Here is a 140,881-nt window from a genome sequence, read left to right on the forward strand (position 1 = left end):
ATAGGAAAACAGATGAAGAGAGACAGCACATATGGGATCAATGTGGAAGAAGATCAGGCAGGCGACTGAAGACAAAATGCTGTGGCTCAGTGGCACTCACACCAAATGTCTGCCGGATGGAGGTGTCAACAACTTCTCAGAGGTCAGCCAAGGTTTATTTCAACCATTCATGTTCTTAAATAAATCATTATTGTCCTTATAGATCCCCAGGATCAATATAAGTTCAAGTTTAGTTTTGTTCATCATATCCTGAACTTAATTTATAACATGACTGCCACTTGTAATTTACGGTAATATGACGCTTTGTTTGTAGCATCTATCAGTACCTGGTCCACTGGCACATTTAGATATATATTGTAATTTGAACTGTACAGTAGGCAAACATGACAAAAGCTTACAATTACAACATAATCAAAAATCAAGATTGATAGAGATACAGTAAGTATTGGCCAGTAAAATTGATTTACTGGCCATCATCAAAATACCGTAGTTGCTGAGAAAGTTAAGTTGGTCGATGCCACAAATTTGCCTAGATTCTTAGGCTTAACATTTCTTCTTCATTGTACAGGTCATAACATAAACTGTGTTTTGTAATGTTTCTTAATCCTCAAAGTTTCAGATTTTTCAATTGCGGTCTCAGACTTTAAGACCCCAAAGAATGACAGATTTTTTATGTTGTTTTTGATTGACTCTTGATTATTTTTGGAGCATTTGATGTGTTCATGTGCACGAACCAAGTTGTCTTATCTTATCCAACTGAAAATAAAAAAGCTATAATATATAGGCCTATAATAGGCCTAATGAATAGCATACAATTACTCTTAAAATGAACAAGTAGCCCATGGCCCACGTAATTTAAAATTAGAATAAAGAAAAACGATTAAAAATGAAGACTGAAAAGAACATATTGAAAATGTTTTGTCTGACCTACATCTACAAAAAAAAAAAAAAAAAGACCACACTTGCTGCCTCTTGCATCCTGATTTACGAGTCAGCACATTCCATTGTTAAAGACCTGCAGGCAGGGCCGCCTTTATGCACGGGCTTACCTGGGCTGAAGCCCCAGGGCCTACGAAGATCAGGGGCCTCTCAAAAGGTCTCATCTTAATATAGGCCCCTGATCTAAGAAGGCCCCGAACATTGTCATTTAAAACAATAAATTATTGACTGGCTCATGATAGGCCCCTAATCTTCGTAGGGGGCGTATTGAGATCAGGGGCCCATCATGAACCAGTAAAGAAAAAGGAAAAAAAAAATCTCATTATTTTTGGCCTATGAAGATCAAGGGGGCTATCATTCACCAGTACATTTTTGTTATTTTTGTTTAAATAACATTGTTCGGGGCAACGCAGATCAAGGCAGGGCCTATATTGAGTAGAGCCATTAAAAACAAAATGAAAAAATTAAAGAGAGAAGTAGCTTTGGGATAAGGGATTGTTTAAAAAAAATGGAATGCTGACTGACTGGATTTTTTAAACCTGTATATTTTTGTTTCTGCTTTTTGGTATTTCTGTGTCTCCAAATGATTCCAGAAAATAGCTCACATAGGACACACTTGATTTAGCCTTAGTTTTCTTCTCGAAGTGCACCAGATTGATGCATTTTACTACTTTAAAGGTTCAAATTTTTCTTCCGGGGGGGCATGCCCCCGGACCCCCCCTAGAAGGTCCTGGGTCCCCACCGCAGTCTCCTCAATAACTTGGAAAAACACTGTGACCAACCATGTGTGTTTATTTATTAAAGGTCATTAGACCAGGAAGGGGTTTAAGTACATGTTACCTTAACTGATTATTTATTTCATCAATAGGGATATTGTGGTGTAGACAAACATGGCTTTAACTCATCTGTATTGTAAGACCGCCGCCCGGGGGGGCCTACGAAACCTCTCAGCCCCAGGGCCTAGTAGCAGGTAAAGGCAGCCCTGCCTGCAGGAATCAACTACCTGGTCAGACAGAGACAGCGAGAGGCAGGTGTGTGTCTCTTCACTCTACGCGGTGTCTGGTGAAGTGTGTGTAACATTTGTTAGCGAGGAGAGATGTGAGTGAGGTTAGATACACTGAGAGTTGAAACTTTCGAACGCTATACTTTCTTGTTCATTTTTTATGTTCCGAACTTTCCACGGAGATGATGAGCGGTGGCGTCACGCGAACCTTTGGAAATGGAGAAGAGGACACCGGGGCTAACGTGAGTGATGAATAACACTAGCTTAAAGGTTATCCTCCAAAGGGACCTAGGGACGCGTTTTTATAAATAAGGCAGGTTAAAAAAGGCAGGTTAAAAAATGTAGCCTATTTGCTGTAGGCTACTTAATAATAGGCCTACGCTAATAATGACTTAAACCCACTTTAGTTGGACTAACTTTGCTCCGAAAAGAGAGATGTTATTGAGCCATGATTGATTACTTCACCTTTTTGACTATTTGGACTGTAGGCCTACCATTTTGTAAAATTGTGTTGTGCCCATATGAAAATAATTCCACAGATAGCATTTTTACCTGTAAAAATAAACAAATAATAATAATAATGTTTAGGCTATACTTTTTTGAGACTTTAAAGACATTTTGAGTTAAACAGAAATACATTTGTTTTATTTTATTTTTTACGAAACATTTGATGTCACTAAACAATGTAAAATGAAAAAAACAAACCACGTGGAAAAGAGTCTAAACATACTGTACATGTTTTTATTTAGAATTTGAGTGTGGGTCGCCATACAGCCTATATTAAACACATCTGTGTTTTTTCTTGGTCTTTTCAATTAATCTTTGTAATAGCTACATATGTAAATGCAGACAGGACACAACACACTGCATCATGTGACATATAGGTTGAAGCAAATTTGATGATGATGGCAAGATGATCATGGCAAACAACCAACAATATCTTGAACATTATGAGACATAAATCCTGTCTGAATTTGCCCAATATTCTTTGAATTCAATAGTTGTTTTTTGTACGTTTTGAATACATCTTTTATATGAAATAGCAGCCGTGACTGCTACTTTTTGCATGAGTTGAGAGACACTTGCTGTTAGTTTTCATTGACTTCTCCCACAGTGGCTGACTATCTGCATCACTGTGTACATAGCACTTTCACTCCAACTTGCACACACTTTCTACTGCCTTAGAGAAATCATTGTGGTATGTGTCTACACAGTAGAGCAAAGCCAACACACAGCAGTGGTTTCTCTTGCACGGCATAACGTAACTTGTTAAAGAATGGACTGATATGATGGAACAAGTGAAGCATCGACGCCCTACTACGTCAAAAGCTATTAGAAGTAAATTAAATAATTATACCTTCCAGGCAGGGCTGTATGCTTATTTTTTTAGGTGGTAGCACTGGTGCTAGCAAGCAAAAAAATTCAGTAGCACAAAAATAAATTTGGTAGCACACAAAGTATGAAAACTTGCATAACCTTAACCCTTGCATTTCACTGTAATTACCTTTGAGCCTGTCATCTTGGTCTCATTTGAGATTCTCAATTAATATTATATCCTAGTGTGTGCAGTAATAATTGTAGAATAATTAATAGGGGCGCACTGATTGTAATTTAGACAAAATAATCTAACATGCCAATTGCAATTTTTTGCTGATTCAGAATTATTTTTCCCCATAAAAATATAAAAATAATATCTATATCCTACATATAATTATTATATTAATAATAATAATGATAATAATTTTTTTTTTTAGAAAATGTCCTTGTTAATTAAAACCAAACATTAAACATAGCCTATTAAATAAATAAGTATACATATTGGTACAATTTAGGATAAATTAAATAGGTTGTTGTGAATGTGTTGGAAGTTGTTCTTCAGTGGCTTATTTCAAACGTTGTTTTTAGACTACTGTTGACTGCTCTCTGCAGCTGAATGAGTTGCCTTTTTAGCTAGACCACTGCAGGGCTGTGAAGCGCTAACTTCCTGTTCTTACCAGCTTCAAAATAAAAGTCAACTCACGTTTGGCTAGTAACAGGCTTTTAACGTGAAGGCGCACAGGAAATGTTCTGTTTGCACACGTATTCATCATCGCACGTGATCAATTTCAGTAGCAAATGCGATCAAAACTGTCGCACTGTACAGCCCTGCTTCCAGGCATGTTTTAATTGCTTAAAAATATGTGTTACATTTTAAGCCTTTCTGGAACTTCCTTTAGTGAATCCTTTGTTAGGGCTCCAATGACAAAACAATTGACCTGACACCCTGGAAGCTAGATTTAAAAATAATACAATTCCAGGAGAGTTCCAAATAACTCAGAAAGTGCTGTGACTAGTTGGTCGAGTATTTAAATGGCAGTATCTTCCTTTTTTCTGCACCAAACTTATTTCAGTAAGATGTATCTGTCTGCAAAACCTGTTATTTCAGTTTGTTAAACAGTGTTGTCAATGCACACTTCCTTGGAGATACCAAAGGCCAGTACCTTCTTACCAAAGTGGCATGAATACGAATGTGTCATATGGAAGGTCAAATATTGCACAACTTTTTTATCATGGTTTCATTAAGTCATTGGCCTAAACAGCTGAGGGTTTGGGCCAATGTAAGTGTCACAGTAATGTCCTGCCATAACGGCACATGAATGAACAGATCACTTGATCAAACAGACATCTGGCAGGTAGAGAAGGAAAACATAGTCATGCCTGGAAAAAAACATACACTGCGAATGAATTTCTGGCAGCTGCTAGCTTTGATGTGCTCTAACTGTCATTAGAATTATAATAAAGTAATTATGGGAGGGGTTTCAGACCTTTACAGTTCGGAGGGCAAATGTTCTTATCTGTCAAACAGTAAATAAGGGCTCCATACAAAGGAACCTTAAGAGACTTGGGTTTGATAATTCACTAGTTCTTTTACGCAGTGTCAGGGTTGTACCAAAATGGCAGGCCAGAACCCAATAGCGCGACAACAAACAGTTCAGGTATTGCAACAAAGTTTAATAAGGAATCAAACCAGGTGGTAGCGAGGCAACAAGTCCAAGAGGGGCAGGCAAAGGGATAATCCGAAATCCAAAAAGGCTGGGTCAAAACACGAATAGGCGGGCAGGTAAACAGGCAGGAATTCAGAATGGCTGGAGAGCAATGTAACACAAAGACAATCTGGCAGGGAACTGAGGGAATGAACCGGTATATATACTGTGGGGCTAATAGCTGATGGGGAGCAGGTGAGTGTGGTTAGGCCAGGTGGAAGTAATCAGCAGGGAGTGCAGAGCAGGGGGGAGTGGCCGGGTCTGAAATGACAAGAGAGTTAATATGGGAACAGACAAGTGACAAAAAACTAAATTGTGGCTGAAGTAGTGACACGCAGAAATTACACTTTTGAAGCATTTTTTAGTCGCTGTGATCACACTGTAAACTTGAGCCATTTTCTACAGGGAAAATTATTGTATCATTTTCACATTTAGAAGTCAAATCGTTTTTTTATTGAGAGTTGACTGAAATTTAGGTTAAATGTGGGCTCTGTTATTGCTTGAGAACGTTCTGAAAAAAGCAAGAACTGTTTTGGCGGCAACTCAACAATATAATTAAAATAGCTTAGCTGTTGTGGATTTGTTTTTGTCTGTACAGTATACTTACTTGTCTACGTAACAGAGATCCACTCCAAGCCTTTGTTTGTGGGACAGAAATTGTTAAATGGCATGTTTGCACTGCTCAGACATCAATAGAAGGATACGCAACTCTATTTATACAAATAATTTGATAAACAACAGGGTGTTTAGTACACACCTGCACACGTCTGAAGTTTGATCTTCACATAAAAAATAAGGAAACACGCATAAAAAACCAAGCTGTATGTGTGACACAATGTCAAACATTTAGAATATTATAGACAAGGGATGAAACAATAAATAACTTGTCACGTCAAATATGATAGCACTAAGAAGTTAGAACCATACCATTTTGATATTATTTCTCAATAAAAGAATCAAATTGAAATTCATTAACCAACTATCAAAATAGTTGTTAAAGAATATTCTGGCTGTTGACTGACATTTTTGCAGCTCTAGATCACAACAATGAATATCCATTACCAAAAGGTTCATTTGTGATTTAAATAGCCGTCACAAAATATACACTTAAAACGGTAATGGAAAAACACAAAAGTTATGGTAATGATTTAAAACCATTTCAGCCCAACTTAACCTATGAAATGTCAGATGTCAGTTTGAGACACATGGAAACACACATGTTGAGGATGAACATAGTTGGACTGTGGCATTTGGCTTTTGTTTGCACAGTTTTGTTTACACTGCACACACTCACTGTGACTGCTATATAAATACGCTTCATTAATCTTCCTTACATAACTGTTACCACACATTCCTCAGAGTCCTGCTACCTACCACTGTCACTATGTGGCAGAGGAATAAAGCCTTCTTTATTCCACTATTTTATCTCTTGGTCACTTATTGTCCTAAGTAGCTAAGGCAGCACAGGTAAAAGTGATTTACAGAGTAATAAGAATATAGTAAAGGTAAAACATTGACAATTAAAAATATTACAAAATGCAGAAGTACAGGCAAGAGAAACAAAAGTTAGACAAACGTTTTCATGATTAAATTAGATAAACAAAAATATAAAATAAAAGAGCACAAGAAATATTCAAATTTAGATGCACAGATACTGAGGCAAAGGTGAAATGAAGGTGTTTGTTTTTTCATAAAGCTCAGCTGAAAAGATCCTTATTTGTTTGTTTAGCCATTTTTAGTGTGCATTTTAGCGTGCAAATGCTAATTAGAAAAGTGTTTTTAGCTTTGTCCTGAAGTAGTAAAAGTTTGGGCTTGTCTTATAATTTTTGGTAGTTTATTCTAGGTCAGTGTTGCGTGATAATATATGTAACACTGACCTGCAAAGACCTGGACAAGTAAATCAGATTTTAGTGTTTATATGTTATGTATCCATCCATTTGTGTTAAGGTTTAACCTAGTCACATATTTAATCCAAAAGATAATTTGATGAAGACAATAGCCTGGTTCCTGATCTTTGAATTGTCGCCCTGTTAAATGATTTGACAAATTCAAATAAAATGTGTCCATACTGTTTTTTCACTCTGATAATCAAACTATATAGATAATACATGGCAAAATGTTGTATACTTTAGAGTCAACATTTATAATCCTCTCTTTTCCGGACTGTGTATAATCTAATCGGGGAAATGTTCCTTCCAGTCCTTTTCCATTGTGTATGTGGCATAGCTGTCCTGTAGGGGAGGCTAACAACTATGTACCTCCTTGGGTAGGCACTGTAGCTCTTTGACTGGAGAACAATCTGGAGGGAAAAAGGGGTTGGGCAGCTGGTGCAGCCTCACCCAGCCATGTAAGGAAAGACAGGCAACCGTGTCTTCCCACGCACTTGGTCACACAGACACAGACAGTCTGGATCACAACTGAACTGAACATCATCTGGAAGAGTCCCGGACACCTTTCGTCTACCCAGGTAGATATCAGATTGATCCTGTGAGAGATAAAGTAAAGGGTTTGCATTCGGGTTTGTTCTCTGGGAAGTGAATGATGGTACCTGAGGTTGTAGTTTCGTCTGCTTCATGAATGAGTGTTTAGTTTTATGATTAATTTGGGTATGTTGTCATAGTGACCTTTCCATACAAATATAACAGGGCTAGTCTCCAACACAGATATAACTCTTCCTCAAAGAGATACTTCAGAAAAGAGCTCTTCAATAGTGGATTTTTAAAGTGTTTGAAGCAGGAGAAAGTCGATAGTTTAATTTGCCTAATAATCTTTATTAAACAAGATATAACTCACACTAGCTAAACTGACGTAGGCCCTAATAATGCATACAAGGTTTTTAATAAAAAATTGTTTTATTAAAGTTAATCATTAGAAACCGAATATGCTGGAGTATGATTTCATGGATTATGTTTTTGGAATATGTTCTTTTTAAAATGTGCAATGCACTGTGTTATGACTTACAACAAAGAGCTGATAGTGTTGTCTTATATAATCAAGAGACTTTTGTGTGGAGAAATAAACTGTGAACAGGTTAGATTTGACATTAATGTCACCTGTAAAATCCCCTGTTCCAATGTTAACCCGGGGATGTTAACTTGACCTCTTCTATGAAGCCTCATTGCAGAATGGTAATATTTGTGACTGGTGGGGGCTGTGCGGCCATTGGCCACTTTCGTAGCAAACGTCCGCCGATAACAATAGGTTGTAAAACGTATTGGTGCAAAATAAATTGGCCAAACCAATTAATTGATGGACCTCTATTTCAGAAAGTTAAATACAAAAAGAGACATTACCATTGGCCATTCTTGGAAAAGGATGTTTTTTACAGTAGGCAAGGCACTGAAGACAAACATGATTTTGTTCAGTCTGTATTTTTCTAACTTAGTCTACATTAGATGTTATCTGCCGCAGACCACGCAAATGCAGAAATTGCCCTTGAGTTTGTAGGCTACTTTAAAGTAGTGTGCCAACTTTAAAGTAGCAACACTACCTATTATTTGTCAGAGTCACCTCCCATTAGTAAGTTTCTTCTCGAGGAGTGACACAGTAATTGTTGTATTTGTGACGCATACAGTTGGCATCCATCATAAGGTAAGTGTTTATAATTAACATGTGGCGTGTGATGGTTTGGAACAGTTCTTGCTGAGATCCCCGAGTTACTATGTTGTTTTAAGTCTGTATTGGCTTTTCTTAACATTCATAGCCGCATTGCCTGGCCATTGAATAACTTTGTTTTGACTGCACTCAGAGATGGATGGATTTCACACTTTGCTGTGATCTCTATTGGCACTTGGGAAAGGAATTTAGATTCTGGTGTTGGTGCAACATGCGTAGCTACCATCTCTGAATAAACACAGAAATTCTCATTTTGATAGAGAAATGTTACAAATAGATTTAAGTTATGTCTGGTTGGTTGATACTTTATACATTTTCATCATCATATCAGTAAATTATATCACCTCAAAATCGCTGAACATGAGTCATGTTGGACAGATGAGTAGCTGGTTGTTTATATATTATCTGCAGGTCTAATCCATTAAGGGTGATCTGATCTGTAGTGTTATTATGGATTTCTTTTTCTCAGAACTGACTGTCAGCGATATTATAAAATGATATATCTTCTCTTTCGTTACACTATTCCAGACACACATTGTTTTTCTTTACTCTGAGCTATACATATTTTGTATTGCATGTCTGCTCAGTTTTAAATTCCTTAGTTTTGATACATTTAGTTTATTTTTTATTCATAAACTAACCACATATTAATAAGTCATCAAAACAGAATGCCAAACATTTACCTTTTTCCAGTATGTCAATCATGAGGATTTGCTGTTTGTCTTGGTTTGATATGGTGGTAACTGAACACATTTGGATTTTAGGAGGAAAAAAAACATTTAAAGATATTTTTTTCCATTATGGCCTTACATTATAGATGAAACCATACGCTTGTGTAAAAAAAAACATTAAAAAGAATTGTTGTTGTAGCCTAACTGTACTTCACTCAGTATATTATTGATTTGCACTCTACTGCACTTTACATTGAAAGCCTTAATGGTACTCTGGACATTACTGGAACCAGTACTTAGGTGTTACGCAGGAGTAGAAATGTGTTGGAACCTTTGGTACTGGTCCATCCTCTTGCTCTGTTATCTGTACGACACAAACAGGACATTAGAAACAGAAAACTCTCTTGCTCATTTAAATATATTAAGTGTAAAAAAGATATATTGAATAGGTGCGTCCAGTGGCAGACTATTCATGAAAAAATGTCATTTTGAGTTTGGATTTTTTGCGGTGCCTCCATGTAAACAAATTTAAGGGGTTTCATTGCAATACAGTACATTCATTTAATGTTACATGGTTTTTGCAGTAGAACGCTTTTTACGGTGCCATGCCATAACTGTCTTTTGATCTTGTCGAACTCAAGACAATTTAAGCGAAACATGGATTCTTATCTAGGACGGTGAATCAATCAACTGTAATGGAACACCGGTAAACACCCCAATTATGGTATTGATATGATCTCTAAAGTAATTCTCATCTGATCCATTTAACATGGAGACAGACTTTTCAGACATTAGTTGTATAAACATGAATCGTGCCATATAGGTCAGGATATGTAACACAAAAAAAACAGGTTACACCTACTATAGGATATGACCTAGAAATTAAATTCAAGTGTTCCCTGAGCTGCATGGACATGCCTGGAGGAGCAGCATCCACAAGACCCTCCCAGGTTGTCCTTATACTGGAGGGTAAACACACCACAGATAAAAGAGCTAACACGTCAATAGGTTAATTATAAGTATGAGTTTGCACACGTCTGAGGGATAATGGATTAGAACAAAGCAGAAGAAGGTATCAAGTTGAGGGGATGGCTATACCCTGTTTACTTCACATCACCTTCATATACACATATTCATAATCGGAAACATTTTCTTACTTAAGTCTGTTTTTCTTGTAAAACTTCTTACACAGAGTTAGACGTTTTACGTCTGGACTGACAACAGTTACAAGTTGCTGATGTGTTAATTGGACAGGCCAGGACTGTGAAAGAATTTGATGAGTCAATGTTAAATTTCACCTTGGAACATGATCAGATGAACTGACTATTTGGCCTGTAATGAATAAATAACCGTTAAACAGATTAGCATCTTTTGAAGGAGTGGTTCATAGTCAGTCTCGCTTCGATCGATAATTTGTTCTCATAGTGATGTCCAGTTGACCTTTGCAATAAGTGATGGTCCGAGTAAATAATGCAGAAAACTCTAGTTGTTCAGCATTCAGTGTATACACCATCACTATACTATCTGATAGTGCAAAATTGTCTGCAGTCTGCAGTTTACCATTTCTTTTTGGTTTGTCCCAAATGTGCTGCTGTTGCTGTTTTTTTACACACATCAAATGCAACACAGATTTTTCCCAGGGAGGGAGGAAACTCCTTTAAGGCATTCAGTATAGTACATGAACAAGCTTGAACCTTTTAATGTGCTGAACTCAAGCAAACAAACTTCATTCGACCCGATTTGACTTTTTAAGGCACTTTTAAGAATCGATTTCAGTCCCAAAACGTACCTTTTAGATTAGTTACAAATAACTTTAGTGAGAAGCTGTGAGCGATTTTACAGTTGTCTTTGTTTTGAGACTCTGTGTGAATGTCAGCCACATGCCTGATATATAAACAAGTCTATGGAGTGGTTACCAAAGTAGCACAGAAGAATAGCGTGCGGTGATGTGCAGAACATTGTGTACACTACTAAACGCCTCCCAGGGCGTGTCTGTCCCACGATCCTCCGTGTGTCTCTCCTCGAGAGGAGCCCTCAAGCGATCGCTCCCTCAGATCACAGCGAGAAGGTTGGCCTGCTTGTGTCTGCCTCGGCTCTGATTGTTATCAGGAGTCACATTCACACACAGAAGAACTGCCACTCAGACTAAACCATTTACCCTTTGAATGGCGATTCCTTACGTAAGAAACCAAATATTTTACACACATGAGACCAACTGGGTTGCCCCTTGTTGGCTGAATGTGTGGCAGCATGACTAATGATTGGTATTCACAAAAACTGTTTCCACCCATTCACATACATGTTTCTCCTATGTGTCACAGTTGCACGCATACACACACCCAAACAGAACATAACATTTTAAAGCATACTTTGTATTGTCTTAAGTATGTGTCTATTTCAGTCATTTTCATGAAGTATAATAGGAATCTTACACCAAACAATGCTGTGCACACAGTTAGTTATACACACATACTCTCATTAAAGCCCAATGGGATTCCTTTTTCATAGTACCATTTAGATTTGTAAGCATTTTTGAATACAAATGATCTCCTAATGGGTGAAACAAAGCATTTGGCTTCAGTGTTGTCTATTCTGCTCCACTGGAAGTGATGCATTTACCGATTATACTAAACAGAGATGAACAAATGTACTTTGTTACTATTCTGCAGAAGTTTCATGATTCATCATGATCTGCAGGCATCACATGATTGTTGATTGCTTATAATATCATAACATGTGCAACAGACGGAATTGTTTAATTATGGGCCTCTGTGAATGGTGTTACTCTGTTGTCTAATTGTCAGATAGAGTTGTAACATTCAGCAAATTTGCTGATGAGTTCCTTTTTCAATTTGATGTGGCACTTAATGTGTGTCTGGATGACTGCACTGCCATGGTTCCTGGAAGCCAGATACAGTAAAGGACTTTTCCCAGGAAAGGAGTGGTTGAATAAATTAAGTCTGTTTGTTTTTTTAAAGTTTTCTTAAATGATAAACACTTCCAAGGTATAAGCTACGGGTTACAGGCTCACGTGTGGTGTTTCTGATTCATGTGCCTGTCAAAATTATTGTTTCTACTTTGCAGTCACATGTGAAGCTTTCAACAGACTGTGGTATGCGGAGAACGTAATGGTGCCTTTTTGTCATTCCTGCACTGTCTGTAAACACAGGTGTCATTCTGGCAGGGGAGCATTTTAAGGCGTGTAAAGTCGCTCCATTAAGAGTACAATTGGAACATCAAAGTGTTGTATGATAAAATGTTCCTGCCGTTTACTGGGTGGCATCTATGGAACAACAAGGCGGCATTAAAACGAGATGTTAGAGGGCACAGGGCAAGTACTGGTAGGGTGTGCATGTGAAATAGCATGCAAGGTTAAATTAATGAGACAAAGAAGATTCGTGGCCTCCTTTAACATGATTTAAGACCGTGGAGCGACAACATCTGTTTCTCTCGAATTTTATGTACTATGCAAGGGTATTACCTGCCTGAGAAACTAGTAAAAATACCTCTCTTACTGTAAATAAAAAAGCAGGTTCTGAAAAATGCACTTTATGAGTCAAGTTTTATAATTTGAACCAGTCTTGCGCTGTTGAGCGTTCGCTGTAAACACCTTGATACACCACAGTTATATTACGTAGAAGAAAAAAACTATTAAACTTGCAACACTTTAGTCACGTAGAGGATTTTTTGCTACTTTTTTTCTTTCTCGCTTTTAGTTTTAGCTCAGCCTTTATGATGATAAGTTATCAAAATAATGCTTTGGGTGTTTTCAGGACTCTCTTTTATTCCCACCAAATACTATAGACTTGCATTAAAAACACAAACAATAACTGAACTCCATAACCTTAATACTGAAAAACCAAATCAACCGTAACTCCCTAACCCTAAGACTCAACAATCACACAACCTAACAACCTAAAACAATCAACAAGGGAGTTAAGGTAATTACCGTCAAACATCCACAGGACATGTTGTACGTGTGTATTTCAGGTGTTAAACGTCTGATAGTTTGCAATCTAATTTACGTTGCAGCTGACGCCCACGTAAAGTTTTATTTAGGTCACTGACGATAGCACGCACACCAGCACCACATCTGCCTTTATCCTCATGCGTTGTAGGGTGGAGCCACATGTGTATCCTCCAACTGAAATGTAAATCATTTGTCAAAGGGCTAAATGTTTGGATTTATAGGCACATCAATGAATGGAGGTATTATGGGGCCATACATCGACCTACTCAAATGGGTGTTTCGAAAGAGAATCATGTAAAGTCAAAACAAGTATTTTATCTTGCATCTTTTGAGGTATAAATTTTGTCTGTTTAGCAACAAATTCTTAAATTTCATATACTGTCATGTAATTATTCACTTTTTCTTAAATTCTTTGTTTGTCTCGTAACTTTTGAAATGTTTTCACGATTTGAAAAGTTATGTTATTGCCTTATTATAGCCTACATTTGGCTATTTACAGTAGATCTCAAATCAAATCAAACAAATCAATAGCACTGGCTTATAACGTGAATTTTGACTACATAGTTTCGATACCCATAGAAAAACATCACCACAGTCACTATCAAGGAATGTTATCAGAAAGATATGATTAGTCACTAAATGAGCTATAAAAAAATATAAAAGAAAAGCTTGCACTTCTTCAAAACAGCTTATGATCAACATATAAGGGAGCTATAAAGAACAAAAGTACATATAGAATACAATGGAGTACACATGCCTTCTGTAAAGAGTACAATAGTATAGAATAAACAGCCAATCCTAATTCAACAATGACCAAACTATTTTCTGCAAATACTTTGCTTTTTAAAGTGAAGTTGTCACAGCATAGCTACATGACTTAATGATTCTCACATGATCTGCCTTTGTTGTTAAGGAGACAAAGTTTAGTAGAGTGTGACTCAGTGTTCCCGGATTTTTTGACTGTTTTTATTTTTGGATGCCACATGGTTAGACTTATTATATTTTCTCCAGTGAGTGGAGTGGACTGTTTGGTCATAATCACAAGACCTTGCCCCTGTGGATTCAATGGAAATGTTTCCTCAGTGTTGGTTGCTAGGCTTTACTTTCGTACTGTGTGTGGCATCCACTGAGGAACGTTACTATGGGGAAGTTGTATGGCTAAAGGGGGTACTTTTAGCCATAAAACTTCCCCATAGTGACGTTTTTCCCTTTGCTACACCCACTTTCCCACTGTTTACTTTCATTTTGAGCCCCTCTCCTTTCACGTCATTGGTTGTCTTTCTCGTAATCCCCACATCTCCATTTAGTCATTCAGTTCTCTCTTGTGCTCTCATCTTTCATTTCAGGACCGATACAGACGGCATAGACTCACTCGACAAGAACAGGATCAGTCGGGCTGCACTTCCAAGCAGCACAGCAACAAGGTACAAAATGAAAGAGGAAAAGAATTTGTGTCATGTTGTTTACTAAATGATTTGAAACAAAGCGTGGGATGGTACATTAACTAAATGTCTTTCTTTGTGTATCTGAATGTAGGAGAGCAGCATAGCAGTAGTTCTGCCACAGAAACCAGAGGAGCAGAAAGAAACATTTGAACGCATCACTCGTACAGAAGAGAAAGTGGAAATAATTAAGGTATGTGAGCCTGTTTTTATGTAATTGTTTGTTTATATAGTTCAGTGTGTGTGTGTGTATGAGCCAGTAAAACCTTCATGCTAATCTGACACAATCCCACCATTGTGTTATCCAGGTTTACCTTGACCCACATTTTGAGCCCGTAGAGAGTGTCAGGATGCTGACCGACGAGGTGTCGCAGATTCAGGAGGTCAGTGTGTGACACAGCAACACAGCCGCATTTAGACAATGAGTCATCATTCAACTGCTAGTGTGCGTGTGTGTCTCTTTTAGGATTATGATAAAGTGGCTGGGTTGCAAGGGGAAAAGGGCATAGTAGTGATTCTTCATAACAGACGTTTTTTTAATGCATAATGTGTTTTTTCTCCTAGGTGAGGTACTCTCTGAAGACTCTCAGAGAGCAGATGGCCGCAAGGCAGAACAAAAACAACAACAAGGTACACAGCATCTTTTAATGAAAGTTGAAAGTTGATAATTTGGTTATAAAATGAATGAATTGGCAGCATTTGTGATACTGGATTTCGCATTTAATGCTAAACATTTGCTGGTAGTAGCTTCTCCACTGTGAGGATTTGCTGATTTTCATTTATTTAACATATTCATTCATTCCTTTATTTTTCTTTTATTATTATTTTAAATTGTGTAAACGAAACAGTACAAACAAGAGGAAACCTTGTTGAGATGACCTGCGAGGCCTCCTCTACTTGTCATTAGCACTTCACTGATATAAGATAGAACCAAATTGTGTTTTGATAAAAATCCTTTTCCTTTTATTCGCTTGTGTCATATTTAGTTTCTCCCGGATCTTCTCAGTCACTAATATTTGTTCATTTAACAAATTAAAGTAGAAATAAAGCACTAACTCCACTAATCAGCCGTTGCTCTCTTCTTCAGTATCCAGCCAATGGCTTCAGCTTGCCCGGCAGCCCAACGACAGTCACCAATGGCAACACTGTTTTCTTTGAGTCAAGCACTCATGTAAGCTAATCACATTTCAGCTTTCTCTAATTTCTTCAGTGGGGTGTTTGCCGTGGCTTTTAGGACCAGTTTAATAGTATTGATCAATGGGAAATGGGAGAAGCCACTTTCAGTTGAAACTAGTTTAAATGCATTCAAATTTGTATATTCATGACAGGCATACAATTCATAATAGCCCTCCAGCTGTTTCACACTCACACCAGCCAACGGCCTGCTGTTCCAAAAACAATGGTGCAAGCCTCTGATGTCGAAGCTAACCACACACACATAGCGCAAGGGCTCACTTACATCCTGCCTAACATTGTACACACACACACACACACACACACACACACACACACACACACACACACACACACACACACACACACACACACACACACACACACACACACACACACACACACACACACACACACACACACACACACACACACACACACACACACACATAATATTGAATTTCTCATGCATTATTCTGCACATCTTTACCATCATCTCCTGTAACATAGCACCCTTATCTACCAAGGAGTAGTGTTGGAGCTGGGAGGGAGTATGTGTGTTTTGTAGTCATCCATACCAAGTGACCTGTATGTGTGCCATTTAGCTATAAGCTATGGTCAATTTACACTGCCCTCCATTCTAAATGGTCTCAGATTATACAGTACAGCAATGCAAAGTGCATTGTTTTCCTGGGAAACAAGATTATCCCCAATATTATCTCTGAACAATTAACATCCAGCTTCTTGTCTAAAGGCTTGTTAGTTTGTTTTTAACGTCCCGCTAGACCAAACAACCTTTTTAACAAGTACCAAATGACCTATCAGCAGCATCTCTTTATTTGTGTGTTAGCTCCTGCCTGGCCCTCAGGTTAATGTAGCATGCCAGATTAACCCTAATTGAGAATGTCACTCTCTGTCTGCCTGCGCTCTCAGGTTGAGGATAATCAGGAGGAGTGTGTGCGGCTCAGGGAGGCGACCAAGCGTCTGTACGCTCAGCTGAAGGACATGGAGAAGAGGCACCAGGAGGAGAGGGAGAGACTGCAGGTCTGTCTCAGAGAATGAGTAACATGACACCATTTCCTGTTTGCTGCTATGACTCACTCCCCTGCTGCTCTCTCGTTCCCTTAATCATCCTCATCATCTGTCCGTCTTATTTTTGGATGTCATCCCTCATACTGTGAATGTGGAGTGTGTTTGGTTTCTCTTTGCTCTACTGTGCATTCATTCGTCAGGTTGTATAGGGACACAAGATTAAAGATTAAGTAATTGTTGACAATATAAAGGAGAAACAGAGCAAATGTATGAGACCACCGCAGCGATTTGTAACACATACTCTATACTGAACAGTTAACAGATACAGACGCAAAGACTTGAACCATAGAAGGGGCATGTCAGTAAAGCACATTTTTTAGAAGAAGTCTTATCAAACAACATCAGTAAAAACTACTCCTTGACTATCGGTGTAAAGAAATGTTCAAACTTAAAGGATCATTTCAGTAAAATGGAAAAAGTATTAGTCAAACTATCTGTTGTTATCATTCCTTATAGTTTACACTACTTGCTGTTGTGCAAATAGGGAGTATGATGACATCTCAGGGGCACTCACAGTTTAGATAATCTGTTACCATCAGCTAGTTTTAAAACATTGTCTCTTATCTATTTTATCTAACAAATGGCCAACACTTTTTAAATAAGAGACAAGTTGTAATATACTAGACTTGTCCTGCACACCAATAGCCCTCCTACTCTAGTGTTTTCACCTATTTTGTCTTTGTCTATCTAGACCTCTTATTAGGTCAGTGTAGAAGTTTTCAGATTTCACTTGACTGACATCTCTTTCACCCTTCTGTTGGTTTTGTTGTACCTATATGGGCGGGACAACTTCACATTGCATAATTCCATAACTACTTGTTTATATAGTATTTATAGTTATTTCTCTCTTGCTCCTCTCACAGGCAGAGACTGATGAGTATCGTACCTACCTGTCGGAGCAGTCTTCACGGCTGCACAGCGCTGAGGAGAAGGCGGAGGAGAAGGGTCAGAAGGTGGAGGAGCTGCAGAGGCTGCTGGGAAGCATGGAGATCGAGAGCGGTGTCCTCAGAGACAAAATGGCGGCAGGGGAGGCAGAGATGCTGAAGCTTAAAACAGACAAGGAGGAAGGGGACAAGAAGGAGAAGAGGTGAGATGAGAAACAAAGCGACGAACAAGAAGTGCAATCACTGGGGCGCCCTTAGCTCAGTTGGTAGGGCGTCCCCCCCATGGGCCTCGGCCAGCAGCGGACCCGGGTTCGATTCCAGCCCGCGGTCGTTCTCTGCATGTCACCCCCCTCTCTGCCCCATTTCAACTCTGTCTCTACACTATCAATAAAGCATAAAAATGCCAAAAAAATATCTTAAAAAAAAGAAGTGCAATCACTGGCCCCAATTACTTAGGTTTCAAAATATTAAAAAAATTCCTTTGATTATCTCCTAACAACTGGCAACCAGGGTGTAAAATCCAAATCTTACAAATAGTTCCCCTAGTCAAAATGACAAAAAAACATTACTTACTTTATTATTGTATAATGAGCTTTTAGTTTGACAGAGTTGTTGTGTGTTTGCAGGAGTAAAGAGCTGGAGAAGGAGTTGGCAATCCTGAAGGAGAAGATTCATCACCTTGATGACATGTTGAAGTGTCAGCAGAGGAAAGTCCGCCACATGATCGAACAGGTATTTATGCACACACACACACACACACACACACACACACACACACACACACACACACACACACACACACACACACACACACACACACACACACACACACACACACACACACAATGCAAATGAGCTCTCCGGTGCCGACAAATGCAAAGGAAGTCATTATTAGGGAAATTAGATTTTGAGCAGGCTGACAAATAAAGCGTTATTGATTTGAGGGAGTGGAGCCAGGCGGGAATTGAGTGGTGAAACAGAAACTCACTTTTCATAAATATGTGATGCTGCTTCCACTCCTGTTAGAAAAGGTGTTTCACCTAAGTGTCTCACATTGTTCATTTTTGTTGTGTTTTGTTTATAAAACAGCTGCAGAACTCTCGAACAGTCATCCAAGAGAGAGATCGAGTCATCGGAGATCTGGAGGAGAAGGTGTCTTTCCTGGAAGCTGAGGTCAGGAGCTTCATCTAACTGCAGTTAGAATCTGAATTAATCCACTAAAGGCTTGGGCCTGCTTAAATGTATTATTGCTATGATGACGAAAGTTTACTGTGACATCAATATGTATTTCATTATTTGTGTTTTTTAGTTCAGAATGTGTTAAAGCTAAACGCATCATACATTTCTAAATAGTCTAAACACTTCTATCAACTTAAAGCTGAAAAGTTGTCCTGACAGGTCATACAACTGCTCTGTAATTATTATTTTTTACCCCTTTCCGTCTGCAGAACAGAGAAATGCATCACCACATGGAGTATTTCCTTGCTGGCCGGGACCCTCCGCCCATGACATCCACTGAGAAAAAGCCAGAGATTGTCTACAGGTGAAAAATCACTTCCCAATTTCCATTTCTGATCACTTTGTTATTCACAGTAAGAAGCTGAATTCTCAGAGAGGATGTGTGTCTACCAGTCATACTATAGTATCGTCAAATGTCCAAGTAAACTTCAAAATATGAATTTTTTTATTTTCCCCCTCTGTACAGTAAAGAACTCACGCCGTCATCACATTCCAACAAGGCGCTCCCTTTCATCAAAGTCATTGAGATCAAGTCCTGAATGGATCGTCAACCAAAGGAATGACCTCAAGTAAAATACAGTGTAAATATATATTTAACAACATACCAGTACATAAAACATATGTCACTAGTCTGACTTAACAGACACCATGGTAAGAAAGCACATTGGTTGTTAGTGACTCAAAGTTGCATTTGAGAGGGTTCTGCAATCAGTCTCAATGGCTCTGTCAGTTTTAGACTGAATGTAAAGGAAAGTCAAAATACATTAATGGGAGGATCCAACGCTTTGAGGAATCCTTGAGAGGAGACAAGGTAGAAGCTTCGCAATACGAATTATGATTTCTTAGACACTGACAAAAATCTGCAGTATGTACTTTGTCAGCATGTCTTTAAGAAGAATTGGTTCAGTAAAAGACTGTGTTGTATAGTTTTTCACCAACTCTTTTTTTCTGAAGCCAAAATAAGCTGTTTCAACAGATCTGTGTAAAAAAAAGTAGGTTCAAGAGTAAAAGCTGTTTTGTTATTAATTGTAATGTCTGTTACATGTACACATGTACAAATAATTATTGTGTCGAGTGTTTTCAGCACTTCCTCTTCCTACAGCCTACTGGACCAGGGTTCAGGGTCAGATTCCTCAGTGCTTTGCACCACATAGCCAATGGCAGCCTGCCATTGGCTATTACCAAGATGAAATGTAATTTATGTTAACTTCAATTATATTTCTGACATTAGAGTGAGTCTAATTAATAAGTGTGATCTTCCTATTTTATATATTAGAATCTTGATCTTTTTTTAGTTATGCTGGAAAATATCTGTAGAGGCTACTCATAGAGTTAGAGGCTAATTGATACTGAAATTTTAATTATTTCCATGCTGTCACATGCTTCCTCAACACCCTTATAATATATCCTGTTGTGGGCTAATAAGTTGAATATTTAATATCGATAACACTGACTGATAAACTTACATATTTATCAATTGTTTGCATGGATTTTTTTTCTGTAAAAATCTTTCCGTCCAGAATGGACCTTTTTGTAAAGTGAGTAACGATTTACTGTGAACTTTTAGATAGATACTTTGAAGTTTGTCCTTATATTGTAGAGTTTGTTAGATTTTATTTCAATATAATAAAATGCCCTTAGATCGACTCATTTGTCGTTCTTGTGAGGTTTTACAAACCTAACTTTTGTCATTTCTGTTGTTGCATCTTAACTCCCTTACCTCATACTGCCACCTAGTGGACATACAAGACACTGAATATGCAGAAGTGGGTTGTAAGGCTTTTTATCTCAAACAACAAAAGAACAACCTCACATAAATACAAATGAAGCAATATCAAATAAGTTATTATCGTCGATATAAATATCTTACATATGTACAAACACAGAAAATTACACACTTATATTTACATTTGGACTTTTTCTAACAAACTCCAGTTGACTCCATTAACTTGTTTTTACAAAAATGACAATTAAACCTTGCCAGTTTGGCTACAATCATATTTGTCCTCTGAACTCGCTTTTTAAGTTCAAAATGAGAACCAAAGTCTTAGTGTAATGTGCACAAAAGTGCTTCACTTATTGAGAGAAAAGATCTTGTCACTGCAAGACAAATGCAAATGTTATAAAATGAGAGATTTCTTTTTCTACATAGTTATTTGAAAATAAGAGTTTATGGACATAAAACTTTGAAACTTACTGTAAGGACAAATGTGTTTGTTTCTTTGTTTTCCCAGTAGGTGTAACTTTTCTGAACACACGCTCACACATCTGACAAACATTCAGTCAAGTCAGTCGGTCCGTAGCAACACATTTTTCACAGGGTGCTCTCCAATGTGTTATACTTGTCTTTAAAACTTTTGAGCTCCAGAAAGTGTTTGGGCCTCTTGTTTCGCTGGCCCGTGGAGGGCAGGTAGGTGACCTGGATTGTGGACGGTGTGCTGCGGACAGGAGAGCCTATCAGGTCCTTGGCTGCAGACTGGTGATGCTGGTCCAGGCTGGTGCTGCTGGAATAGGCCTTCACCCTGAAGGAGGTACGAGGAGAGAAATGATTACAAAAGGGATTACTACGCAAGATGGAGGGCATTGCACAAATGCATTTTTCAATACTAGTGTTGCATGTAATAGTTACACATGATAGTAATGTAAAGCAGCAGTAACAGTGAACAGAGTTCTTTAAAAACAAGATTGGAATACAAACGCAGATGTATATCCCATAAAATTTATGATTGTGCTTATAATGGAAGACCATGCTTTTTTAATTTGTTTCTTTTACAATAGAGAGATCATTCTACATATACAATTCTAAGTTCCGCTGATAATTTACTTGTACTAAACTCTGAAAATCAATCATCCACAATGTTGAAAGATCAGCATCTGTTAAAGCAAGACTGGCTGGGTGAAATGAAGTGCTCTACATCTGAACACAGTTAACAACGTATCACTTAGTTTTTAGTACTTAAAACTATCATGCACTATGCTTTGGCCCTGTTGGTGTGAGCAGTGCAGATTGCAATGCAGAGCACTACTTCAAACAATGTTAACAAGACGTAACAATTTTCAAGTCTGGACCAGTAGAATTGCACTTACACATCAGCTAGTTCCCAGAGAGCCTGCTGGTATTCAAGGAACTCAGCTTCCCCAAACACCTGAAACAAAGAGTTTGAGTAAGATTAATAGCTTACAACATAACCCTCAAACCCATTATATGTTCTCTTTTCATTACCGACCAGTCTCATACAAAACCATTTGTACGCACCCCAGTCCCATGGCGAGCGCTGTCGTAGCCCTCGAGCAAACGGTCAATGAGCGCGCTGCGACTGCTCTTGATCAGGGAGTGGGAGTTACGCAACTCCAGCAGCCAGTTCCTGAAGTTGCGTCCGGTAAACGCACTGGGACCACGGCTTATCTCCTGCAGGGGAATACCTGAGGGCCAAACAAGAAGGAACAAGTAGGAAAGGGAAGATGAAACTTCTATACTTTCAATGAGGAAATTAGGTCACTTCAATAAACATGAGAAATAGATATAATTAGAGAACAAAATATAAAAAGAGAAGACTCAAGAAATACATTAAAAAACATTATGTAAAAAAAGAATACGGTAGATGAACAGATGAAAGGCTGTTTGAATAATGGGTTGGAAGATGAAACATTTTATTGCAATAAAAAACACCCAAAATGTTGATAATTGTGGATATTTCCACAAGTGCCTTGAAAAATCTGTCTCACTCTCTCACTTTTGAATTGCCTCAAAGGGGGAGAAGCATTTTTCCAGTCAGTTCTAAATCCTTTAAAGCGGCAACGAGTAACTTTTAAATATCTTTTAAACAGCCTCATGTTTCCTCTCATAATCATAAATTACCTTTAACAGCAAACGAGACCATCAGTGCAAAGAAAGACGTTTTTATATAGTTTTTATTACTGCATTTGATCTGGTCGTACACCCAGTCCGATTTTCGGTTCACGCGTGCATGCTCTATGGTCACATATCCGTATTGGTCACAGATTTCAGTGAGGCGCAGGAACGCGATTTGAGAAGCCTATCCCTCCAGGTGAGGGAAGGGGAGCGGGAGCCTTGTTTGAGACAGTTGTTTGTCGTCATAATGACCGATAACGGGGCTGAACCATAAAAGAAAAAAAAGAAAATGCAATGAAGAAAAGCTAAAAGGGAGAGTGATAGTCGGGCGGGAGGGCGTTGCCAAGCAACGTATACACAATTTCACGCAGCGAAACTAGACTGCAGTGTTTACTCCTAAATGAATGAGCGGTAGCCTACTAAAAGAAAGTTTACTTTGCCTCACCAGCATCATCAGACCATTATTCATCTGAAATAGTCATTATTTACAACAACATAAACACATTACCTCATCGTGATCCATAACTAACTGCCGTCTCTCGTTCATTCGCTTTGTGTGGGGACACATACTCGTTAAGCTCCGTGAGAGGTGACAATGCATCAACTCATTGCAATCAGGTGTGTTTAGCACTTACTGGCATTAGTTGATGCTGTGTCACCCATAGACTCACGGAGCCGAAAAGAGTCCGGTGCCCTCACACTTTCAACACACGGACACGCACCATATTGCTTCCTGATTATTTGAATCTTGCACGCCTGCACAAGCTACAAAACAGCTTCACGACAGCTGGCGTCGTAATAATACTACCGCTTTTGTTCAAATGTGTCGCCAACGTGCCGACTTACTCGTAGTAGCTTTAAAGGCCTACTTACTTTGTAAATATTACTGTGATGTCTTGACATCACAGTAATATTTACAAAGTACGTTTTTTTTTAACCCTATATTTCTCTTTCTGTGATGTCACGAGAAAGAGAAATATAGGGTTAAAAAAACACTCTTTCTACCTTTTCTCGGGCTAGGATGAACCGATTTTAATTTTTTTTGCACATTTATACTACATAGGATCTCAGAATTCAATACACCTTCATATTCAAACCGGTGAAGTAGGCCTTTAAGTACGATTAAGTCATGAACCTGCAAAATCAAAGAGTTTGACCCTCAATTGTTAACCCCTCACCTGAGTCACGGATGGCATCCAGAGCTTTCATTCTGTACAGGTAATTGTAGCAACCTTTGGAATACAAACAGATTATTGTTACATTATGAAAGACGGGACATTATCAGGTTGGCAAGAAGACGATGTGACAAAATGACTGACTGATCTGTGATCCGTGCTTCAGCCGATCGTCTTCTTCTGATAGCAAACGTGGTTCAAAACGGATCTCCTGGACCTTGGAGAGTCTGGAGTCAATCCGTTCCCTTAAACCCTGTGAATCCATTCATAAAACACACACACACACACAATGTATTAACTATTTCCCCAACAGCAGCCACATTCACCTTTTCTTTGACAACATCAGAGGAAATCCACTTTACCTTTGGTGCATTGTGGCCAATCGGGGCGTGGGGTCCTCGGCGCGATCTCATCGCGAAACGCATGATCTGCCTTTTCACGAATATAAACAGCAGCACAAACACCTGCACACGAAACCAAACATGACAGGACATGGTTTAAATTCAGCAGCAGCCGGGAGTAACAGCGAGTAGCAGGCACGGTGACTTACTTACCAAGCTCCCATAGGCCATAACCAGGACCACATTAACCCCTGATAAAGTCTCTGCCATTATTGTTTGGCAGTTTGTCCACAGGTCGATACGTGGGCTAACAATGAATGTCCACAGTATGATGCTACATTAGCTTGGAAGCTAATAGGAGGTTGTCCATCTTGAAACTAGGTCCCACTTCAGCCCAGACACGATTTTGTTCTATCACGCTGCTGCTTTGAACGTATATATCTGGAAGAAAGAAAAAACTATGCGACGACCACAGTTATACACATCATGTTCAGCGACATCATGGATAACGTACGCAGTTTAGCCTGTGGTGCAAACTAGAAACAATGAGCGCGACAGCTACAGATCATTTACGATGCTTCAGATTACCGTAATAACTGTGTAAAAACAGTAGACCAGTAAGGTAAAAACAAACAGATATGAAGTGAAATAAAATACATATTTTTGAATTGTACCATATACACAAAGTATAAGGTGTTTTTTGTACAAGTTCAAATTAAACGTTATGAATCATTTTGATAATTATTTTTCATATACATTGTTGGCCTAACTGTTGTGGATTAAAAGCAAAAGAAGCAGTAGCCTATAACATGACTGCACCTTGAACTGGGGTTTGAGCCATTTCATTTACTATCTATGGTTTTGAGATATGTATAAATACCATTTTTATTATGTACACACAAGTGGTAGTAGAAGAAGAAACAAGAAAAAACAATATTTTATGGAAATTCAATGTACTTTACTTGTTGAACGTACTTTTTCCATTATATAAAAGATACATCACATTATATTTTTACATTTTATTGTATGATAATAGTAAAGTGAGTGCAACATTTTGGGTATCAACATGTTGCATATAAACATCCCTGCATACGTATTTTTAGGTATGGTATTTATGATTCATCAATGTATTCATATTATATAGGTTATGATCTACCTCTACCTCAGTAAAAATTTCACATTTGCACAATCAGATACAATTATTTGTACAATTCATTCAAACAATGTATTGTAATATACCGTATTATGTACTGTATTAATATTTAGATGCTAATTTATTTGTTTTCTTTCGTTTTCAAATAATAAAATACAATTAATAAAATAATTTTAAGTATACTGCCGAGTTAATGGCATCCACATAGCCTACTTGTTTACTGTATTGTGTTTCTTGATAGATAAATGAAATATCTCAGATGGATCATCATGACTGGCTTTTTGCCAAAGTGTGCTATCTATGTTGTGCATCCCCGCATACCCCGCCACTGACATGTCAACCCCACGTCTTTGATATCAAACTATTTCAGTGTGTGATCACATGTCGTGGGTCCAGTTTCCTCGAGGCGCTCTGTGGACCACGTGACGCAGCTCTCCGTGGTGTCAGAGTGGAAAAGAAACAGGTAAATTCAGTCTCTCGCTTATTGTGTGAGCGAGTCGGCTCGTTATATTTTCCCAATTTAGTAGTATCAAGTTGGGGTTCAGTAATTATATCCTGTCCTAAATCCGACTACCCGGTCGACACCGAGACCACTTGTCGGTCGGTTGTGTAGCAGTGTCTAAAATTGAGCCGGGTTTCTGGTCAGTATCGCCTGTTATTTATTTTCATTGTAGGGGCCTGTAGGCCTACATTTAGCCTCGGTGATTTCCATGTCGAGAGCTGGGTCATTAGATAACATTGGGGCCATGGTTGTGGATGATATAGAGTGGTGGTGCAATTTATAAAGCCGCTACTTTGCTAGGTGGCTAACGTCGCCTAGCTATACGAAACGACGTTAGCCAGTTGAGTTAGCATGGCTGGCTAACTAGTGGCATCCTAGTAGCATTGGGCGTTTTTGGTCTGGTCGAACCCGAACGGGAAAGCTGTAGCTTATTAGCCAATTTACTTGTTTGCCATGAATGCTAACCACCCAGTGTTGTGTTGCCGGATGTCAGCACTCCGTTAGCCCGTTAGCTCGCGGCTATTAACATGAGCCTCGTTGTCGCCATGAGGTGAAGCCGTGAAAAGCGGAAGCCCACCGCGGTCCCCACCGCAGGATGCTTTCCCCTCAATCATTAGCTAGTTGGCTAGCATTTTTGGCCATGTGGCTGGCTAGTGGATACTGAATTATTCGACGGGGCCCTGGCTTTAGGCTTGTTTGTATGCTAGTCCAAACAGGGGTTTACGTAACGTTTGCTAGATTAAGGAATCGCTGTCGGTAACAAGGTTATCACTTTGCTTCCGAGCAGGCGATGTAGGTGTCCATCTTAAGCATTGCATCCTGTCTCTCACATTTCAGAATAGGTTTATTGCCAGGTATGTTCACATATACAAGGAATGTACCGTGTTGTGATGATGCATTCAATAAACATAGGGCAAATAACATGAGTAGATGAGCAGCTATCAAAGAATATAAAGATACATTGTAAGATAAACAACAATAGGATGTATCTATCTATTTGGGGAGAAGAGCTGTGCAATTTATGCAGGAGTGAGAATTAAAGGAAGTATCAAAGTGTGCAGACTGATACGGATGCGTTATTGATGCCACTACAGTGTGGACATATCTATCATTGGTTCTGCGATCCCATACTGTCGTGACACCACCGAGGCTATTTTAATATAGAAAGTGTTGCATAATGCTCTGAAGAGGTAAATAAGTTGGCAAACGTCATGCATTTGTAAGCCTTGAGTGCGGCATAACTGAACACCGTGGCACTCTTGTTTCCTGGGTCAAGCAAGCACAGTTCTAGCGTTGGTTTAAGCCATTGCCCAAGAAAGGGGCTGAAAACACCCTTTGTCGACGTTTCTGTTAACAAAGCTGATGGTGTCTTCTTGATACTGCTGCTATCTCCCCCTCACTAGGCAGTAAATTACCAGGCAGTTGGAGGAAGAAGTAGTAGTACACTGTACACAGACATGTTCATGACATAAGTAGGTCATATTCATGGGGTCTCTCTAATACCTTTCGTTTCTGTTTTTAGGTGTTATTCCTTTGTAAATACTGTTATTTGTATATACTGTAAATGATGACGTCCATGGGCGGGAACAAAGCCCGGGGCAGCTGGGAGCAGACACAGGGCCAGACACAGAGCCAGACACAGCACAAGCAAAGGCCTCAGGTACCCGCACACTCAACCACCTGTCGGATACTTGCACAGTGATTTTTATATAGGCAAATCAAGTATTTTACAAGGTTACTTGGTTTGTTAGATGCCAAGTTTCTTGCTACAAATATGCATAATACACACAAATTGGTACTGTATTAGATTGATTATTTTTGTCAGCAAAAATTACTTTAAAACTATACCGTGAGGTTTTCTAAATAGCCAAATATGAGTTTGTCCTTTCTGTTTTTGCAAACCTACAAGTCTTGTCTTTCTGTTTGACGCAATTATGGATGTTTCGCTCCTCTTGGAACAGGCTACCGCAGAGCAGATCCGGCTCGCTCAGATGATTTCAGACCACAATGATGCAGACTTTGAAGAGAAGGTCAAACAGGTAAGCAGATGCACTTTTTTTTTTATTTGTTCAGTCACAATCCTGCATTTTTTCCTCAGTTATGACAAGCAAATAGTGTTTTTGATTTATTTGGTTGCTGTTATTAATGAATCTGTGCAATTTCATACTTTTGACAGACTAGTGTGAAATGCTCTCGCTTAACTCTTTCACACACTTTATTACTTATCTGCACTCTCGCCAGCTGCCTTTTTATTCTCATGTGGCTTTTATACTTCTTGTTATACAGAATATAGCATTTAATCATTGATTAAGTAAACAAACTAATGTCATCTGGACCTTGTTGATAAAAATGATCTTTAACATACTTGACTGTAGTGTGTATCCACACATTAAAAGAGGACATGGTGTCAGTCTTAATGAAAATTAACCTTGTGTTGAAGCTACTGAAGGGACCAAGTTGCTGAAACCCAACCAGCAACAGACATGTTGTTTTGTAGCTAAACTTAGGTTGTGATGCTTATGTACTTCTTTTTAAATCTGTATATTTCTACATTAGAGTGTTTCTATGAAAGAGAGAACGAGTGTCAACCAGGGGTCACCTCTTTGTCTCATCATACCACTGCTCTTTTTGCAGCTGATTGACATCACAGGCAAGGACCAGGATGAATCTATGATCGCGCTGCACGATTGCAACGGGGATGTCAACAGAGCCATTAATGTTTTGCTGGAGGGCAGCCCAGACACTGTGAGTATTGGCTTTGTGTGAGGGCTTAGTGATGTGGGGCCAGTCTGGAGAAATCACTGCTACACTGGGTTAGATAACTATGACATTGGACTGACATTTTATGTTGTATGGGTAGGGCTCCTGTGAAGGTATAGGATGGTATCAACATGGAAATTAACAGGGTTTTGTTAGTTTAGAAATAGCTGAATGTAAAGGTGAAAAGGGGTGCATAACCTCACTGTAAATGCATTTTCTGTTCATGCCCTGTTGGTCGGTATGTCACTTAATGTTTACACAAGATAAGAAAAATCTACCTTTTCACATAGGTATTACTATACCACCTTGTCAGTGAAATTATTCGATACAAGGTGAATTCACTATTCGACCGATAATGTCATATATGATCTACTCTTAACAATTGGTCTGTATGAAAAGTGTTGCGACAAAAGTGCTGCATGTACAAACTAAAACACCCTCATAGTTTCATGCCAGCTTTGATATAAATGTTACTAGTGGAAGATATAGGGAAATTCAAATCAGAAAGAGTGGAAATTTGACTGCACATTAATCAGACCTGATAACGGTCTCTCAGCTACTTGGATTGTCAAGATACAGGCTCAGTGGTGAGACTTTAAAATGAGCTATTTCAGTATGGCCTGCTGGGAAAATACCGTCAGGGGGAACGGAATTTATTTTTGTTTTCACTTTTTAGTTTTAAGTATCCCTCACGACTTTAAGTTGCTGCATCTGTTACAAACTCATTTGGATTTCCACTCAGAACTATTCAGACGTAGCCTGGCTCCGCCCGCCCGCGTACTTCCGGCCAAATTTCATTTTCCCTTCAGTAGTCAGTCTGGGTGTACAGCGCATTTCCCAGATTCTCCGGAGAATCTACGATCGTGCCAATCAGCGAACAGAGCGAGTGGCTGAGAACGCTCCAGTTTCAGTTGAATGCTGCGTTCCTTTATACTCGGAAGAAGGAGATTTCCGACTTGGTAGTTCCGAGTTCCGACCTGTCTGTGTTCCAGTGCATCTGCTCGCGAAAGTATGGACGCCTAAAACCTTTCTCGTCCAAATAACTAAACGTTAGGCTCTAACAAGTTACTGTTGCCAGGTACCGGTAGATTCATAGACTACAATATTGTAGTGAAGTCGGAAATTTCCGAGTTCCCTGTCCAACTGGAAGGCACCATCAAAAGCCGGCTCATGACACACGTGATGACCAAACGTGATGCGATTGGTTGGCTAATCCAGAGTGGCACTGGGCAGATCCAATAGTTTTAAACTTCGACAGACACCCGCCTCCAAATGAGTGAACGTTTGCCAATTACAGCACTTCCAGACCTTCTGTACAAATGAAATGAAGTACGATGGTCTGGTAGCACCAGGCTAATTCAGACGTAGACACCTGCAAATAAATTTTAGTACCAACATTTTTTTTTTTTTTTTTTTTTATAAGCAACTGGCTCACATAACCATCAGTTTTCTCAAGCAATGCCATATTTACCACCAGGCAACACTCAAAATCAAACCCATTTGTATATAAAAAAAATCTCTTTCAGATTTGAATTTAAGATTTTGACTGGGGCACATTATCCCATTATGTCAGTGGTTTACAAATACACTTTCAGCAGTGTAACACTTTATTTATTTGTTCCTAAGGAATCTTGGGAAATGGTGGGAAAGAAGAAAGGTGTGTCAGGCCAGAAGGAGACCAGCCAGGCAGACACAGGAGAGGAAGGAAAAGAGAACCGGGAGAAAGGAGGAGGGGAGAGAGATGCAGCACGTCGCCGGGGTGCGGCTCCACGTAGGGGCCGTGGAGCCAGCAGGGGACGAGAGTGTAAGTGTTAACCAATCCTTTACTGTGACTTCCTGTTTTATTTTTCTGGTAACTTTTTATAAAATATAAGTATTGGATTTTCCGAACATGTTGCTGTGTATTTTCTTACTATTGCTTTTCTGGTAACGTGTAAGGAAAATGTATCCAAATGTCCATTAAAAAGGATACTGTTTCTTGACATGGAGGTCAACATGTCTTAGTCAGCTCCATTATCACTTGCCTTGATGAAGTGTGCTTTGCAAGGGCTATTTAAAAGGGTACGCGGTTGCAGTTGTGTCTCCTGTGTCTGCCAACTGGGGCACTAATCACCTATGTTGTTGCTTTTATCTGATGTCGTTCTCTCTCCTCTTAACTCCAGTTCGTGGTCAGGAGAATGGTTTGGATGGCAGCAAGGTGGGAGTAGCTGGAAGAGGTGTGGAGAGGGTTGCAGAGCGGGGGGCAGACCGAGGTGCAGAGCGAGGCAGAAGGGGAAGAGGCAGAGGAAGAGGGACCGTCGGTAAGTGTCTGTAATCCTCTTTAGTGGAACTTGTTGGAGAAGCCATGCATTGTTATTTTTTTACTTGTATGACTTCCACTCTTTCTTGTGACAATCGTTGTTGAACTTAAAAACAAAATTATTAAGCCCTTGTCGTTTCCCCCAGGAGTATCTGGACGGCGAGGAGGGGGCAGATTTTCAGCGCAGGGCATGGGGTAAGGGAACACCTGCGTTGCTTATAACCATAGGGCTTTTTGTTACACTTTCACCTGTTGCCATGGTCACCAGAGAGCAGGACCCCAGTCTATTGTTTAGCCGTAATCCTAAGGAAGGACACACGTGAGCCAATGGGATGGAGCACTGTGGGCCGGTTAACTCTCTTCAGAGTGCACAGTGTCTACACATCTTATGGAGCTAAATTTGAATATATCTCTCAGGAAAGTACCAATTTGGTTAAATTCAACTGTCTCTGTTCTCTGGCCTGGGCTGTCGCAACAGGTGTATTTAGCTTGTTCTGTGTATTAGTTTGTGTGTTTGCGTGTGTGTTTGTTTGTTTGTTTGTGTGCATTTAATATTAAGTCAGTTGATGAGTGAGCATCTTGACTGGTAGGTGTCATAACAGGAAGATCTTGATAACTGTGGTGAAACTGTTGTTGATTGATATTCATTGACATAGGACTTCTCTTGTCATGACAAAATATCTGCCTTTGATGATAAGCACTCTGGTGTGATGTGCTGTTACTCTTAAGTTCTAGATCTTCAAATCTCCTCGGGGTCTGCTGAAGTAGCATGAGAAGCCTGAAAGTAATTTTTCGCTCTCGCTATAAGTATTGGATGTGTACATCAAAGCTGCTGCAACAGTGCCATACATGTATGTTTGAGCACAGAGGCTCAGAAGGTGCAGACAGGACCTGAATGAAACTAAAAGTGTTATGACGTGATTTATAGATGTTTTTTTTTCAAGTGGACGCGCTCACAATAACTGTAAAGTCCTTACGGTCTATGTTTCTGTGATGCTGTGAAAATGTCTTACAACTTTAAGTGTATTTGTGAGTGGGCCCAGTTATTTACTTGCATATTCTTATTGCATATAAGGAGCACTACAATATGATTTGTTTACTATCTGCTATAATATAAGCTTGTTTTGGGTGTGCTGAGTGCCAGGGCTTACCACCTTCAATTACATGCAGTAGCAGATGTTTTCACATTACCTAACCCCCTCCACTTCAAGCCACTCAACAGTTCTGCATTTGCTTTTGCTTCTTGTTGCTAGCAGACAGTTAACCAGCTTGGCTTCAGTATCAGTTAAACTCCGATTTAAATGAAACACACGTGGCTTTAACGGAAGCTGTCTTAGAGCTAAAATGGTCTTCGATCAGTTTATTACTGTGCGATCTTTGATCAGACATTTGTTCTAAAGTTAGTGTAAACCTTAAATTATTTGGATTTTATAAGGAATATTGATACATTAATATTGTTTTTATTGTACAAATATAGATATCTATATTTTTATTTCCAGAGACTTATATTGAAAAATAGCTTGTAGATGCATAAAAACTCCTGTGCCAAGAATCTCAGACACAAATTCACTCACTCACTCGTTCGTTCAATGTCATGTCAGCTGAGATGAGCTCCAGCCCCCCTGGTTCTCTTAAGGGTAAGCAGTATAGCTGATTTAAGGGATAAGGCTACAATGACACAAGAAACCCATATCTGGTTTTTGGTTTATACAGACATTAGATGTTTAAAGCTGCTCCCCAGCTTGACACTCTTAAAGGAAGTCTTCAGTGATTGCTATTGAAGTAACGGAAACATTATTTTCTGCCTCTTATTTGAGAATAGTGCTTTTAATTCTGTAAAATTTTCACTTTCTAGGAAAATGGGGACAGCTTTGCTTGTGTTTTCAATTAGTAATAGGCTTGGCTCATTGGTGATTAATCAAAATTGTGGATTTAAAATTTGATGCTTAGAGTAGTGTAGAATAATATTATTATTATTATTATTATTATCAACTACAGTATTGGTGACCATAACTGCAGAATGTAACATGGCTGCATATAAAGTCCTCCTCCTTCACTGGTGTTGCTTGGTGTAAAAGGAGATGCTTTCATAATGTAGCCCGTTGTTTTGCACTTGTACCACAGCATTGTTTGCGTCAACAGTGCTGCCTCTTTGGGGTGAATGTTAGCTGCCTTTGTGTTTGTAATCTCGAGTGGATTTTGCAGAAAAGCGAATGGATGAGTGAGAATAGATGTAAGTCCCAGTTTGTGGAATCCCTATAAACTAGAGTAAAAGTGTGTCTCTGCTCTGGTGGAGACAGAGGTGTTTATTTGAACAAAGACCATTACATTTGAATCTGGTCCAGTATGCGTTTATTTTCAATTTGTTTTAAAGAAATAGCAGTAAGAAAAAAGGCTAGTTGACTTCAGATGGAGATTTATTTTTAGTGGACAAGTTTGAGTGGTGACTGATGCATTCACAACAACATCCTGTATAGCTGTTCCGTAATGGATTGAGATGATGCTGCTGTGTGTTTTTAAGGTTCCATTCAAAATACTGAGGTTGTTAAGGCATTAGCTGTATACTCTTGCATAACTGCTCTCATCTAGCAATGGTTTTTGTGTTTGTGGCTGCATTGTGTATACTTGTGTGATGAGTTGGGTTTCTTGGACTGTAAATTTACCCACAATGACTAAAAGCACACTGGCTTGCCTTGCATTGTAGAGTGACTGACCGGTTTAGAGTGTTTTGTTCCAGTGCTGGTATAGGCAGATCAAAGGCGTTTTGCTTATGCTGTTGCTCTGGATTGTGGTTTGAAAAACAAAAGTTTGATCTTCTACTTTTAACCTTGTTGTGCTTCTTGTAATTGTTGCCATTATTTTTCCTCTAAAGCCAGATTGATAAGGGGCCCAGATATGATATTGCAGGAGGTGAGAGGTGAGTGCATCGCCTCTGGTGTGTCTGTTATTCTTGCTTTCTGTCGGGAGACTTTTTGAGTGCCATAAAACAGGATTATTTAATAAATTTATCAAAATGTAAAGTAATACTCCTCATTCTATAAATAGGACAGAAAAAAAAGAGCTTCCTGAAATTCAATGTCAAATCTGTTCACATAAGCCATAAATTCCCCTAGATCTGCGCAGGAAGGACCTCCAGACAAATAATACAAGCTTCATGCCTTGCCTTGACTCAAAAGAAACGTGTTGTACCTCATCATGTTGCTAGGTTGCATCGGCTTCATTTTCTTTTCATACACAGATGTGTCAGATTAATAAAAAAATATTTAAACATGCCCTTCCAGGAAAGAGTTGTTACGGGGAAAACCAAAGCAGTATTAAGAGCTTAGATCCTCTCATTTGCATTTCATTAATGTACAAACTCTGAAAGACACTAATTCACTTCAGTCTCTTATCATTTCCTCTTCCTGCTACAACCTCAGACACTCATAGAAGTGTTTTCTGTTGGGTAAAAAGCCTAATGATAACAGCAGTGCTGGGGATTTATATAAACAGTGATAGTGCAATATGCAGGCACAAAACCAGCTAGATCAATCGTGGTGTTATGCTCTTAAGAATTAACTGGGGTATGCTTCTGCTTAACATTTCAAAAACTTTGACCTGTAGTAGGTAAGTTTAAAAAAAATAAAAAATGGCCACACAAGCTTGGGTTTATGTTTTTGGTGCTGCTGACAGTCTTCCAGCTGTTGGTCAGAATATACACTCGGTTTTCAAATCAACCATCTTATCCTTATCAATTTCTTTCCCAGAACATTCAACCCTGCTGACTATGCGGAGCCAGCCCAGACAGATGAAAACTATGGTGGGGGCAGCACCTGGAACAACACAGGAAGCGCGGAGCTGGAGGAGGGAGCTAGTAAGTTAATTTATTAAGAAAGCCCTTAACTCAGTTGGTAGGGCGTCCCCCCCATGGGCCTCGGCCAGCAGAGGACCCGGGTTCGATTCCAGCCCGCGGTCGTTCTCTGCATGTCACTCCCCTTTCTGCCCCATTTCAACTCTGTCTCTACACCAGGGGTGTCCACACTTTTTTCACTGAGGGCCACATACAGAAAAATCTACGAAGGGCCGGGCCACTTTGCAAAAATAACACATTTATCAGGACATGTAGCTGCTCTGATGTTTAGTTTCATAGTGTCTTCGTAAATTGTAATCCTTCTTCACGGCAACACTTTCCTTGCACATTAAACAGACACACTTTGTAAGATCCCGACCCTCCTAGGGGGGTCCGGGGGTATGCCCCCCCGGGAGATTTTTTAAAGTTTTTAAGGTGAAATGCATGAATCTGGTGCACTTTGAGAGGAAAATTAAGAGGCTAAAGCTGAAGAATTGTGTATGAAAAAAAATGGAGACACTGTCAGATGAATTAGAAGCTATTGGAGAAGGACACATGGATTTTCCATAATAATATTAATTTAAAATTAAATATTATGCAGGGTCCTCTGGGATGGGCTTGGTAATATAATGAGTGCATTTAAATGATTTAAAAATTAAAAGGGCCATATTACATTATATTTTTAAAATGTGCCAATCAATCAGTGTTTGACACCCCTGCACTAGTGGGTTACTAAGAAATGCAAAAAAAAAAAAAAAAAAAAAAAAATTTTCAAAGTATTACATTATATTTTCAAAATCGGCCGCGGGCCAATAAAAAGCGGGCGGGCCGTAGTTTGGACACCCCTGCTCTACACTATCAATAAAGCATAAAAATGCCAAAAAAAAAAAAAAGCCCGCCCTCCTGTAAGGGAGCTTAATCTTATCAATAAAGCATCTGTTAACCCATTGATGACGGCTGCTGCGCGACGCCACATTGTATCTCCTGCCTGATGCTGCGTAGTGCAGCATTGTTACTTTATCTAATTTTCATGGCGTGCGCAGCATAGAATGCACTGTCATTGGTTCAAATACACATGAGGTGGGTTTTGTTGATTTTTTTAAGACCACGTGACCACGCGCTAGAAAACAGCTTCACGACAGCTGGCGTCGTAAAAATACTACCGCTTTTGTCCGAAGGGGCCGCCAACGTGCCATGTTACTCGTAGTGGCTTTAAGAACATGCATCCTAGATTACCATAGTCATCAATGGGTTAACCATCCAAACAATTTTAGGAAATCATGTTCAGTATCGCCATTGAAGCTCCTGTGGTAAAAATGGAAAGGAAAGATCAAAAAGCAACTTTGTAATGCTTGACACAGATGCCTTCGCCTTTTTTAAATTATTATAATTTTATTTTTTTACAAATTCCCAGGCATATTGTATATCTCCAAGATGTCTTGGTGTCCAGGGGCCTCATTTATAACAGATTTATAAATCTGTGCGGCGCACACTTGCACGCAATCCTCCCTTTATAAATACCCACCTGCGGTGAATTGTGCGCAGACGATCTCCACCCCGTGTCCTCCCACTTCACCTCCCAGTTTCATCCCACAATCTACCATACATGGCGAATGCTGAATAGCTCCTGAATATGATGACGCTCTTAATAAGCAAGGCATTTTGACTGACATGAGGAGAAAAGGGAGGCAACCGGCCGCAAAGAAAGCGGCTGGGAAGGAAGAAAGCCTGTGACGTCGTGCATGTGCTGCAGTAACTGTCACACAAACACACGCGCGCGCTTATCACATCATGATTGGCACAGTCGTTATAGTCTTTGTAAAGCAGTTTCGCCCACCTTTGTGCTGTATGCAATATCACGTATTAGCGTACCTGTATTACTATATGTAGGCCCATATAAAATGGTGTGACAAGTGAAATAATACCTATAGTCTATTCGAGACCATTGTTTATCTCCCGTGAGATCCACACATTTCCAACGACGTCAGATTATAGTTATATCTTCCAGGGTGAATTGTTATGGGAAAGAGATGCGTGTAATGATTTGCTAAATTCATAACATGATTTTATCTAACGAAATATACAGTTTTACTTAATATCTGTTGGGCTTAACTTTGTACAAAACTACTTTTTACACACCTCTTAACATTTGCTCTCCCGCTGGCCACTCACGGAAACACCTCCAGACGTATAGGACATTATTATAAAGTAGCGCTATAAGATTCAACGTATACGATATAACCAAAACATGTAGACCTAGGCTACTTGATAAGTAATTCAAACTACATCACAACTGCATGCCATAGACTACAGTAGCCATATATTTGCAACTATAGGTAAGCTTATACATTTTATTGACTAAATATATTGGGTGCCAAGCATCATTTGTCTGGGTTTTTCTGATGACTGAGCTTTATTTTGTGGTGTTGCCATTGAGTGTCGCTGATTCCCCAAGTCAGGAAAACCTTGCGGTAGCTCTACGCATGGTCGAAAGTTGGCGTGGGAATACGCACACTTCTCCGCAAAGAATGTTTTTATAAATACCAACGTTTGTCACCGCACATTTTCCGGCACATTTCTGTCCGTCTACGCAAAGTTTTTGTGCGCCGCAAGCTTTATAAATGAGGCCCCAGGTGACTCAAGGATTATCATCTGTTTTCATTACATTCAACTTTGATCTCCTCCCCTCTGTTTTTTGTCTCTAGGGTTGGAATACTCAGCAGGAGAGGGAACAAATTACCCACCCAAGTTTGACTCTGCTCCTGGTAATCTTTTTTATTAACTTCTGTTTTCCTGCCTCATTCTGTTTGAAGGCCCTCTTTGCCCATCGTCATAGTACTGAACTGTGTCTCTTTGACTTATAGGTGCTTGGAGAAGTCCCACAGAGGAGTGGGGCACTGAGGACTGGAATGAGGATGTGAGTGTTTCTGGGCTTAACCTCAAGAAAATGTTCTAGCTCTTAAGTATAACATTACGTGAGGACTTCTAAAGAATAATCAGTATATGAAACAATTTTTTAGCGCAGTTTAATTTATTCCCCAGACCATAACTTCTTTAATCTCTTACACTGTGTTCCTCTGCAGCTTTCAGAGACTAAGATATTCACAGCTTCCAGTGTTGCGTCCGTGCCTGTGCCTCAAGAGAATGTTACCATCACCAAAGGACAGAGGCAAGTCACTTATGCACTTAACTGGCCCGGACTAATGCTTTCCCCGGCCAAGTTGCTTTTCCAGGAATTGGTTGAGAGAAATTAAATTTGCCTGGTTTCACTGTCGCCCTGACATTTAACATGAAAGATTTGGATTTCCATGTTAGACAAATCATTGATTTGGTCCACATAAAATTGAACAGTGGCAATCAAAACTCTTAAATAGGATTGACTAAATACATTTTTGACATTTTTAGACTAAAGGCTAAATGGACCATAGATAGAAACTTTTCAAATTTCTCGAATAAAAAGATGAGCTCTTCTTTCATAACGGTTAACTAAATATCAGGGTTTATGGACTTGTTGGGGGGTAAAAGCAAAATAAATGTCACCTGGACATTTGCTTTGTAAAATTACTAATCCGATTCTTAATGTTTCCTTGTCATAATTCATATTTCTACCATTCTCTATAGGATTGACCTTGCGGTTCTCCTGGGGAAGACTCCCCCATCCTCATCCTCAGAGACAGAAAACCCCCCCATGGAGGCCACCCAGCCGCCCTCCCTGCCCCAGTCACTGGTCTTCAGCAACTCCAAGCAAGGCGTGCCACTCTCCCAAACATCCTCCAACACCCCTTACACCCAGCATAGCGTGGTGAGACTATCCTAAGAGCACAAAAGCATTTTATAATTATGTAGACTATGTAAATGCACCCAGGCTTCTATGATACTTCCTGATACAAGTTATCTTCAATCTTTTTAGAACAAACCACCTAGGAACAGGATAAGGCCATTGACATCATGTGACAATAACACCACTAATATTTGCATTATTGTGACGTTATGTGTCATTATCTACCAACATTTCAGGTCAGCATGCTGAGCAAGGGTTTTGGGGAAGTGGGTGACCCTAAAGGTGCGAGCACAGGTGGGACCACTGGCTCTCAGTTCCTGGAGCAGTATAAAACGGCCCAGGCGCTGGCCCAGCTGGCAGCCCAGCACTCCCAGACTGGACCCCCCAACACAAGCCCTTCATCCTGGGACACCAGTGCCACTTCACTGGGACAATACGGTGAGATGACGTCCTTTTGTACTAACTTTAAAATATATTACTAGTTACCTATCAAACTAAATTAACTTTCCTTCAATTCTGCTTTTAAGACTGTGTCAAATAATATAAGTTATGTTCTATTTTTATATAGGACAATCTAAACTGCTCTAAGGGTTATTTCCCCTAACAGACATTTTTCCTTCTCTTCGTTTCCCAGAAATAAAGACTCAGCAGGATTCTTCAGCCCATTCGCCCTTTACGAAGCGGCAGCCCTACCAAGTGGCCACCACAACCTCATCCATGTTGGATAATTTTCTGCAGGACAAAGGCTTGCCTCCTTCCTCTTCGTCTTCTTCCCTACCCCAACAAACCTCCCATGTGGTGCCTCCGCCTGCTTCCTCCCTACCCAAAATGGCACCAGGACCTTCTCTAGGTCAACAAGTTTCCCCAAGTTCCTCAGATGCCCAGAGTCCACTGCCTTTGCAGCAACACAAACTCAAACAGCAGAAGAAGAGGACCTCCATTACAACAAAGGTATCATTGAAATTACAACATTCAAAAATAAACTCAAACATTTATTCTAAATCCTGGCATGACTTGTAATTGCTTTTTGTATGGTGATAGCACCAAAGTTAAAGCCCCTGTAAACCCAAATTCACAACATCCTTTTAACTATTTAATGTCGATAGTTAGTTTCACGAAAGTAAGCATCTGACAAGATAGAGGCATATTTATCAATCTGAATAAAATATATTATCATTTAAGTTTAAACTTTACAGAAATTTGTTTTTAGTTGAGACGGGCTATGCTTTGGTTCTTTTTAGGCAATAAGTATTTCGAACCGATCACGGCAGTTCTCTGCCCGAGCGTTCGATTAAAAACATAACTGTTGCCATGTAGACTGTTTAATAGGACCATGCCCACACAGTCCTGTCAAACGGTTTAGACAGTAAAACAAAAAAATGTAATGTTTAGTTTTATGATATTTATCAACATTTATTTTCAATCAGATTTTTGTAGAAGCTTATTGAAACACCCACCTTTGATATCATATACTAATTTTTACTATTTTAGACCAGGTTTCCAGAGGCTTTAACTTCTTTTTGAAATAATGCATGAATGTCATTTATTGTATTTGGAAACTTCCATGGTAACAAACTCAAACTATTTGGGCCAAGTCCACATATGCCCTTAATTTCCCTCAGATTCCTGCGATGGCTGTGGAGATGCCTGGCTCAACAGACATCACAGGCCTCAATCTTCAATTTGGAGCACTGCAGTTTGGGTCAGAACCAGTTCTACAAGAGTACGAGTCGGCCCCCTCCACCACCACACAAGCCAACCAGGTTCAAAACAGTCTCTACACGAGCCCAAGCAGGTTGGTACATGTCATAGTGTTTCAGCATTTGCACCACTGTATTGTGATTATTTGGAAGAAAAGAAACATCCTGGAAATACTCAAGGTCAAAGGAAACCGTTTTGTAGCTTTTATTTAATCATTCGGCCGCTGTGCTACATGGTGGCATCTGGTGTTGACGAGACACATTCCTGTGAACAACTCAATACAAATACATGTTAGAAAGTTCCTATCTAGACTACAAGAGATGTCTGAGAAGAAGATATTACTATAGCCATAAACCTCTTAAAGTTGCAGTATTTGTTGCAGTATATATTAAAAGCGCTGTAACACAATCATTGATTTACACTCTTATAATTTTAAGCACTTTCAAAGTTCTCTAAGAACACAGTCAAACGTCAATACCATTACAACCTGCAGTGAATCAACTCCAGCTCTCTCCAACCCCAGCCAGATGGACCTGTATGATCAGAGAGCGTCGCAGACACGGGGCTACCCTCCCTCAGTCTCCTCCTCCCCGCAGAAGGATATGCAGCCCAAGGTAAAGTCAAAACCCCTCTTTATCCTGTGAAACACTCTTAAATCAGAAGTCTGCTGTCATAAACTACTACTATAAAGATTGTCTGATTTATAAACCTACATATACGGAGGGTTGCACAAAAGTCTTTAAACAATCATGGTATGGCAAATTATAATGACCTATAAAAAGTGATGGAGGGGGCGCCCTTAGCTCAGTTGGTAGGGCGTCCCCCCCATGGGCCTCAGCCAGCAGCGGACCCGGGTTCGATTCCAGCCCGCGGTCGTTCTCTGCATGTCAATCCCCTCTCTGCCCCATTTCAACTCTGTCTCTACACTATCAATAAAGCATAAAAATCTAAAAAAAAAAATAAAAAAAAATCTAAGAAAAAAAGGAAGTTGTCCTACTATGTGCACTGAAGGATGTAGGATGTAGAATTCAATATATTTTTTACAGAGTACATGGTTCTTCAGAGTTCCTATGTATAATCTGGTCCAACCCTGTTGATTCCTCCATGGCTCAACTCATTTAAAAAGTCATTATGAACACAAGCTTTATTAATGAACTATAAAACACGTCAGATGTTTCCTTAACTGTACACTCAGTGCAGAATAGGGCTGGCCCGAATACCATTTTACAGGCTTCGAAAATTCGTTTGATTTTCCGAGCGAGTATCCGAACACTCGTTCTAAAAAAAACACACCATCAAAACCAACATTAATAATGCCAATGTACTCACTGAAACCGAGTGTGTGTGAGCCGAGACAGCAATTTAACAAACGAATACTCAGATATTCGAATAATTCGGGCTAGTGCAGAAGCTGTTCTATCCCTTCATTCTACAGCTTTTTTGTTTTATGTTGTAATGATGTCATGCCTACTGATTTCAAACCTGACCTGTAGTTGAAATATGAATATTATCTGCATAATGGTGTTTTCAAAGAGCGTAACACCCTTCAACTTATCAATGGCCTGTTTCCAAAGAAACCTGTTAGCTCACCCTCCATTGTTGTTTTTAACAGAATGGCTACAGTTCAATGCAAGCAACGCAATCTGTGGAGGGTAAGTGCCTAATTACAAAGCCCCTCTTTAAAGCATTGTTGAAATTGTGAGACATTCGCCCAAAAACAAGCATTTTTCCTCATCACTCTGAACTTGGAATTTATTCCAGAAATGTCTCTCTTTTCAGCTGCAGCGGGCTCTGCAGTCAATCCTGCCTCTGATTTGGTCACGCCAGCATCTGTCTCCAGCATGGGCCCTTTGACTGACAGCGGCTCAGGCCCTGCCTCCATGATGTCATCCTCCAATCAGATATCCCATAGCGCTATCGGGTACAGTGAAGACCTGCCTCCAAGTACCATGCCCCCTCCTCAGCACCATAAGTGAGAAGATGCTAGATTAACACAAATAAATGGCAGAAAATATTGTGTCTTAAATTATGATGTTGGGTGAACTTGCTTACCTATAAATGTGATTTGGCGACAATTGACATGCAATGAACCTTCCTCAAATTTGTACAGCTCCCACCAATTGCAACAGAACAGCCATGTGCCATCTTCAGTCCGGACAACCAACTCAAGCTTAATGGTGAGCTATTTTTATATTTATGTATTTATACTAGGGGTGTGCATGTGTACACGTGTACACGTGTAACCGTTTAGTAAATCATAACCGTTTAGGAAAAATCAATAAACGAAAACCGTTTTTTTTTTTTTTTTCAAATTTCAAAGCTTTTAAATTTGTTCTGGAGACACGCGTTTATTGATTTTACATCACTAATAAACTAATTGGGGAGGATAAAAGCTAGTCTGCCGAGAATCTGTCTGTCCCTCGGCGAGTGTGTGTGAGTGAGTGTGTGTATCAGCGCACACACACACACACACACACACACGGGGAGTCGCCGTGCCGGTGCTCGACTCACAGCCACGGAAGAGTGATGAAAGATAACCTAAAGATTAAAGTTACCCGGTTGACGTGAACTACGCTCGTAAGTAGCCCGAACTTTATAACACCTGTTCAACATGCATTTAACGTGGACATGTAGAAAGCGATAGGCTATATTAATCAGGAAATGAATGAAGCGCGATTATGACGGCGAACGTGTGTGTGTGTGTGTGTACCATGGACCTATATTATAAGAGGTGTGTAAACGAGCGTAGTTCATGTCAATTGTGTGTTTACAGGCGAACGAACGCGTATGTGTGTGTGGGTGTGTGTGTGTGCGCGCGCGCGCGCCTACAAGACGGCGGGGGCACGAGGACAATGACGTCACGGTTAACCGTGTACACGAAAAAAAATTTGTCGTGTACACGGTTAGGCATTTTTATAAACGTTCACACCCCTAATTTATACTTAAGCCTATCATTGGATCTAGTCTTGTCTTTTGCTTTATTTAAAAGATAATAATAATTCAAAGAGCAGCTTAGATTGAAAACACAAGTTGAGTCTACGTGCTTATGCAGGACAGTGTTTCTCTGTAAGCATTTTGAGAGCTGCATTTCCTGTGATTGCACAGTAGATGTCCATTCACTCTAATGGTAATGTAATATTATCAATCCTAACCACATCTTTTTCTTTTCTTCCGTCTCTACAGCATCCTAGTGTAGACGGTGACTCGAGCCTGCACTCCTCCTCCTTTCCTTCCTCAGTTGTGTCTTCATCAGTCCCTTCCTCGTTGGCTGCGCAGGTGTCGCTAGGGGCGCCCCACATCCAAATGGGCTCTCACACAGTTTCAGCGCCCTCCGGCCTCGGCCCCGTCAGCAGTCTTGCCATGGGCCTTAACACTGCAGCCATGGGTGTCCAGGCTATGGCAGCTGCCACCATGTCAACGGCCTCCATTCCTTCCTTAGCTACTTCCTCATCTGCACGCGGCAATGCAGTATCCTCAGGTTAGACACAAACACCAGCACGGACATGTTAGTGAAACATACACTTTGTGATATCGGTTCCTCTTCAGACAGCTTTACTTCCAAATCTTGCAAGGTGAAATTTCTTTAAAGTTTTAATATTTGTGACCCTTTTATTTTGTAAAAAAAAACAATGTTGTTAGAACTGGCAATGTATACATTGGTTTCCATTTCCTCAGTTACTGGCTGAGTGTCCATGATTCTGACTCATCGCTCTGTTTGGTTGTTCAACTGAAGATTCTCCCCTCCCCTTACTCACACACAAATGTTAGATTAGTTTTCCTCTCCGCTCCCTCTGCTGGTGCATAGTTTGTCACATGGTGTTATGCAGTCTTGTAATTTACTGATTCAGCTAAGGGAGAATGATTGATTGATAGCCCTACTTTAGTACCTGTATTTTACTGGCAAATAAGAATGCGTGTATGCAGTATATTCAGTGTACATTTTTGAGTAATTTGAGCATTTTTAGTATTTCTTGTTCGGCAAATGAATGGATTTTTGAATGCTTTCCATGTCTTTTTGTCTTTCTAGGGAAAGCGCCTCCAAACCTGCCACCTGGAGTGCCCCCTCTACTGCCCAACCCATACATCATGGCCCCTGGACTACTGCACGCCTACCCTGTAGGTTCCTACCTGGTTCAAGTCAGTCTTTGTAGTACAGTCTGAGCTTTACCTGTGCTTACAGAAGTTCCTGTTATGTAATTGTTAATGTAAAATTACTTTCTGACCCATTTCTTCATCTCAGCCTCAGGTGTACGGCTATGATGACCTACAGATGCTGCAAACAAGAATACCGCTGGTAAATTTTCTTTTGTGAAAAATCTCAATCTACTGCAAAAAGAACTGCTTCATTGCCTGTATATTTTTTTATTGAATTTAATTTTTTTAAATGTTTTTTGCTCCAGGATTATTACAGCATCCCGTTTGCAACTGCCACAACAGCACTGACTGGGAGAGACGGCGGCCTGACGAACAACCCTTACTCTGGTAAGCCGTCATCTTAAAACTACAGCTATGAAAACTCTGTTTCTGAGTCTGTTGAGCATTTAGCTGCATGACGGTAGGGCTGGGCAATAATTAGATTTCAATTAGTAATCGCGATAAAACTCACGGCGATTACGTCGATAAGCATAAGACATAAATGCTCGATATTGAAAAAAATTATTATAAAAAATAAAATAAAAAAAAGTTATGGATTTACCTAACAGCCAATCACACAGCAGAAATACTTGCAACAGCCAGTCAGATCGCAGTGTTTGCCATTCATGTCGAAGTACACGCCCATTTTCTGGTGCATGTTTGAGCTTTGAGCGCCGCGGAGAGGAGAGCGGAGGGATGGAAATTAACACACGCCATATGCGGATAGATTTGCGTGCTGCTGTGTAAATTCTGTCACTTCACCCGCTACTGTGTCGGGTAATACTTTCCAGTCAGGTCCGATCGAATTTGCATATTTAATACATTTGTCATACGCATGATGACGGTCCGCTGCACAGTTCAACAGTTTGTTTTTGCCTTTCTTGTTGAACTGAGCTACGGCGTAGTGAAAAAATGGTCCCTCACCAGACTCTTATGTGAAGCTGACACTTCATGCAGAAGTGACGCTCCTGCAGGGCGCTCACGACCAGACGTGAACTCGCATACACGGTTATAATAAAACGGCATAACCCCCTGATTTTCGGATTTTAAAGTCGACTTGAGCATGGAAAACCGGTCATTGACACATTCACATCCCTAATGCATATGGAGAAAGTGATAAACACTGCCTACCTCAACACGAAGACTGATCAGACCTTCATCACTTATTTTTTGTAATGTTTGACCATGACTTCTTCTGGTAAACTATTCATTTACCAGCAAATTCATTATATCCCAAATTCAAGAATAAAATCAATCGTCAAACTACTGCACTTTCAATTTCTGGCCCACTCCTTCCACATACTTTCAGTTGTAGGCTTCAAATTCAATATAGAGTTTAATGTGAAAGAAGTTAGAGCTTTTTTTTATTTACATTATTTTAAATAATTCAAGCTATCTTATATTGTTTTGTTAGGGGCAAATAAAACATGTTTGTGAAGTTAAATGTTTATATTTAAAGCTACAACGAGTAAGTCGGCACGTTGGCGACACCTTTGAACAAAAGCGGTAGTATTTTTACGACGCCAGCTGTCGTGAAGCTCGTGCAGGGGGTGCAAGATTCAAATAATCAGGAAGCAATATAGTGCGTGCCGTGTCCGTGTGTTGAAAGTGTGAGGGCACCGGACTCTTTTCGGCTCGGTGAGAGTGGTTAGTGACACAGCATCAACTACACCTGATTGCAATGAGTTGATGCATTGTCACCTCTCACGGAGCTGAACGAGTATGTGTCCCCACACAAAGCGAATGAACGAGAGACGGCAGTTAGTTAGAATGGATCACGATGAGGTAATGTGTTTATGTTGTTGTAAATAATGACTATTTCAGATGAATAATGGTCATCTGATGATGCTGGTGAGGCAAAGTAAACTTTGTTTTAGTAGGCTACCGCTCATTCATTTAGGAGTAAACACTGCAGTCTAGGTTCACTCCGTGAAATTGTGTATAGGTTGCTTGGCAACGCCCTCCCGCCCGCCTATCACTCTCCCTTTTAGCTTTTCTACATTGCATTTTCTTTTTTTTCTTTGATGGTTCAGCCCCGTTAGTCATTATGACGACAAATAACTGTCTCAAACAAGGCTCCCGCGGGACAACGTCTCAATTTGCGGGACGTGTGAAAAGTAATGGAAATGCGATCTGGTCACCCTAGAAGTTAGAAGCATTGTTATTGAAAGTGAGCCCCCCTTTTTAAATGCGTGTTTTATAATCTGGCATTTATCCGATAGCTGTGAGGAGACAGCAGTCTCCGTTTGTCTGTGTGTGTATTGGTCTGTGTGTGTGTGTGTATCGGGCTGCTGGGCTCAGTGGCTCTGTGAAGGTGCTGCCTGCAGTGCTTCAACGTTTGTCTTCCTGTTACTTCAAAATAAAAGCCAACTCACGTTTGTCAAGTGAAATGCTAATGTGAAGCCAGTGAAATGTTTTTAATGTGAAGCCGAAGCCTTAATGCTCTATTTGTTTAACAGTAGCTAACTTAACTGCTGCGCGCTGATCTAAAGATAGTGTTTTTTTAATATAGAAAGCCGTGTCTCTGGCATTACCAGTGGTGACACGAGTTTTTTTGCTAAAAAAACGGCACTTTGTCCCGCATTGTCCCGCACAAACGTAGTCTTTGTCCCACAGCTGGTGAATTGGGATCTGGTCTCCCTATCCCCTTCCCTCACCTGGAGTGATAGGCTTCTCAAATCACGTTCCTGCGCCACACTGAAATCTGCGACCAATACGGATATGTGACCATAGAGCATGCACGCGTGAACCGAAAATCGGACTGGGTGTACGACCAGATCAAATGCAGTAATAAAAACTATATAAAAACGTCTTTCTTTGCACTGATGGTCTCGTTTGCTGTTAAAGGTAATTTATGATTATGAGAGGAAACATGAGGTTGTTTAAAAGATATTTAAATGTTACTCGTTGCCGCTTTAAATGTGATTCAATGTTCCCTCATCACAAATATGCTAATAAACAACATTGTATGTTTAAACTTATGAACAATCTGATTTCTTCAGGCTTCAGCAGTATATCGTGATTAATATCGATATCGATCAATATCGAAAAAATAATCGTGATAATAATTTTTGCCATATCGCCCATGAAGGTTCACCGGTTTGCATGATGAAGGGACCGTTTATATGGGCCAAATTTTATATGATAATCCTCTCACAAAATGTAGTAAGGGTTTGAGCCTACTGTTTTCTTTTGTGTGTTGATTGAAACTGAGCCTTGCAGGATAACAGTGCTACATATTTGTTAGCAGGATAATATTATTATATATTGTAAAAAATGCATGATATATTATAAACAATCCAAATTAATAATCTAAAGATTATGTAGGTATTTATGGCTGTCAGAGACTATGAATGCATCAGGGATAAATCTTTTTTGGAAATGTCCTTTATGTATTTCTGATGTGTTTTATTTTTATCATGTGTCACATTTGTACTTTAAACACTTGGTAATAACACTGCACTCTGTCATGTCATCTTCCCTCTCCCATATTTGCAGGCGACTTATCGAAGTTTGGTCGAGGCGACGCGTCATCTCCTGCCCCAGCCACCACTTTAGCTCAGTCACAACAGCAGAACCAAACCCAGGCACATCACACCCAGCAGCAACCCTTCCTCAACCCCGCACTGCCGCCTGGCTACAGCTACACAAGTCTCCCATACTACACTGGCATGCCAGGCCTGCCTAACACCTTCCAGTACGGACCTGCTGTGTTTCCGGTGAGAAACTTAAGTTTCAGGCTAGCTAATTTGTTGGCTGGTTTTTTCCCCTATGGTTTTTAGTATCTTCTAATAAGGAACAATATAGATTGAAAATAGAAATGTTTTTGCTGTCCTTTTTGACCTATCCTCAAGTAGTGCTATAAGATTGGGTTTTGAGATTGAAATGTTAGTAATTAATCACCCTAAACGAGAAGAGAACTGGGTTTTGTTGAACCGTCAACACAAAGTTTGTAAAAAATGTCTGTCCGTTTTAGCTTCCGTTTCTCCCTCCTTGACATGACATGCTGTTTTTGTCCAGGTTGCTCCTACCTCGTCAAAGCAGCACGGTGTGAATGTCGGTGTCAACGCATCAGCCACAGCCTTCCAGCAGGCTAGTGGCTATGGTTCCCATGCATACAACACTGGTGAGGCACTAAACTATCGAACTGGCATTCTTTAAAGGAGGTCATGCAGGTCCTGCTGTGTTTGCCAGCAAACCAATAACTCTGTGCGGATTCTCACAATGAGCTCATTGGTGTGGAGTACATATTTAATTTGAGCTCTGCAGCAACTACAAGCATAAATGTGATGCTTGTGTGAAGACTTTTGATACGCTTGTGTTAGGGCAGTTGTTAATGGTCCATACAACATTCTCGTCTGCTGATTCTCACTTGGAACTGTTGACATCAAACACTGTTTTTTAAATTTCTCACAAGCACGATTTTAATGTTCGGGTTTAATTGTCAGACTACTGGAAACGTGTCTTTATCTTTTACCCGGTTTTCATTGCCTTTACACACAAAGAACATGCATCAATAATTCAGCTCCTTTTAAATTGGCTAGAAAATATCCGTCACTTTGATTAAATGGCTTCTAATAATATATAAGACTGCGAAGATGGGCTTGAAAAGAAGGCAATCGACAATACCAGTTTGAATAAAGGATTAGATTATCAGTCTCCTGTTGTCTTCCATAGCTTGCTTTGCTTATCTGGGAAAGTGGAGTTTTCCCCAAGGCTTCACCTGCCACCACATCTCCTGCACATACATTCATCTTGTACGCATGAACAAATGGAACGCCGGCCATCCTCCCAAATGGGACTCTCATTTAAGCTTGTTTTCTCTCAGCAGTTTCCTGTTTTCCCAGTGGCCTTTTCGTAACTGCTTCATCACATTTTTTTTCAGTGAAACTACATTTTATTCTCAAACTTTAATTCATCACTCCACATCCACCTACATGTGCAACATCTATTTGTTCTAAGCTGCACCATCTGCTGCTCCCCCCTCCCACACACACACCCTGCTTGCCCCGTTACTCCCCCTACCCCACCTCCTCCCCTCAGACTTGGGTCAAATGGTATTTGCAAATTATGTGAGCGTTGATTCATACCAGGTTGTTGTGCCGGCTGGGCAGGTTTTGCCACCCAGGACAATGCACTTGCTGTCAAAGTTCTGGTAATTGTAGTTTAAGTATTAAAATTAGCAGCATAGTTGTTTACTAGACGACATCATTTGTATTGTCACAATTTTCTTAAACCTGCCCTTGCGGTACACCATTTCTAACAAACGCTACAAATTATTTGCAAAAGCTATCTTGAGGCTGGTCTGCTTCCCCTGCCTGGTGTGTCTAACGCTGTGGGCTGCGGCTGTGTGTCTGACTGTTGCAGGCTATGAGGATGTGGGCCAGGCTTCAGGGAGTGGGGATTTCTGTAAGGGCGGATACGGCACTGCCGTGGCCGCTGCTGCTTCTGCACAAAACAAGCCGGCCAACTCTGTCAGCGGGCCTGGAGTCGGTGAGTGCCGCCACTTGCCGAATTAAGACAAAAAGGAGAAAAGGAAAAAAAAAACCCGTCCCTCCCGTGTTCCTCCTTATGTCACCAACCATCCTTCTCCCCCCTCTCTGCTCTCATTCCTTTGCCTCATTGCTGATGAGCTGTGCTTGTGGGAAAGACCTGTCACATTACATGCGCCTATTAGACAGCCCAGAGCAGCCTGCCTCTCTTACAAGCCTTGTCTGCCATTCTGTCTGTTACCTGTTCTCTTCCAGGGCATCTCATCATCAATCCAATCTGGTTCTTATGTTCCAGACAGTTATGGTGCCTATTGCCTAGTTATCGGGGTTTTTTTTTTTTTTAAATGTGGCACCTCACTAGGGCTGTGGCTGCCATTAACCGATGAGTTACTCTGGTTGATTCCATCAATGCATTTTCCCTGTGTGGCTTGCTCTTCAGCTCATGTTGTCATTGCTGGTACGTCCGTCTCCATTGAGTTAGCTGTCCTCTGGGTAGGTTACAACCAAATAGAGATGGGGGGGGGGGGCGGCAAAAGGTCAATCAATGCTGTGTTTTGGAAGTGTGATTTTATTTTTTATGTTTACTTTGATAAAATGTGTTGGCAATTTTAAATGTTGGTCTAATGTCTGAATAATTTTCAAGACACACTTTGAGTAAAGTCACAAAGGTAATGATACTAACTTGGAACTTTAGTAACATTTACTTGAGCTTAGTCACATTTTAACACTTAACAGCACAGGACTAGTAAGATTAAGGTAAAAATGAGTGTTACACACGGAGGAGTGTCTTGTGACAATGGATATTATTTAAAACTCCAACATCAAATTAAAGTGGTAAAATCCATCACTGAAGCCTGAAAAAAAACGTAAACTACTAATCTACCTTAATGTCATGACGTTCCTACTGAGTGCTGATTTCAGCATTGTTACAGCTTCTGATGCCTCGGTGTCACTTTTAAACACAAATAAAGGATTCCATGAAGGCCTTTTTATATTTTGATGTGTAAATGCCATTAGAACTGCCTCTTCAAAGTAAGAATATTTCCTGCCCTGTGTTTCTCTTGTTTTGGACACCGCTTGACCCTGTTATGGATCTCGGGAGGGTCAGGTTTTGCCAAAACAACGACAGCAGTAACTACTAGAAACGGTCAGATTTGTACCACTGTGGCTGTCAGGGACTGATTTGCTGCGACACCACCTTTCTTACCTCATCTCTCTCCATCTCCTCGCCCCGTCTTCTCTGTCCTCACTAAACAGAAATTCTACTGAAATTATTTATGAACATCAATGTCTTCTAATGCTTTTTGTTGTTGTGTTGAACACTTCAATTCAAGTGTATATTTTCCGTTGGTAGACTATGCAGCAATTATGCTAGTTAGAATCTTAAGAATACCATGCGTTTCTGGTCATGACTTGTGTAAGTTGTTGCTGAAGTCCACTCTACATGGTCAGTGGTCAGCCTAATTTTGTCTCCTGTCTTCTTTGTCTCTGCAGGAGTCTCTGTCACATCAAGCAACACAGGGGTACCAGATATTTCAGGGTCTGTTTACACAAAGACGCAGGTAAACATTTCAGGCCTTTCCTTTTAAAGGAAGGGACTTTCTTTTCCCCCATGCGTATGGTAAAATTGAAACAGAGACTGACACTGACCAAATGTTTCGGTTTGTGTGACTTCCTCCTACAGTCGTTTGAGAAGCAGAATTTCCATGCCGGCACGCCAGCAGCTTCGTTCAGCCTGCCCTCTGCTCTGGGGAGCGGGGGGCCCATAAACGCCCCGGCCGCCGCTGGCTATGCCCCGGCACCTTTCATGCACATCCTGGCACCGCACCAACAAGCCCACAATCAGATCCTGCACCACCACCTGCAGCAGGATGGACAGGTAGGGGGAAAGCTTTTGAACTAGAAGTGTGTAGTTCGGTTCAGTTTTCCTGACCATGAAACAATGATTCCTGTGAAAAACTGCTTAATATAAAGTTGGACACACCCTTAGCAGGGTTAGGGAAGTCTGTTTTACATCTTCAAGCTTTCTGGTGCATTGTGGAGAATCCCAACCACTCACTGAAGCATGAACTTGTTACCATGGTTACAAAATGATCATTGGGTACACAAACAAGATTGATTATGGTAATTTTGTTTTCACAGTTCATGGTCAGCAGATGAATTTCAAACTAGTAGTAAGCAAATGACATGAATAGACAGCTCACAGATAAACTCTGTCCTCTCTCAACAGAGTGGCACTGGACAGCGCAGCCAGAACGCCTCCATTCAACAGAAGTCTCAGATCAACAAGTCGGCATACAACAGCTACAACTGGGGGGCAAACTAACATCCGCCGTAGTCGGGGGGCCCCCCCGGACAGAAGCTACAAAGAGGGGGCTCATCACTCCTTCTGCAAAACAGTCTCCACATATAAACTCCCTCTTCCTCCTGCAGAGATTTCCTCCCCAGTCTCTTGGCCCAGCACTCCTGCAGCTCTGACTGCGGTCGGAGGTGGTGCTGTGCCGAGAGAACGTGCACTGTACTGATGCATTGATGGAGGGACAGGAGGGGCTTAGACGAGAGGGGGCATCGGAGCTTAATGGTTATAGAAATGCACCGTCAAGAGGTGAATTATTGAGTGTTGGGAATTTGTATCGTGTTAATCCCTGCCCGCCCCACCCCTTTTTTCTTTCACTTGTATGTAACATAGAACTGTTTTCTAAAAGAATGAACGTTTCCTGTATGTTTATTGTTAGTTTTCCCTCTCTTCTCCCCCCCCCCATGTTTTCCTTACTTCTGGGGAGGAATGAAGTAATATCCGAAGGTGGGGGGGACAGGCTGGCTTTGTATTTCTCGCACTCAATTCCTCACTACTTAATTTTAGTGGAAACTCTTCCATACCACACAAAATACACAACCACAATAATTTGCTTAATTGCCGTTAAATGTTTTGGGTTTCGTTTTTCATTTTTATGTAATTTTAGGTTTGAAGAAACAATTCTCTAAATTGGTAGAGTTGTGAAGTTTATTTTTTACCAAATATAGATATATTATATATAAAGATGTATAAGCAAGCTCAATGGCTTGGACTGTGAGGAAAGTGTGTTTGTCATGTGACTGCGTGCATGTTTGTACACACAGGGGCCCATAGGTTGTGTGCTGTGCTTTGTTTTCTGCCTAGCACAGGTTTTTTCATTATTCAAACAACTTGTACAGTAACTGTTCCCCATGGATTATACATGTGTTGCTTAAAGGTCCCCACCTATTCTGCAAGAGAGGTTGAGAATGATTTCCAAGGCCAATACACACCCAGTCTGCCTTCCAGTGTGTTTTATTTTTTATTTTTTTTCTGAGGCCCCCCACCTCTTCCCTGCCCCACCACCTGTCCCCGTTATAAGGAAACCTGCAGCATTGAATACTGATGGACAGAATTGTACTTTGGGTTTCTTTTTTGTCAGTGATTTATTTTTTCTTTTTGTACTGTGCGTTTTAAAAAACAATTTAAATGGATAAACTTGTCTTGTACATATATAAAAAAAACACAAGTACTGTAGTCCCTGTTTGTTTGATGGCTTTTTCCTTTTCAAATCCTTGCGGACTTGTTAGCTTTCTGTTTCATATTTTTTTTTTATTTTGTAAAAATATATAAATATTAAGTAAATAAACAAGAAAAATACATTTTCATCATTATGGATGTGAATGCCTTTTAAGAAACTATTTGGTTCTCATGTGGCTTGTAAATAGAGCAGCATCTCTCCTTCCAACGTTTTGACAGTGATGCCCAGTGTTTGTGTGTTGCTAAAGGCTGGCCTTAAAGGTGCAGTGTGTAATATGACATCAAGAAAGTTCTACAAAGTTCTAGAATGCAACACTCCCTGGGTAACCCCAACCCTTTCGAATAATAACAGAAGCTACAGTGGCCTTCAAGGACAAGAACAATTCTAAATTTTAAACAATGCACCTGATGACATTCCAACTATGACACTTTCAAGATGGCGGCACTAGGCCTTGGTCCAAAATATGCAGAAATATGGACATATATGAGACCCTTCCTAAGAGGGAAAAAAAGTTCAAACTTTTTTTTTCAGCTATTATGCTCTAACTTAAATGTACTTATGGATATTATAATTACTTTCTTCAAAATCTGCTAGGAAATAAAACTCCAAATTCTACACACTGCCGGTTTAATTCAGCTGACTGCTTGAAACCATAATTCACTGATGCTTGATATTGCCGGAGCAATGAATTGACAAACAAGAAGTTTGTGCCACCAAGTGTTGGGCACAACCCTGTATGTAGGCCTATCGAAGTATTCCCGTTTTATGCATTAGCACGCCCTACAACATAGCACATTTTCCCTCTGACATGTTTTGTTGCTCAATGTCTTAAAGAAAATGTGCTTTTGAAAGACAACATTTAAAAGGATTAAAACTTTCTGAATATGGACTTTTACTGATAATGTATCACTTCTAATTAAAGGCTGAGTTATTTATTTCACCCCTACTGAACAGCTTCTCTGCACTTTGCGTGAATTGAAACTCTGGCAGAATGTCAGAGAAACGGATCAGGTCTTTTCGTCGAAAAAGGACTCGTCCGAACGCCTGTTTTATAAACTCAACAATGCCTAATTAACCAGATTTGACAGTGCACCTTCCGTACAATACCACTGGAAAATATGTCTCTACTGAACAGTAGCGTCTGTAAATTCCTGTTACCCAGGTAACTGACTGGCGTCACAACGCGTGTTTGGTTTTTTATTTCTCACAGATGGAACGCCGTTGCTAGGAAGACAGCAGTCCGCTTTAACTTCCAACGACTAATATAAACACTTCCAAGGACAAAGTGGTTCAAAGACAAATGTAACTCTTTAATATCTATGGTTTTGACATCCTTTAATTCAGAATAAGTTGCAAACAGTCTATAATGTCAATTCTACACTATTTAGAAATAGTAAAGCAAGTTATAATTGTTTAGTTCTATCGGCTTAAAGGTGCAGTGTGTAATATGACATCATCAAGAAAGTTCTAGAATGCAACACTCCCTGGGTAACCCAAACCCTTTCGAATAATAACAGAAGCTACAGTGGCCTTCAAGGACAAGAACAATTCTAAATTTTAAACGATGCATCTGATGACATCCCAACTATGACACTTTCAAGATGGCGGCAAGATATGCCTTGGTCCAAGATATGCAGAAATATGGACATATATAATGAGACCCTTTCTAAGGGGAAAAATAATAATTCAAAAAAGAAATTTCAGCTATTATGCACTAAATTAAATGTAGCCTACTTATGGATATTATAATTACTTTCTACAAAATCTGCTAGGAAATAAAACCCAAAATTCTACACACTGCAGGTTTAATTAGTGTTTTGCTACAGCATAATTTAAGTAATATATGGTTCAATGACTTAAAATGTGTATGTGTATAGGCCTATGTTGTATATGTAAAATAGTCTATGTATTTGTAAACCTCATTTATTCCAAAGACTGTTCATTAAAATATATAACGAAGCCTTTTCTATTGTAAAGGGCGTTTCAAACTTTAAATCATAGCTGATATAACATGTGTGTGTCGTGTGGCTGCTGTTTTTTCTGCTGCGCTTTTCCTCCCCTGTTACTTACGGTAACGCAGCATTACGACTGGTTACGTCGTTCTGGAATGTCTGGAACACTTTACGACACTGTTGACAACCCAATACTTTCATTTTCTCCAGTGCGCGAGTGCTGTTGCTCTATTTTGTTTTAAGTTATGATTTAGTTTTCTCCAAAAGCTCTCACTAAATGAGTGTTTTTGACTTATTTCGAGGAATCTTTGGGGTTCCCGGAGGCTATTACCGTGGCGAAAGGTAAGTTTATGTTTAAGTCAGGCACAGCTGTCCCTCAGCTAAGCTAACAGTATTTCCCTAACTTTGTGATCTGCACGTTGTGTAAATTAGGTTATTTAACAGCTTTGAGTTACGAGATTAGTGCTGCTCTGCCGGGATGGCCACAGGGGTTCCCCCAGCTGGCATACTGTTATATATAGACTAAGAGTGACCTCGGAATTAAAAAGATAAAGCACTTCAACGGTCTATCAACGTAGGCGTACTGTTAGTCAACGCTTGCAAACCCAAATAAATATTTGATAGTTTATAATAATAAAATGCCTCACCCAGTTGATTTATTGTAATTTGTCAGGGACCCCTTCTTCGATGCAATGACTCATGATGACGATGACGATGAGGAAGAAGATGGATTCTACTCTGATGGGTTAAGGGGGGACCAGCAGGACCCCTTTGACAGTGACTGGAGGTTTGGCTTCAGCTTTGGGCCCGACGGGATGAGGCTCCAGGAGCCTCCAGTGTTCGGCCAGGTCCTCAGGGAGATGGAGGAGATATTCTCCCAGCTGGGGCGCTGGGATGGACAGTCAGAGTCAGGACACTTCGGTATGAAAACTGAGCTACACACCAGAAATCTGCCACTCCATTTTAGGGCCTTTTTCATCTCGGCCTATTGCAATATATCAGTTGTTTGATTCAGTGTTGTGTCTCCCCTTACGTTGTAGGAGCTCCCGGTACAATGCTGCCACCTCCTCAGGACGGAGAGCCAAGGGGTGGAGGAGGGTCCAGTGGGAACCCGCTAAGAGACTTTATGCTCAAATCCTCTGACATTCTCCCAAGAGGACCGCAGGCAGGGCCGTCTAGAGAGCCCAAAAATGATGGCCACCCTTCTTATGAGTCCCAGGGGCTTCATGGCTGGACCCCTTTTTCAAAGGTGAATAAAAAGCTTGCTCATAATTCAATTTTCTTCGATTAAGACTTTGTTTTAGTTTCAACATTAAGTTTTACTGGTTTCTGTCTGTTACGAATCAACTTTTTTATGGTTTCCAAACAGTTTAATGACATTTGGAGAAGGGGGCCACAGAAAGCTCCAGAGGACGAGCGCAGAGAAGATGGAGGTACGGGGATCATTTTAATGCTTCAGTCAAATAAATTAATTATATGATTTAAAAAAAAATCCTGTTCAACTGATTTCCCCTTTTCCTGTTCCTCTGCAGATCTGGACTCTGCTGTGTCCTCTGGAGGTCTTGAACAGATTCTGACGCCACCTTCTGGCCAGGCACCAAACCAACCCAGGAGCCGATCTTTCTTTCAGTCTGTCACCGTCACCAAGGTGGTGAAACCTGATGGGGTAAGAGAAACAGTTTAAGCATGTATTAATAATACACGTCTATGGCAGATTTTCCTTTTTATTTCATGAACAATTGAAGCTGCCAGTGCACAAACAAACACTTCACATGTTCAACTGTTTGCAATCCTACCTTCTATGTGAAAACATATTGCTCTGATTTGCTGTCTGTCAGACTGTAGAGGAGAGGCGAACAGTTAGAGACAGCCAAGGAAAGGAAGAGACCACAGTGACCCGCTCTGGAGGTCCCTGTAGCCTGGAGAGTCCAGACCATCAAACTGGACCTGCTATACCAGGTCAGCCTACACATAGTGGCTGTTTTATAAACTTTCATCTGACATAAAAAAAAGAGTATTTTGTTAAGAAGCTTGATCTAGTTCTAACACATTCTTTTTTTCCTTTTTTTTCAGGTGGTCATCGCCCATTCTCGGACATGCGTGACGATGACTCGTTATTATCTAAATTATTCGGAGGGTTTAAATAACATGTAAAGTGAGGCATATTGTGTGGACCGGTTGACCGTATAGCTTTTGTTCCCTGGCAACATTTCAGCCTATACATATTTCCCCTAAAGCTGTGATTTTGTATATTTGTAGGATATAATCTATATTTAAACAATCACTTAAAATAAATGTTGTGGGATTAGGATCCCCAGGCTTTTTCCAACCGATTCCAATTCGGTATTTCATTTTTTAAATTGTGTCCTGTAATGGATGGATGAGTGTGTGATATGTCAAATAAAGGTTCTTAATTTATTTAAGTTATTATTTTCCTCTTTTTTTTAACCGCAATCTTAAAATGTAAAGGTTAAATTAATTAGTGATTTAAAAAAAAGAGTTTTTTCCCACTTGTGTCTGTAATGACCTTCAGCTTTAGTTGGCTAATGTTAGCAAACTATGCCTACTTAGTGACTCTTGAGTGTCTGCTCTCGAGCAGAAATAACATCCTGTCACTTTAACATCACTTGCATACGGATGATAAATAACTGATTCTGAACACTGTTTTGTGCATGAATTACAGGTCCTGGTTTTGCATTTCAATTTTATAGGGTTTATTTTGTTCATCAACTCAAATAGTCAAACAAAGGTAAACCACTAAAGGTTTAATTCATATATTATTCATACTATTTTTTGTGTACTCATTTAATTTCTAGCCTAAAACTACTTTTATCACAACCATGTGTGTTACAATTCACATTTATTGAACAGCATAATCTGTTTAGGATGTTAGTGACTTTCCTCCCCCTGTAGCTTGTATAATTCAAAGTAACATCAGTTCATTAATGTTTTTGTTTTGTTTAGTTTAATTTAAGATGTTAAAATCAGGTGAAACAGCTTGGGGTTCAGATAACTGAAACCAAAGAGTATAAAGAATATGAGGTTGAATTACTGCAATCCACATATTCTCACCTCCAATATCTTTTTTTAGCTAATTCTTCTACAGCTACTATTTTTTCTTCTTTGCCTACTCCTACTCCTGCACCTTCTTCTACTCTGCCCTAATTCCTGTTCAACTAGACTTCAATGTGCACATTGTGTTCAAGGTCTCAATGCTCTTCCCTAATGTGGGGAGTGGAGATAACAGTAGCTGAGACTTTTTCTTTTTGACATCAGAGAGAACTGTTCTTGGCCTTTAATCTGGTGTCATCTCCCAGCTTCTACATTTTGTGTTCCTGTGTATTTGGACTTTGAAGGACAAAAAGTCTTCAATTACTTCTTGTGGAGTATCCAATCAATCCAATTTTTCCCCTGTCTTTTTTGTTCGGACTGCCATACCTGAACTGAATTAAATTTGCAGTGATTACCTCCTCTGAAAAGTCCAACAAATGTGATGCATCATATGACACATAAAACCATAATCTACCGTAATAAACTGTTATGTATCTCTCTCACGATTGTTAAAGGAGTAATGACCCTTATCACAGTATGGGAACATGATGCCAGCCAAAAAGTCTTCCATCTCTACTAATTTTTTCATGTAAAAAAATCTTCAGGTGCAATATGGCACAAGAAAACAAGTTGGTGCAAATAGTTTCAAATGGTTTACACAGGGTTGGTAAACAGGTAAAAAAAAAATCTTTTACGAGAAGAAAAAGTGTGACAACCAACCAATGGAGAGGAACAATCAGAGCCAATTCCAAACAGCTGAGACCACAACAACACCAAGTACCCAGGGAAGGAAGCGCTGCAGTGTCAGGCTGCCTCTGTGCAGTCCACTCTTGTGTTTTGCTGTGATTTCATGTGTAAGGATGTCCTACAATGTGAAGTACTCTCCTCTCCTGCGCGCGCACACACCAGCACCACCACCTCAGCCATGTAATAAAGTGTGTGACGTAGCGTACAGCTCCAGTATGAAAGGGCAAACTCTGCTTGGCAAGGCAGACACTGCTTCGTCTGATGACAGCAGCCCAGCTCTGAAATCTCACCTGTGGACGCTGGACAGTGTGGAGGAACCCTTTGGGATGGAGAGGCTGCTGAGGAAATGTCAGATCAGAAGCCAACTGGTCAGGGAGTGCATGGCCGAATGCCTGGGAGTATACATCATGATTGTGAGCATTTTTTGCATGGATCTTAACATATATAAACCTAAGATAGTGAGCATTTGTTAAATGCCATGTAAGCCATTTTTACGTAGAGAGAAGTTATGTTTGTCTGTTTCTAATGCAAATGATTGACCCTGTAAAGGATATTCCAATACCAAATGTGATTGAATATTTAAAATGCCTCAACTAGAACCTGCAGAGGCTAAAGCAAAGTACAGTAGATGCAGCCTTTTGTATTTTATAGAATAAGCTGTGAAATACTTTAATCAGTTCATTCCTTTCTGTACAAGTTCATCTAAATTTCCACTTGAACTTGAAATCACACGAATACGCTCTTGTTTTGAAAACAGCTAGATGATCCACACAATGGATAACTTAGGACTTTGGCCTGACAGACAGAAAGACAGACTGAAAGGGGAATGGAAAAAGAGAGAGTGGGGGGGGGGGAGGATGGGCGAGCTGATGGGGGGGTTGTAGGATAAAGACGGAGGGTGAGGGTTGCGTGTGTTGCTCATCAGTGATTTGGAACGAGCAGCAATGTTTGCTCCCCAGTGCTGTCTGTGTTTGTGTGGTTTTGTGTTTATCTTGTCTGTCAGGGCAATCAACATTTACAACACATATCATAAAGCTGGTTCCTCAGTATTTAAGATCATAAAAAAGGAGATTAAGCCAAAGCAAGGTTGTGCCAGAAATCGCCTAATCTTTGTGTCGATAGGAAGTTTTAGCACATCTGGAATTCTGTATTGTTTTTAATCCATTGCAAAGGAAACTTGTTTCTTAGTCTGGGTTTTTTTCATTCTATTACTCAATACTGATTTGTACAGGTAATCATAGTCCTCTCCTCATTTTATGTCATTGCAGCTGTTTGGATGCGGCTCTGTTGCCCAGGTGACCACAAATGAAGAGAAGAAGGGGCAGTACCTGTCAATCAATCTGGGTTTCGCGCTGGGAGTGACATTTGGCGTCTTTGTGTCTCGTGGAGTCTCAGGTGAGGGACTGTATGAAAATGTTTTGAGTAGAGGGGCCTAAACTTTATGTTTCCAGATGGAGCTGTGTAAAGTCTGATAAATTGCCAAAACTAAATGAGTGGACTAGTCGGTACTCTCGTTTTAAAATAATTTCTAATGTGTCACTACCGATTTATTCATTTGAAGAAAAAACTTGTATGGACACAATTACTTTCTACTTTTTTTGATATAGCTATTTATTGAACTATTAACTAGGTTGCAAAGGAAGACTTTATAATTTATAATTTTGCTGCAGTCCCTAAATTGTGCACAGCTACACAACATCATCGTTTCATCTTTATTAATTGTGCACCTTTTGACGCTAGATTATGTGTATGAAAAGAGTTTAAGAAAAATTATTCTCAAGTGACAAAAAAATATATGTTTGAATCTTGAAATGTTCCATTTAAAACCTGAACTGTCAATTATTCTCACCCATAAAGGTGCTCATCTGAACCCGGCTGTATCGCTGAGCATGTGTGTTTTGGGCAGACATCCCTGGATGAAGCTGCCTTTCTACGTCTTCTTCCAAGTGCTTGGAGCCTTTCTTGCTGCATCCACCGTTGGCCTGCAGTACTACGGTGACTTTATCACAATGATCTGTGCAATCAGAATTCTGCCAAATAGAATACTACGTAGTAATAAAATACAGTTTGTATAGTTAATGTTAAAGGATTTTGTTATTGTCAACAAATCTCATAAAGACCAAAATTAAGAGTGCATGGATTCATCGCTCAAATCGCTTTAAATTAAATTTGATAACAATAAGAAACTAAAAAGTTGTTATACTTTTACTCACAGGACCTGTATGTAATGAAATGTATCATAGGGAGATATGGGCAGTGACCTGAACCTTTAGGGGTTCGGTACCTTGCTCAGGGGCACCAGTGTAGTTTAACTGGCATCTGTTTAGCCACCAGTCTACAGCTTATGAGAAATATCAGCAGTATAATATTTTGAATGTTCATTTTTCATTTACCTCATAATGAAAGTGTGATAATGGTGCATGTATGATGCGATTATTGCAGATGCCATCCGGATGTACAGCGGAGGGAAGCTGACAGTGACAGGTCCGACTGCCACAGCAGGCATCTTCTCCACATATCCAGCCGACTACCTCAGTGTGTGGGGAGGGGTCGTGGACCAGGTCAGATACTTTCACTCCCTTTTTTGATAATTCAAATGCTTGTCACTCACATCAGGGTGCATTATTGTAAAAGGTGCTGTCTACATACAGGTAATGATTCCCCTGTTCTCCAGGTGATAGGCACAGCCGCCCTGCTGCTGTGTTTGCTGGCCCTGGGGGACCAGAGGAACAGCTCCCTCCCTGATGGTCTCCAGCCTGTACTGGTGGGAGCAGTAGTGCTGGTGATCGGCATCTCCATGGGCTGCAACAGTGGCTACGCCCTCAACCCAGCCAGGGATTTCGGACCTCGGTTGTTCACGTACATCGCCGGCTGGGGAGAAGATGTTTTCAAGTTAGTAGTTTTCGCTTTTATCAAGGTGCAGATTTAGTTATTTTGGGGCCTAAGGCAAACACAGGACAGGGGCCCCTCACATCTTTTGTTCTCTCTACATTTTTCGAACGCTATATACTGTATCTAGGAAAGACCTGTGGGGGACTGTAGCTCAGTGGGTAGGGTGGTCGACCCTCAACTGCAGGGTCGGTGGTTCGACCCCCCGTCCCCCCGCCACATGTCCAAGTGTCCCTGGGCAAGACGCTTAACTCTAAATTGCTCCCGATAGTTAGCTTACACCCTCTGTAGGAGCTGCTGCTAGCGGTGTATGGATGTGTGCTCCAGTTGTAAGTTGCTTTGGATAAAAGCTTCTGCTAAATGACATGTAATGTAATGTAACCTGTCTTAAAAATATTTTTTTGCTTTCCAATGGACATATTACAAACACTAAACACAGTAAGTTAAATTGAAATTCATACTCAAACTCAAGATGGAAGACAAGCGACCATAAACAACTTGGGCAGCAGAAAACATATATTATATTTCTCATGTAGTTTTAGCATATGGATTAGAAGAAACACAAATTAGTAAAAAGTAAAATAAATAAAATACGCTATTGAGGCATTTTATAACTTAGGACCCCAGGCAATTGCTTTAAAACCATGTCATTTATGCTTTTGATGCCACACACTAGCGTCTGATTGTAAGTGACTGTACTGTCTCTGCAGGGCTGGAGGTGGTTGGTGGTGGGTGCCCATAGTGGCGCCCTGTGTTGGGGGGCTGCTAGGAACACTGATCTACGAGTTGATGATTGAAGTCCACCATCCATCAAGTCCGTCCGAGCTCAAGACCTTGTGCCTGGAGGCCACCGAGGGCAAGACGGGGCAGGAGCTGGAGGGGATAGAGGCGGGCTCTGAAAAACCCACTGAGTGAATACAAATGAAGGCGTTTTAAAGAGGAAACTGTCGCCACGTTAGACGTAAATACTATTTATGTTGTGATACCCACTGAAGCTGTCTTTTGTAATTGTATAGTTTGTACATTTTGTAAAATAACTGATTTACTGAAGTAAATTGGTTCTGACAATTACACATGAAAGCATGACAGAAACTAGTCTCCGCCACTTTGGTCAACAATTATTAGATGGATTGCTATATATTGATATTCATGGTCTCCAGAGCATGAATCCAACTGACTTTACTGGACTTTACTTGCAGCACCACCAGCAGGTCAAAGATTTCATCTGATCCAGTAAACTATCTCACCATTTATAAGATGCACGCATCGGCATAAACTATTGTACAGACATTTATTTCCCCCAGGGAATTAATCCTACTGGCTTCTGTGGCCCCTCTAGCAACACAATGAGGTTGACATTAGTAGTTTGGAGTGAACAGAACTAATAATATTACCATCAACTTTAGATAAATTGTTTTTTTCTGGTAATTAGCCATTCCTAGCAGGCCAATGGCATGGCTGTGGACATCATCCTGTTAATAAACGATATGTATTCTTGGTGAATGCAATATGAACAGAACCGAAAACAGTTCCGTTTGTATACAAAATAAGCTGCAAAGACTGCTCCGAATGCGACCTGTCAAACTCCGCAGATGAAGCCCACTCCAAGAGTCGATCAAGTCTCTTTTTACACATTTATTTTCGAAACAGCACAAAAGTGTATGGCATTTCAGCAAGCAGACCACAACCATGGAAAAAGAAATTACATGAAATTTCCACTATTGAGCTATATAAATATGATATGACATATAAAAGATACAAACGAACAAAAAAATAAAAATAATCCACTCATATGCCTCCATCATGTGACTGCAAAGGCTGTTTTTGAAACATACAAAAGAAACGTGAGGACAGCAAGCACTGATTCTGTAGATAAAAAAAGTCTCAGATAAACATTTGTATTCGTATACATTAAGACAACACAATCCCCGCACTCTCCTTTGTAATTACAATGTATAGCTACCTCTTGGGGGTGGGAGGGGGATAATTTTTTTCTTTTAAACTTCAAATTGTTTTGGGGAAAAAAGGGGACAGTACAAGTACTATACGTATTCACATTATCATAGCAAGTTACTAAAACCAGAACGCTTTATTTTAGTGTAATTATATGTATTTACATGGCAAAACTCATACACATATACTACTGGCAGGAAGCCTGACCTCTCTTCTTCTAGCTTAACGATTAACAACATCACATACTTTTTCACACTACATAGGTCACAGGCCTCCCAGTAACCTTATCTCCTACAGAATTGCCTTCGGAGATTCTCGTCTCGCGTCTCGGATCAAATCGCACCGTTTATGGCGGGATTTGACGCAGCGACTGGCACATTAACCAACAGCAGTAATAATGATGTGTTTTTCGTATAAATAAATATTATAGCAAGATAAAAATCAAAATTCTCCAAACACTCCCTTTCATGCGTGAAAGATGCTTGAGATTTTGGAGTGAGGCCAGTGTCTCCAGCCTCTGGAGATGTTTAAAAAAACTAATCTGAAGATGGAAAACGGACAAGTGGAACAACATGAACAACGTGAAGTGCAAAAATATGGGCAATAAAGCTGTCAAGAGTAAAGGGGGGACACTTGTGTATTTAAATGTCTTAAATGGTAAAAAAAAAACAAGCAGGTGGCTACAGTCAGTGCAGAGTTAGAGTGACTGACATGGAAGGACAAGATGTATTAGACACAGTATGGCTGATATATAAATGCTTTACTTTGAAGGTGGTCGAGAGCTTTTCCACCCAAGAGTCCATCACGGGTGTGTGTTCAGTTATGTGACCAGCAGTAACATGATCAAACATGCAATTACAATTGCACAGAAGAGGTGCCATAGATAAGAGTAAAACTGTTAATGGTGGCCCAAAGATAATAATAAAAGAAGAAACTGCACAGGAAGCAGCGCTGTTTCATCTCAGGATCAACATTCATATCCTACTACAGCCTTTATCCTCCTATAGAGACCCTTGGCTCCTCGTCTCGGAGAACCCCAGCCCCCTCCCCTCTACTCTACTGGGGCTTGTCTGTCTTGTGTGCGGTGAGGAAGGCCATGCCGTGGGTCCTGAAGTGCGTGTTGAGGTCCGAGGCCTTGTCAAAACGCCGGCCGCAGACCTTGCAGCCCAGGTCTCCGTCCTCTCCTTGCTCCAGCGGGGAGCCGGCGGGTGAAGAGCCGTCGTTGGGGGAGCCGCTGCGGGCGCGTGGGGGGCCTCCTCGGTCGGCGTCGCTCTGGGTGTCCCGCACGCGGTGAGCGATGAAGCGGTGTCTGCTGAGCGAGCCGGCCGACGCAAAGCACACGCCGCACTGCAGGCACTGAAAGGAGGCGGTGTCGGCACGGTGACCAGGGATGTGGCGCTGGAACTCGGCGCCGTCCTCCGTGGAGAAGCCGCACGGCACGCAGCGGAACACATTGTCTTCTTCCTCCGGCTCGTTGGGCGCAGACGATGAGGTGGAGGCGGCCGAGCCCCTGGTCCTCTTGGCCGGGACACTCCCCTCCTCCCCGTCCTCCAGGGGGTTCTCCTCCTCTTCTCCTCCTCCTCCGCCCGCCGCCCGGCCTCCAGCTGCTCCACCTCCCTCCCCGTCTTGTTCCGAGGAGCTGCCCGGACCGTCTCCCCCCGTGGCAGCACGCTTCCTGGTCATGGGGGCACCCTGAGGACACAGGACAAAGGGAGACAGAGACTAAACATGTGTAGTACTAAAAGATGAGGAAATCAAAAAATACATGGGAAATGTAAATCTTGATCAATGCTGTCCTGTCTTCCATTACTACAAGACAATATAGGAAAGCTTTTTAACAGTCTTTACTGTTTCGTATCATAAGTAAATTATGCAATATGAGTGCGGAAAACCTATTTATTTGCATTTCTTTTCATTTCGTTTGTGCATTGCATTGAGACAATAGTGTACTGTATATTAATGGAACATCCTAAATCAAGCTTTTTTATGTAAATCTAATTTTTCAACTTTAAATTACAATTTGGACATGAAACATTGTGTCCAGAAACTAAGCGAGCTCTGCACTCACCTGTCCGTCTGTGGTTCTGTGATGGAGCCGAATATGTTTGTCCAGGAGGAACCGACTGCCAAAGGTGCGTTTGCCTTCTGTACAATATCTGTTAAAAGAAATGGTCACGCAAGTCCCTTCACCACTGAGAATATGTCAGATTATAAAATCTCTAATACAAATTTATACAGCCCTACTAACAATCGATACAGAAAGTTTTAAAAACCTGATTGATTAACAATAATAATTTATTTTTTACTTATCAGCCGACATGATACCAATTTTTTAAACATTTGAAATCATAGCTGTGGGTTTGCGTCTGAAACATGTATTTAGTGAAAGCCTATGTGACTCACTGGCAATGGAAGACTCTCTTGTTTCCTTCGTGAATGACTCGCTCGTGACGTCTGAGGCTGGATGACGTGCTGAACGTGCCTCCACATATACGACAGGGGAACTTCAAAGAGATAAGATAAAAAAGAGATAAAGTCTCACTCAAAGGGTGCTACAGTACGGACAGGAAATTAACAAACAGCCTTGCCTACGAGGGGTTTTATTTTTATGCTTTACAATTACAGGTCATTTTCCATCCACAAAATTAAAAGCAGATGAACAGTTCAAACCTCGGTGCCCTTTCAAACTGGATTCAATACAATCAGATTCAAACAAAAGATAAGAGGCTTAGTGTGCCACACCTTGCCGTGCTCCATCTTCACGTGGCTCAGATAGTCTTCGTTGTCGGTGAAGGTGGTCTGACACTGGGGGCAGGTCCACTCGGTCTGGGCGGCGGGTTGCGCGCTGCCGCCCGCTGCGGTCGGAGCCTCATAGTCCTCGTCATCATCTTCATCCTCCTCCTCTTCCTCATCCTCCTCTTGATCCCGCCCCCAGTCCTCTCCGTCAGAGTTGTCGGGTTTTGTGGAGGTTTTGGATTTTGGGCCGGCGGGACCAGACGAGTTGGCCGGGGCCGAGGCCACGTTCGAGGCATCGGACGGAGACTCTGTCTGTTTGGCTGACGGTCCTCGGTGAGCGGTCTGAGAGGAACGTAGGTAAAGTGTGAGCAAACAGAATAGGGCTACAGAGCATCTCCAAATGAATCCATTTACCAACGAAACCAACGAATGGGCAAAACATAAAAGGCAAAAGGCGAGTTCCTGCATGTCTGAATATTTACTTATCAGTAAACAAACCTTAATGTGCTCCATCATGGAACCTTTCTGGGCGTAGAGTTTGGTGCAGTCAGGACACTTGAACACATGCACTTTTTGCTTGGCTAAATGAGTGTCAAAGTGCATGTACAGCAAGGGCTTTTGAGTAAAAACGGTGTCACACATCACACACTTGTAGATCATTCTGAAAAAGGAGGAGAATTTATTTTTTAATAATTTCTTTAAAATGTCTAAACATCTCTTTGAAGACATTTCTCTACACATGGGGTGGAAAACGCCACACACATATTTTTTGGTAGGACACTTACTTGGCCTGTCCTCCAGTGAGCGTGGGGTGCTGGGTGCTGATGTGGCTCTGGGCGCTAGGGGAAGACTTGAAGGCCATGGGGCAGCTGGGGCACTTGTGGAAGACCTCGCAGTGAGCCGTCTGAATGTGGGACTTGATGGAGTTCAACCCTCCGAACACGACCTGGCAACTCGAGCACCTTGGTAAACATCACAATACACAGTTTGATTTTAATATCACTCCAAACCGAAAGATATGAACACATTTTAAATCTGTCTCGGATGTGTATACCTTAACATTTCCACTACAGACAACATATTAAATGACAGGATGTTGGGCACACATTTGTGTGTATTTGCACTTTTAAACCCAATAAAAGCAATTGTCAAATTTCACCACGCCATTTCACACAAAAGTGTTACTTCTGTAGCACGAAAAGAGCAAAAATATCAGATTTAACCAAAGAAAGAAGTTGAATATTATAAAGAGATCTTGCTGTGTTTTTTTAAAATGACAATATTAAGCAATGATGATTGGTATGTTGAGCATAAGCAAAATCTATTGAAATGGGGATTTTTTGGGGGCGCCTTTAGCTCAGTTGGTAAGGCGTCCCCCTCCCGGGCCAGGCCCAGCAGCAGACCCGGGTTCGAATCCCGCCCGTGGTCGTTCTCTGCATGTCACTCCCCTCTCTGCCCGTCACTCCCCTCTCTGCCCCATTTCACCTCTGTCTCTCTGCACTATCAATAAAGCATAAAAATGCCCCAAAAATATCTTTACATTTTTTTTAAGCAGGTAAACGTAATTTAAGCATTCAAGTTAGTGTTACTAGAATTCAAATGTTACTGTTAACAAATAGTGGCCCTTTTCTAATAAATATTCTCTCTCTTGTTTCAGTATCAAATCAAGGACTACACATCATCAGCTCGGTATTAAAGCAAAATGTTAGCACTCGTGTTACATGACAACAGCTCTTAATAACAGTTTTGGGACACGTCTCCACACCTGTATCCAATGCGTCTGGCAAAGTGCAGGCAGGCCTCCTCCAGGTGGGTCTGGAAGCTGGCCTGCCGGGCGATGCCTCCGCACTCGGGACAGACGTGAGGCGCTTTGTGTTTGTGGACCCTCTGGTGGGCCGACACCGCACACGAGTTAGGCAGCATCATGGGAGGCGAGCATTGCGTACACGTCTGAAAAAGAAGGAGAGAGAACGATCAGTAAACCACCAGCATTTCATTCAATAGTTATCAGGGGCACCGAACTGAAGACTCACTGAGTTAGGGGCCGCTCTGATCTGCTGGAAGTGGGTGACCAACTCGGTCTTGCCGGAGAATTGGGTTTGGCACTCTGGACATTTGAAGTTGTTGTACTGCAGCCCCTCGGCCTTCTTGCAGGGCAGGGGCATGAGAGCTTGGGGGCCCTGAGGTGCGCGGCGGACCTGTCGGGGCTGAGCAGAAGAGTCTTTCATTGGGCTGGAGCTGGCAGAGACGGTGGAGCCCCCGGTCGCCGTGGAAGGAGAGGAGACTGGAGGAGAGGAGGACGAAGAGGAGATCAGGCCTGGTCAGCCAAAGGGTGGAATCGGAAGACACAGATGGGAGGTGGTCAATGGAGATGAATCACGAATGAATCACGCACGCATGTTTGGTTTTTTTCTGACTATATTCACTCATAGAAAAAAAACTTAGAATGTAGAGCAGAGACAATCCAAGGATTAACTGGAAATTATTTAAAAGTTATAATTTTTATCCAAAAATCCCACAAAATAATTAGGTTTGTAGATTGCTGGTCAGCCCAAACAAGCAAATCCAAGATGTTGCATCTGAATTGAGAACATAAGTGCCGACTGCAGAACTAGTTGTATGTAAACCACAAGGTAGAATGTTGACTCTTTGTGCACAACTTGTACAGTATAAGGCTGCAACGCATAGTCAGTTGCTTCATTAGTTGATAATGTAATGTCAAAAAGGAATTATCAATCATTTGTCATCTGCCGATAAAAAAAAAGCCAAATGTCCTCCCTTGACTACACCTCAAAATGAGCTAATCTTATGTTTTACTCAGCTTTATATAATTGAAAATTAAACATTGTTGCGGTTTAGACAATAGACACTTTGAAGAAGCCACACTGATTGTCACAATGGGATATTGAGAGGAGCATTTGTCTCAATTTGAATAATCCTAAAAACAAACAATGAAGACAATAATCATCAGCTGCAGCCCTTCTTACCACCAATGGGTGTTATGTCCTGTTGCCCAATCATCTGCTCCACAGTCACAGGCCTCATGACCAGGTGTGAGCACTGCATGACCAGCCCGCGCTCCTTGTGCTCTCTTGCATGCAGCAGTAGGCTGCACTTATTGAAGAAGGCCAGCCTCTTGGCGCAGTGGTTGCAGGTCACCTCGATGCGGAGGGACCGGCGGTCGTAGTGTCGTGCCAGGCTGCGCTCCAGGGCAAAAGCGTCTCCACACTCCAGGCAGCGGTACCCGGTGGCCGGGAGCGGGAGGCCCCACTCTGGCGGAGGAGGCGCCGAGAGGTCGGGCTTGTAGCTCGGCAGCAGGTTCTTACTGTTCAAGATTTTGTTAAAAGCCTCCACCAAGCTGGACTGACTGCGGGAGATGACTGCGCCTGTGCTGTTGACGATGGAGGCAGGTTTGTTTTGTTGGAGGCTGCTGCTGCCTCCGTTGGCCGTCTTAGTAGTGGCTGAACGTACACTGATCCCACCAGCAGCTACTGAGAACTTGGGCGAGGAGGCCACGGTGGGAGTCGCAGGCAGCGCAGCAGATTTAGTGATGCTCACGGCAGTGGCCGAGACCTTGGCCTTGTCAGATGCAGCCATTTTATTCTGGACCTTTGTGGCGGCGGCTAGCATGACACTGCTGGCCGCCAGCGTAGACACAGGCAGAGCGTTGAGAGCACTTACTTTCTGGGAAGTCGTCGTCATGTGACCGGGGGATGCTTCAAGTTTTTGGGCCTTGTTACCCAACACTTTACGTTCCCCTGCTTGAGCTTTAGGGTCCAAACCTTTCCCTGCGGCGCCACCTTTAGGTGCCACTCTTGTGACAGTCCTGGTGATTCCACCTGTGGAGGTTTTAATTGTTTTTATTCTGACTTTGAGAGGTCTGGATGGAGCGCCAGAAGCAGAAGGTTTGGCGACGCCCGTTTCTCCTCCGTCAGTCGACAGGGGTTTAGGCTTTCCATCGTCCACCTCCATCTTCTCCTCACTTGTTCTGACGTTTTCTGCCTTGTCGGCTTTTCCGTCATTGACCTTCTCCACCCCTTTCCCGTTCCCCACCTCCATCTCTTCCTCCTCCTCTTTGGGCTCTCGTAGCTCAGGAGGAGGCGGAGTGGAGGCCACCGCCGGGCTGGAGCACCTTTTAGCAGCAGCAACTTGAGCCGTTGATTTTGGCATCTCCGGTTCAGGACTCTCCGGGGAGTCCCTCTCCTCTATGACGTGTTCTGGATGCCTGTCTTCCAGCTGGGGACTCTGCGCAGAGCCCGACTGGGGTGTGGACGAGGTGAGAGACGCCCCTGAAGGAGTGTCGCCCGGTTTGGGGTGAGACGCAGAGGACGACGTAGGCTGGGTGGAGGAGACAGAGTCAGACTTGTAACGTCGGCTCAGCTGAGGGCAAGTCGGGGAGTCCGGGCTCTCCTGGATCACCAGCGGACTCCCCAAATCAGGGTCTGAATCGTCCTCCTCCATCTGCTGGTGCTGAAAGCCAGCGGGCCCACCTTTGGGTGCTCCGTTAAAAGGCTGAGACGAGTGCAGTGGGTGTGACGACAGGGCGGATGGGGGAGTGGGAAGCAGAGGCTTGGAAGGCGGAAAGAAAGGTGAGGCCAGACCGATGGAGCCCCCCCCTGCACCCAGTGGAGGTGAGCCGGCCGACAGAGAGGAGGACGACGGTAGAGATGCTTTGACACCGTCCGCCCTCTCTTGGCCCGTGTCCTGCTGTTGTTGGTGCTGCTGCTGCAGTAGCTGCATCTTCCTGGCCCGGCCCACTGGGTCTCCAGACCCCTGTGCCACCAGCGGTTTCAGTCTGTTGAAAATGTTCCCGCCCTGCTTGTGAGACTTGACCGCGCCCGCACCCGCTGCTTCTGAAGAAACTCTGGGCGTGTTCAAAGACCATGGCGCTCCGTTAGACTGGGTCTGGCTGAGGGGAAGGGGAGTGGAGGAGACGCCAGACGCCCCAAAACCGTTGTGGTTGAGGGCCTCGGATTCAGCTATTCCAGGGGCACACGCGCCCAGTCTGGGACCCACATCGACCCCCGCGATCACATCGATAGGGTCCTGGTCCGTGTCACCCTCACCTCCATCAACAGTTTCGAGGCGTACTTTGTTCTTTACAATCACACTAACGATTGGGGTGTCCGACTGGGGGTCTGAGGGGCTTGGAGGTCTCAGGGAGGACCCCACGCCCACCACATTGTCCGTTTTCCCCAGGGGTGCACCTGCAGCTCCATGGGGTCCCTCCGCCTCATCCGGGTTAGACTGGATGGCCTCTTTAGCGTCTATGTCAGGAATGTCAAATGCTGCCAACAGGTCATCGAAATCTGGGGTCTTCATGTCCCCCATACCGGGATCAACTCCTAGCAAAAAGATTAAATTCATTATAGTTAAGATCACAGAAGGCAACAGAAAAAGCCAGCATGAATATGGTGTTGTTGTCCATCAGCCTTAGCTCTGCACTGCTAGCAAAATACCTACTGCAAAAATCTCAACATGCAAAATATTAAAAATCGTTACCGGTGGCTGAAAATGTTTATATTTTCGTGGTTAATTCCGCGCACAACATTTCTTGAATACACCTTCGTTGGACACAAATAGGCAAAGCTACAGCAGGTTAGCTTGTCATCAGTGCAGCTAGCCTCTGGACTAGCGGGATGCCTGTTAGCCAGCTAGCGACGGCGTTTCTGCAAGCAAGCAACCAACCCATCCTCTTGTATCAGCACCGATTCGCTATGAATGGGAATCACTGCATCGATAATAAATATATGTTCTGTGCATGCAAAGCTTTGCAGTAGTGACCATTACGGACACAATTATACCGAGAAAGCCACCTCGGTAATTCTGAGCTAACAATATTCCTTCCCCGGTTGAGGTTGGCTAGCTGGCCGCTGAGCTCCAGCCCAGACAGACAAGAGAGAGAGAGAGGGGTCATTGAGCTAACGAGTTAGCGTTCGCCATTAAAAATCAACCAGAGCGGTTTTGCTGAGGTACAGTATGACAGCGGTAAAAGTCCGGTGACGGTAGTGTCGACGATGGCACAGGAGATGGTGGCCGGGACGGGGATTTTCGTTACATTTATCATGTATTTCGATTGTTTACCTGGATGTGCGTTTCCCGACTATCCTAGCTCGTTTTCAGCTGAAAATGCTGCGCTTCCCGTCACATGACCCCACAAAACCTATCAGGCTGGGATGATAGCGCTGGAAAAATGCAAGGAGGATGCTGCAAACGACACGTATGTTTGTTGCAACAAAACATAAATCACTGACTTTACCAGTCTGTTTATAAAAAGCATACCGAGCCATGGTACGTCAGCAACATTCAGTTCTGAGGGCAACACAAACTCCAGAGGGCGACATGTTTGCACACAGCTTTTATTGCAAAACAAAAACAAAGACATGACAGGGATGGTGCTAACTGTTTGAGAGCCTGTCATCACAAACCTCTGATCTCATCCGGTAAATCATCAGTAATATGTTGAGAAAATGTTGGAGGGAAAAGAGAAATATGAAATATGAGAAATGTTCCTTCTATATTTTTAAGATGATAGTATTCATGTTCTGGGCAGATTGTACACTAAAGAGTCATTGTGTTGGTGGTTTTAAGTGTCCTTCAGAAAACAATAGTATTAAACGTCAGACGGTCAGTCAGACGAAGAATTAGCAATCTTTTCATATGAGAAAGTCTGCACATTTTTTATTTCCTTGTCATATGTGAAGTCTCTTGGTTCCTCATTTCTTCTTCTCTTCATCCTTCTTGCCATCTGGCTTGTTTCCTGTCTGGGAGGCCAGGGAGCCCATGGCGTTGCGGATGGCCTCGTTGTTCGGGTCGACACCGGGAAGGTTCTCCAAGACGCTCTGAAGGAACTCTGGGTCCTGCATCACATCATAGTCATCTTCCTCCTGTTCAATCACAATATAGGATACAGTTAATTAGGTCACCATTTAAGAGCAACAGATCCATGATTTTACTGTGCCTCATAGTAAGGTAAACACCTGTGTGTATGCATGCATGTGTTAATATGAACTTCACCCTTGTCTTTGCAACTACTGAGAATACTACATTAATACTAATTACACAAGGGCCAACTGTGCCCTATTCAACAACTGCAAACATCCTATGATGACTCACCTTGGCTGATTCTGCAGTGTCCATGGGGGCTCCTGTGTCCATCTCTCCGTACTCTGTTCACAGAACAAGCGGGAAAAAAACTTTTATTCTCAACGGATATACCAACAAATACAAGAGTGACCAGAAGTGATAGCAAGATCATACATGTGTGAGATAAGTGAAACTCACCTCCTCCAGCAAGAGACATCTGCATGGCGTAGGCGATCTGCTCCTCCTCTGTCATGCTGCTGAAGTCGGGAAGCACTGCTGCTGCGCTCTCAGGCTGAGATACTGACATCTTCAGTAAGGCTTCCTCTGATTCTATGAGAAAAACAAAACCCAATAGTGGACGAATAAGTATCAATCTGTCCAATCCTAACAATTATTCTAAACAGCGCCGTCTCATAAAGCATCTATTGTCAATCCTCTATTTACCATCAGCGCTGGGTGTGGTCACGCCTGCCTCAGCAGCAGAGGAAGCAGCGACTCTGCGGGCCTCTTCCTCCTGCCTCTGTCGCTGCTCCTCCATTGAAACACGCAGGGCCTATAGGAACACACAAGAGACAGCACAGTGAGAAATAAATATAAAGTGTGCCACCTCTAACTCTAAAATATATATATTTTTAAATACATAAAAAGCTGACAAAGCCAGTCAGCATTTGAGAATGATGATCGAAACACGATTCTAACATCCACAGCAGCCTCACATGTTCCAGGCAGGGGCAACTTGGAAAATACTGTTTTGCATATTTAGCAATTAATGAAAAGAAAAAACATGAATTTCTCTCTGGCATTTGACACATATCTATATAAAGCTTACCAAGGCTAGCTCCGGATCAGCACTGGGATCCACACCAAACTCAAAGTCGCTGGCACCAAGACCCATCATAGAGCCTCCCTCACCAGCCAGGATTGGAGAGGAAAGCAGCGCATCAGCCAGACTCGGCCCTGGAGGGACTGTGACCAAGTGGGAGCCAGTCCCCTCCTTCCCATTTAAAGTATTTATAAAGCCAGTCAGCTTCTCTGTGTTCAACTCCTGAAGAAACACATGGAGACAGATGGCAAAGGCCGATTGAAAACAGTGTATGGGTGTGAAGAAGTGTCAGAAATCAAGAAAATATAGTACAATACATTTGATGTACTGTGCCTTATAGCAGTATAATGAAGATGAACAGATAATTTGTCACCTCTTCTCCAAAATTGATAATGTCCACATTCACTTTCTCCTTCTTCAAGCGCTTTGCCAACTTGACGAGCTGTAGAATCGGCAGGTGAAGAAAAAGAACAGACACACATTGACATTGATTTGCCACTGTTTAACCTTTGATGTAGCCTGGAAATCCAGACCCTGATATCTTGAACGATAGAGGGTCTGGCCACGATCAATAGTAATTTCCAACTCAAGGGGCGGCTCCTACTCGTGCATTTCAAATGCCACTGCACGCAGTTGGATAGCACTACAACCAATCAGAGCGATGCACAAGGTGACGTAAGCCCTGTTTGTTTAGCGAACAGCTGTTAAACTGTTAAATTAAATGTTTGCCGTTGTCGGTCGGCAAAACAGAACATTCCACTTACTTGCTAATGAAAGATTAGAGTGCCGTCTTCCAAATCGTAAAGGGTCGAGGCCAAAGCAGTCTCAAACTCACACAACATATCCACAGCCATCTTTGATGTTTACTATCACGGCTTCGACGTCGCATGCACATCACTGTCGTCATCCGGTTACGTCCTCCCCAGAGTACCATATAAAGGGCTCTGGCGCGCCCATATTAGATAGAACCAATTGAAACGTGAGCCCGGATTTCTGGTCTTCTTGAAAAAGCTTCAACGGAGAGTGTCCAGACCAACAGGCGCAGCAAATTTTATTTTCCAGTGCCTACTGGCAGGTCTGGGAATGCCAGGCTACCTTTGATGTATAATCGTCAGGAAAAAAAAACCTTCCTCACTGCGGGATTAACACAAATCTGATACAAGACTTCAAACTCACGTCTTTTTCGTTATCCTCCACAGGACTCCCAACAAAAGCAATGATCCTCATCTTGTGGTTCTTTCCTTGTCTGTGTTTTAGGGCCAGCTATGCAGAAAAAATAACATGACAAAAAGGGCTTTTAAAAAATGCTGCTGCAGAGAACAAAACTCTTTAGATACATTGGCAACATATTATCAAGGTTACACACGTGAGCCACTCTAATGCCCGTGCAGAAGCAGATGTTTCCTATGGGCTGGACAGCATGGAGTTTGGACAGGATGCGGCCAGAATCTGGTGTCAGTGTGGTCAGGACCTCACAGTTACTGCAAGAAAACAGGAATATCACTTAAATGTCCCAACATGACCATATCGGATCATGCCCCTCTGATCTGTTTATGGTTAATTGTGAGGCATTAGTTCATTATAAAAAATAAGAAAAATGTAGATGCTAACCATTTTTGAGTATTTTAAATAGCAAAATCAGATAAATTTATTGATAGAAGCCCACTTCTTACTACCAATAAAGGCCTCGTTTTTAGAATAATTAATTCAATATCTTTTTAAGGATATGTAGGAACCCTGCTTACAATAAGAAATTAAGAGACAGAAACGCTTACTTTGCCATAGTGATGAGGCCCACGTTGTTCTCTGGATTGCTCCGTGTTTTGGAGTGACACACAATGTTGACAGCATCTTGTTGAGCCTGTAGCCTCGTTGGTAGAAAGTCTCCATTTCTCATGTATTCACTGTTGTCCACACTAAAGGAAGGAACACATTTGTTAATCTCGGCTCGGTTTTGTCACTTATCTAACACTTCATTCCCATATAGGGCATTAAAGTTAGTGTTACATGAATAAGACATCTCAATTCCTCTACAGCCATTAGCTCCCTGTGGAAACGTATGTCTCCTTCAACAGGACAACCGTTAAACGTCTGCCATGAAAGCCAAAACAGCATTAGCACGGCGTGCTAACGTTAGCAGCTTTTGACGTGTCACTTGTGTAAACAATCAAATAAACAGTTGTCAGTGGATCATTTCAGTAGAAAAAGATAAATTGGATATAAAAAACATTCACAAATGTAGTCATATAAGCAACAGTTAAAAAAATACGGCAGTAAGACCGAAAATGCAGGGCTAACTTTAGCTGCAATGACTCAGCCGGTTATTAGCTGCTTGGTCGTCAACGGTTAGTTATTAACCCCATTAACCGGGTCTATGAACCAACTAAACGAGTCATTATTTACGGGCTTGGTGTGAACCGCTAACAAATCATCAACTATCGATAATACACATTTGTAGAGTTCTTACCAGACCATAGTACTTTCCAGCCCCATTTTGGAAACTTCTTGTTGCTCTCTGTCATAATCTTACAAGCTCACATACTATTGGACAGAAGCTGAACAAGGCTACATATGATTGGCCAGGTTTTAGAACGTGCAACGTACTGACGAATACAATAGAATACAGAATCAGAATACCATTGGAAATCTATTTATAGGTCTTTATGTTTAACACCTTGTTAAAATATGTTACGAACAAACGTACTCTTCCTAAGCAGATGCTATTGACTTTTGTTTGTTTAGTTGTCATGGAGACAGCACAGACTAAAATAGAATTCAATATAATTGTATTTATGTGGAAATACAGACAAGGATCGGAGAATATGTATAAAATCCCTTTTCAATGAAATGTTATTATTCTTTTTTTGACAAATCCACTTATTTAAACAAAAGAAAGGCTCTTCATCTTATCGAGGCAAAACATTTAAATAACAAACATTTCCATACACAAGCCATGTTTATTATCAATCCCCAATATTGCAAGAGTTTAATACACCAATAAATAAAAAAGGAGAATCTACCTCATAATAAACAGTTGACATAACAGTATGTACAGCAGTGATGACGAGGCATAACACTATTTGAAACATTTAAAGTGGATCAGTATAATGCAACACATAAAAGAAAGGCAACATTTTGATTTTCTTTAATAAGTTTGGGCACAAGTGTACAAAAACATGATATCCCCAAAAAAGCAACAGAGAGAGAGAGAAACATACATATATATTCAATGAAAAGTCCATTGTAGTGATTTTTGATTACAGATATGAAAACATGTATTGTACATTATTCAAAAGCCAGTGAACAAAATTTAAGTATACAGCCTAAACAATTCAGGATGATTTAAAAGTTGCTATGGTAATAATGAAAATCATCAGGGAGAACATGTTTGTTGTGCTAGAGAGATGCATATTTTCAATCCATAATCACTATTAATAAACATACTGGAAATCAGAGCAAAGCATACAGTAATAAATACTATAATACATTATGACTATTTACATGTTTGGTTCATAGGTTGCGTGTGTAACTGCTTTGAAGTTTTCACAATAAGGCAGAGATTCACTTTCAATATGGGAACTTCTCAATATTTTCACAATTTATATACACAGCCAAAAAAATTAAATAACCTGTATAAAAATGCCCAAAGGAAGCTTGTTCAACTTATCTCAATTGGAAAATTGGCAATTAATTTAATGTATTGCACAATTAATTAATTCAGGAATAAACAAAGTAGTAAACCAAGGATTTTGTTGCATAGTTGAGGCATCTTTTTGAATTACTGATTTATTTTATGCTGTCGTGAAAAATTATTCCAATACATTTCTGCATTTTTATATATCAAACAATTGAGTAAAATGTGTCAATGTTAAGGTAACCCAACCATAATATAAAGTTAAAACATTGCAAACCAATTTTGAGTGAAACTTGAATTGAGAACCAAAAGTACCTCTACAAGTTGGAGTTGACACATTTTCTTTTTAGTGAAAAAATAGAAATTAGACCATAGTTGAGGAAGGCCTGTCTCAAAATTCCCTCTTTAGGTTATCAGCCTCACTGCCCGTTCCCCTGTGTAACCCTGGGTTTAAAGAAGCCAGTCACATGCATGCCACACCAATAAATAAACAATAGCAAATTAGTAAGAGATGAGGTGAAATGCTAAGCTCAGTGGAGTAATTTGCAGCAACTAAAGTTTTATTAACATAATAGTCAATATAACCACAACATATTAAAGCGGAACCAATACGCTGAAAAAAATGCAACATTCAAATACCAAAACATTAGTTGGAAAATATATTGGCTTTAATGTAGTTGACATAAGTTGCCTAGAGTGGACATGTATCAATTACTTAAGTTTGAGAAATCTATATTATGTTGTTTATAAATGCTTGTTTTATACTTTTAGCAGCAGATCCCTGCAAACCATGGAAAAGTAAATAAAAAATACCTCCAGAAAATGCAGAGCCACCTAATTGTATAGTTCAAATACTCAGCAGCAAAATCAAATAGCCTGTGCATACAACTCTGGTTTGTGTTCTTAGTACAATACAATCTGATAGTAATGAAATAACCAGAAGGACAGACAATAACATTAAAGCCTTGCTACTCTCTTCTACAATATATGTACAAATCTGTTTTTGTGTGTTGAAAATGTTAAATATAAAACAGGGAACACACATACTACACTAACTGCATCCAAAAACAAACAAACAAAACAACCACTCAAACTCATTGACTCGAAGGTGGTAACTGTCAAAGCTGTTGATGTAAAAATAAACACTAAACCTTCATGTCTTGTACGCTACTGCTGTTACCATTTTGTCTGTTGGCGGTGCAAGTTGCATTGGAACGGCAGGTGCTGTAGTTATGCAACTGGATGCTATTAGTATACATAGTAGCTAATAATAATACAAATAAACTGTTGTTATTTATTATAGTGTCATATCAAAAGTTATGAAAATATTCCTACCTACAGTGTTAGAATATGTACATACGGTAAGGCTACACTGAATCAATAGGAATACTATGCAAAAGTAGATTTAATTTGTTACAAGTAATTCTAAGACTTGGCCAAGCCCTGCTTTTTTTAAAAGCTCTGCTTAAAAGACACAATGGGATAACTGCTTATACTGCAAATACTTACAATATTACAATTTCCATTATCATAAATTATAATAAAAAACAAAGTGATTGTACCATGTTTGTAATAATGTTATGCTGTGCTCTTTGGTAAATACCACTTTTATGGGAACGCTGTGTTTTTGTTCATTGAGAAATCCCATCCCAAGAGTGAAGACTTTATTTTCCCCTCACAACTGATTGTTGGTGAAGTGAATTATTTTGTACATACTGATCCAAAAAGCATTGAAACACAAACTGTTTGGTCTGGCACCACTTGCCTTGGCGACATAGCTCAGTAGGATCTCAAGCTCTCTCTCACCCTGTTTCCACCTGGCATTAATATGTGGTTCTGAGGAATCCGATCGTTATATGTAAATGTGATATGCTTGTTCACACCTGGCCTTAACAATGCGTCTTCTATGCGCGTTTGCGATCCGGATTCAAATTCCCCGCGCTGTATGGAAATCAGCTCGTACATCATTTCCGCATACACTCCATCTTCAATGTTTTCTGTTTTCTGTTGTCTGTTTACCTGCAACGGTGCGCTTTTATGACGTGAATTGTCGCGTGAATGAGTACGCGTTTCCGCCCAGTCACTCGCCGCAGTTGAGTGGGCGGGGCCTAATGTGTATGAGATGCGCATACGCGTTTCCACTGTTAATGGGTATGTGGATAAGTGGTCTCAAACCACCTCCGAATGTGGATAATTGGGCGTGTTTCCACCTGTAGTTAGCGCGATCGGATCCTAAAAACCACATATTAATGCCAGATGGAAACAGGGTCTAAGTCACAAAAAAAAAAGGTTCACTCCAAACTAAGCTGAATAATTTACTAGTCTTGCCCCAAATCACCATTTGCTATGAAGCTTTGTCCAAAGCCATATTGGAGTATCACATTGGGACATAAACCAGTTCACACTCCAAACATGAAACTGATATCAGATCACACATTTTACACATGCATTTAAAAAAATAGGCTTAAATAAAATTAAACTAATTAAAAAGTAACCCTTTGACCTGAACAGGAGAGGTTCCATTTAGTATTCACAGTCCATTTAAAAACAGCTGGTTAAATAGAAACCACAAGCTGATGATCACCTCTATTTCCAGCATAATTTGGATTCAAGGTAAGCTATTCAAAAAAAAAAGAGAATGAATTTTCAAAAACTATGTTTAAATGAAGACTTTCGTTCTTAAATTAGGCAAAGTCTTCGTGTTTCACTGTACACGGAAGGCTGTCTGTGTTGAACCCATCAGTGCCAAGAACAATCTTTGGTTGTGCATGGAAGGCATTCCTTTGTGGTGAATAATAGTGTTCGATGACCTCATCATTAACCCACGATTACTAGTGTCAGAACCCAACCACCCACTTACATGATCATACCACATTGAGATTAGTAAATCAAAGTGCAAAAACAACAACTACAAAAACATTTGACACGCCACTTGGGCTCACTGATACACTGTATAACTTTCTCAATTCTGGTACCTCAAATCACACCAAGGGAGGGCTGTAACATTTGATCCGTGCTCATTACATCCTCCAAGTTTGTTTCAGTTCATTTGAGTCACTTTCTCCTTCCCAGATTTACACCTGTAATCCAAGAGCAATTCAACTGGTTAATAAAAACACTTATTGCCACATAAAATCCTGAGACATCTGAGAAATGATGTCAACTTACAGAGCATGTGCTTGAGTGAAGAACGATGTCACTGAGTGAGATCCCTTCATCAGTTCCATACTCGGCTCTGTGAGAACAAAGGAGCTGTGTGAGTGAAAAGAACCGTCATACAGATCTTTCCGAATTATTCTTTAGTTTGCCACTAGATGGACTTCTCAACGATATCGCACTTCCTCAGCACATGCTGACTTTCCTGAAGTGCTAGTTGAGGGACATTTTTTGCTCTTCAATGATTCTCTCAGGCAGCCTTCCACCTCCAATTCAATCTGTCTAATTCCCATAACATGTCTGACAGTGAAGTAATTACATTGTAGTTTTATAATATATGGTATATAGAAGTAGAAGAGGTCTTATTTGAACACAGCCTAATGCCTCACTCGCCATAACAGATTGTCTTTAGAGCTGACACTAATGATAATCTGTCGACAAACCTGCTTGTCATTTTCTTAATTAATGAATTCATAATTTCATATCTACTATTTCAACAAATGGTGAAAAGTGGCCATTATAATCTCTCAGAGCGAAACAACTCATCTTTCTTCCAACCAACAGTCAAAGAGTCAACGAACGCCCTAAAAATATTCAGTTACATTTGATAGGTTGTTGAATGACTCCAAAATGTTTAAAATGTCTGTGTGCTTTTCTTTCTTACCTCTTGGGGGTGTTGTGCTCCTGGTCTTTGCTTGGTGAGCTGTTTAGGTCCACTCCCACTGACCTGCTGCTCTCCTCGGCGGGGGGCGGGGGCTGACTTGTGGGAACAGAGTCAGGGTTTCCCGAGGAGGAGGAGAAGGCAGTTTCAGTAGTGTTGCCAACAGCGTCACTGAGCGGTAGGATCTTTGGGAGGAGGTCAGGACGACCTAACTGCATGACTGGGTGGGACAGGGAGGAAGAACTGTTAATCCGGTGTTGTGAGAGAAAGCGCCTGACATGCTGGTACACGTCGGAACACTGAATCTCTGCAAGTATCAGTAAACAAGAGTTTTTCACAGCACTCTAGCTGAAACCTGAATTCCTATTTCCAGTTCTCACCATTCTCTCCCTCTGGGTCTTCTCTGGTGTCAGAGCTGACTTGATGTTGGAGTAAAGGGTGCTGGTTGTTGCTGCTTGTTGGGGTCAGTAGAGAATGGCCCGAGGCAGCTGTCTTCTTCAAAGGACCGTGTGGCACTGCACGCCGCTTCTTAGACGGGGAGGTCTTTGCTGGATACAGGAGGGAAAGTGTTCATTAAGATGCGATAAAGCGAGGCAGACATGATGGGCTTACATGTCCCCACATACAATTGTCCTCACATACAATTGTGAACTACACATGTTTTACACACACACACACACACACACACATTAAAAAAGCACAAATCTACTCTCAGTAGGAAACGTCAAGACAAAAGCAACAACAACAGTTCCTCTGATGAAAGCTTCTCAAACTGTCAATGCGTCATGATGGACAGAGCCCTGTGTTTAAAAAGGTATGAAAGCAACAAATATGCTCATCCATGGTTATATCCTAGTGATCAATTCTGGCCACGGAAATACTAAAAGTATGTTTGGCTTGCCGCAGACGTGTCGGGCAGGGCAAAATTGACTGTGCCATGGCACAGGGTTCATGGAAACATAGCCTTTCGTAATCCTGCTCACGCACGCACACATACACGTAGTATATACTTACATGAGATCTTCTTGAAGACTACATTGCACATGAACTTCTGAAATCGATCGGCGTAGAAACTCGGCCTGTGCACCGACACTGTATCCTGAAGAAAAGGAATGATTGCAAGGGTTACATATATCTCTTTTGATATAAAAACACAAATAACTGGTGGTAAGGCTGTTAGAGGCACCTTACCCCATCGTGAACCAGAGCTTTCCACGAGTGTTCAATCCTCTTTGCTAATCTGAAATACAACACATAGAGCGTAAATGTCTTATAGATGTTACACGGTCAAACAAAAGACATTCATAGTAGGGGGACTAATAACATCCAATCATATATATGTGGTTGTACAGCAAACTTCTCACTATACTCCCATGCCAACACGATTTCCGCCCCCCGCCACCTCCTCGTACTGTGTTGCAGCTTGCAAGTATCGTTAATTTAATGATCAAGTATTGGACTTGAATAGTTCTCAAGCAGAATCCTGATTGCTACTCAGTTTCTTAAAGCTCCATTAGAGAGGCACTTTTTTCTGTCATATACCGGTATATGTGTCGGTCTAACAACTTGCTATTTACAGGCAATTCCTTGACATATTTTTCCTTTAAACTTGTCTTACAGGAAGTGTTTCAGCTGCATTTTTCTCACGCCCGAAACCACAGATATGCTCCTACTTTTTATCAGCCCTGTCTGTCTACTTTCTGTTTACACAGGCTGCAAAACGTAGCCTGGCACTGCCCGCCTACGTACTTCCGCTCAATTTTCTTTTCCCTTCAGTAGTCAGTATGGGCCTGCGGTATATTCTTAGGTTTAGATTTTGCCGGTACAATCAGCGAACAGAGGGAATGGCTCAGAAGCCGGCGCATGACATACATCACAACCAAACGTTATGCGATTGGTTGGCAAATCCAGATTGGCACTGGGCAGATCCAATAGTTTTAAACTTCAACAGACACCTGCCTTCAAGTGATTTAACGTTTGTCAATTGAGCGATTCCAGACCTTCTGTACAAATGAAATGAAGTACGATGGTCTGGTTGGACCAGGCTATGCATAACGGCTATATGTGCGCAAATGTGACCCAAATAATTTTCTCTACTATTTTCCTACTTTCTCCCTTTTTAAAACTTGTAACTTCAGCAATTCTTTGCTGGCTCTGAGTGCTGCCGAAAACTGACTGACCGACACTCACTCAGTACTGCGCCTGAACACAAACAGACGGATTGAACAAAAGGTTTATATGCAGTTATACAAAAAAATTACCTATAGGACTGTAAAATGTCAATGATACCAATGTAAACCAGCAGTCTCTCGCCCTTTGTGTTTCGGGCTGGGATTCCTCCGGTTCTGTAAAATAAAACAAACTATTATTTAATGCTCTGTCATTTCTTTAAAAACGCAGATATTCAAACGTGCCATCTTTCCAGTCACTCACTCTTCCTCTGTATCCAGTGGTCCCATGCTCCCTGGCTCGGCCTGGATGGCCTCTATAGCCGTGCTGTACAGGGACTTTTGGCCTTGGGGCCTCCTTTGGTCCGCAGCTCCCGCCACATCATCTTTACTGGCCTGCTCTCCACAAGCCAGATCTACATTGTGGATTCCCACCAGAAGGCTGTAATCCATAATCTTAAAACTTTGCAAAAGCTGCATGAAAAAGAAAGAAACAAGTACTGTAAGAACAGTGAATATAAATGAATATGGAAGAACAATACATTAGAACAATGCAGATATATATTTTTTTACTAGTAGGAGTTACCAGACAGTCTCTCTGGAGGGTCTTGTTAACAGCATTGTACTTGTCCCCCTCCAATAAAAGCCCCTCTTGCGTGTCCTCAATGAAATCCAGGTCCTTGTACGTGGGCACAGCCTTGGCTCTCTCTTTAGCTGAGGCCCGGCGCTTGTAGGTGGAGCCCTTCAGATCGTACTTGAGGTGCATGCGCACAGTGCTCGGCAGCAGATTGTTCATGGCTACAATACGGATGTTCTTACCCGCTGCCTGGACACAGTAGAGTCCGTAAAACTTTGGTAATAAGGTCCGCTTGTTCTGGTTCAGGTTCTGAAGGAGTGCAGAGGGAGGAAAGTAAGATATTGTAAGATTATATATAACAAAACTATAACTGCCAGAAGGTGAAATGAGTGGTTAACTGATGTAAATGCAATACAAGTAACAAAGATTTGATCTACAACATGTAGGAAAATAGTTAAAAAAATGCCCATTTTAATATCCCAGAACCCAAATGTGACGTATTCAAATGGCTAGATTTGTCCAACCAACAGTCTAAAAGCAGTCTATTCAGGTTTTTCTTTGTCAAAGAAAAGCACAACATGTTTAACACTTTTGCTTGAAAAATTACTGAAACTATTCACCAGTTTTCAAAGTAATTGCAGGTAAATTTTTCTAACAATCAACCAATAACTTGATTGATTAATCTTTTCAGTAACAGCACTAGTGGTATCCAGGACTAAAGGATAAAAGGATAATGTAAAGGAGTCGGTTGATAGATTTACTGTGGGGGATAGTAACATGCATATTGATTTTTCAAATACCTAAAGCCCCCCCTCGTCAGATCTTACCATGAAGTATCCTGGAAGCAGTTTCTGCAGAAATTCGGCCTCTTTGTGTTGCACCGTCTTAATGATGTACTCATCGTCGCTAGAGAGGTAGAAGATAGATCCGCTGGCGCCGGAGTTTGACAGCTCGATTAGGGACTCGTTACACAGGGAATACTGTGACCGGAGGACACCAAAGGGGTTATGTAACTTTAGACATGATGCAAGATGACACAGATTTTACAAATTAACAGGTAAATCAATAAACAGTAGACTGGGCATATGCATCGTCAGAAGCTCCAGCATTCAACATTTCGCTAGTTTAACTCTTTTACTCCACTTCCTCAATCGCCACTTTCTTCTCACAGTTCACAGCCATTTCCCCTTTTCTTCAGAGTTGTACTGTTCTATGAACTTCTTGAACATTTCCTGAGTATTACAGATGCTGAGCAAACAATAAATACCATGTAGTCATCAGGCCGGATGCCGAACATCTCCCTGAAGTAGCGAAAGGCCATTGGGGCGTACGTCTTGAACCTGAAGTCTCCATAGTGATGGGCTGGTGTGAGGTTACTGCCCTCGCTGCCAGTAAGAGACAGAAGAGACTGAGGATCACACACCACACATCCTGATATGGGAAATCAAAGCATACATTTGATCTTCATTAAAATGCATCCTTTCTTCATAATTTATAGGACTCACCTGGGAAAGAAGATGCTTTCCACCACCTCAAAGTCCTGCAGCAGCACGTCTCTCTCAGGTTTCTGGCTCAAGCTGCCAACCGTGTGCGTGATGCCCAGCTGGATAGCACCTTTCAGGGCCGATGATGTCGTCTGGAAGACAGAGAAAACTGACATGTATCAAATTGCAAATGCATTTTCTGTTTGTATGTTTGACGCTCTAAGTAAATGTAAAGGCATTTCAGTGGAGGCTGATATCCCACCTTCTTGTACGTCGTCTCCCCAGTGGGGTCGATACCACGATGGCCGATTGTTTTCTTCATGTTCTGAGTCATGGTCAGGCTCGGGCCCTGTCAGAACAAACATGGTGAATGGGAAAATGACAAGGAGGAAAGGAACTCGTTGCAACGTCTGCAGCAACATGTCATATCTTCATGTTTAAAAGAGGAAGGAATAACGGGATGTGTCAGCTAAATATCATTTCAAAACTCTCTAAGAAGAACACAATGAGCCTAGCTGACACAGAGCTAGAATATATATCTCCTCTTGACAAATCACATATTTCTTACCTCAGACGAAGCATTTTTTCGAAGTCCGGGTGTATCTGGAATAAGAAAAAGGGGGAAGAATACATGTTATACAAGATATACACAAGGAGGAAAATAAATTACCTTTAAAAGCAAATTCAATTCTACCACTGGATGCATTCATATCAAACAACACAGCCTGTAACGGCTTCTACCATTCCCTAAAACAAAGTGTGCAGCTGAGCTTTGTAACAAGCATGCAGACGCACCTCATTCATTACCTGTGAAAGAAGACATTCTCCTCCAGAACTGACTCTGCAGGTCTTTGGTTGCAATGGGAGGAATAAGTATACATTTGCTATTACTGTTAAAGCAAGTTCATACAGGGCCAGACAGTGATCTGCCTGATCTCTTTAATAGAAAGCTATGTTACTGGGAATCCAAAGTCAACATTAGACCCAAGTAGTTAACTTCTGTCTTTCGAGGAACACACTCTAGAAAGTGAAATGACTTAATGCTGTGTGATGACTGTCAGCAGTTTTCATATTGTGCACATTGTTACTTTTCAAAGGTCAGTTGAGTTCTGCAGCCTGTGAAAACTCTGGATGAGTCTAAGAGAATAGTCCTGATGATGCCATACAAACACTGTGTCTCTGGACCTTGAAAGTTGTGGGTATTTTACCAAGCTAGAAAGGACTAACATAAAAGAAGATACGTTGCATTATGGGAATTGTAGGATCCAGAATCTGTATAGAGCTTGACCCACACCAAGGACTAATAAGTCAGGATACTTTGGCCTTGGCAGCATCCATTTTGACCATTTATTGTAAATCCTAGAACTTAATAGTAGTCAAAAAACTAATTTTCCACTTTGAGTTTTTTTTATTTAAAGACATCTGCAGCAGCTAAATTGACATGTTTACACTTTGCTCAAAATAACAGCAATTTTAAATTAACTTTGTGTCCACTCAATTTAATTCAAACAAGAGCTGACTAAATACTATATAATCTCTAAATACAATTTCAACAAACGAAAGCCTCAAATTGACCTTTGAGTTTATTTAAAAAAATAATGATAACAGTAACCTTCATAAGGATATTGTTTTAGTGCTTTAGTAATAAACTGAGTGTATTAAAAACAGTTGATACAACATCGAGAGCCATTTTAAGATTACATGGACCACGTTCACATTGTTGCTTATTGAATTGGGAGGATGACCGTTTGGATTGTGACATTTAAGTGACCAACGTAACACACTCTCTGATAAGCTGCTAGTTTTGCTGAGACATGTTTGTCCACAGGATCCATAAACCTTTATCAATCTCCGTCTCAGTGAGGAACTCATTGGTCCTCATGTCAAACAATAACACATCTGATTATTAAGCCCTTTAAGGCAAATGTGATGCATAATAATAATACTATACACTTACTGCCGGAGGGGCCCTGCAGCCCTGGAGGCTCCTCTGCAGCTGTGGCCATTCAGACCAGATACCGCTGGACTGGATTACTTGAAAAAAGCGTATCCTCAACCACTCCTGGACGTCAAACTTTGTCAGCTTTTTACTTGTAGTCTCTGGGGATATGTATGGACAAATGTAGGTCATATACAGGAGGGGGGAAAAACTAAAGATGACTTCATGCTTCAAATATTGACACCAGCCACGTTGACTTTCTTTGCTGGTGGAGGAAATAAACCGCATATTCTGTCCCTCTGTGAAAAAATTTAACTTTAGAAAATTGAAAATTAATGATAACACAACTGTATGTTGCAACCATAGATAGTAAATAATAATAAACGCAACCAGGTTTAGATGGCTACTGAGGTGTCTGGATTGCGAAATTTAACGAAACTAAAGGCTAGACAGCTAGCTGCTAACTTTAAATTTTTCTAACTTTAACCAAGCGAGTCTCGGTGATAACTAACGAACACCGACACAAACAAACAGTCAACTCACTCGAAACTCTTGTGGACGTTTTCTCGCCGTTTCCAGATAAAGTAAAAATACACCTTTACTCTTCTAAAGCCACTGTTTTCCCCTAAAACTAATAAACAAGGAAGCAGTGCGGAAGCGGCAGTTTTCTGTTCTTGTCCATCAGGGGCAAAACGAGGACAGGACCTCCGGTGGAGAATTCTTTCACAATAAAGCACAATGTCACAAAAACTGTTTCTTCAAAACAATACTGCCAAAAAATTATTCCCAAGAACTAGATTGTGTTCAGCAGTCCTAAATGCAAACCCACATTAAAGAGAAAGTATCAGTGTGTCAATATTTTCAGTTTTTGGGTTATTTTGTTATGTAAAAGTAATGCAAACTATTGTATCACAAGTCCTGCAATTTAAAATTGTAGTTATTTTAAACGTACAAAAGTGTGGGCAGCCAAATGGAATTAAAGTGTCAAAAGTCAAAAATACTATGCAGGAGAAAATGTCTCTCATTATTGTTATATTATCATGGATGATTTTATCTTAGTATTACTTATAATGCATTAATGTGTAAACAGCTTCATCTTCTTTTTTTTAACTTTTTTTTTACCTTCCCTAATTTGCTTTGGCTAGTTTAATCTAGAATAAAGCATCTTGTTTTGCCAGTTCATCCTAGGTCATGCATTTTACAATCCTAAACATTTACAAAACTATGTATCTTGAATCAATGCAATGGAGTAAAAGGTAAATGCATGTAGTGTAGGAATACAAAATGCACTTTGAGAACATATGTTCTTAGATGCAGTACAGTGACAGTAGGCTACCTTTCCCATTTTTCAAAATACTTTGTCTATAAGAAGTGTGATTTTGGATTGAGAATGTTTCACTTTTATTTTGAAGCCACACAGGAAATGTTCTTATCATTTAATTTGTTGTGGGTCACTTACAATAGTAACACGTACAATATAAAATACCCAATTCAAACAGTGTCAAGATTTTTTTAAAGTTTAATTGTAACTTATTCAACAAATTGCTCTTCAGGCAGCAAATTAAAACTTTTCTTACTGATCAATGATCGCAATTTTTCACACCCACTAAAGTCAGCAGTGACCTCTGGTGGACAGCTGTCTTATTGCACATGTGAATTTGTATTATAAAGTCTTCAATTTGTTTGACAGATCCCAACCTGATATTCCTATGTTATGTCCAGTCCACTATAGGTAGCTTGTTCAATCACAAAAAGCAAGTGTGATGTCTTTATTTCTTCCTTTATTTATCTTAAAATGATTAGTACATGTCAGAAACTGTGATATTCACTCAGTTATAACAGTGGACCTTGGCAGTTAAAACAAATACAAAGCTGGTCAAATGATTAGCTGACAGCTGATTTCATCTGTACGCACCACCAGCATCCATCATCCTCATCTGGGCTTCTGCGACAAAGATCTAAAGGACACAAAACACACGTTTTTCTCACCACATAGAACTCCCAAAATATACACAATTTATATTCATTTGATCACATATACTTCTACCTCACTGTTTGGTTTCATACTTTACAGTTAAAAGTTATTGTTTTCACCTCTAGCAAAAATGTGGGTTGAAGGGGAATCCTGGCTCCTCTGGGACTTGGGGTGCAGAGTAGCCTGGTATTGGGCTGTAGTTTGGGTTTGGCAGCTCGCTGTTGAAGCAGGTCCAGCGTGCGTCTCCTTTGTCTTGACAGCACTCGTATGCAAGAGTCATGGTGCCAAATTCTTCCACACAGAACTGGGACAGCGCTTGTTTCCACTGTCAGAAAAACACACGTAAAGATAAGAGTTCATCCTCACATTCTCACCATCCTTCGGTTCCCTCAGTCAAATATCTTTTGGAGACACCACTTGTCTATCCTCCTATTCTAACTGTTGCTGTTAAATCACGACATAAATTACCCTTGTCATTTACACAGATACATTTGACTATACATTTCTGTTCAAATTTGTATATTTGCCAAAGAAGTTCCTTGAATATTTACAATGAATCTGAGCTTTGTGAATCTTCCAAAATGTTAGTGGTTACAGGAAGTACTTTTATTATTTGTGTTTTGAAAAAGTCAATCATGAAAAAAACATGTGCATGAGGAAGATGATAGGTTTAAATATTTTACATAGGAGGGCCCTGCAGAACAATGAAATGACAAAAAATACCCCTCAAAATTATTTTAAACTGTGTTTGTCTGTGCTTTATGCACACAATATCTTTACTAGCAGTTGTTTTATAAGTGGTTGAAATGCTTAAATTTAAAAACATGATATATGATAATATCTATAATTAAAATGTATAGAAGCATACTATCATACTTTAACTCAAATATGGATGTATGTATCTAGAACAGCAAGGCTTCCTTACTTTGAATAGGAACTTTACATTACTATATATACTGTAAATGTTAACAGTGCAATAGAGTGTTACCATATCACAATCACAAACCCTAACCCTAACCCTAACAACAAGCAGATACTCACAGCTTGCTGGGTGCAGCAGAGGATCTGATCCTGTGCTACTTGGCCACTGCAGCACAAACTGTACCAGTACTCCAGACGGTTGATGGCCTGTCCACGGCGGCGGAAGTGACTGGCACCGGAGCCCTGGAAGAAGCTGTCTGGGTACCTTGGCCGACCCAGACCAAGGCTGCAAACAGCACCGACGTTATCAGGCGTGGGACAGGCAGGCGGGAAGGGGATGTCAGGCTCATTCAGAGCGTTCATTTCGGTTTCTGTGGAAAATAAAAAATATAGCGACACAAAAGTTAACAGCACAGCAATGTCAGGAGTACATTCAGTCAGTGTGAATGCGCAAAGAAATCTAGAAGAAATTACCTCCCAGGTTTGCACTACCGAGAGTCAGCAGTGCAACTATCCAAAACCCTTTGAGGCCTCCAATGGAAATCATGGCTGAATGCTTGTTTTTGAAAAGGCAGGTTTCTCTCCAGCAAGTTGATTGAAGATGTTGGGACTGTATCGGCAACTTATATGTGCTAGGGGAGTGAGTCTGTGGGAGTGAAATGCTCGGAAATGGGGCTGGAAGAGGTGAAAGGGAGGTGGTGGTGTGGTTTGTTTTGGGGAGATGCATGATTTAAGGAGCTGTTTCAGTGACACATACTGACGTACTCAGCATGCGAAAAACAATTTCTACAGGGACTTCTTGATCTCAAAAGTCTGCATTTAAAGGACAAACAAAGCTTTCAATTAGTTGATGAAACATGTTCTAATAGATCCTTTTTCACAGCAGACATTTTGAATTGCAAATCAAGCCTCAGGTGTGAAAAAGAATAACATTTAAAATGGCTCCACTCTATTTTAATTTGGCCGGGTCAGCCATTATGTGGAGCAAGCAAAGAGAGATAACAGGACCCTAAAACTGAAAAGAGCAGTGTCTGTTTAAAAGGAAAAAAACAAGATTATGTCGACACCAACCAACATCAAACCCAAAGGCAGCCAACCACCTTTTCATTATTTTACTACACAATACAACACAAATAACCATCTTGAAATATTTAGACATGTACAAGCATTGATCTTTAACTTGTTAAATACAACTACTACAACAATACCAAAATGTATTCCACATTGGTTTTTATCACCATATAGATTGGATTATTAAAGGCAAATCACAGAAAGTATATTTGTTTTATTGACAAATTTTAGTAATACTATGTGTTTGTTTTCCCCTACAAGATGACTGAAAAAGGGGAAATAAAAGTGTGAAGTGGTTCACCTCGATTTTAATTTGAAAACTGCAGCAGCGGAAAGTGCTTAAGTACAATTTAGAGTTACTTTCCTTAAATGTTTTCATTTAAGTCTACATTATATTTCTTCTTTACTACATTTAATTGAAAAATATTCTACCTGTTATTCCACTACATTCATCTGATATATATCTGCATATAGCTCAGGAAATATGATGTAGTGCTTCACCATAAAACTAACCAGTCTCGGGGGTGCTCTATGGCGTAGTCGGAAGAGTGTGTACCATATTGGCTGGGGCCTTGTTGCAGTGGTCGCAGGTTCGAATTCAACCCGCGGACCTTTACTGCATTGTATTCCCCCTCTCTCTCCCCCTCTCTCTCCCCATTTCCGCTCTCTCGCTGATCTTCAACTGTCAATCTAGACTATCTTTATAAAAAAATAAAATAACCTGTCTTGCATAAACGTTTAAACAATTTATTTAACTAATGATACCTTAAGTTCATTTAGCTGACAATACTTTTATACTTCTCAAGTATGCAAATCTGATAACACATTTGAGTATAAAGCCTGTATCAAAGCATTATCAGACTTAAATGCTTATCAAGACTGTGGTAAACCACATTTTAGAATTGTGATAGGCACAAGTTTATCTCCAGGCCTCTTAAACTAAGGCTGTATTTGATTTGAAGTGTTAGAGCCAGTATCCAAATAACATCCCAAGTGAAATCCACACTTTTTATAAAGGTTGTTAAAAACATGAATGTTAAATATGGTGTGGGTGTGAGTGGAAAAATCTACCCTATCTTGAACACTTGTTGACTGGAAAAAATGGAGTAGACACGTGGCAAAGAAAGGCAAGTTTCCCAAAACAAGTCTGATGTCTTTCCTAAAACTCCACTAAGTGATGGTAAACTCCCTAACCCCAGTTTCAGAAACTGCTTGAGTGTGCCCTCTGTTATCAAAGGATGGTGAACACTCACCAAAAACATCTTGTTGCTATCTTGAAATGTTTTTTTGATTTGGTGCATGTGAACGAATGAAGGATGCAGTTTTTCACTCCCTAAAATCCAAACTAATTATCACACTATTATTTCTGCTGCCTGCATTGTTAGTTGTTGATTAATAGGATCACTTCCGTTGTAAAGGTAATTAAAAGGCTTTTTTTTTAAATCTGTGTTCCTAATATTTTATCGGTTTATTTCAACAACATGAATAAAAGTCCAGAATTTAATTGGTCTGTTTTGTGATTCAGGTGTTTGTTTTGGGGTGTGAATACAGATAAGACCGTTCGTCACCCTTAACATGTGCACTGTTATCACAAATGCAATCTATAAATGTCAAAAAGTGACTCATTGTATTCATATCCTTTAAAATCTACTGCACAAGGACTATGAGTTTAAATTAATTGTTTGTTTTGTTATGTGGTATCCAAGGTCAGTGAACAATAGAGACACATCATGACTTCACATATTTCGATTTTATCCTCCAGATATGAATACATTTTTACACATACCTTTACATTTTCAATATTCAAATGGGAAAATTCGATTCCATGCGATATATCCATGCTTTTTGATTGGTAATATACATGACAATTATTGAGACAGTCGTTGGGAATAAAATTATTATTTCTCAGGCTCTTTCAACAGTGCTTCACAAAATGTATAAAGACAATCATGCAAGTGGAAAGATAGAGAAATGAAGGACAAAATCCTGCAATTTATAAATAAATGAATATATATGGACAAGTAAATAGCCTACAAGTACCAGGTTTTATCTGGCACATTTGATACCCACATGCAGACACCAAATTCTGCCACGTGATTAGTCAGTTGGTGACTTGGCATCTGTGCAGTAAGCGTGACACCTTTTACCTGATTGGTTTTCTCTGCATCACCGAGACAAATAAAAGGCCAACATTCCAAATGCCATTTATCCAGATCTTGGGGTTTCTGGTCCAGGTAAGGTCAATTTTCAAATATTACAACTATATATTTTACTGGATGGATTTTAGTTTTGCAGCTTGGAGGTAAAATTGTTTTACTTATTCACGTGATTTATCAAAGTATTTCTTAACCTTGATGATATTCATTATTCAATGAAATGTCAGATTTTGTAGTCCATTGATGTAAATGGAATTCTGAAGAGGTCAAAACAGTGGCAACCCTTTTAGTATAAGTGAAGTTGCTTTTTAAACTTTCCTTTCCTTTATATTACAAAAAGTAGAGCTGGAGTTTTGACTTTCTCTGTATGACCTGAAATTAAACAAAGTTGTGCGTAAAACCCCAACTCTACTCGCGGTAAATGAAATTCAACATGACATGAATACATGAAGTAATTCTTACAACAGCTGCAGCTACAAATTTGAAAGCTACGTTTCAAATGGTCACGAGCTGTTAGTTGAAACAGAGAGCCATCAATTTATATATTTAATTTCAAGAAAATTCCAAGAGTGAGATGAGATTATTAAATAATATATGCTTGTGTTTCCTGTTTTGATGGTACTATTAATTGGTTCATTTGTCAATGTGTTTGCTTTATTTTAGGTTTAACAATGAACGGGCTGGTTTTCTGTCTTGTGGGTTTACTACTGGGAGGTAAGTGATCTTAAGACAATAATTGATCAACTGTCGATATCTTGAATAGCACAGCAGTCGTATCACTTAATATGTAATATTCCTAAAATTAAATTGACATCCTAACCTTTGGAAACTATCAGAAACAATATTTTATCTTTATTTTTTAAATTATTATTATGTATATTTAATGCATTAACAGTGGTGTGTGAGTGCAAGGCGGTTGATGGCGTTACCAGAGGTAAACTGTTGGCCGACGGCGAGTGCAACATGATTAGTGGTCATCACTTAAACACCTTTGATGGGCTTGATTACACCTTCCACGGCACCTGTGTGTATCAGTTGGCTGGGGTCTGCTCCAAAGATCCTTCCCTGCAACACTTTGAGGTTTCTGTGCAAAATGATGGCTATGGCCCAAGAGTTGGCCCTGGTGTTAAGATGGTGGAGGTCAAAGTTCATGGAAACTCCATTGTCCTCACAAGACAGCACAAAGGCGAAGTCCTGGTGAGACACATTGTAGCAAATTGATCACAATAAAATGGATTTTCTTTGCAAACATGTATTTAATCAAACAATCTTGTGTTGCAGATAAATGGAGAACTTACCAATCTACCTGTCCCACTTAAAAACAATATTACAGTCCAACTGATTGGTGACATGGCTGAAATCAAAACTAAATTTGGGCTGCAAGTCTCCTATGACTGGAGTTCAATTGTACAGGTCAAAGTCCCTGATAGATATGCCGATGCCATGTGTGGTCTGTGTGGCAATTACAATCACAACCCCAAAGATGACTTAAAGTTGAAGAATGGCATGCAGGCGGCATCTCCAGCTGAACTAGGAAAAAGTTGGGGGGTGTCCGAGGTCCCAGACTGTGCTGATGGCTGCGAGAACGAGAAAGACTGTCCCAGCTGTGACGGTGCCCAGATACAGAAGTATGAGAGCGATAGGTACTGTGGTTTAATACGAAAGGCCACAGGGCCCTTCCGTGAGTGCCACGCCACCAAGAATCCTGACGCCATTTTTAAGGATTGTGTGTATAGTATGTGCCTTTACAACGGCAAGAGAGGCTCCTGGTGTAGCCATATGCGCACTTACACTGTAGAATGTCAAAATAAAGGCATCAATGTGTCCCAGTGGAGGACAGACCAATTCTGTCCCATATCTAGGATGATGCATCCTGATAACAGTCACTATGAGCACTGTGGCAATGTTTGCCATGCAACCTGTGACACCGGGTTACCTCCCACTGGCTGCAAGAGGCCATGCCAGGAAGCATGGGTGTGCAAAGACGGCTTCTTAGTCAGCGGAAACAAGTGTGTGCCCCATGACCAGTGTGGTTGCATGTACAACGACAAATATTATAGGAAGGGGCAGAGTTTTCTGTCCTCAGACTGTAGTCAAAACTGCACCTGCAATGGCACGGTAAGCTTAACATACAGTAACATATCCCATACATACCAAGTTTTACTTTACCTGTTAGTGGTTCTAACTATTATTAATTGTTAATTAGGTGACTTGTGAGAAACACTCTTGTGGGCCATCTGAGAAGTGTGCTCTGGTCAAGAATGTCCGATCATGTCAACCAGTGGGAAATAGAACCTGCACAATCTCGGGTGATCCGCATTACAAAACCTTTGACAACAGAACCTATGACTTCCAAGGCACCTGCACCTACACCGCCGCTAAATCCTGCCATCTGGAAGGCTCAAATCTTACAGAATTTTCGGTCGTGGTGGAAAATGAGAAGTGGACACGGACAGACAACCCAAATTTGGCCGTAGCAAAGCTTGTTGCTGTAGAGGTGTATGGCTATACCCTGATCCTCCGAAGGAATCTTCTGAATGTGGCCATGGTTAGTAATGTTGTTTAGAGACTGAAGATACATTTACTTTCTAATTAAACAATAAAATTAACTTTTTTGACAAAGGTTTTAGTAATTTACTAAAATGTTGAAGCACAGCTGATCTTCTTCTTTGTTGTACGCAGGTGAATGGCAAATTGACACAGTTACCAATTAGCCTCAAGGATGGAAAATTGCAAGTCATCCCTGAAGGCCGTTACTATGCTATCGTAATTGACTACAGCCTGAAGGTGACTTATGATATGGTCTACAGAGTCACAGTCACTGTTCCTGCAAACTACAAGGGCAAAACATGTGGGCAGTGTGGCAGTTTCACGGACACCAAGACAGACGAGTTTGAGCTACCTGACGGAAAAATGACCAAGGACAACCAGACCTTTGCAGCAGCCTGGAAAGTGGGCGTGTCAGGAGTGGTCTGTGAAAACGGCTGCAAAGGCGACCAGTGCCCGAAATGTGACAAAAAACAAAAGAAAATCTTTGAGAAAGATTGTGAGATCATCACAAAGCCTAATGGGCCTTTTGCTGCCTGCCACAGTCGACTAAGTCCTGAGTCTTACTATAGAGATTGTGTCTATGACGTCTGCATGGCTAAAGGAGACCGTGTGGTTCTCTGCCACAGCATCGCAGCATACATGACTGATTGTCAGACCATTGGGGTAAAGATCGATCACTGGAGGAAGCCTGATTTCTGCCGTGAGTACTGTTGATTGCTTTGCAATCTTGACTGTGTTTTGAATAAGGGTTCTTTCCTGAGCTTAACTAAATTGCCCAATTATGATCTTTATTTATTTAGATGTACTTCTGTAACCTAATTTTCTTAGGGTCCCAAAACCATTGAAGGGATCCTGTTGAAATTTTGATACCTTGTATCAGTATGAGGAAGGACATTTATTTAATGCCTTTTATAGAGGTCAAGGATTGTTCACGAGGAAACTTTACCAGGCAAATACAAACTCAAATATTAGGCTGTAATTAAGACAATTTTTAATACAGATAGTCTATTTGTATAATTTATGGTCCAGGAATTTAGTCTCACTCTAATGTTGCAACACTTCATCGTCGTCATACTTCCTTTTGTAGCTGTCAAGTGTTCTGAAAACAGTCACTACGAGATCTGCGCTGAAACCTGTGCCTCTCCGTGCCCTGGTCTTACCGAAACCATCACCTGCCCCACCACTTGTGCTGAGGGCTGCACCTGTAATAAAGGCTTCAAGTTCAATGGGACAGGGTGTGTTGCCCTGGAGGATTGCAGCTGTTATCACAATGGACGTACCTATAAGGTGATGTAACCCCTCAGCTCTCAGTCCGACAACACGCCTATACTGGAATGCTGCGGATAAAAGCACAATGTATGTTTTTAGACTGAATACCTGCTTCCTAGGCAGCTTTTGGTCTGCACTCATTTCTGATACATACTTAACAATTGATATGTAGGAAATCCATCATAGTGAACATTTTGTCCTCTTTAATATTTTCTAAGTTACATATGTTGTATTGGAAATCAATGGCTTCAACCACTGCAGCAGGATCTGCCTAAAACTTGGTATGCTGTAAATCTACCATAAATACTGTTTGTACCTAGCAGGTATCCCACCAGTTACTTTTCAATATGCACATACAAGCACTCCATCATGTGAACACTGAAGTGCAGTATTAGAGGTCTTAATGTGTCTATATATATCTGCAATATATCACACTGTCGGTGTACTGTTTAATAATATGCTTAGAGATTTAGATGCTCAGAGCTGATACACTGTCAATTGCTCTTCTCTCTTCTTCAGATTGGCGAGTCTGTAGTAACTGATCACTGCCATCAGCGCTGCATCTGTACAAGATCTGAGGGAGTCTATTGTGAGGACTATGCATGCGGTGCTACAGAAATCTGCCAGGTGAAAGACGGTGTCCTTGACTGCTATCCTAGAGAGTGTCGAATTGAGATCGGAGGCTCCATTACTCTCTTCGGTGGCATCACCAGCACCATCTCTTTCATGGGGTCTTATGAGATCATCCAACACTGTGACGACACATCGGTTGAATGGTTCAGGGTTGTGGCCAGGTTCAATGAATGCACTCTGACCGGTGCGAGGAAAGTTGTCGCCATTTACGCCTACTTTGGTGAACTGATTGTCACTGTTACTGGCAAACATGAGACCTGGGTGGGTATTTCTTAAAGGCATTGTTCAACATCTTACTATAAAGGAGTATGTTTCTTTGTGTGTGTGTGTGTGTGTGTGTGTGTGTGTGTGTGTGTGTGTGTGTGTGTGTGTGTGTGTGTGTGTGTGTGAGTGTGTGTGTGTGTGTGTGTGTGTGTGTGTGCGTGCGTGTGTGTGTTTCTGAAAATATAAGCCTTTAAACTCCAAAAATAATGATTTTACTTTTAATGTGATCATAATAGATATTAACAAATATGAAAAAATTATAATGATCTATTTCTGCAAGAGAGATGTAATGAGAATGATCATCTTGCCCCAATTGTCAGCCATTTAACTGTACATTATATGAACTATACTAGGTGTCCTTGGTGTCTCAACAAAACTAAACAGTAAAATTGGAATCTGGTGTCATTTACAGGTGAATGGTAGAAAGGTGCATCTCCCACACCTGCCCAGAGATGATATCTCTGTGAGTTTCACTGAGAAAACCATAGTTATTGAGAAGAGGTCACACTTCCAGCTGTATTACAGTATCACTCATGAGGTCATTGTAACTGTGAGTGAAAGCATGGCAGGAAACATGTGCGGGGCATGTGGCAAACTCCTCCCCTTCAAAGGCACCAGCCTCTCGCTGGAAAAGCCACAGGACTACATGAGATCATTCTGCGCAGAGGACTTCTCTACTTGGTAAGTACAAGATGGTCCAAGACGCTTTAATTTGGTTGCCTTTTTTTTACCACCACAGGGTTTAAATATGGTTTGCATTTTGAAATATTACATTTCACCGACATTTTCAATATTTTCCCGTTGTCATGATGCAGTGAACAATTTTACGCAATATTCTGTATGTGGGAAACAAAATTATTAAAATGGTCACAATAGGAATTCTGGTGGAACCATACTTTAAAGAATCCATGTGGAAGACAACTGCAACATATTTATTACATGTTGGTCTTTTTGCAGTGAGTGAGAAAAAGAACATCTTCACCCAGAGATCAACAGTATCATCATCTACAGAAAATTCCCTAATAAATCAACATTCAAAGCTTTATTTGATATGAATTATTAGCATTAATTACTATCCTTTCCTGAAATAGTTTTTAACAGTAATTGTGAAATAAATGTAATGTTTAACAAGGGATTAAATTGTGCCTATTAATTTATTTCTAGATGTTCTGACTCTGTGTTGGCTTCACAAAACAATCACAGTTCTTTTCTGTTTTCTTCATTGACTTATATGTTGTATTTTGTCGCATTCTGTTGCTTATGTGTTGTAAAACCTAATAAATAAAAAATAAATAAAAAAAATCTTTCCATGACTAATATGGTTATCACTACATACACCCTTTTACATCCAGCCCAATTAGCCCACATATACTATACATTTGCTAAGTTACACGCCCCCCCCCCCTTTTTTTGTTTTTGTTGCAATAATCATATTATTGTATTCCATAAAGTTGCTTTATTGAAGAAGGTAGGCAAAAGTAGGCACACTAGCAAATTATTGAGTCACCTTTCACTGATGTTAACATGAACTATACTTTTTGTGGTGCAGGAAAGAGTACGTTTGTTTACTTTGTCTCTTGTTCCCCTCTGCCAGCTGATGTCAATCAAAGAAAAAGGTACATTTCTGATCACATTCCCCCATATACCCTTTTCACGTTTCATACAGCTTTGTAAGAGTAAAATTCTAGCCCTTTACCAGCACTATCAAGATACGTTGTACATTTTCAACTTTTTCAAGAACACCGAAGAACATGCTCATGATTTCACACATTTGCCTGTCTGTAAAATTGAAAGGTACTATTCATAAAATGTATAATAACCTAATAAAGTTATCAAGGAAATATTAGTTTTTTTTCCAATATGAACACTGGTCAATATGGAGAAAATCCAGCATTTTCCAGTAATGTGTTCAAATTTCAAGCATATTTCAAACCTTGAGAACACAGAATTGTCACACAGAAATTCAAACAACGTTTTATTGAGCATGCAGCTTAATGTACACAGCTACAGTATATCCATATTTTTAATATTATTAGAAGTGGTTGATAGTTGATATTCATTCCGAAGAAAAGTATCAATATTTTATTATACTTTATAGATGCACCTTGGGCATGTGGACACACTATAGTATGTTACTGCTCTATACAACAAAAATTATTTATGAATCAATGATAGTGTTTATCTGATTAGTATTGAAGGATGCTGATCAATGCAGTTGTTTAAAAGCTGTCAGGACTTCAATTTACAACCCACTGAAAGAGAAACAGAAAAAGGATTTGTCATACTGTGAACTTGACATTCCTACTAATGAAACAAAAAATGTATGATCATTTATTAATAAACACAAGAAGTTGTGGAATTGTCTAATTGTTGTTTTCTCCATTGTTGTACCTGTCATAGTCATTTTCTGGAAGTTATTAATGTGACTCACCATTGGGGAAAATCAGGAGCCGTCCATTGCCCAATGTTCAATGATGCAAAAGTAGGACTCGGCCGATGCAAAGCGACCAGCATTCTTTCTCTCAGATCTCTTAGTGTTGTGTCAATAGGCCTGAGCTTCCCACATGCCCCACAGACCATGTCAGCTACTTCATCACTGACACTCATGGCTAGTTCATTAGTTGAACTAAAAGACAGTTGAAGGCCGGAAGCGCTGTTAATTGTCACTGTATTGTCCAACACCAACAATTGAATATTGTTCTGCGAGAAAGTGGCTTGAGTCATCGCCCTTCCATTTATCTGTGAACACAGATTGAGCACGTCATAGTAATAAACACCTTTTTTTAAATGAGAAAAGCTTGATGTCGTATCTGTGTTCAGACACATACCCAGATGTTATGGTTTTTGTTGAGTGTGATCATCACTTCACTGAAAAACAAATACACAGCTGTAATTGTGTTGATGCCAGGAGTGCACATCTCCAACTTCACCACCACCCTGAACCAGTTTGATGTTTGAGATTTGTTGCAGTTTTGGATAATCTCATAGGCCCCTGGAACTGTTATGGTATCACCTTCACCATTAAACGCAGTGAGGGTCCCATTGCCACCCAAAAAGCACTGCTGAACATAGCAGCCCATCACACCGTTGTTGACCAGGCAGCTCTCGCTGGGGTCACATGTCATGTTCTTGGATACAACTACTCCAGAGGTCTGGCAGGTGTGAATCCTGTGACAGTTATCAGTTATAAGGGACTCTCCAACCTGAAAACGACATAAAACGCATGGTTAGCTTATGAGGAGTCAAACCATGCTTTGATATTTTGATAGTTTAAGAGTGTAATGTTGTTGGGAATGTATAGAGTATAACTTCGAATCTGAGGTGAAATGCACCCAGTCCATTTACACTCATGCTAGCAGCACCTCTATTAATATAAGTTGTACTTTGAGCAAAATGCTAAAGCCAGCATCATATTCACATCGTTGGAAAGCATCAACACAACCTTGGTCAGGTAACAGGGTTTCCTTTAAATTAACTTTTATCTACTTATTTACTCAGATCGACCTAATATGTATTAAGGACATAGTAACTTCTCACCTTGTAAGTCTGGCCTTTGTAATAACAGCTGCACTGGTCAAAGGACACACAGCCAGTTCCATTGTAGTGGTATCCTTTATCACAGGTACAGCCCTCAACACAAGTATTTGTGCATGAGATGGTGTCAAGGAGACCAGGACATGGAGAGGAGGTACAAGGCAGCACACAGGTTTCATAGTGGCTGCCATCAGTACATTTAAAAGCTGTAAACAAGAAATACGTTAATATAATTTAAATGTGGACAGATAAGGATATGGATTTTTCAGTTCAGGCTACAATAAACTCACGGCAGAAAGAAGAATTTCTCCAGGTCAGAATATTTGCACCAAAGTCTTGGCAGTCCAACATGTATGCAGCTATACTTTGACACAGCATGCTTTGATCATCTTTAGCCATGCAAACATCATAGACACAGTTTCTGAAGTAGGAGCCAGGATCGATTACATTGTGACAAGCAGAAAAGGGGCCCTTTGGATTGGTGATGATTGCGCATTTTGCCTCCAAAGCAGCCTTTTCAGATTCGTCACATTTGGGGCAGAGGTCACCGCTGCAGCCGTCGTCACAGACCACTCCAGGCACGGATACTTTCCATGCTGCTCCGAAGGTCTGCACGTTCTTGGCCAAATTCCCCTCTGGCAGCTGGTAGTCATCTGTTTTGTTTTGGTTAAAATTCCCACACAGACCACAGGTTCTGCCACTGTAGTTTCCAGGTACAGTAACAGTGACGTGGTAGACCAGATCATATGTGACCCTCAGGCCAAAGTCTGTCCTAATGACATCATTTTGTCCCTCCTGATAAACCTGCACTGCACCATCAAGGAGGCTTATTGGAAGGTTATACAGGGACCCATTTATCTGTGGAGAATAATACATTTTCTTTCATTATCCAACGGTTCTTATGATTTGGCCTTTATTTGCTGTGATAAAGATACATTTTATGAAAATGTGTGTCCTTTTCTACTGGTGAAACAGTAAATGTATTGACCAGACAGCTACACAATGAGCTTAATGTTCTATAAAGCCTAGTTGCAGATTTAGGTGATGATTCGCTGTAGGTTCAACACTACAAGCGACATATTTCACATTGTACAATTGTTTTCATATTGTTAGTATGAAAAAGTTGTTGTAACCACTTTAAACAATGACAGTATTAGTGACGTACCCAAACCATTTCAGCTTCGTTCCTACGAAGGATCACGATGGTTTTGTAAACTTCTACTGCTACAAGTTTGGCTGCTGAGACCTTGGGATTGGCAGACAAACCATACCACTTTTCATTCTCCACCGCCACAGAGAAGTCTGTGAGCTGTGTGCCACTCAGGTGACAGCCTTCAGCTGCAATGTAGGTGCAGGTGCCTTGGAAGTCATAGGTGTTGTTGTCAAAGGTGCTGTAATGCGGATCTCCAGAGATGGAGCAGTGAGCTTTTCCGAAAGGCTGACATGATCGCACGTTACTCTTCATCTCACACTTCTCATGTGGACCACAAGAAAAGCTCTTACACTGCACCTATTGTGAAACACAAACTAGATATGATGCATTGTCTGTACTTATTTTGTTATCCACACTTATCCAAATCACACACACAAAATAATTTTCAAATTGAAGGGAAAGTTTGACATAATTTCTTTCTTTTTTATTGCCTTTATGGACAGCAAGCAAAACCTGTTCCAATGTTCATATGTGCACACGTTCTGAGACAAACTTCAAAAGTAGTTACAACACTGACCATTGTCAATTGTTTTGGAAAATTTAAATGGATATTGAAATTGTTGACAATTCCGTGGATAATTTGGGCTAATACGCAGTAGATGATAATTCAAACCCTCAGCACATGAAAGTGAAACTACTTGTATGGCTAGGTTTAGAAACATATTATTCGAGTGAAGTGACATTTTAGACCACTAGGATGCAGCATCATGCTGCATCCTATCCTATCAAGTGAGTTAAGTATGTGTAACATCCTTACTGTGCCATTACAGGTGCATTCCTTCTGGCAAAGGGCATCTGGGTAGAAGACCTGTCCCTGCCTGAAGTATTTGCCTTCAAACATGCAGCCGCACTGGTCGGCAGGCACACATTCATCTCCACTCTGGAGGTAACCCTCATCACAGACATAGCCTTCCATGCACTGAGCTTCACAGGTTGATAATGCAGGGTCTGTCTGACATGATCTGGGGCAGCCAGTGGTACACAGCTCATAATGGCTGTGTGATGGATACTGGGCAGCTAGGAACAAGGCAGGGATTGGAATTAAAGGTCCAATAATATGCTCAAAATTGTAATTTGGGTTTTTACTTGAAAAAACAGTAGATGTCCTTACCACAGAACTGAGCTGACCTCCAGGAGTGTACCATGGCACCTTTGAGCTGGCAGGCCGCTGTGTAGGCAGTCAAAGTCTTGCATTGCATGATCCCTTTGCCCTGGTAAAGACAAACATCATACAGACAGTCGTTGAGGAACCCTGCTGGGTCTACAACAGAGTGGCAGTCGCGGAACGGGCCTGCAGGGTCGCTGATGAGGCCACAGTAACTGCTGCTGTTGTACGTAGTTCTCTGGGTGGCGTTACAGCCAGGACAAGGGCCGCTGCAGCCGTCCACGCAGCCCGGGATCGGGGTGACTTTCCAGCTTTGACCGAGCTCTTCAGGACTGGCGGCTTGTTTCCCATCTCTCATCTGCATGTCGTCTTTGGGGTTGAGGTTGTAATTGCCACAAAGGCCTTGCATCGAGCCCTTGAAAGCAATGGGAACGGTAACAAACGCTACGCTGTTCCAGTCGTAGTAGACCTTTACACCAAAGTCGGTCTCGATTACAGCAAACCAGCCGCTGGTGTACAGATTAAGTTTATTGTTGTCAAGCGTCAAAGGGAGGTTGGAGAGCTCACTGTTGACCTTAAAGAGATAAAAGTGAAACACAAAAGTTAATAAATTAATGTGTAGGCAACTTTAATGATGAACATATAGATTTAGTACATGTATGTATAGCGGCAATGATTAGCCAATTATTCAATGGGGTGAATAATTGGCGGGTGGGAATCGAACCCGGGTCTGCTGCTGGGCCCGCCCTACCAACTGAGCTAAGGGCTCCCCCTGAGCAACGTATTCCTACATGAACACAACCTGTTCTTCCAATGTTTGATGTGTTTTCATTATTTCAAGAGATTTGTTTTATATATATGTTTTGTATATTTCTGCAATGTGATATCTTGGAGTTCAGTGCGCCAATGAGTGAAAATAAAATATAGATGAAAAAAAATGTGATGACAGTTGTCAGGTTGATTGCTTATTTACTTGTATTGTCAGCACTGTCAATTATATGTTTCAACTGCACCCACACATTCCTAGTGACAAGTTTTTGAGTGTTAAACTGGTTTTCCAAGTTTAAATTTATATTTTTCTAATCAGGAAATACTTATTTAATTGTTTTCTGGTGTTCAATGGACAAAATAATCAGTCAGAGAGATCAATTATCAAAATATGTTACCACAACAGCTCCAGGTTGATCTTTGCTGATGGCAATGGTGTATCCGTACACTTTGACCTCTATCAGCTTCACAACTGACCCAATCCTCTTATCTCTACCATTGTTCTGCAACAAAACACTAAAATGTTCCAGGCTGGTCTGGTTGGAGGAGACGCCAGCCAGCTGATATGCACAGGTGCCCTGGAAGTTGTAGCGTTCCCCATCAAAGGTCACTAAATGTGGATCGCCAGAGACCATACACGTGGCATAGTTGACAGGATAGCAACCACGGATCCCTTCCACCACTTGGCACTGCTTCCCAGTGGAACAGCTGGTCTGCTTTGAAGACAAACTTCCACCAGCGTTGCAGGTGACACGTTCTGTGCAGCTGTCATTGCCCCAGAAGGAAGCTCCGGCTTCCACATAGTGACCCTCGTACACGCAGCCGCACTGAGCCTTTGGTACACACTTGGTGCCGCTGAGCACGAAGCCCTCATCACAGACCCACGTCTCCACACAAGTGGCGTTGCATTTTGCTGGAGGGTTTGGGTTTGTGCATGTTGCAGGACACCCACTCCCACAGAACTCATAGTGGCTGTTGGGCTGGCCCTTTGGTGTAGCTGTGTTGATAAAGACAAAATATATCCACAGTATAAATACAAATGTTTTCATTGGTGGAAGAAGTATTCAGATCCTTTACTTGAGTAAAAGTAAGAATAACACACTGTAAAAATACTGTGGTGCAAGTAAAATTAACATGCATTTATTTATGCTTTTTAAACTTTGGTTACTCACGGCATTTAGTAAAAGTCCTCCAGTTGGGAACTTTGGCACCAGTCCTCTGGCAAATGACAGCAATGCTTTGAAGAGTGCTGCAAAGATACGTGTTCACATATTTGCCCCTGCAGAGGTTAAGCATGCAGTTGCTCTGGAAGACCGTGGAGTCAATGTCAGGTTGACAACCGGACATTTCAACAAAATTCTGGATGAGGGCGCCACAGAAGATTTGATTTTCTAATTTTTGGACTACACTGCGGGTACAGTTTTCACACTCGCCGACACATTCATCTTGGCAGAAGGCATCTTCCGCGGCAACAGGAACCCTCCAGCTCTTTCCCAGCTCTGCCACGCTGCCGGCCACTGACCCACTGGGGGTCACGAGGTCATCCTCGTTCTTGCTGTTGAAGTTTCCACAGAGGCCGCACACACTGCCGGCAAAGCTGTCTGGCACTGAGATTAAAACGAATTCATTCCAGTCGTACTGCACAGTGAGACCAAAACCTGTCTCCATGACGACAAACAGGCCTTTCTGATAAAGCTTCACCTGCCCGTTGATCAAGTTGACTGGGAGATTCCATTTTTGATAATTCACCTGAAAATAATGATCAACTTTCACTTACATATCACATGTGAATCATTACCTCTGCCAAAGATGTTTTCATACTGTTTGCTTTTTTTGGATTATCTAGATGGTAGAATAGCTCAAAGACTTTGTAGATTCTAATGAAATGTTGTGGGAAGTTAGTCCACTCAAGGAACAAGTGATTAGCTGTTGGTGCAAACAGGCTTGTTGCCAAGATCTTAGAAAATATGCCCCTAAAAAAAATTATCCTACATATCCCTGATCACCATTACCAAACTTTGACCACACAATCAAAAACATTACATTTCATACCTTTCTTTAAATCATTGGGATCATTCACATTTATCTTACGCAGCTGTTAAATTGTACTTTTTGTAAAGTTTATTTCACAACAGGAAAATGTCAGGTTCAAAGCTTTCTCTACACTACAAGAAAAATTAAAAGGCTGGCAAAGGTGGCAAAGGCTAGAGTGCCCTTACTGAGTGTGTAAAAAATCTCTTATTTCTCCCTTCAAATACATATTGAGAGATAATAGAGATCGAAATATTCAGCATTCACACACAAGACTCATGAGGGACTATTGCCTGACTCACCCGGACCATACCAAACTCAGAGCGAACTATATCGATGTTGATCCCGTAAACATTGACAGTGACCCTCCCCACTGTTGGGAGCTGAAGGTTTCCCATGTTCACGTTCTTGGTCTCCACCTCAAAGGCCGGGAGGTTCGCACCAACATGGCAGTTTTTGGCCATGGTGTAGGTGCAGTTGCCCATGAAGGTGTAATCATGACCATCAAAGGTGTTGTGGAGATTGCCCATGACCCAGCAGCTGCCTGACTGTGGTCGTAAGGTGGCTGGTCCTCCTCTGCAAAATCCTAAATAAAAATAAATGTATTAACACACACCTTTAAATATTTCTTATCTTAATTATTGCTTTGCATCGGTAGTCTTTTTCCCCACCTTTATGTTTCTATTGAGTAAAATATGTTTAGCACACATCTGTTGCCAATAATATGTTGTTCCTCCAAAAAGTCATATGAGCATGCATGTCTACAACTGACCATTTATATGCTATATACATTTCTGTGACATTATTATTTGAAACAAGCAAACAAAAAAGTATATTGTTGAGCTGTTTGGATCATGTATTTATTGTTTTATGTTTCCTTTTAATGCTTTTAAAAAAGTTTTTAGCTTTTTAACAATTTGCATTGATTTACTTTGCAATTTGTAGAGAGCTTTGAATAAAGGCCAAACTGTTGATGCAATTTAATATCTTACAGAAACACTGAAGAATCACTCAATTATGAGATTAAAAAAAATCAGTATTAAAAAAAGGGATTCTTGATAACTTACCACTCAGCAGAAGAGCTGAAAAGATTACAACAAACAACCCCATGTTTGCCAGAGAAGAAGACCTAATAGAGCAAATCAATGAGAGATGTCAACATGGACATAAACATTAAAACACACTTTTCAATCTTTTGTTTTTTAAATCTTTGAAGCCTTTTATTATAAATGTATCCATAATAAATACATTCATGCATCAATAAATAAAGCCTTCATAAAGCAAATGTCCCCTTTCCCTCATACATTATGCAACATCATGAAAACAGAATTAATAAGTATGTTATAAGTTTGTTCAATATTTTAGATATCTAAATCTTTCTCACCTGAGCTACTGGACAGACGTTCGGGGGTTCAGCTGCAGGATCGAAGGATGCTTAAATACCTTCTGACCTTCACTAGCAGACCAATCAGCTTCTAGGTGGCTTTTTCCATAAGTGAGCAAACACAGCGTCACATGTTTTAGTCTTCGATGCGTTACTGGAAAAGAGGTTTAAGTTGATTTTAAATGTAGGTGTATGCAATATTTTACTAGGTCACCAGGAGTTACCTGAGGTTCAAAATGGATAGGGACAAACTCAGGATGATATAAAGGCAAACATATAACTTTATAACAGGATTTGAAACGGCAGTAATTATAATAGAGATCACTATCATGACTCTTAGTCCCAGTGTGACCGGTCTGCCAGTCAAAGTTGGCTTTGTGCCCATCAATTTGGCTTCTAAAGCATTAACGTAACACATTTAACAACTGTGATACAATTGTATCACCTATAAGAATAATGAGTGGGTGCGTGAGTTGTTCAAACGAATAATTTGTAAGAGCTGCCTCAATGCTATCGTGACTGCATTCAGGGTTTGACTGGAGTTCTTTTGCTGCTGCCTTGGGGGTATTGTTATGTGGTGGTTTCTTCTTTATTGTTCCACTGTTACGTGTTTGCTGGGTAAAGAGATAAAGAGTTAATCTCATGGCATTATTTGATCTGCATTGAGCACAATACAATGTCTTTGTTTGAACATGTGCAACATATTTGTAGCAATTGCTCTGAAGTCATGCAACAAAGATACAGTATGTGTGTTGTACTTGCTGTTTCTCATATATTACTGCCCTGTGAAAACCATGTATGTTAGCTGGAATTAGCAAAAAAACACACTTTTTTCCGCTCTGTTGTATTTAACAAGTGATCAAATGGGTTTTTCAATGGTTTATTCACTTAAAGGTGGAGTTGGTGATTCTGGTGAACGATAGGCTAGGTTACCAATTGGCTCATACTTGCTTTGATAAGTATTTGGTTAAACACTTATTTAAATATTGATGTGCTTATTGTCACATTTGCACAGTAGGCTACTACAAAAAACACATGCTACCTGTACTTTCATAGCGATAAGCCTATATCGAATGCATATTAAAGGATTTTACAAGATTATAACATCTGTCATTCATAAGCTTTCAGAAGACAGTTAGAGACAACATTTTTAAATGACTCATGGAGCAATCCTTAGCTTAATTAGCTAGCTAGCTACAGCTGATAAACTTTGCCAGTGACTCTTTCCAGCGAAATTGAAGGCTGATGGCAAAAAATAGGAGATATAGTTTTGTTGTAGGCTACTGCATCTTGAAAAAATCTTGAAGCCTGCCCACCACTTCAGCCTTTTAAAGCTTGTTAGGTAATGCTTTATATTAAGGTTCTTGTTATAAGCCTTAGTTAATAGGTAATAAGGACCTTATAAGATGCTTATTAACATTATAAGATGCTTATTAACATCAGTTTGTGTTAATAAGAATATATTTAAGTGTTAATAATAACACAATAAACATGTTTACTGTGTGATTATAAGACTTTTATAAGCACTTATAAAAATCTTCTTAACTATTTATTGATTGCTTAATAGCATTAATAAAAGCCCTATGAGTTTCTGATAGCTGTTAATAACAGCATTACAAATCCATCTATTGAGTCTTACTAACTTACCTATTATGTCATAGTTAAACCTTTACTAAGGATTGTTTGTTGCTTTATAAAGGTGAACACACCTTTATTATTTGTTTATTAGCAGTTAACTATGTTCTAAGAACGATGCTTATTAAGGTTAATAAGTCCTTTATTAAACAGGTAATAATGCATTTCTATGCTCTAAGAACAATGCTTATTAAGTCCAATAAGTTCTTTATTAAACAGGTAATAATGCATTTTGAAGGTACCTGATCTAAAGCGAGAACAATGCTTATTAAGTCCAATAAGTTCTTTATTAAACAGGTAATAATGCATTTTGAAGGTACCTGATCTAAAGCGAGAACAATGCTTATTAAGGTTAATAAGTCCTTTATTAAACAGGTAATAATGCATTTTGAAGGTACTGGATCTAAAGCGAGAACAATGCTTATTAAGGTTAATAAGTCCTTTATTAAACAGGTAATAATGCATTTTGAAGGTACTGGATCTAAAGCGAGAACAATGCTTATTAAGGTTAATAAATCCTTTAATATACACTTTTTAACAGTTAATAAGTACTATATCTTGTCAAGGTGGATACAATGTGAATTAAAAAAACTACATGTAAATACAATGTTAGAGAGGTGAAGCACAAAAACTTACTTTTAAAGAAAAAAAACACTTAACAACTGTGCAATTGTAAACATGTTTGTTTGTTTCCCAGAACTTTCATGAACAACATTTTACTAAATGTAAAAAAATAAATACCTTTGTAAAATAAAAATGCTGCCTGACATCAATTCAAGTGTCCAATGATTAAGACTATTAATTTAAAATATTAAATGAATAAGAACAACAAAACAATTAAACGAGTAGAGCAAAAAAAAACTTTCATCAAACAATATTAAAAAAAAAACTCTGTTGTAGGTAAAACAATATAAAACGATGTGGGGTTGTATGAGTTGCTTCTGCATATTGAATCTGTAACCTTATGGAGATGGCAATCCTCACTATAAGAATTTGGGCGAAACGTTGCTGTATCAGAAGTCAGCATTATACTGTTGCAGATAGGACAAGCAGAAAACCACATACAACTAATAGATGCTAACCCAGTGGTTCTCAAACTTTTTTTGTCATTCCCCACTTTGGAGGTGGGAATATTTTCAAGTCCCACCGTTCCCCGATTGTGTCAACAAAATAGTAAGAAAATTGGTCAGGCTTAAATGTTTAAAATTTATTGAAATAAAATCAAGTAATACAATTCAAAAATAGATCATTTTATATACAGTATGTGGTAAAAAAAAAAAAAGCCTTCTTCTGCTGGCCCCCTCTGCAACAGTACAATGCTGACTTCTGCTATACTTCCTCTTCCTCTTCCCATCGTCTGAGGAGGGGTCAGAGGAGTCAGAAGACAACGGACTTGACTCTGAGTCGGGCTTTTCCTTAGCCTCAGGGGAAGGTTGAGTCAGGCTGGTCTTTCTTGTTACTGTATAAAGACAACACAAAGAAACATTGATCACAATTAGACAGATAGCAGACAGGTTACACTAAGCATTTAAGCCATTTGGACATGGAATCTGCAAAAAGGGGTGCAGTATCAAAGTAAATATAGTCTGTAATGGTGAAAATTGTTCGAAAAAAGTAAATATTTTCTTTCATTCAGATAGTTGTCCCTTCAAGAAATAAATCTCTCTCCGTTGTCAGGTCTTTTATTTTTACATCCTGGCATTCTAATTTAAACCTGGCCAGCTCATGTTTATATTTCTGTAGACCCAGTTTGGCAGTTGGGACAATTTGGGCAGCATCTGGGTCAGCACATAAATAACCATTTAGCATTACTTAGCCCCTTCCTGACAAGCTAGCATGACACAACTGTTAATAGATAGTTTGGTTGCAGTTTTTATGATAGTGTAAGCTAAACGTTAGCTCAAAAAGGAAGCTCACCAAAGCTTCTGAAAGAAAGTAATGTAAGCTAGGCAAACAACTAGCAAGCTAGAACTAGCTAACGTTACCATAACATTACATTCTTAGGGTGTATTCACACATGCCATGTTTAGTTCGGTTGAAACGAACTCAGGTGCACTTCCGCCTTCGGTGCGCATCTTTCAGACAGGTGTGAATACAGCAATCGCACTCGGGGGCGGACCAAACAAACGGTCCGAGACCCAGCTGAAGAGGTGGTCTCGATGCGATTCAAAACGCACTCTGCTGCAGTTCGTTTGTGGTGTGAATTTGGCCGGACTCGATCCGACCCAATTGCAGGAAGCACTGCGCCTTTTCTTTATGTTATTTTTTAATAAATCGCCATCAGCTTCACATTATGGGAAAGTGTTGTTGTCGCCATTGTTAGGAAGATTAGTTGTGGTTTGACCGGGAGCCCAGAGCGAAAATATTACAGTTGATAATGACGCGTACACATGCTGATGTGTTCAGCGATCAGATGAAGAGGAGCGTCTCCCGTAGCCTACAGTGCCAACAGGTTCACGCTGCGCTTTGCAAGAAGTGTGTTTTTATTTTTCTTCCCAACGGGACCGTCAATACTGTCCCCGTGTCAGTTTGGAGCTGAACTGCGCCGAACTGACACCCAGCTGATATACAGTTTAATCAGCTGTGTTTCAGCTTGAGCCTATTCTTCACGCGAGCTGCGCGTCCAGCAGCAAAAATACAGTAAAAATTATGTTTCACATCGTAGGCTACAAGCCACATAACGTGGCATTGACATGGGGCTACATATTATAACCATATGAAACAACAATAATTTGATGTTTTTCTTCTTTATTTATAGGCTAGATGTAGGCCTTTTTATTATTTTTAACTCCATATTATATCAATGATAAATTCGCAGTTTTTACTTCGTTCTTCCTGCTTCTCTCCACCCCAGAATGTCTGTCCAATGAATGAATGATCTCAGATCACGTGTGGTTTTGCTTCGTAATGCTGGTTCACTTGCAAAAGGGGCAATATGAAAGTGGACCACACCAAACAAAAAAAATCTAAATTCTATTTGGTCTGGACCAAAGCAAGTGAACTAACGGACTTTCCATGTGTGAATACACCCTTAAACTTACCAGAAGAGTCATCCTCCAGTTCGGACCTCACCCTCTTATTTTTCAGAGACCTGGTTTGGGGTGCTGACCGTGCTGACGACTCCGACATGTTCTCCTTACTTTCGTGAAACACTTTGTCAAGCATGGCCGTCAAGCTGGCGTCAAGCCATCAGCGACTTGCATACACGGAACTTCCGGTTTTACAACTACCTTCAAAATAAAAGCCCTTTAAGGATCTGATTTGAGCAAACCGATCATACGAGTCATATTCATCATAGATTGTGAAAAATATACTACGTTCTCGGGGCATCTCATTTTAACACTCACTCAACATGTGTGCGCACACATAGAGGTGAAATAATCACTTCAGAGCAAAAACAAATATATTATGCACTCATTATGCTACATGCCAAAAGACAACATTTTGGAAAGAGGGATGAAAATCAGTGACTTTAGCCTACTAAGATATGGCGCTGCAAACCAAACTCAGAAAACTTATTTTTGAAGGTACTTCAATAAGAAAAACATTAAAGCTAATCAAATACCTTCACCGCTCTAACATTGTATTTGCATGTCGTTTTTCTAATTCTCATTGTATCCTCCTTGACAAGATATAGTACTTATTAACTGTTAAAAAGTGTTTAATAAAGGACTTATTAACCTTAATAAGCATTGTTCATAGAGCATAGTTAACTGCTATTAATTGATTAATAAAGATGTGTTTACCTTCATAAAGCAACAAACAATGCTTAGTAAAGGTTTAACAATGACATAATAGGCAATTTAGTAAGACTCAATAAATAGGTTTGTAACGCTTTTATTAACAGCTATCAGAAACTCATAAGACTTTTATTAATGATATTAAGCAATCAATAAATAGTTAAGAAGTGTCTTATACGTGCTTATAAAAGTCTTATAATCACACTGTCAACAGGTTTATTATGTTATTATTAACACTTATATATAGTCTTATTAACACAAATTAATGTTAATAAGCATCTAATAAGGTCCTTATTACCTATTTACTAAGGCTTATAACAAGAACCTTAATATAAAGCGTTACCGCTTGTTATCATGGAAAGAGAGAAAATAACAGATAATGAAAATGCCATTAAATCTATAAATGTTCAGAATTATGCAACAAAAAGTTAAGATATAGCCTAGTAGATACTACATGGTAATAAAGTTAGACTCTTATCTGCCAGTATGCAAATATTTGCTTTATTAAGATTAGAAAAGCCTCACACGCAACATGGTCATCATCGTAGACAGCCCAAGCTTTATCGAACAGCAACAGTGATAACTATCTATTCTGACATTTTGGACACATGGGACACACATTGTGCAGTGTTTTCTTTTTACACCCCAGCAAAGTCAGTAAGACTTTACTGAGTTAACAAAGGGGTGCATGTAGTGTGTGGGCAGGATTATACAGTGAGATTGAACATGTTTTGGGCTTCCCTATGAAGCTCCATAAAGCCTAGAGGAGTTACAGATTCCAGGGGCCTCATTTATCAACCGTACTTACGCACAAATCTGTGCGTAAGTAGGGCGTAAGAACATTGCCACGCAAAGTATGGAATTTACCAAAATGTACTTGTAAGCACAACTCTGACCATGCTTACGAACAGAATCTAGTGGTAGAAAAGCGATATTACAAGCACAAAGCAAAGCATTTAAGAGTTTCAACGTCTGCATTAACACTAGAACCGCCAGCGTTCTCTTTATATCTATAATCGCCACGCATCAAATCCACCCGTGCATTTCTAGGGTAATATAAAGTCATACATTTGTTTGTTTAATCATCATCTGTGTTTTGGACCTCTTGTTTTATAATCTAAGTTTCTTTAAGAACACTGATCACGACTCAGTAATGAAACTGAAAGTAGATATAATATCGCCAATACATCAATGAAAACAGACAGTCAAAACAGCGTCCAAATGAGCTAACATCCTAAATGCAATAAATAGTTATAAGGCTCACTTATTTTTAGGTAAGCTCGAATTGATTATTCATTAAATGTGTCACACGTTTACATATTTTGAAGCGGAGGATCCCTCCGATGCTCTCTGTGCGTCTCATCTGACAGCACTCAGCTGTGAGCTGGACGAGACGCGGTGACACGCCAGACTCGCCAATCACTCATTTCACTTAGTAACTCTAATGTTGTTAGGAACTTATCTTCATCTCTTATTTATTGAAATAGTTTATGAATGACTGCACGTAAAGTTGTCAGATCGCGGACCCCAAACAATGCTGTTGCCTTACAACTTGCTCGAAAATATCACATTTTCCCATGCAGCAAGCTTTCTTTTGTTTTAATGCCTGCACTAAGTGAGCCAACAAAATATGTTTTGCTTTGATTCAACCTCGTTTACAAGGGTTTCTATTTATGTGTTGGAGAAGTTTCTTTTCGTTGCCCTCTTTGCCATTGTAGCGGAGAGGGATAAAACACATTCACATGGTTGATAAAGGGATGTATTGTGACCATATATGGTTAATTGGAGGCGTTTCTGAATGCAAATGGTCTGAGCGTGAACGAGCATGGAACTTAAGAACATGTGAGATTTATCAAGATTGATGACTTACTGGTGTGCGTACGATAGGCCAGCGTACGTTTGATAAATACCGATTTTTTTGTACTTAAGCACATACTAAATTTCATTCGTAAGAGTGAATTTAGAACCTTTTCTACGCACTGTTGATAAATGAGGCCCCAGAAGAGGAGAAGATGCTGACTAATGTGATAAAAGAAGTAGAGAGTCTGAAGGCTTCAGCAGCCGAGCATTGCAATGGAGAAGAAGATAGCAGATAGCAGAGCACACTGGCACACACACAGACACACACACACACACACACTCACACATGCATGCCTGGTTCTTGATTTTTGTGTTCTTTTTCCCATTCATACATGAAGGTAAGAATATGTCAACAAATGGCAGGACAGGTTTGCGCAGAGCAATGAAGGGAGGACAGATTCAGTGACTCATGCCCCCTTTAGGCAACATTTCAGTGTATGGTATCAATAAAAGGTGCTTTGTGACCTCATTAAGTTCACAAAGCTATTGGCAGTGTTGCAAAGTATGATACTCAAGTACTGTGTGTGTTGATAGCAGTCCGATTCTACCTTTACATTTCTTATGTGATTTGTATTACAGCTCCAAACGTTTTTCCTCTTTTCCCCCCACCTTGGGTAAATAAAACCCTTTTTGGTCAATTTTAGCCCATCGTAGGGTATAAAGACTGAAAAGTATAGAAGTTCTACATCATGTTGACTGACATTTCTCGCATTATTATAGAAAACAAAAAAAAACGATTAGCTGGCCGGCACAGAGAAGCAGCACAAAGAGACTTAAGATATAACACAGATGATTTCTACCCAGCTGCTGGTGCCACCATGTGCTAAAATACAGGAATTACTGTTTGGCTCTGAACTGTCCTGTTTCTCTTTTTGCTCTAAAGATGCATTAAAAAACAAGAGATTACTGAGAGCCCAACTGAAGGGGTATAGACCAGACCAATATGTGATCATGTGAAGTACAACCCACAAGCTGTGTTAGTCACGAACAAAAAACTTTTTTCTCATCATAAAATGGAAAATAAATAGCAGAAATGGAGAATACACAGTGGAAAAATAATCATATGCCTGTGTCTTTTTAGGAAATGAGGAGGCAGCAAAACCAGCTGAACTTCTCCTCTGACGAAGACGCAGCTGGGATAAAATATCAGCGACCAAATGACCCGACTCCGCTTTCCAAGAGCCAGCTTAGTTTAGATATGCTATTAGTAATGTTCCTGTTACTGATGTGATGTTGAGCTAATAGCTTTATTTTCCTATTTCATTAAGAGAGTTCATACAAAAAAATAAAGGGACAGAGGGAGACCTTAAAGGCCTACTTCACCGGTTGGAATATGAAGGTGTATTGAACTAGGAGATCCTATGAAGTATAAATGTGCAAAAAAAATTGAAATCGGATCATCCTAGCCTGAGAAAAGGCAGAAAGAGTGTTTTATGGCCTCACTGTCTAACCCTACATTTCTCTTTCTGTGATGTCACAGAAAGAGAAATGTAGGGTTAGACAAAAAATTGAAATCGGATCATTCTAGCCTGAGAAAAGGCAGAAAGAGCGTGTTAGTCTAACTGTCTATCCCTACATTTCTCTTTCTGTGATGTCACAGAAAGACACATGTAGGGTTCAGTGAGACCATAAAACACTCTTTCTGCCTTTTCTCAGGCTAGGATGATCCGATTTCATTTTTTTTTGCACATTTATACTTCATAGGATCTCCGAGTTCAATACACCTTCATATTCCAACCGGTGAAGTAGGCCTTTAACGAGCAACAATGTGCAACACACTGTCCCTGTGCATGGGACACACTGCATGCATGGGAAAGTGGTATCAATCTTAACTAGTTTATTTTAAGAATACACTGTTCACCGATGAACTTTGTGACATAGAACACTTAGCAAGGCTACAGGCTTTTAGGAGTGACCCAATAATTGGGACAGCAGCTCCTCCAGTGTACCTGAGCCATTGGTGTGAAGGTGAACATGATACCTGCCACTTAAGAGAGAGTGTGGCACACAATGGAGAGACATGTGATGGTTGTATAATTAGCAGTAAGGTCACAGACAGGAAGACACACATAATAGTTGTAGTAGTAGCCTACTTGTACGCAGGATTGAATATCTGAATACATCATTGTACCATTATTATTATATTTTTTCACATTTTCTTTATTATTCCCTCCGCACTGCAAATGTGTCCTTACAACAGGAAGGGACTCAGTTGGTACAGTTTGGATGGAGAGCTGAGCCTTGCCTCTGTGACCTGCCTGACCTATCGATATGCTTAATTTGTGGGCAAAGATGTTAAGTCTACTGGAAGTGGCAGATGCAAGCCCAAAGGCACACCAATGAGATGGTCAGATTTTGCAAACTCTAAAAATGGTCGTAACAGGTAGGTCAGGTCATCAGGAAATTAAACTAGACAGCTTGATACAGAAACACAAGATAATCTGGCAGACAATCAGTAAAATGGGACTGATGAGTGAATTAACAGCAGGTAAGGACATGGGCGGGGAATCTCGGTATGGGGAATTAATAAAGTGATTGGAGGGTAGAGGGAGTGACAGGATCCGAAACAACAGTTGATAGTGTATGGCCTGAAAACAAAACCAGTCGGTGGTCAACATGACAAAAGATGTGTTTGCAACTATTTTTAGCATGATCTGGCATGACCTTTACGTGATCATATACAATACTAGTGTTATATCCAATGTTTACATGTATTTTAAATGTCTTTATGTATCTATTTACCAGTTAAAATACATTTAAAGCGATAATAGACCAGTTTTCCACTTGGACAGTCAACAGGTGCTAAAAAGGACTGGATAATGTATTTTCTTTAACCTCTTAAGCTCTAGCCTATTTTTTAGGTTTCTGCTCGAAAATGACATAACCAAAATGTATAGAGTAGCCTATATCTCTGCATCTACAAGGTCTATTTGAATAATTGTTGTGTCATTAAATTGTTTATGCCTCAAAATGCTTCGATTTAGTTCATGAGGGTTATTATACTTTCACTTATGCCATGTCTGATCACGTTTTGAACTAAACACACCTCTTTAACCACAAGATTAAGGAAGTAAGGCTTCTATGCAGCATAGCCATGTAGCATATCCTACGTTATGGCTGTTTCAACCAGATAAAGACAGCTGTAGACTTAGGCCTACACTAGCATAAGCCGGTTTATACAGTCGGCGCGCGCATTTTTTTCAATCATTTTTTGACGAGCCATCAATTTCTGGCACGATAGTCTACCTGTCCTGGCAGTGCAACAGTCGTGTGTCCCAGGGGAGGGAGAGCGCTTCCATCGCATGAGGGAGGAGGAGGAGGAGGAGGAGGAGGAGGAGGAGGAGGAGGGGGAGGTGAGTGGACGCAGCAAGCCGATTATTGAAGGCTACTGAGACCTCTGTCAATTTGCGTCTTTCCTATCATGGTCTGACAGAGGCGGACACACAATAGGATACAACTGAAGCTGAAGTTTTTATTCCTACGCGGAGCAGGCTTCATTTATCACTGGAAAGTACTTTTTTAATGGAGGCTGCAACTTTTTACGGATTTACATTGCGAGATCTCTTGGGAGAAAACTATTGTTTCTATTAGAAGAGATTCTGAGACTTGCCATACATGTGTTTTTATGTCACTCTGTGGGGAGATGAAATATACCTTTTTAGTTGATGTGTTGTCATTTGACGAGCATCTTTAGGCTATTATATTCTAAAGCTACTGTAGCTGCATGGTATTTTATTCTTATGTCCTGTTTAGAATAATAAAAGCATAGTTTTTGTAAAGGAAGTTAACACTAACGGAGTGCAGCACATGGAAATGGCAGCTGCAACAGAAAACTTTATTGGTGAGTGAGCTTTACAGCCAGGCCCCAACCATCCGAATCCTAGGGACAACAGATCCCCTCTTGCTTTGCGCCTGTATAAAATGCAGTCTGTAAAAATGAGCAGCCTCTCCAGGAGCGTGGATGACCAGAGAGGCATCAGCGAGAGCCCGGCCCACAAACCGGAGACCCCTAAGTACCGCGGATGGGGCAGCATCCGCTTCTCCAAATGGAGAAGTGGCTCCCAGAGGTCGAGTCCCCCCAGTAGCCCCTCCCCAAAGACAAGCAAGAGGAGCGATGTGTCCAAGACGCTCTTCTCCCTTGTCAAGACCCACAACGACGACTACACGGCGGATCCCGATGGCCTGCTGGAGACCCACGTGGAAGCCGAGGAAGTGGAGGAAAAAGAGGAAAGCGGTGAGGAAATGGAAGAGGACCATTCCAGCTACTTCCAGAAGCAGGTTGTGTCCCTGCTGCAGCCCGGGGTCAACAAGTTCTCCCTGCGAATGTTTGGCAGTCATAAGGGTGTTGCTGCCGAGCAGGCCAGGCTCAAGAGCTTTGGAGTGTGGATCATCCACCCCTACAGTGATTTCAGGTAAAGATGAGGTTGGGTTTATCTTCAGAAGTTTCCTCTTAATTTCAGTGCTGTTTGTTGGAAAGTTGTTTTGTTTGCAAAACATTGAGAGAAAGGGAGAAAACACAAGTATGGGTAACCTTTTGCCAACAAAAGACTCCCAGAATTCGTCAACCATCTTTCATCAATTTCCTTTGAAAGCATCCAGTTTTCATACAATCAAGCAGCCTATGAGGGTGCTCAGATCTGATTTGTTCCAAGGACAGCCAGCTGATGTCCTGGTTCGTAGCACATGATAAGGCGATGAAGGGATTTGATTAGTGATACAGTATATAGGACAAGATCATCTGGATTAATGATACTGCTGGTGTTTCCTTTTTGTCCATGTGCATGAGGAGACAACAACATTCATTGATGCTGATAAAATTATCCAGTGTATTACCCAACCCATTTGAAAAACTATAATTTCTTGCTGTGTGCCTCACCTTTAGAGGATTTTTAATATTATTCTGCTTTTGGAACGACATCTTTCTGGTGATGCCCAAACAATCCGTCTTTGTGGTCACTAATAATAGCCGCCATTACATTCCTCATAAATTTGATCACCAGACGCCAGACCCAGAGGATAAACCAGTGCAGAGGGATTATTACCCATAAGAATCCTTATAATTCCAATCTTCCTCTATTATGCAATAATACATAGACAGCTGAGAGGGGATTAAATAATCCCTGCTTTCCTCAAACCTTATGCTCCAAATTCCCTTTTAAAATAGAGGAGTTGCACAGCATGTTTTTCTGTACTTATTTTTTAGGGCTTATGGTCATAAAGCTGGTTCCATTTTTGCATTTTAAATCCTATTTAAAGTGGCTAAAGTGGTGACCATGGCCCTAATGGCCCTCTTGGTGAATTTATACATTTATTTTAATATAACTGAATATGTATTTGTTGCGATACCCATTAGGTCACCACAACGTTCCTGTGTAATCTTTATCTCCAATGTTTTTTGTAAAGATTCATGTACAAAACATTCATGTTTCCAACAAAACTGAAAAAGGATCTCATGGTCTTTCTATATAAATGTAAATTCATCCCTAAAATGTTTTTCATCTTGTGGGATATGAAAATGAATGTTTAATTGGCAATCCATCCAATAGTTGGGAGATATTGGCGCTAGAGGCAGAGAAGTTAGAGATAATCACAAAAGGAGAACTCATCCTGAGAAGACCATTAACACTTGCACACATTTAAATGGCAATCCATTTGAAATTGAGATATTAAATTCTGAAGTGGTTGACCGACCGACTGACCGACATCCCTATGTCACAAGCATAGAATAATGTCAGGTAGTCGTTAAGTAGTGACTTTAGTGATTTTAAAAAGGTACAAACTAAACTTATTTGATAAGCGGATTCAATACATCGTCTCTCACACTTATGAACATGCACACCATAATGCCATCCCACTAATCTGTTGCAACACGAGAGGAGACGATAATCAGTCAAGTAAACCAGCCAGTAGACACAGAGGACATAAATGCAAAAGATTGATGGGGGGATAAACGTGAATGAGAATAAGGAAGTAATCTATCAGCCGATCTATCTCCGCTCCGACTGTCTAATGAAGAATGCCTAAAAATAGCAATTCAGGTTAATATTCTGTTACTTTGCCTCTTGTAATGAGAGAGAGAGAGAGAGCGAGAGAGAGAGAGAGACCCAAAGTGATCGACACTTGATGTAAACAATCTGTAAGGAAACCCAAACTGTGAAGCCTTGGAGTATAACGAGACACTGGACACCTAGTGAAAATGAGACATGTATGATGTGAAGGAGACCGTAATTATGTACACATACTGTATGTAGAGCACATACATTTTGGCTTCAACACCCTGAGTCCAGCAGACGGCGTTCAGACATTTCCAGCCTTAGCGCAATTTTTTTTTGTTAACACATTAAAGGCTAAATGTCTTTTTAATATAACAATAAGCCCAATTAGGTAAACACCATACATTTTTAATGATAGGGTTTCCTTCTGTGACAGGAACAGTTTTGAGAGCAGAGATCCCTCTGAAATGGGTCACTTTCTGGATGGCACACTGTCCTCCTGATTAGATTAGTTCACCTCCTGATATCGATAGCTCTTTCAAATTTGCTCACCTAAAATCACAATGGGGAACTTTTTAAATGTTATGAAACAGTCTTATTTTTAAAATTATTATAAATGATCTGTAACAGCAAACGATAACAACAGTGAAAAGAAAGCTATAGTTATTATTAATGCCTTTGCACAGGTCCAAATACCAACCAAATTAGACAAAACTATTTACGGCAGGCAGAATGGAAAAGCCTGTATTTCCCGAACTGTACTAAATCATAAAGACCTAAAGGGGGCTGAACCTGCTAGTTCCGCTGTGTCCGAAGGTAAAAATAAATTGTAGACCAGAACAACTAAAGCTCACTTATCAACATCAACAACTTGATCAACATCAACATATTGGTTAGACAAACTGACGTAAAAATATAAAAGTGATATTACGGGAGCAACGGCTACTAAACTAAGCTAAACTAGCTCCATACATACCACACAGAAATGGTGTCAAAAAACGTTTTGGAAGAATAGCCATTTTTCCCAACATTTTAATTCTGTAACGATCAGTGTAAGTCTTTTATTATTATGTATCAAGGGAAATATCGATAAAAGCAAGGCTATGTTTTCACTTTACACTCAGTTGTATCACATCTGGAAGTTTTCCAACATGACCACAGTCAGAGCAGCTCCACTGGAGTCATAAAGGGTTTTATTCTCACTGGTGCGGGAAGTGAACGAACGACCTCACTGCGCATTACCAAGCAGCATCCCTCTATCTAGAAAACATGCTTTTATATAAGGATGTATTGGATCAGTTGCAGCAACACAAAAGCTGTTTGGGCGAAACCCTTAGACCTTACAAAAATCATATAACTCATTATGGAGACAGATTTTGACTTTAAGCTTTATGGTCCCTCTAGGGATAATATCTTTAACCTTGGCAAAGCCCTCTCCCATAAAATATAAACCCAAAAAAGTGTGGATCACACGATTAACCAGCCAGGATTTGCTTATATCCACACACAATGTATTAACCAAGAACACTCTGAACTTGTAAAATGTGCATAGGAGCAAGAACCTCAAATTATAAGATTTTATTTCTAATATATTCCCCATAATAAGAGTCTTCTGAGTTTGTTTAGTCACACAGAGACATTATTTGTGAACACTGAAGACCACATCTTTGGTCGTGTTGGCAACACAAGATTATGACACTCGATGTCTCCGTCAATTTACTATCGCTCCTCTTCTGTCCAGGTTTTCCTGGGATCTTGTGATGCTGTTGCTGATGATGAGCAATCTTGTCATTTTGCCGTGGGGAATCACCTTCTTCGAAGACCAGAACACCATTCCCTGGATGACTTTCAACGTCCTGTCCGACACTCTCTTCCTCATGGACCTGGTTTTAAATTTCCGCACGGGCATCCCTGGAGAGGACAGCCACATCATCCTGAACCCCAAAGAGATACGTATGAATTACCTTCGCACCTGGTTCATAGTTGACTTCATCTCGTCCTTCCCCGTCGACTACATCTTCCTCATCATCGACCTGGAGACCCGGCAGGATTCGACTGACGTGTATCGCACCGCCCGCGCCCTCCGCATCGTGCGCTTCACCAAGATCCTCAGTCTACTGCGTCTCCTTCGACTGTCTCGCCTCATCCGCTACATCCACCAGTGGGAAGAGGTAAAGAAAAGGGGGGGGGGGGAAGAGAGCGAAACAGTGAGCCAATTGTCATGATTACAGATTTTTACCGTACATGCTAAATGATATTTTCTGTCAGATTTTCCACATGACTTATGACCTGGCCAGCGCTGTGGTGCGTATAGTAAACTTGATTGGCATGATGCTGCTGTTGTGCCACTGGGATGGATGCCTGACCTTTATGGTGCCAATGTTGCAAGACTTCCCCCCGGACTGCTGGGTAGCCAAAAATAACATGGTGGTGAGTACATGTTAACTAATACATACTCACATGTTTTCCCGATAATATATCTAAACATGGAAAACCTGCTACATTTAACAAGTTTTAATTTAAAAAAGTCCTATGTATTTTCCTGGAAGAATCTATGTTGATAATTTTACATAAAGCACTATTTAATTCAAAATCAAGTAAAGAAACTCTTCATATAGGCCTATTTCTTGTTCCTCTGACTTAGAGGCTTTACTTGGCAGTCCATTTTAAATAATTATAGGATTATTTGACATTATGTGAAATGCATCTCTTGGCCTTCTTGCCAAGAGTTAAATGAGAAGAGATAGATACCACTCTCATGTCAGTACTGTATTTAGAGTGAATCTATAGTTAGCAACGGTTTAGATTAGCTTAGCACAAAGATTTGGACAGGAAAACTGCTATCCTGTCTCTCTCTAAAAGTATCTACCAACACATTCAACTTACTTATTTACACGTTATACAGTATATGTGAAATTGTTATAAACAGAACTGTAAAAATGGCCCTTTATGATGATGTCTTCCTGGATTCATCTTTGGACTAGATGTCCAGTCTAGTTGATTCCTGTCTTTGTGCTAAGCTTAGCTAATCGGCTTCTTTAATTATATGTAAAGCCTTTTTCCTACTGACAACAATACTTTACCCTTCTCAGAATTCTACATGGCACATGCAGTACTCCTACTCCCTGTTCATGGCCATGAGTCACATGCTGTGTATAGGATATGGCGCCCAGCCTCCAGAGGGGCTGTCTGACGTTTGGCTCACAATGATCAGTATGGTCGTGGGGGCTACCTGCTACGCTATGTTCCTTGGTCATGCAACTACCTTGGTCCAGTCTTTGGATGCGTCACATCGTCAGTATCAAGAGAAGGTACATTATTACTGCTCTCAGTTCAAAAGATTAACAAACTACAGACACTTTGACCTACAGCTTCAGTCAGTTGTTTTGTTCACCGGGACTTTCACGTGGATGCTTATGTGATTCTGGCTGTGAGGTTTAATATCATAGCCATGTTTTGTATCATAGTCTTGCTTACTTGCTCGTAATTTATTTGTGGAAGCTGTGCCAAATGCCTGGAGAATATGTGTATTATCTAATGGATTTTGTGCCCTTACCGTGACCCTTTCCAGGGGATTTTCACAAGATAAAGCCGAAGGGATGATAGATAGCAAATGGTGGCACCATTGTTTTGGATCACTGTTTGCTAATGCCCATTACAAATGAGTTTGTAATCCACTTACCACTGGGGGGGAAAACCTGCAAAAAAATATATATATATATATTATTATTGTACGTAAAAAGAATACAGCAAACACATGGTAGAACATGTGACTAAATGTGAAAACAGCCCTGTGGAATTTCTATTTTGTGCAAATGTTTTTCAGTATAAGCAAGTGGAGCAGTACATGTCGTTCCATAAACTGCCAGCGGATGTGAGACAGAGGATCCATGATTATTACGAGCAGCGATTCCAAGGCAAGATGTTTGACGAGGACAGCATTTTGGGAGAGCTCAGCGATCCGCTCAAGGAGGTGTGTTGATCATGAACCCTTCACCTGGACTTCCTGATTCTTGGGTTTATTGCGTTTTCTCTCTGATAATCTGCCGGGATTTATTGTTTTCAATCAATTGTTTATTTTATTAAATGCTGGAAAAGATTACCATCCCAATTTTCCAGAGTCCAAGGGATTGTAATTTAACGTATTGTTTTATCCAACCAACAATCCAAAAGCAAAATATTTATTTTACAATGATATAGAAATAGCAAATCCCGTGACTGGAGTGATAGGAATGTTTTTTTTAAATATTTTTTGCTGGAAAAAAGCAAAAATTATTAATAAAAAAAGAATAAAAAAAGCACATTATTTTCGACAAGTGTTTCAGCTCTAAATAAATATCAAAATATTATTCAAATTATTTTTTTAATGTCGATATAATATAAAGTGCAGCAAACTGTTAGGCTTTACATCAGACAAAACTCTAGATCTCAAGCTTATGACAATGTGATAACAATTTTATAATTCCCCCAATAAACCAATTGTGAAATGGTCTAAAAGATGATATCTTTTAATTAGTCTACAACTATTTAAATTGATGTAATTGATTTATAATTTGAATAATCGATTCATTGCTTCTTTTTTTAAATAATCAAAACAGTTGCCCATGAAGTTTAAGAAATTGATTTCTACATAACTCTTCACACAGTTGAAAAATTATTTTTAAACAACATAATTTTTTGTTACTTTATCTCAATAAAACCGGTTAAGAATCATGAATTTGAATGTCAGGACAGAGATTTCCCTGCTTCTCCCTGACAATGTCTTCCCTCTTTTCTTTCTTCACAACGTGCAGGAGATCGTCAGCTATAACTGCCGAGGTCTCATAGCCAACATGCCACTGTTTGCCAACACCGATCCTCATTTTGTGACAGTGATCCTGACCAAGCTGCATTTCGAGGTCTTCCAACCCGGAGACTTGATTATACGAGAAGGAACGCTGGGTCGAAAAATGTTCTTCATCCAGCATGGCAGCGTCACAGTCATCCCACGAGGTGGTAAAGAGGATACGCTCAACGATGGAGCATACTTTGGGGGTAAAACTATTGTCACAGCGTTTCCATGTTGTGTTTCTTCTTCTGTCCTCCCATTTATTAGTGTTCTACCCAAGTTTACATCTCCAAGATATTTAGTTAATTTTCTATGAAGCCAAAGAAATTAGAAAATGTAAGTTGCTGGAACCAGTGTCCTCTACATCTGCAACTAACAATTATTTTCTAGATTTATTGTTTAAATTTTAGTCCATCGTGTCATCTTTAAATAGCTATTTTGGAAGTTGAAAGCCTATGTTTTTAAGTTTGCTATCACGAAAGATAAAAGAAAAGCAATAGATATAACATGCTGGGGGGCATATTATCTAGCCATTTTCAGTTTTAATGCTGAGCTAAAAACTAACCAGCTGCTGGCTTTAGCTTCGTATTCACTGTACAGGGTATTAATTGAACATGAGAGTGGGATCAATCCTTTCATTGAACACATTTTTTAATATTCAAAGATTGAACTGACCCTGTCTTCCCGGACACAGAGATCTGCCTGCTGACCCAGGGACGGCGCACTGCCACCGTGAGGGCTGACACGTACTGTCGCCTTTACTCGCTGAGCGTGGACCATTTCAACGAGGTCCTGGAGGAGCATCCTCTGATGAGGACAGCGTTTGAGAGTGTGGCTGTTGACAGACTCTGCAGGGGTTCCAACAGACCCCCTCATCAGCCTCCCCTAACTGACTGACTTCCTCAGAGAGGGAGAGAGATGACTGCACTTTACCATCCAACAAAAAAAAAACGTCCATATAAATCTCGCAGATTGCTTTTTACTACTGTATAGTGCTCAGTGATGGATAACATGATGGAGACCCTTAAATCTATTTACGAATCTGCATTTGGTTGAAAATATCAATACCTTCAGTTGATTTAAAGTTGTTACTTAAATCTCAGTGAGCTCTGTGATAATGTTCATGTTAGATCCATTGTGTAATTTACAAACTGTATTATGAGAGAAGAATACATTGTTTTCTTGTTTCCATAGCAACTCTGCAATAGCAACACTAGCTCTTGCAAAAGTAAATGCAGCTTTAAGAATGATTTTCGGTCGCACGTAAACGCTGTCAGATTACAGTTTCATTATCCATCACATGAATCAATCGACATATTGGACGCAGGAGCACCAGCTGGGCGACGCATCATTACGCTGTTCCGATGTAGCGTTGATTCAAAATGATCCCTCAGGTCTGCAGGTTGGGTCAAGATGGCTTAATACCAAAGGTCACTGTGGATAATCACTGTGATGTAATAACTGTACAGAGACAGATTGTACACAGTTATACATCACTGTTTAATCAGCCAGAAGAATCTCCTATTAAATCTCTTGCAATTTAGTATCCAGTACTTTGAAGGTGTGATTGTTTCTTAAGTAACTGACTTATAAATTCCCCTTTAATCAGTTTTCATTTTCTGTTGGCAATTATTTGGCTATTGAATTTTTTTTTAACAGTTTCAAGGCAGTTACTTTGTCATTTTAGCAAAAGCACAGGTGTAACATATAACATTAACAATGGCTCAATAAAAACCAAAAGGTAATCAGGTAATCTTGGTTTAGAAATGTCATCCATTTTACAGTAATGTGCGGTTATAATTGAATAATCACATGAATTTGTTAAATTTTGACCACAATGCTCAGCCTGTCCTCATGATCCTCATACTGATGTCATGTAAATATAAATATTTCTACCCTTTAAACACGTTTCTAAAGAATACATTTTGTTGTACATCCAGTTTCAAAGATGTTAGGTATTTAACTGCCTATGAGCGCAAACACATAAACACAACGATGAACAAAAATGCTATAATTAAAAGTTAAATCTGTCACAACAGCATACTACTACATAATGCATCCTCACTTATTGTATACGTATTGTATACATGTTGAGGTTATCATATGGTATATTAGGTATAAAGTAATTATAAGAAAGTATAGTTGTAAGATGGTGTAAAAAGTAGAAGTATAAATCACCCAAAATCAAAATACTCAGATACAGTTAAGTGTGTCCAAACACACACACACACACACACACACACAAAAGAAAAAGGTGTCAGAATCCGGAATGGCCACACTATTGATAAAATATACTAGAAATATTCGATTCATAACATACAATTGTTTTAACTTGTTGAGGTGAAAACTAATTAACTTTGGTATGGTTTTGAAGAGAGTAATCTACATGACAATGCATATTATTTATTATTTATATATTGTCTTAAATTAATTAATATAATAGGTTTTGGTTATGAAGCTTGTTGAGATGGAAATCTTTGAAGAGTAGGTAACAATACTATATCATTTGTATATTATTATTAGCAGTATGCTGTAATATCATTTCTGCAAAGTGAAAATACTGAGGTAGCCTACTCTGCATCTCTAAACACGCACACACTAACCTTCAGTGAGGGCAGGCTGGTGTTATAAAATGTGTTTTGACTGTTTTCATTATAAAACACAGAGGGCGGTGATACGACGGAGTAGACCAGCATGTTGTGCAACCAGATTGTTTTTAAAGCTGCCTCCTCAGCGCTGAGTTGTTTAGTGACAGCATCCGGTCGTGTGCTCGTCTACTTCCGGACTGTATTTCATAAACTGGGGACGAAGAGAAGGTAACAAACATCGACTGTTTGCTTACTAACAATAACCCATTCATAGATGTATCGCTATCTTATGCATCTGCTATTGCAGCCGGTATTAACGAATTCATTTATATGTTGTCATAGTTATATTTGTACTGAATCCGCTGCTTTTATTCTGACATTACAAGGTTAACCGATAGCTAAGTTAGCTTAGCACTTGGCCTAGCATGGAGGTCAGTGTGTTCTCATAACATCACACAGAAATTAGGCAAACATAGTTTTAAATATATTCATAATTATATTCCTTTACAAGGGTGATGACCTACATTTTTGTAGTTGCACTGTGATGGTTTGTTGCATTGCTGGGGCGTGCCTTCGCCTCTGTTAGCAAACTCTCCGACATAACATCACATAAGAAGTTACATGATCTCTGACAAAGCTCATACACTGCGTCAAAACATCTGGTTCAAATATGTATTTGTCAATAGTTAATATACTTTTATATGCATGTATCTGCCGAAACGGTTTATTTCGCACAACTGCTCTTATGGAGTTGAGAAAGCTTTTTGGCAGCTTTGATAACATAAGTAGTATAATAACAATCCTTGATTCATCTCACCGTAAGGAAATACATTTTTCAGGTTTCCTGTAGATATTCAAAAACCTATGTTTGATGCAAAACTATTGACTTGTGTTTGTTTTGTTTTTTTGTAAAATGTTTCTTTAATTTATCAGCGAATGGCATTAAAAGTCTTAAAACGTCAATTTTGTCTTGAGCTGCATAAACACGCACAAAAGGATCTGTCAGAGTTTGCAAACTTGATAATGCATATTATAACTCAGTTCCTGATTCAATATTTTTCTAATATTGAATCAGGAACTGTTCAACAAATATCAAAAAACTATTTAGAATTTGACTACAAAATTCAATGCCATCTTTCAGTACTTAAATAATAATAAACACGTAATCTAAAAAAATTATCAGCAAATGTATTGATCATGAAAATAATCACTTGTTGCATTCTTAACTGTGATTGCCCCACTTAAACTAAAGTAGTCAAAAGTCATGATATGGTCTCTCCTCCTAACAGCAAGGATGCTGTCCCTGTCCCGAGCACTTGTGAGCGGGGTGGCCCGTGCTCCAGCTGCTGTCTGTCAAGGTGGAGTGACAGCCATCACCCGATTCAACAGCACAGCACAGGTACCTGGCCTATATTAAGTTAAAACTAAAATTTAAGTTGTAACAGAGGTGTTAACTTCAATGTTGTTGTGCTTATTTTCCCAGAGTGCTCCTAAGAAAACTACATTTGGACCTCTGGCAGATCAGGACAGAATATTCACAAACCTTTATGGTCGCCACGAGTGGAGGTAACCACCGACCCCTCCTGACGCTATCCTCATATCTAAATACAAAGTATTGTGCTGAGAAGCCCAGGTTTGCATAATGGGGGCATACCGGTAACCACAAGGCCGCTGGTTCGATCCCCAGCACAGGACAGGAGGGTTTTATTTGTAATACTGATGATGACAGGTTTTACATCTACGATGCCCACCATCTCAACCATTGTGTCCTTGAGCAAGGCACTTAACCCCAAAACTGCTCCAGGGGCACCAAACTATGGCTGACCCTGCGCTAGAACCCCCTCCAAAGTGTGGTGTTTTGAGAGGGGATATGCAAAAAGACAAATTTCAATGTAGCCATTGACTAATAAAGTAACATAACTTAACTTGACAGGTTTTTTATCTGACGAGAATCTTTGTTGGATTTGATCATTTCTAAGTAAACAAACACAATCCTCTACTGCTCATATTTATGTTTCAGGCTGAAGGGGGCATTGAAGCGTGGTGACTGGTACAAAACCAAGGAGATCATTTTGAAGGGTGTAGACTGGATTATCAACGAGATCAAGGGGTCTGGCCTGCGTGGAAGAGGTGGAGCCGGTTTCCCTACCGGCATGAAGTGGAGCTTCATGAACAAACCCAGTGACGGCAGGTCAGCGTGGGGACACACGACACGTCAACTTTTTAGTTTGCTCAATGTTCTCATGTCAGTTTAACACATTTCTATGTACAGAGTCTGACGCCCATGTTCAATAGGGTCTAAACCGAAAAACTTGGGACGCATCAGTGAACGGTGTCAGTATTTTTATTTATTTTTTAAGATTTTTTTTTAGCATTTTCAAGCTTTATTGGATAGTACAGAGTTGAAATGGGTAGACACAGAGAGAGAGGGGGGATGACCTGCAGTAAAGGTCCACGGGTTGGATTTGAACCCGCGACCACTGCAACAAAGGCCGGAGCCAATATGGCACTACGCCCCCGGAGCGCCCAAACGGTGTCAGTATTTGTGTTTGCACTGACTGGTTCGTTAAAATAATTGTAGGTTTGTTGAAAGAACATGGGAAGTAATTAATCCAAACTTAAAAGTATTAATGGACCTGATCATTATTGCCACAGTTAATGTATTGTTTATTCATAAAAAATTAAACAAATATTGCCATTGGATAAAATTGTTACATACTTTACATACTAATGAGCAGGTTTAAAAAAAAAAAATACAGCAAGTTTATTTATTTTATTATTATTTCCATCCCCACCTGCCATTTAAAGGAAGCCAATAAAAATTGACCTGGGTATGCCATTTCTAAATGTACTCACTCTAAATTCATTCACATGGTCGTAATTATAATTTGCTGTTAACATTATAACTAAAAAGTGAACTCTTGGTCAGGTGTGGCTGTGGGATTTGTATGCATTAGTTAGTCTGGTTAAATGTTTTATTTGGATGTTTTTAATGTCTTTGGTCTTAATGTCTATTGCTCAGATTCTAATCTATTTGGACTCATCTACCACAGTGGCTGCTCTGGGGAAGCATGATCTTTTCTCAACCCTATTTAACTCAGTCCTAATGTTTGCTTTAGGCCAAAGTATCTGGTGGTGAACGCAGATGAAGGCGAACCTGGCACCTGTAAGGACAGGGAGATTATGAGGAATGACCCACACAAGCTGGTGGAGGGCTGCCTGATTGCTGGCAGTGCCATGGGGGCGCGCGCAGCTTATATCTATATCAGAGGAGAGTTCTACCATGAGTCATCCAACCTGCAGGTGAAACCAAAGCTATACAATTGAAAATCAGAGTTTAAAAGGAACATGCTCTTCTCTGGAGATTTCCGAATCAAGTTTACAGATTATTTTTTTTTTTTTTACAAACATTTCAGTTGCTCAAAATAAATACCAGTAACATTTACAGTATTCCCTATACAATCACAAAATATCCAAGACTATTTTTTTTCAAGCTGCATTTGACCTCTTCTTCACATACCGTTCTTGCAAGTACATCAATGCTCAAATCCACATATCTTAAAATCATTACACTTTGTACAACTATTACCTCATTTAGATTTCGGAAAACCAACATTTTGTGTACTTCATGGCAAATTCTGTGTTGTCGAAGTTAGGTTAACTTTTGACAGTGCAAGCCAATTACTCCTCTCATGATTGTAATGCTAGATTAAAATACAACACAGGGTATGATTGTACTATGACTATGTAATAATTCATCCTTAAAGCATTCTATTTTTATTATCTGTTCTTAGGTGGCTATCAATGAGGCCTATGCCGCAGGGCTTATTGGAAAGAACGCCTGTGGCTCCGGTTACGACTTTGATGTGTTTGTAATGCGAGGTGCTGGAGCATACATCTGCGGAGAGGAGACTGCTCTCATTGAGTCCCTGGAGGGAAAGCAGGGGAAACCCCGCCTGAAGCCCCCATTTCCCGCTGACGTGGGTGAGTCCCAGAGCACAGTGGCATAAAATAGTGGACATAAAAAAAGTATTTGATCTTATTAGTTCTTACCTTAATGCCACAGTGCATTTTCACATTGGCTACAATTTCTTAAACTTAACAGAAATAACCTTCGGAGTACAATGGGCTACTGCAGGAGATTTTTTGTTGCCAAAATAAAGCATTCATAAATTATCTGTTGCTCTCTCTAAGGTGTGTTTGGTTGCCCGACAACTGTTGCCAATGTTGAGACTGTAGCCGTGGCGCCCACCATCTGTCGTCGCGGAGGCTCGTGGTTTCTGGGCTTCGGCAGAGAGAGAAACTCCGGAACAAAGCTATTCAACATCTCTGGCCATGTTAACACCCCCTGCACCGTAGAGGAGGAGATGTCTATACCTCTGAAAGACCTCATCGAAAGGCATGCAGGTAATTATTACACCATGATTGCGTAGCAAAGGTTGTGCTACTGGACTTATAATGCAGTCACAATTATCCCGTAATACAACAATTTGGGTCTCAAAATGGGGAAGAAAGTAAGATATTTTTAATGACATATGTTGTGGGTTTTTGTCAAAAAAATTAAAAAAAAACTTTGGGGGAAACTGTTGAAAAGGTAAACAACTAAAATCATATTTTATTTATTTGCATGTGTTTTCATGGCATGGGTTCGGGACTCAAAAGAATAGGGCCGCTGAACACAAGCACAGCCACAGCGAAAGTATTTTTTTGCAACTTAATTTAAATTTTATTCTGTCCGGTAGGTGGAGTGCGTGGTGGTTGGGATAACCTGTTGTGCGTCATCCCTGGTGGCTCCTCAACACCCCTCATTCCCAAACACGTGTGTGAAGATGTGCTGATGGACTTTGACGGCCTCGTCCAGGCTCAGACTGGCCTGGGCACAGCTGCACTCATCGTCATGGACAAATCTGTTAGTTTGGCTTGTCACTCGTGCTGCACAATTCATCACGCATAAAGAAACCAAAAAAATCATTGGAGGGTGCATGTTTTATTTTTTGTGTGCAGACTGACGTCATCAGAGCCATTGCCCGTCTGATCGAGTTCTACAAACATGAGAGTTGTGGCCAGTGCACACCCTGCAGAGAAGGTAAATGCTGCTTCAGTGTCACTTCAAGATTCAAGATTCAAGATTACTTTATTTTGTCCCGAAGGAGATTTGTCTTAGACGTACAGACTGCTGCATAACACATAACACAACAAGACAGTAGAAAAATAGAATACTATATAGAAAAATACAGTGCCTAGCACACAAGTGCTGACAGTGCAATGATAAAGTGCATACATACATACAGACATACATACATACATACATACATACATACATACATACATACATACAGATCCACAAATGGCATTCTACTAACGGCCTGAGTTCAACAGAGTAACGGATAGTGGAATGAATGAAAATTGTATGCATGGACAGCACAGCTTAACTCTACACACGTCTAGTCTCTACCTCTAACAAATGTTTAATTTTTTTTCTCCTTTTGTCTGTGTCTGTAGGAGTGGACTGGATGAATAATATGATGTGGCGTTTTGTGAAGGGTGATGCCCGAGCGGCAGAGATCGACATGATTTGGGAGCTCAGTAAGCAAATTGAGGGGCACACTATCTGTGCCCTAGGAGACGGTGCAGCCTGGCCAGTGCAGGTAAACGCATGTACTATTATAAAACATTTGCATCTAGCAGTCATTGAAAAAGGGTGAATGAGTGAGTTGGCAAAGGACATTTTTGCAGAACAGCCTCTCTTGTTTTTCTTCTTTAATTCAGTCTTAATTAATGAGTTAATGTACTATTTTCCTGTTTTTTTTTGTGTTCTCAGGGATTGATCAGGCACTTCAGGCCTGTGATGGAAAGCCGAATTTCTGAATACCAGCAGCAGAAGCAGGCTAGGGCTTAAATGGGCTCCTCAAACACCTTAAACTCATTCTTCTTTCACATGCCCTTAACCCTGTGTCAGTGACAAATTATTTAAAGTGATAATGTGCCGTCTTCTCACCTCATCATCAAGTTGTGCATTGATGTCTGCCTTGTCCTAATGCAAATAAAGTTCTATGAATCTTAACACTTTAGTTTTGCCTTTGTGTATTTTAATCTTCTTTTTTGTTTATATCAAATGGATAGTTTTAATTTAGTTCACTATTTTAAGATTTCACCTATCTTGGCAGCCTCATCAGTAAGGACAGCGGGGCATCAAAAGACATCAAAGCAAGGCTGGGAAAGGCTCAGGGTGCCTTCTCCCAACTCCGTTCCATCTGGAGATCAAAACAATACAGCCTTAAAACAAAGATGCTCCTATACAACAGCAATGTAAAGTCTGTACGATGCAGAGAGCTGGAGAGTTGTCAAAACAGACATGAGGAGAATGGAAGTGTTCCATAATGGATGCCTCAGACGAATATGCCAGATATTTTGGCCTAATTAGATCTCCAACAATGACCTTCACAAAAAAACGGGAAGCCGGAGTATCACCAAGGAGATTATGCACAGACGCCTGAGATGGCTAGGACGTGTTGAGGATGGAGCAGGACCGCATCACCAAAGTCGCCTTAAGATGGACGCCACCAGGCAAAAGAAAACCTGGGAGGCCAAAAACCACCTGGCACAGAACTGTGACACAAGAGCTGGAACAGATGAACCTGTCATGGGGAGAGGCCCAACATGCTGCCAGGGACCGAATGCAATGGAGGGTGCTCATTGAAGCCTTATGTCCCATAGGGGACGAAGAGGAGTAAGTAAGTAAGTCACTATTTTAACTTACAAATAGTTGTTTTTAATCATTTTCACCCAAAACTGAAGCCCTGCCGGCATTATACAAATTATTTATTTTCCTCTCTAGGTTATTTTCTTTTAATATGTACAGTTCAATGTTTAGGAATTGATGCACAGTAGCACTGTTGAACAGCCAGGGGGCAACATTATGGCAACCATTTAACAGCATAAATTCATAAATACCTTCACAGCTATTGTTTTAATTTTTTGATAAGGAAATAGGAAGAATCCATACAGTTACTAAGGTATTAGCTCTGTTATAGGTTGATAAAGCCATGGATTAAAGCCCAAGTCAAAGCCACATAAAACAAACTCGAAAAGCAGTTTCATAATATCGCGATATCTGTTCCCGATCACGTGACGTGGGCAGGGGCAGACTTCACCGCGCCTCCGTTTCGGTTCCTGGACGTTTTGAACGGTAAGAAATGTACGTCTTTTTGAATTGTTTACCATCACTTTTGTCGAAAATTATGGCTATTCCTCTTTTACATACATTTAAAGCTAATAGGAACATTGCAAATTAAGAACAAGGCAACAAAATGTAATGTATTAAAGTATACGAGCACATTCGCCTCGCTTTGAATTGTAGCGTTTCTGGACGACCAGTGTCCGCTGTCTCCATCCTTCTGTCACCTAGCTACAGCCTTACGTTAGCTGTTTGGTTTTGTCTTTATTTCATCACTGGTGTGGCCCAAGTTAACATCAATTCACATTTGAACTGGGCGTGAATGTATTCTAGAAATATGACTTGTCTTTATCCTCCACGAGGTCAATCTCCAATTCCTTGTTTATTTAGCTGAAATATCTATAAATATCATGATGTCCCATACGCGGGTTAACATGACGCTAGTTAGTTAGCTTATGTCATCCATTGCTGCAGTCACTTCCTGCAGTCTGCCTTAGCTTTGCCTGTCAACACTACAGATGTGATGCATGTGTATTCAGCAGCAGTGTGTTCCTCTGTCAACAGTTCCATGAGGCTGAGGTAGTGTCTGAAAGCATCAGCATGGAAATGTTAAAGATAGAGCCAGTCATTGTTGGAAATGACGTAAAATCCACCTCGATGGAGATCAAGACTGAGCCTGTGGCAGCCATCCCTCTGCAGTCATGTAAGAAAAACGTTTGTGTGCACAATATATACTGTGAACCTGTTCTACTTGCCAAAGTATCATTCTATTTATTATTTATTTATATCTATCTATTGCCACTATTGCACTGCAAGCAACGTCTCTCATTTTTATGCAGATCAGCATGAGAGTCTGCAGTGTTTCCAATGCTTCATCACCTTCTGTAACGCCAAAGCCAAGGAGAGGCACATGAGGAAGAGTCATAGTGAGGAGTACATACAGCAGCTGCAGCAGGTAGGCTTAAAATAAAAATGCATAGACCAGGCATTGCGGGAATATCATGAATAATAAGTGTAATTTTTCAACAAAAGTCAAATTTTTGGCATGTATCTGTCTTTTGTACAAAAGTTTGATTCAAACTGTTTTTTTAATTGTATTTATTTACAAAGAAAAAAATACCCTTTGTATATATTTTCTGCAGTTTACTGTTGTATACACCTTTTTATTCTTCATAAAAACAAATACTTGTACAGCGCTAGGATTTAATATTCTTTATACATTTTCTGCTCATTGTTTTGCAGACTGATACAGTCTTCACTTGCTACAAGTGTGACAAGAGCTGCTCCTCGTCAGAGGAGCTCAGCGAGCACCAGTTCACCCATAGCACAGAGGAGAAGCCCTTCCTCTGTCCTTATTGCAAGGAAAAGTTCCTTACCTACACTGAGGTGAGGGCACAGCAGGCTATTTGTAATACTCTTTTTTTAGTGATTTGGAAGTAATAAAATAATAATTTTTATGATGAATGTTAAATGGCTTGCAGGTGAACAAACACAGACGAAATGACTGCATAGAACGACGATTTCCCTGCATGGACTGTGGCCTCTTGTTTGCCAGTCCTTCAGGACTTCGCCAACATCGTATCACAGTGCACCCCCAGTTCCCGGCAGTGGCTGATGACAACACCTACCAATGCTACAAATGTAGTCATGGCTTCCAGACAGAAGAAGAGCTTCTGCAGCACCAGGAGAAATACGCTAGTGATCGAAACTGCGGGGTTAAGCCGCACGGCAAGAAACGTGGCCGTAAACCCAAGAATGCAGCTCAAGGAGGTATGGTTGACAGCAAGAAGGTCAAACAAGAGGAGGGATGTGAAGGATACAATGACTCTACGACAGAGGGTTGTCCTTCCAATGAGCCGCAAACAAAGCTGAATATTCCTTGCTCCGAAGCAAACTGTGCTCTTGTATTCCCTTCTGTCGCAGCCTTGCGATCACACAAAAAGGCAGAGCATGGGACTCCCCCTTGCAAACCACACACATGCACAGAGTGTGATGTGAGCTATCCTCGGCCTGAGCAGCTCAAAGCACACATGGCCAGGGCTCACCGCCCTGAGCATACCTGCCCCACATGTGGAAAGAGCTTTGCACGAGAACGCATCCTAAAGCTCCACCAGAACACCCACATTGAAGGAGAGGATCTAGCAGACAAAAGATGATATACGGGGAATAGACTGAAACATTTAATGAAAGGATTGTCAGAGTATTTCTATCAGACTGTTCTTAGTAGAATGTGAATATTTTTTTTTAAAGTTTTTGACTCAAGGTTATGCAACACAATTTGATCATGGCGGTTGTTCCTTGAATGCAGTTTTACATTCACTTATGAATAAAACTGTACAGCTCTGTTCATAGTTATGACTTATGCGGTATAAACTCATGTCACAAGGGCCTTTTCTGTTGTCCATTATATTGCCTCTATTGTATCTGAAATGTTTTATATTATGCTTAGAGTAACTAGCTTAATCCCCACTTCAAGTTTGGGAATGTTTTTGTTTAAAACTGTATCATAATGTACAGGGAACCTCTTGAATTATGCAACTATACAGAGAATATCAGTCCAAAACAAAATACAATCCAAAATCTGATAATTGGGCCAGGATATAGGATTCTGTACAATGTGACTTTTATGATGTAATTTCTGAGGTCCTTTTTTTTTCTTCAAAGGGGAATAATTGTTGCATTAAACAATACTTTAATTTCTATGGTGTCTTTTGTTGTCACTATTTTGAGTGTGTATGATTGAGAGGCCAAATGCAAAGTGCGCAGTCCTAAGGTAGAACAGCGCTAAATAAGTGCAGTTAATACACCTTACCTGTGTGAACAGTAGTTGGCAGAGTCTAGTGATAATTGCCTTTTTCTGACACTTGCTTGAAAAGTAATCTATTATAATTTTGACACGGTCAGAATTATTACCTCAATGAAATACTCAGTTGTTAGATGAATATGTCACCTGTAAAGTAGAATGAAAAACGAGGGATTTTTTCGCAGAATAAAGTAAGTACTGTCAAAGTCTAATTTAATTATGTTTCTTAGGGAAATTGTACGTTTAACTCCTTTGTATTCATTTCACAGCTAGTGACCTTGCAGTTTAAGATTAACATACAAAACTAATCTTCAAATATGCTGTGTTGTCATAGATTTGAATTTAGAGTACAGAATGCAGTTCAATGAGCCATAGTACAACATTCATTATGCTAGTCTGCATAATTATTTTTACATAAACACAAAGTACCTTTATAAAAGTGAGTCAAATAAAGTAAATTTAAAATTAGATATAAAGTAAATAAATGCAATTATCTGTTTAAAAAGAAGAACTTTTGTGTAGGAGTGGGTAGAATTATTACAACTGCAAACGGTCAGTTTGCAATGCAGACAGACATGGGTGTATTAAAAAATATATTTTGGACAGGACAGAAAAATATCTCCAGAAGTGGGGCATGTACCTTGACCCTATACACGTGCCAGTGTCAGGATGTTTATGTTGTAATTATGCTTGTTTTCTTCTCTCTCTACTTTACAATGTGTTTAGTTTTCATTATTTATGTCACCTTAAGAAGTAAACCACCCTGTATGTGGGCTGAACCATTTTGGTTACGGGGGTGTGTTTGTTGCTACAGACTCGTTTCTGTATGTAATGCTGTTTGATTGTCTTTACGAAAACATTTTTTCTTAAACATTTTGGAAGCAAGCCTTTACATATTTTAGACTTCCGTTTTTTGTATG

The 140,881-nt window shown here is 40.3% G+C and overlaps 13 protein-coding genes across 29 annotated transcripts; 7 read left to right on the forward strand and 6 right to left on the reverse strand.

The window, feature by feature from the left end:
• The first annotated feature begins 1,985 nt into the window (after nt 1-1,985).
• tuft1b (tuftelin 1b) lies at nt 1,986-20,702 on the forward strand. 3 transcript variants are annotated; one of them, XM_080045173.1, is made up of 12 exons: nt 1,986-2,184; nt 14,568-14,645; nt 14,758-14,856; nt 14,972-15,046; nt 15,228-15,293; nt 15,751-15,834; nt 16,770-16,880; nt 17,792-18,015; nt 18,439-18,544; nt 18,902-18,985; nt 19,261-19,355; nt 19,518-20,701. In XM_080045173.1, exons 1-12 carry the CDS (start codon nt 2,125-2,127, stop codon nt 19,588-19,590), a joined length of 1,155 nt encoding a protein of 384 aa, XP_079901299.1. In that variant the 5' UTR covers nt 1,986-2,124; the 3' UTR covers nt 19,591-20,701. The 3 variants fall into 3 exon arrangements, with proteins under 3 accessions (XP_079901299.1, XP_079901300.1, XP_079901301.1); XM_080045175.1 differs by lacking the exon at nt 1,986-2,184 and adding an exon at nt 7,295-7,432; XM_080045174.1 differs by lacking the exon at nt 15,751-15,834 and having other exon boundaries at nt 19,518-20,702.
• A 115-nt stretch (nt 20,703-20,817) lies between these two features.
• LOC307264338 (protein C1orf43 homolog) lies at nt 20,818-24,944 on the reverse strand. The gene is made up of 7 exons (XM_080045729.1): nt 24,634-24,944; nt 24,442-24,543; nt 24,224-24,332; nt 24,083-24,136; nt 22,308-22,474; nt 22,139-22,197; nt 20,818-21,573 (listed from the first exon to the last, which is right to left on the reverse strand). Exons 1-7 carry the CDS (start codon nt 24,688-24,690, stop codon nt 21,366-21,368), a joined length of 756 nt encoding a protein of 251 aa, XP_079901855.1. The 5' UTR covers nt 24,691-24,944; the 3' UTR covers nt 20,818-21,365.
• Nucleotides 24,945-25,951: 1,007 nt separating this feature from the next.
• Nucleotides 25,952-53,603, forward strand: ubap2l (ubiquitin associated protein 2-like). 13 transcript variants are annotated; one of them, XM_080045573.1, is made up of 30 exons: nt 25,952-26,036; nt 27,598-27,735; nt 28,037-28,114; nt 28,710-28,820; nt 30,462-30,639; nt 30,998-31,135; nt 31,281-31,329; nt 34,007-34,051; nt 34,881-34,987; nt 37,669-37,728; nt 37,828-37,880; nt 38,047-38,132; nt 38,585-38,765; nt 38,981-39,182; nt 39,379-39,695; nt 40,340-40,539; nt 40,939-41,059; nt 42,058-42,097; nt 42,207-42,417; nt 42,556-42,622; nt 43,629-43,923; nt 44,473-44,561; nt 44,686-44,739; nt 44,846-44,927; nt 48,078-48,298; nt 48,600-48,705; nt 49,947-50,072; nt 51,566-51,633; nt 51,756-51,950; nt 52,302-53,603. In XM_080045573.1, the coding sequence occupies exons 2-30, from the start codon at nt 27,640-27,642 to the stop codon at nt 52,395-52,397; spliced, it is 3,672 nt and encodes a 1,223-aa protein (XP_079901699.1). In that variant the 5' UTR covers nt 25,952-26,036; nt 27,598-27,639; the 3' UTR covers nt 52,398-53,603. The 13 variants fall into 13 exon arrangements, with proteins under 13 accessions (XP_079901699.1, XP_079901694.1, XP_079901700.1 ...); XM_080045568.1 differs by lacking the exon at nt 25,952-26,036 and adding an exon at nt 26,058-26,214; XM_080045574.1 differs by lacking the exon at nt 25,952-26,036 and adding an exon at nt 26,058-26,214 and having other exon boundaries at nt 42,225-42,417.
• Nucleotides 53,604-55,741: 2,138 nt separating this feature from the next.
• hax1 (HCLS1 associated protein X-1) lies at nt 55,742-57,971 on the forward strand. Its single transcript, XM_080046008.1, has 7 exons — nt 55,742-55,901; nt 56,233-56,480; nt 56,600-56,808; nt 56,929-56,992; nt 57,092-57,225; nt 57,398-57,518; nt 57,633-57,971. The coding sequence occupies exons 1-7, from the start codon at nt 55,837-55,839 to the stop codon at nt 57,704-57,706; spliced, it is 915 nt and encodes a 304-aa protein (XP_079902134.1). The 5' UTR covers nt 55,742-55,836; the 3' UTR covers nt 57,707-57,971.
• Nucleotides 57,972-59,470: 1,499 nt separating this feature from the next.
• aqp10b (aquaporin 10b) lies at nt 59,471-63,161 on the forward strand (the record flags this gene model as incomplete). The annotated part of the gene is made up of 6 exons (XM_080045836.1): nt 59,471-59,770; nt 60,626-60,752; nt 61,215-61,352; nt 61,800-61,918; nt 62,032-62,249; nt 62,957-63,161. 6 exons carry the CDS (start codon nt 59,471-59,473, stop codon nt 63,159-63,161), a joined length of 1,107 nt encoding a protein of 368 aa, XP_079901962.1.
• Nucleotides 63,162-63,914: 753 nt separating this feature from the next.
• Nucleotides 63,915-73,058, reverse strand: znf687b (zinc finger protein 687b). Of its 2 annotated transcripts, none has more exons than XM_080044813.1 (10): nt 73,020-73,058; nt 69,923-72,280; nt 68,969-69,219; nt 68,701-68,885; nt 67,721-67,897; nt 67,434-67,596; nt 66,942-67,277; nt 66,603-66,703; nt 66,268-66,355; nt 63,915-65,891 (listed from the first exon to the last, which is right to left on the reverse strand). In XM_080044813.1, exons 2-10 carry the CDS (start codon nt 72,264-72,266, stop codon nt 65,256-65,258), a joined length of 4,281 nt encoding a protein of 1,426 aa, XP_079900939.1. In that variant the 5' UTR covers nt 72,267-72,280; nt 73,020-73,058; the 3' UTR covers nt 63,915-65,255. The 2 variants fall into 2 exon arrangements, with proteins under 2 accessions (XP_079900939.1, XP_079900938.1); XM_080044812.1 differs by having other exon boundaries at nt 68,969-69,252.
• Nucleotides 73,059-73,284: 226 nt separating this feature from the next.
• psmd4a (proteasome 26S subunit ubiquitin receptor, non-ATPase 4a) lies at nt 73,285-77,350 on the reverse strand. Its single transcript, XM_080045036.1, has 10 exons — nt 77,312-77,350; nt 76,620-76,760; nt 76,211-76,325; nt 76,021-76,107; nt 75,218-75,286; nt 74,851-75,066; nt 74,466-74,574; nt 74,220-74,351; nt 74,052-74,104; nt 73,285-73,822 (listed from the first exon to the last, which is right to left on the reverse strand). The coding sequence occupies exons 1-10, from the start codon at nt 77,335-77,337 to the stop codon at nt 73,652-73,654; spliced, it is 1,119 nt and encodes a 372-aa protein (XP_079901162.1). The 5' UTR covers nt 77,338-77,350; the 3' UTR covers nt 73,285-73,651.
• Nucleotides 77,351-77,859: 509 nt separating this feature from the next.
• LOC307264206 (phosphatidylinositol 4-phosphate 5-kinase type-1 alpha-like) lies at nt 77,860-89,142 on the reverse strand. Its single transcript, XM_080045514.1, has 16 exons — nt 89,007-89,142; nt 88,482-88,624; nt 87,093-87,127; nt 86,787-86,873; nt 86,546-86,676; nt 86,308-86,425; nt 85,868-86,020; nt 85,050-85,349; nt 84,729-84,937; nt 84,557-84,640; nt 83,487-83,535; nt 83,310-83,394; nt 82,676-82,843; nt 82,299-82,515; nt 81,647-81,713; nt 77,860-81,558 (listed from the first exon to the last, which is right to left on the reverse strand). The coding sequence occupies exons 2-16, from the start codon at nt 88,528-88,530 to the stop codon at nt 81,553-81,555; spliced, it is 1,758 nt and encodes a 585-aa protein (XP_079901640.1). The 5' UTR covers nt 88,531-88,624; nt 89,007-89,142; the 3' UTR covers nt 77,860-81,552.
• A 1,143-nt stretch (nt 89,143-90,285) lies between these two features.
• On the reverse strand, nt 90,286-91,929 carry ecm1a (extracellular matrix protein 1a). Its single transcript, XM_080046066.1, has 4 exons — nt 91,834-91,929; nt 91,480-91,730; nt 90,558-90,763; nt 90,286-90,421 (listed from the first exon to the last, which is right to left on the reverse strand). The coding sequence occupies exons 1-3, from the start codon at nt 91,904-91,906 to the stop codon at nt 90,560-90,562; spliced, it is 528 nt and encodes a 175-aa protein (XP_079902192.1). The 5' UTR covers nt 91,907-91,929; the 3' UTR covers nt 90,286-90,421; nt 90,558-90,559.
• Nucleotides 91,930-102,118: 10,189 nt separating this feature from the next.
• On the reverse strand, nt 102,119-108,483 carry LOC307264426 (IgGFc-binding protein-like; the record flags this gene model as incomplete). The annotated part of the gene is made up of 9 exons (XM_080045837.1): nt 102,119-102,505; nt 102,840-102,913; nt 103,202-103,645; nt 104,028-104,307; nt 104,807-105,066; nt 105,161-105,728; nt 106,321-106,919; nt 107,095-107,671; nt 108,256-108,483. 9 exons carry the CDS (start codon nt 108,481-108,483, stop codon nt 102,119-102,121), a joined length of 3,417 nt encoding a protein of 1,138 aa, XP_079901963.1.
• A 12,364-nt stretch (nt 108,484-120,847) lies between these two features.
• On the forward strand, nt 120,848-128,290 carry hcn3 (hyperpolarization activated cyclic nucleotide-gated potassium channel 3; the record flags this gene model as incomplete). Its single annotated transcript, XM_080045838.1, has 7 exons — nt 120,848-120,984; nt 124,307-124,736; nt 124,834-124,995; nt 125,658-125,876; nt 126,392-126,538; nt 127,359-127,599; nt 128,088-128,290. Exons 1-7 carry the CDS (start codon nt 120,896-120,898, stop codon nt 128,288-128,290), a joined length of 1,491 nt encoding a protein of 496 aa, XP_079901964.1. The 5' UTR covers nt 120,848-120,895.
• A 1,861-nt stretch (nt 128,291-130,151) lies between these two features.
• Nucleotides 130,152-136,040, forward strand: ndufv1 (NADH:ubiquinone oxidoreductase core subunit V1). Its single transcript, XM_080044872.1, has 11 exons — nt 130,152-130,209; nt 131,271-131,380; nt 131,465-131,547; nt 132,002-132,172; nt 133,101-133,284; nt 133,776-133,965; nt 134,176-134,388; nt 134,724-134,890; nt 134,986-135,067; nt 135,484-135,629; nt 135,803-136,040. The coding sequence occupies exons 2-11, from the start codon at nt 131,276-131,278 to the stop codon at nt 135,878-135,880; spliced, it is 1,419 nt and encodes a 472-aa protein (XP_079900998.1). The 5' UTR covers nt 130,152-130,209; nt 131,271-131,275; the 3' UTR covers nt 135,881-136,040.
• Nucleotides 136,041-137,129: 1,089 nt separating this feature from the next.
• LOC307263760 (uncharacterized protein) lies at nt 137,130-139,820 on the forward strand. Of its 2 annotated transcripts, none has more exons than XM_080045003.1 (5): nt 137,130-137,179; nt 137,723-137,861; nt 137,998-138,113; nt 138,401-138,544; nt 138,640-139,820. In XM_080045003.1, the coding sequence occupies exons 2-5, from the start codon at nt 137,759-137,761 to the stop codon at nt 139,312-139,314; spliced, it is 1,038 nt and encodes a 345-aa protein (XP_079901129.1). In that variant the 5' UTR covers nt 137,130-137,179; nt 137,723-137,758; the 3' UTR covers nt 139,315-139,820. The 2 variants fall into 2 exon arrangements, with proteins under 2 accessions (XP_079901129.1, XP_079901130.1); XM_080045004.1 differs by having other exon boundaries at nt 137,130-137,170.
• The last annotated feature ends 1,061 nt before the right edge of the window (nt 139,821-140,881 follow it).

This window comes from Ammodytes marinus (genome assembly GCF_949987685.1).
Source record: "Ammodytes marinus genome assembly, chromosome: 17".
NCBI classification, from domain to species: domain Eukaryota; kingdom Metazoa; phylum Chordata; class Actinopteri; order Uranoscopiformes; family Ammodytidae; genus Ammodytes; species Ammodytes marinus.

Excerpts from the sequence above, each read along its gene's own strand:
- znf687b (XM_080044812.1), bottom strand. The coding sequence starts at position 72,266 with ATGGGGGACATGAAGACCCCAGATTTCGATGACCTGTTGGCAGCATTT. Across the intron at positions 67,278-67,433 it reads CCATGATGGAGCACATTAAG|ACCGCTCACCGAGGACCGTC; the intron begins GTTTGTTTACTG and ends CGTTCCTCTCAG. Across the intron at positions 66,704-66,941 it reads TGAAGATGGAGCACGGCAAG|TTCCCCTGTCGTATATGTGG; the intron begins GTGTGGCACACT and ends ATCTCTTTGAAG.
- tuft1b (XM_080045173.1), top strand. The coding sequence starts at position 2,125 with ATGATGAGCGGTGGCGTCACGCGAACCTTTGGAAATGGAGAAGAGGAC. Across the intron at positions 16,881-17,791 it reads AGGAGAGGGAGAGACTGCAG|GCAGAGACTGATGAGTATCG; the intron begins GTCTGTCTCAGA and ends CTCCTCTCACAG. Across the intron at positions 18,016-18,438 it reads GGGGACAAGAAGGAGAAGAG|GAGTAAAGAGCTGGAGAAGG; the intron begins GTGAGATGAGAA and ends GTGTGTTTGCAG.
- ndufv1 (XM_080044872.1), top strand. The coding sequence starts at position 131,276 with ATGCTGTCCCTGTCCCGAGCACTTGTGAGCGGGGTGGCCCGTGCTCCA. Across the intron at positions 135,068-135,483 it reads GTGCACACCCTGCAGAGAAG|GAGTGGACTGGATGAATAAT; the intron begins GTAAATGCTGCT and ends CTGTGTCTGTAG. Across the intron at positions 135,630-135,802 it reads GTGCAGCCTGGCCAGTGCAG|GGATTGATCAGGCACTTCAG; the intron begins GTAAACGCATGT and ends TTGTGTTCTCAG.
- LOC307263760 (XM_080045003.1), top strand. The coding sequence starts at position 137,759 with ATGGAAATGTTAAAGATAGAGCCAGTCATTGTTGGAAATGACGTAAAA. Across the intron at positions 137,862-137,997 it reads AGCCATCCCTCTGCAGTCAT|ATCAGCATGAGAGTCTGCAG; the intron begins GTAAGAAAAACG and ends ATTTTTATGCAG. Across the intron at positions 138,545-138,639 it reads AGTTCCTTACCTACACTGAG|GTGAACAAACACAGACGAAA; the intron begins GTGAGGGCACAG and ends AATGGCTTGCAG.
- psmd4a (XM_080045036.1), bottom strand. The coding sequence starts at position 77,337 with ATGGGGCTGGAAAGTACTATGGTCTG. Across the intron at positions 76,326-76,619 it reads GGCCTCATCACTATGGCAAA|TAACTGTGAGGTCCTGACCA; the intron begins GTAAGCGTTTCT and ends GTTTTCTTGCAG. Across the intron at positions 73,823-74,051 it reads ACACTGCAGAATCAGCCAAG|GAGGAAGATGACTATGATGT; the intron begins GTGAGTCATCAT and ends GTGATTGAACAG.
- ecm1a (XM_080046066.1), bottom strand. The coding sequence starts at position 91,906 with ATGATTTCCATTGGAGGCCTCAAAGGGTTTTGGATAGTTGCACTGCTG. Across the intron at positions 91,731-91,833 it reads CGGTAGTGCAAACCTGGGAG|AAACCGAAATGAACGCTCTG; the intron begins GTAATTTCTTCT and ends TATTTTCCACAG. Across the intron at positions 90,764-91,479 it reads TCTGCTGCACCCAGCAAGCT|TGGAAACAAGCGCTGTCCCA; the intron begins GTGAGTATCTGC and ends TTTTTCTGACAG.
- LOC307264206 (XM_080045514.1), bottom strand. The coding sequence starts at position 88,530 with ATGGCCACAGCTGCAGAGGAGCCTCCAGGGCTGCAGGGCCCCTCCGGC. Across the intron at positions 82,844-83,309 it reads AGTCTTCAAGAAGATCTCAT|CAAAGACCTCCCCGTCTAAG; the intron begins GTAAGTATATAC and ends TCCTGTATCCAG. Across the intron at positions 81,714-82,298 it reads GAGCACAACACCCCCAAGAG|AGCCGAGTATGGAACTGATG; the intron begins GTAAGAAAGAAA and ends TTGTTCTCACAG.
- LOC307264338 (XM_080045729.1), bottom strand. The coding sequence starts at position 24,690 with ATGGCAGAGACTTTATCAGGGGTTAATGTGGTCCTGGTTATGGCCTAT. Across the intron at positions 24,544-24,633 it reads TTATGGCCTATGGGAGCTTG|GTGTTTGTGCTGCTGTTTAT; the intron begins GTAAGTAAGTCA and ends TTTCGTGTGCAG. Across the intron at positions 24,333-24,441 it reads TTGGCCACAATGCACCAAAG|GGTTTAAGGGAACGGATTGA; the intron begins GTAAAGTGGATT and ends ATGGATTCACAG.
- hax1 (XM_080046008.1), top strand. The coding sequence starts at position 55,837 with ATGAGTGTTTTTGACTTATTTCGAGGAATCTTTGGGGTTCCCGGAGGC. Across the intron at positions 55,902-56,232 it reads GGCTATTACCGTGGCGAAAG|GGACCCCTTCTTCGATGCAA; the intron begins GTAAGTTTATGT and ends GTAATTTGTCAG. Across the intron at positions 57,519-57,632 it reads AACTGGACCTGCTATACCAG|GTGGTCATCGCCCATTCTCG; the intron begins GTCAGCCTACAC and ends CTTTTTTTTCAG.
- ubap2l (XM_080045573.1), top strand. The coding sequence starts at position 27,640 with ATGATGACGTCCATGGGCGGGAACAAAGCCCGGGGCAGCTGGGAGCAG. Across the intron at positions 48,706-49,946 it reads TTCCCATGCATACAACACTG|GCTATGAGGATGTGGGCCAG; the intron begins GTGAGGCACTAA and ends TGACTGTTGCAG. Across the intron at positions 51,951-52,301 it reads ACCTGCAGCAGGATGGACAG|AGTGGCACTGGACAGCGCAG; the intron begins GTAGGGGGAAAG and ends CTCTCTCAACAG.